At 36.0% G+C, this 106,011-nt stretch overlaps 5 protein-coding genes and 1 long non-coding RNA gene across 13 annotated transcripts; 3 read left to right on the forward strand and 3 right to left on the reverse strand.

Moving 5' to 3' along the window:
- Positions 1-21,602: 21,602 nt before the first annotated feature.
- LOC132602931 (uncharacterized) lies at positions 21,603-23,751 on the reverse strand. The gene is made up of 3 exons (XR_009567896.1): positions 23,547-23,751; positions 22,721-22,792; positions 21,603-21,720 (listed from the first exon to the last, which is right to left on the reverse strand). It is a non-coding gene; the product is annotated as an uncharacterized LOC132602931 (long non-coding RNA).
- A 2,182-nt stretch (positions 23,752-25,933) lies between these two features.
- On the forward strand, positions 25,934-44,474 carry LOC132602932 (DEAD-box ATP-dependent RNA helicase 1-like). 7 transcript variants are annotated; one of them, XM_060315749.1, is made up of 12 exons: positions 27,212-27,570; positions 28,050-28,199; positions 29,465-29,699; positions 30,146-30,400; positions 31,359-31,513; positions 32,190-32,367; positions 32,554-32,741; positions 33,711-33,915; positions 34,905-35,010; positions 35,244-35,415; positions 35,630-35,665; positions 44,061-44,474. In XM_060315749.1, the coding sequence occupies exons 1-10, from the start codon at positions 27,506-27,508 to the stop codon at positions 35,333-35,335; spliced, it is 1,629 nt and encodes a 542-aa protein (XP_060171732.1). In that variant the 5' UTR covers positions 27,212-27,505; the 3' UTR covers positions 35,336-35,415; positions 35,630-35,665; positions 44,061-44,474. The 7 variants fall into 7 exon arrangements, with proteins under 7 accessions (XP_060171734.1, XP_060171735.1, XP_060171732.1 ...); XM_060315751.1 differs by lacking the exons at positions 27,212-27,570; positions 35,630-35,665 and adding an exon at positions 25,934-26,090; XM_060315752.1 differs by lacking the exons at positions 27,212-27,570; positions 35,630-35,665 and adding an exon at positions 26,102-26,229.
- A 14,983-nt stretch (positions 44,475-59,457) lies between these two features.
- Positions 59,458-75,727, forward strand: LOC132602933 (replication factor C subunit 1). 2 transcript variants are annotated; one of them, XM_060315754.1, is made up of 24 exons: positions 59,473-59,554; positions 59,686-59,722; positions 60,372-60,447; positions 60,756-60,872; positions 62,756-63,331; positions 63,413-63,480; positions 63,712-63,787; positions 63,860-63,921; positions 64,007-64,143; positions 66,831-67,036; positions 67,135-67,323; positions 67,430-67,551; positions 67,621-67,828; positions 68,225-68,278; positions 68,814-68,983; positions 71,125-71,215; positions 72,035-72,216; positions 72,327-72,366; positions 72,448-72,572; positions 74,149-74,221; positions 74,298-74,390; positions 74,473-74,716; positions 75,122-75,169; positions 75,298-75,727. In XM_060315754.1, exons 3-24 carry the CDS (start codon positions 60,445-60,447, stop codon positions 75,468-75,470), a joined length of 3,057 nt encoding a protein of 1,018 aa, XP_060171737.1. In that variant the 5' UTR covers positions 59,473-59,554; positions 59,686-59,722; positions 60,372-60,444; the 3' UTR covers positions 75,471-75,727. The 2 variants fall into 2 exon arrangements, with proteins under 2 accessions (XP_060171738.1, XP_060171737.1); XM_060315755.1 differs by lacking the exon at positions 59,686-59,722 and having other exon boundaries at positions 59,458-59,554.
- A 1,776-nt stretch (positions 75,728-77,503) lies between these two features.
- On the forward strand, positions 77,504-87,007 carry LOC132602934 (uncharacterized). The gene is made up of 13 exons (XM_060315756.1): positions 77,504-77,910; positions 80,020-80,082; positions 80,820-81,266; positions 81,410-81,481; positions 81,612-81,737; positions 82,253-82,468; positions 82,609-82,656; positions 83,448-83,609; positions 84,149-84,310; positions 84,863-84,956; positions 85,464-85,582; positions 85,670-85,714; positions 86,475-87,007. The coding sequence occupies exons 1-13, from the start codon at positions 77,590-77,592 to the stop codon at positions 86,706-86,708; spliced, it is 2,109 nt and encodes a 702-aa protein (XP_060171739.1). The 5' UTR covers positions 77,504-77,589; the 3' UTR covers positions 86,709-87,007.
- A 499-nt stretch (positions 87,008-87,506) lies between these two features.
- Positions 87,507-88,219, reverse strand: LOC132602063 (uncharacterized). The gene is made up of 2 exons (XM_060315083.1): positions 88,075-88,219; positions 87,507-87,874 (listed from the first exon to the last, which is right to left on the reverse strand). Exons 1-2 carry the CDS (start codon positions 88,181-88,183, stop codon positions 87,657-87,659), a joined length of 327 nt encoding a protein of 108 aa, XP_060171066.1. The 5' UTR covers positions 88,184-88,219; the 3' UTR covers positions 87,507-87,656.
- A 13,125-nt stretch (positions 88,220-101,344) lies between these two features.
- Positions 101,345-102,430, reverse strand: LOC132602064 (uncharacterized). Its single transcript, XM_060315084.1, has 2 exons — positions 102,284-102,430; positions 101,345-101,620 (listed from the first exon to the last, which is right to left on the reverse strand). Exons 1-2 carry the CDS (start codon positions 102,390-102,392, stop codon positions 101,403-101,405), a joined length of 327 nt encoding a protein of 108 aa, XP_060171067.1. The 5' UTR covers positions 102,393-102,430; the 3' UTR covers positions 101,345-101,402.
- Positions 102,431-106,011: the final 3,581 nt, after the last annotated feature.

Here is a 106,011-nt window from a genome sequence, read left to right on the forward strand (position 1 = left end):
CCGTCATTAGCTCTATACCTACTGGTTCATCTACTGATCTTTCCAGTCCTTCTATTTCTTATAAAAATGTTCACTCCCAAAATGCCTAGAATTCCACTAACTCTTCGAAGGATATAAAGGTTAATCCAACTCCTAAGACACCAAAGGGTCCAAGCAATGGAGAACTTAATTACCCCCATTTCCACCTTAACTACCCCCATCAACCACTCATCTTCACTTCTCCACCACTACCACAGAATCACCAACCCCTCTCATGGATGAAAATGGGTCTGATAGGTCATGCAGTGTCCTTTAACCTAGTGATAAATGGACAGAAAACTGTGATCCTATTATAAAACCAACACTATCTAGCTCAATTAGTCAGCAAAGGAATGAGACTTTCAATGAACAATTATTTCAACAAATTTGGGCCCAGAATATATATCCCCCAACCACTGGCCCCAAACATGAACAATCATTTTGGTCAAAATAATGAACAAATCACATTGATCATAATAATTATATCAAGATTAAAAGTATAAGTACATTTAATGAAGAAGTTGTTTTATATATTCACTGCAAAAACACTTATCTCTACTTGGTCCGATCAATACATACAAAATGTACTAGAACAAGAAGTCGGAACTATACCATTTCCATAATGAAGATAAATGATATTTAATCTTGTGCTACAATCATACCGATGACTTTGTTGAATTTTCATCTTAGATCGTGGATACAAACTTTATACTTATAAGAGTCGATGATTTTATCTTCTGTGTATAAGCTAAATTAAACTCTATACACTAAATCATCTACGTACTATATAAGTAATGGACACACATACGAATACATGATCTATCTAAATCATTATTAAAAATTGAATAAACAATTATTCTATAACATATTACACACATACGAATACATGATCTATCTAAATCATTATTAAGAATTGAATACAATTATTCTATAATAAATACTATATCCAAACACATTATTAATAGTATATATCTCAACCATCTCCCACTTAAACTTTTAATCATGACAATTGTTAGACTATACCATATCTATATACGCATGCTTAATTATATATACCCAACAGTTAAAGAAAATGAATGTCAATACCTATAATATCCGAGCTGCTTATGGTAACCTAAATGTCCTACGGGACAATAGCTCTAGGAGTGTATGGTAATGTTTCCAGTACTTTGGCAAATCAGTTTGCTCCTCAGAGCAATACTGACGTTATGTAATATTTATACTGTTTTAGCATGTATATAAAAGTATTCGTATTTCCTCAAAAGAAAAATACTAGTGTGGAGTATAGCCTCTTAATTATCCTATATATTATAATATAGGATAATTAAGAGGGTATAATCCACACCAGTGCTTTTTTAATTGACTACTTTTATATATAGTAATATAATTTTTTTTCCTCATATAGTAATATAATTGAATAATATAAAGTACAAAGCTCGTTCTTTCCGTTCAACTACTTGCACAGCAGCATCTTTAGACTGATGGAAGCATAAAATGATATAAGAATTAATATATGATGAGAAGATTTTTGGGGAAAGATATCACGGATGTCCCCTCAAGCAAAAAATATTACTCGTCCATACGTCATTATTTTTGAACCCCCAGAAAAAATTAAAAATATTTACCCGAGATGCCCCCAGTAATCCCAGTTATGATACCAAAATGGTATATAAATATACTGAGATGGTATCATGGAAGATGCTTCAGTCCTTCTCTTAGTCCATAATACCATCATGGTATATAAATATACTGAGACGGTATTATGGATGATCATGTTCGTATACCGTAATGGTATAATGAAGAACTGCTTCAGTCCTTCAATGAAACACTCCTCTATGATACCATCGCCTTATATACATATACCGTGATGATATCATGAAAGACTGCTTCAGTGCTTTAATGAGGCACTCCTCAGGACCATGATACCATCATGATATATAAATATACTGAGATGGTATCATGGAGGATTGTTTCAGTCCTTCTCTTAGTTCTCCATGATATCATTGTAATATATAAATATATTGTGATGGTATCATGAAGAGGAAAGGGTTTGGCCGAGGGGTATGCTGGGTAAATACTTTCAGCCGGTGGGGGTTTGGTAGGGGGCATGGGCAGGTAAATATTTTATATTTTTGGGGGCAATTTGTGATGTTTACCCAAGATTTTTTTGGTCTGTATTCAAACATGGGCCAAAACAATAAGAGCTCATTTTGGATGCGCTTATGACTTTTGACTTATAAGCCAAAAGTCATAAGTCAATTAGGAATGGGCAATTCGCAGGATTGCCCTTCCTTTGGGATGGTCTTTAGTTTTTGCCCCTCAAAATGTTGGTCTTTCATTTTTGCCCTTCGCGTTGCAATCCTGAGCTTCGCGTAGAAATCATGAGGTCCTGGGTTCGAATTTCCACTCAGGCATAAATTTTAAAAAAAAAAATCGCGAAGCAAGACTTAGGTCGCATGTATACCGGACCCGGCATAACTATTACGCCTTAAGGAAAAGTTAGGGGCATACTTTTAGTTATGCCTTAACTAAAAGTATGCCCCATAAGGCATAACTAAAAGTATGTCCCATAAGGCGGAACTTTAGGCATAACTAAAAGTTTGCCTTATAAAGCAAAGTCTATGTCTCAAGGAAAACTTATGCCTTATGAGGCAGACTTTTAGTTAAGGAAGAATTCTGCCTTATGGGCAGACTAGTTAAGGCTTAACTAAAAGTTTGCCCATAAGGCATTAGTATGCCGGGTCTGGCATACACGCGACCTAAGCCTTGTCTTGCGATTTTATTTTATTTTTAATTTATGCCTGAGCGGGGGTTCGAACCCAGAACCTCAGGTATAAGGCCATTTTTCAAGCCAAGGGTAAAACTTAAAGACCACAAATATGAGGGACAATATTTAAAACCACCCCAAAAGAAGGGCAATCTGCGCAATTTTTTTATTATGAATTATAGCTTATGTTTTTTGGCTTATTTTTGTTGTTTTGACTGAAAAATAAGTACTTAATCCAAACACTACAAAAGTGCTTAAAAGCACCTAAAATAAGCCAATCCAAATAGAGGCTCTAAAACTATAGACATGGACCCTTTTTTTTCCCAATTTTTATCTTTAAAATCCATTCACATTATAGACTTTCTCATTTTTATTAGATTACTAATTAATGTTTATTGTGAAATTTTACCTCTAACTGCTTAATAAGTGACCTGATTGTGAAAAGCTTTTACATCATCAGTATATAAAAGTTATACTCTTCAGATATTTGAGGTCTAATATGCGAACTAAGATTGTGTATTCAAGTATCGCTAATAGCATCACCAAGACGTGTGGTCTAAGGTTCAATCGAAGCATATCAGATTACAGAATGATGACTTCATGCTTAGATTCTAAATTTTAGATTTCTAAACTTGAAAAATGACGTAAGTGATAAATGGAATCGTTTAGTAGACGAGAATTGGAGGAAGCTATAGGTATTATTACAGCTCAATCGATTGGAGAATCGGGTACTCAATTAACATTAGAACTTTCCATACCAGAGGAGTAGTCACGAGGGTACTACTAAAAATGTGCGAGCCCCTTCCAATGAAAAAATAAAATTTAAAGAGGATTTGGTTCATCCAATACACGACTACACATCATGGGCATGCCCTTTTTATGTTCTATAGATTTGTATGCAACTATTGAGAGTGAAGATATTCTACATAATGTGAATATTCCACCCAAAAGTTTGGTTTTAGTTCAAAACGATCAATATATAGAATCAGAACAGGTAATTGCTGAGATTCGCACAGAATATCTGCTTTGAATTTTAAAGATAAGGTTCGAAAACATATTTATTCTGATTCAGAATATATATATATATATATATATATCCTCCTCTTATCTTAGGGGTAATCAAGTTGATACTTGTGGATTTATGGGGGACATCAAGTTGAAGGAGGGTTGCAGAAAGATAAAATATGCACTTCACTTTACGACATTGGATGGAAGCTCTCACTGTTCCCTTCTCTCATCCTCTTCCCTAATTCCCCATGTAATTTTAACGAATTTTTTTTAAACAAAGAGGTATTGGTGGAACAAGTCCCTAGCAACATGAGCTGAAGTTAAACTATTATGATGTGAATAATAACCTGAGAATCAAGGAACCAAAGTTATAGATAGTTCAATAGCACATGCTCATCATAATAGGTGATATATAAAATCAAGTAGTTGAAAAGGAGTTTCTCACTCTTAGGATGGTGCAATTACATGCTATTGTCAACTATTTATGATATTGGACATGACTTAGTAAGTCTTTTTCAATCTACTGGAATTTCAACTTCCATCTTCAGATCAGAGCTGCCAAGAATCTGCAATATCGTAACTTTGTCAATATCATTCAACCAAACAGAAGAATATTAGAAATTAGAACGTCGAAATTTCCAATTTGAAAGTAATTTCTAATTTACTTTTCACACACACAGATAATCTGAACGGATGATACAGATCAAAAGTCACATTATAACGTTGATTCTGATGAGCTACGTTGCTCAAATTCTTCAAAAGAGTCAACGGGTGCATCTCGGGTCCTCCAAAAGAAGTGATTCTTGGAGGATCCGACACGAGTGCAGCAGCAAATTCGGAGAGTATGAGCAACTTAGCCGATGAGTAACGATCATGTAATGATGCAAGTGACACGCTGGAGTTAAAAATGTAACATAACAGTGTATTGCTCATTTTCTGATATAAGCAGCACGCACAGGAGTTAAAAGATGAACATGAAAAACTGTGAGACTGCGGACCAAATTTAAAAGTTAGCATATTTGAACACCTACAAATTGTTGTGACATCGATTACTCATCAAAAGCTCATACAAATTAACGTGGCTGCCTTTAACACCTCTATAATTGTACTATAAGTCCTAGCGGACCTTTATGAACCTTCTTGCTCTATACTGAACCAATGTCTGTTCCCCTTAATCAACAGAAACACCAAATCTTGAAAGCTTTTAAAACAAAAAATTTACTCTTTTGGACCCCATACAAGTTTGTTTTGACAGCAAGCAGAATTAATTAGAATTTTCATCTCAACTTGCCTACATGCCCTTCTATAGTGAACTAGTGCCTATCCTCACGCTACCCACTTCTCCCCCTAAGAAACAAGTAGGAAAAGAAAAAATCAACCCCCAATCCTCTGATCGAGAACCTTGCTCTCAATTTTCGCTATGGCACCAATGGCCAACGGATGGAATAGAGAAATTATGGCATGTCGTGACCATTTACTAGAAAGACAAAATTTTAAGCCGTAGTTTTAGTCATGTAAAAGTCTTTTAACTCCTGAACCAACTGAATGAACAATTTTGGATGTTGAACTGTTTGTGAAATAACCTGTGAATTTGCAATGAGCCTTCTTTTGTAGGTGATTGGGAGATATAGCTGTTTGATCAAGAAGTACTCCGAGAATACCAACAATTATTGCTCCTAAAGCCAAAATACATAAGAGAAAAGCTCTGTAGATGTCTAGATAATTTTAGTGTGAGAAAAGGGTGTGTGTCTGTGTAGTTTTCTGTACATAAAAACCAAACATCACGGGAGATCTCAGTTTGCATGAATTTCAGCAGCTCTCAGGTTTATATTTAGCGATGGTAGTTCCAATTTTATTTTATTTTTTGATAAAGGTAACATGATAGTGTTCCTCTACCAAAATTAAAAGACGTATTTGCAACCCCATCAAAAGCTGCTTGGCAGTAGATATGGAAATGCTCAGTGGCGGACCCAGAATTTAAGGGTCGTGGGTGCAACTAAAAGATAACTACATTTAATATTGTTATTACCAAAAATGAAATGTTGACCAACAGGTTCGAACACAGGTCCCCTTCCACCCAAGCCTTTAAGTTCCACTTGGAAATCAAAGCACCCAACTGTCTTATTCGTTTCCAGGGTGCTTTTTTAACATTTATACCCAAATTTCATATATTTCTTATATAACTATACCTAGTCTACGTTGGATTTAACGGGCGCTGGAGCACCACGAAAAAGCACATAGGTCCGCCCCTGGAAATGCTTTAATCTTATTCATAACATTTCAAACTCAACCCACAACAAGGAGCCTTAGTAGTTTATGGTTTTGCTTTTCATCAGGTACCAGGTACCTTGTACTTCTCTTTCATAACAATCTATGCTTGCAAATATATTTGATGTTTATGTCCAATATGGAAAGAATAAGAAAATGCAAGGGTCTCTCCATGGTTAAACTATATCAAGCATCGCTGCCATAACAGTAAAACAAAAGGGGAAAAGTTAAATCTTTTGTTTAATCTGACATTTACCATATTATATCCTCAAAGGTGACTAGAGGTAAGGTGAAACTTTATCATGGCGTGTCTAGAGCACCATCAAAAAAGGTGTCAAAGATAAATCAGAATCTTGCGAGAAGAAACAGATAATCTGAGTGTCAAACAGCCAATATTTACCTTCAGGAAGTCAGATTGGACTAGTGAAGAACCCTTGCTGTATCCTGCTTCCTCAAGAACACGCGTCAAAACTTGCTGCATAGACAGACAGAAAAATGGAATTGCTGCATAAAACTGAGAATTGCAGTTAATTCTTTCTCAAACACTCATAAGATGTTGACAAACTACAATTTGATTTTTTTTTTTTTTTTTTTTTTTTATGAAAGTGTTGTACCAAGTAGCTTGCACGCACCTCGACTAATCCATGGCACCAAACATATGTATCAGATAACTCTATCTAACAAGGCTTAGATAGATTAGAAGAAATCACCTAACTATTTTGTGTTTGCTAGGATTTGAACCCAAGTCTTCATGGTTCATTCTAGGATCATTAACCGTTAGGTGACGCCTTTTTTTACCGAGCTTGTCTTTAACTTATGGCAAACATCAAAAGAAAAGGAAACTCTAAAAAGTGAAAGAATGATTTTAACTTGTAAATGTTTTCAAGGGGATTCCCTATGCCTCCTTTTCAAAAGGATAGTTAACAAAATCCAAGTAAAATATCTGTTAAATGCAATAAACCCAACCAACCAAAAAAAAAAAAATCCTTGTCTACAAGTTTATGGGCTAGTTGTTTAATATCTTCTAATGATGATATAGTGCAGAATATATGAGTTAATTTGACTGCTTTCGGCAAAGCTTCAGTCACTACTTCACTGCATTATTACATGCAACACAGGAGATTACTCCTGTACTTCTATGGTGGGATTTATAGACAACTTCATTGATTTACAGACAGACCAACTAAAAACCTTCTGTCTGCAATTCTTGGAATCATTAACCTTATGTGGCCTAGTGGTCAATGAAGTGATTACCATGAGGTCTCAGGTTCAATTACTAGAGGAAGCAAAAAATACAAGGTGGTTTCTACCCATCTATCCAAACCTTGATGGATAGAGTTACCCGATACCAGTTCTGGTGAGAGGTAGTAAATATCCCATGGAATTATCCGAGATGCGTGCAAGCTAGCCCTGACACTACGGTTATTCAAAAAGAACAATAACCCCATAGCCCTTTCCAGTATCTCTGCCAGTATCAAGTCCTATAGATCTCCATTTTACCATAGTGCAACTATTGGCTAGATGTAAGCTCCTTACATAAAAAAGTTACGAGGTAATAAAGAGAATGCAGAGACTTAATGCCTTGATGTCATTTATCTGAGTATCTTTTCCAAAACGGAAGCAATTAAAAGTAAGATATGAAGAAACTGCACCTATTTCCCCACACTTTTCAGTTCTCATCAGAAAAAGATCATAAGAAACAAGAAAAATCGGAAAAATAAAACACAAATACTACCTCTCTTTGAACCTCAGATATAAATGATCCAGTTAAATCCTGCAAGACCTCCAGCATATCATTGAATGACACCTTTCCATTCCCATCGGAATCATAAACCCTAAATATAACTGGAAAATAAGAAAGAATGATAGCATATGAGCGACAATTAAACAGAAGCAAGTAAAGTTGAGCGAAAAGGAGATCGGATTTACGCATTTCAAAGAGACAATCAAAGCGGAAAAAGAATAATGCCCTTACATTCAACCTTTTGTTGCAAGCTGGCACGAGCACTAAATGCTGATAAGAATGCCACAAATTCTTTGAAATTTAACCCATCTGCCATCCTTAGTAACCTCTACATTAAGACGAAAAGATGAATAAATTACCCCTTAATAAACCAAGTTTTGTTGTGGCAGAATTTGCCAAACTGCGTTTGACCAAAAACTCAAAGAAGTGATATACTAAAAGAGGCACACAGAATCGAAAAGTTATTTACATTTGCGCCAAACCGGCAGTTAAGAGAAGAGAAAGAGAGAAAGTGAGCCGCGAACTTCTAACTTCATTTCTCAACGTTCTAAAGAAATACAGTAGTATTTTTATCAATGCTCGATGAGAACAGAAAAGGAGGAGAGAGATCAGCGAACTGTTAGCCTACTAGCATAACCTTTCTATTGATGAATCAATGCACCTTTAGGGTGTGTTTTGTATGGAGGAAAACATTTTCCAGAAAATATTTTTCAATTTTCCCATGTTTGGTTGGCTAAATGTTTTGGAAAACAAGTTCAAAATGACTTCCCTAATGAAAGTAGGGAAAACAAGTTCCACAAGTGGCATTCCACATTGATTGTGTCCTCCCCACCCTCCAACACACCTCATCTTCACCCCACCCCCATAACCCCATCCCCACCACCCCACATCCCTACCCCCACCTCCCATAGTATTTTCGTCTAGATTATATATAAATGCTTTTAGGATAAAATTTCTTTGCTTACGTATCGGACACAAGAAAATAAGAGCCTGTTTGGCCTAGCTTATAAGTTGCTAAAAACAACTTATAAGCTGTTTTCAGCTTTTTTGAGTATTTGGTTGGCTAGCTTATAAGCCATTTTGTGCTTAAAATAAGCGCAAAAAAATAATTGGGCCCGTTTGGCTTAGCTTAAAAAAAGCAGCTTATATGCCAAAAAAAAATAAGTTGGGCTACCCCAATTTTTTTTTTTTTTTGGCTTATAAATTGTTTTCAGCTTATAAACTGCTTTTTTTAAGCCCATCCAAACAGGCTCTAAGTATGAAATCCAGTTATTTTCCTGGAAAACATTCTCATTCATACCGAACACACCCTTAATCTCTATTTCATTTTCCACTCCAAAACCTTCTCCGTTCCGACATACCTCTAGCTCTTCAGCAAGAAACCTATGTTTTTCTTAGAATTATCTTCTCATTCTCCCTTACATCTCTAATTTTGGTCTTGGCTGATCTTCAACCAGGTCTCCTGTTGTTATCGTTCACAGATTGGATCATCTTCCGATTCTACTTACTTCAAACACTTTGAACTTATAACAAATAGTCTCACGAATTTGCATTCCCAACTTTTTCTAATCTGAAAGATTGAAACTTTGTTCAGTTTATCAGAGGGGTATGTTTCTTTCAGACACAAAAAGCACCCCCCCACAAGCACCAAATAGTACAATAATACCATAGAAACTATTCCCTCATTATAATGTCCTTGAGGGGACAACCAGTGGAGGAGTCACATTTGTCCAACTGAAGCCAATTGACACCACTTTTAGTGCCTACTTTATATGTTGAATCCCCTCGGCTTCTTCATTAATTTACTTCTTGGGATATTAGCACTTTTAGTCCCTCAAATATTATCCATAAATTCTAATTTTGCTCCTTGTGATTTCTAGTTGAAGCACATTTAGCCTTCAATTAATTGATGTGCACTTTTGACCACTCAAACTATGAATCTTCACAAATTTAACAAACTATTAAGTGCTAAGCCATTCAATTATCGACGTATTCTGTTAAATTTGTATTGTTACTCCATATTGAGGGGATACAGTTCCAAAAATAGTCAAAATATCACATATTTCCTATATAAAGGGATCAAAGACACATACTTTAGCTATTGGAGGTTAAACATGCTTAGCCAAATATTACGAAGGACCAAAACCAGAATTCATCAATGACTGCCCTTTACTTCTTTATATTTTGAATTCTTTTTGTGAAAATCCTGCCTCCGACACTAGGGGCAACAATTTCAAAGTAAAAGTGAAAATAACTAATCCATGATTTTTACTGCATTTTGGCTGCATTTGCATGCTTTAATTCACAAAACTATACTTACAAAATCCTGAAAGCAGTATTTACATAATCATATAGGGAAGATCGGATGAGGAGTTGCACAACTATATAGGAAATTATACAAAAGCAAATTTTTTTAGCATGAAACTAGCACATTAAACAATTAAAACCTGAGAAAGAGGATTGACAGCAAATTCAGGCACTGAAAGAAACTCTTCTCCAGAGATAAATCCACACCCATTTCTATCCAATTGGCAAAACCTCTCGTACAATGAAAGAATCTCCTGTTGAGAAACTAAAACCCCACAAAATAAAATAAAATAAAATTACAAATTTAGTAAGTAATGATTAACAAATACTCATTTACAGATTGATGTATATACACTGCTGGAAACTAAAACCCCACAAAAAAAAAAAAAAAAGGGATCACAACTTTATTAACAAATAACCTTGTCAAGATTAACAACAACAACATAGCCAGTGCCCCATAAGTGGGTCTGGGAGGGTAGGATGTCCGCAGATCTTACCCCTATCTTTGTGAGGTAGAGACTCTAATTCTGATAGAAACTCAGCTCAAAAAAAAAAAGTATCCAACACAAGATTAAAAAAAAAAAAAAAAAAGTAGACGGCAAAATAGCAAGATACAGGATAAAAGCAGCAACAAATAGAACCTTTTAAAGATTGATATATATTACAGTAATATTTAACAATCTCCTGGTGGAAAACTAAAACCCCACCAAAAAAAAAAAAAAAAAAAAAAGGATCACAACTTTAGTAACAAATACCCTTTTAAAGATTGATATATACATACATGCATACACTGTGTGTGTGTGTTTATATATATTAGAAGGTCCTGTCCTGCTGGGAAAACAGCACAAAAAAAAAAAAAAAAAAAAGATCACAACTTTAGTAACAAATACCCTTTTAAAAATTGTTACATACATACAAGTGTGTGTGTATGTGTAAGTCTAAGAATTTCCTGTCTGCTCACTGACTGATCCAGGATTTTCACCCAGGAGTTCCGGAAAAAACAGTAAAAGCTAAATATAAAAAAAAAAAAAATTGTTCCTGAGAATCGAATCTAAGATGCTAGAGAAAAATTTTAAACACCCTAAATTACTTGAGCTAACCTTTTACATTTGTTCAGTTATTCAAAAGATAATATATTTGTACATGAACACTACAAATCTATACTGTTATTTTTTGCTGAACACCCTCCCCCCTAAAAAAAAAAAAAAAGGATCACAACTTTAGTAACAAATACCCTTTTAAAGATTGAATTTGTATAGACAGAAATATATACGTATATACATACATGTGTGGTTGCAGTGTTCTTGAACTTCTTCAATGTCATATTGAGTCAGCAAAGAAGAAGCATTGCCCATTGTTGTAAATGAAGGAAATTGAAAAAAACTAATGAAATGGGGTTACTATAATTTTGATAATTTTGGTAAGCTGAAAATGTGAGTAATAATTCAATGACTCTATAATGTGATTGATCATTTTTGGCATTGGTTTCAACAACTTTTTCAACTAATTTCTGGCATAGGTAGAGTGTGCATTTATTTTGGGTACTTTTATATTGCACAAAAGATCCCCTGATTTTGATCATAATTACAAAGAATTTCCAGTTACTGTCTAAAATTATGAAAACAACCCTGATTGTAAGAATATCATTGTCTTCTTTAACTTTAAATTACATGCTTCTGTATAGTAGACTAGTGTCATTTGGCTTACAAAATTCAATTTATAGATATTTTGTTTAACATCAATTTGATACTTTCAATAGACTTCTATCCGAAAGTTAAGGGGAAACATTTTTTTAGTTTATATCTTAGATTTTTTTTAAAAATAATAATAATCAAACACTGTCCTTTCTAATTGCTATTTTACTTAAATATTTTCAGACTAAACTCTCCGATGATCCAAATTCGGCTTTTCATATGTTAAATTAATTTCATTTGGTTTTTTGAATTAAACTTACTTAATTTTTACCAAAAAGTATTACAATATTCAATTAATGTCAGAAATATTTACTACGAAAAAATATTATTGTATGATGAAATCAATAAAATTAACTTATAAATAAATATAAATAATTAAAACCCTTGATATTACAAGGTATTTTTGCAGATATTTTCTCAAATATAACACACGAAAAAAATATTGAAAAGTCCATAAAATTAAATTGTTCTTACTTTAAGCTTTCATTTTCCTTCCAAAAGATGCATGTTAAAAAATAACATCTTTTTCTTTTTCTTAATTTAATAAATCATTTTATGAAATTCACATTGTAATAAATTTTTCATGTTGAATTTAACTATTTTGTCTTTGATTATACGGTATTTTGCAAAATATTTTAATATTAAAAAGGTAAAAAAATATACTCCACTTTTTGCAATTGTTTAGTATTATTACTGTTTGGTTTCTTTAACTACAGTGTTTTTATAACTATAATATTTTATAGTTCCTCTTTTAATATAGTAATTTATTAGATAAGTTTTATGTTGAAAGCGTGAGCACGAAAAATTTGATTAATTAACTAACGTACTTCAGACTATAATTTACAATTTCAATTCATTTTTAAGTATATTTAACAATGATAATCTATTTGTATTTATTCTTTTGATTTAAAACCTAATCTTACCTTAAGTAAAAAATTTATTAATTACTTATTTTTGCCAGCATGTACGATACAAAATTACAGGAGAAAATAAAAAACTTTATCTATAACCGGAAGAATAAAAATTTTAAATAGCAAATGATAATTGGTAATTAACATCAACAAATAATAAATAGTATTATAAAAATAATATTTTAATTCAATAATTAAGCCTATATTATAGAATTTGATTGACATGATAACTATATTCTTTAAGCGTCTATAATAAATTCTTAAGGAAAAATATAATTTTAAACAAATTTAAAATATTTCTCATAAAAGACTCAAATATGTATAAGCATATTTTGTGAGGACTACTAATCTTTTCCATGACATCAACATCTTTAGTGGCATAAAAAAGCCCTTAAGGTTCTCAAAATTTACCAAAATTTGTAAGAGTTCACAAAGTAATAAAAACTTTAATTAGGGGTAAAATGTCACGACCCAACCCCGTAGGCCGCGACTGGTGCCCTACTTGGACACCCAAACAGGCTTACATACCGGATCGTCGTATCAAAGACTTAATCAAACTTAACATACGTAAAATACTGAAAACAAATATCACTTTAAGCGGTCGCCCGTACAGAACATCATATCCAAATCTGATAGGTTGGCGGAATACACATCGCCAGATATATACACATATACAGACAAATGGGCCGTTTTGGCCATAATAGCAAACGGGGCCGCATTAAGACGCAGATCATAATCACAAACGAACAAACATGACCCATGACCCACATATATGACTACAGGCCTCTACAAATCATAACAGAAACATATGGCGGAACAGGGCCCCGCCGTACCCAAATAGCCATATATATAGAGAGAGAGAGAGAGAGAGAATATGCATAACAGAAGATATGTACCAAAAATATGAGCTCCGGATCAAAAGGAGTAATCCAAGTGGCAGAATATATATCCTATACTGGAGGATCACCAAAACGAGTGTCCGTACCTGCGGGCATGAAACGCAGCCCCCGAAGAAAGGGGGTCAGTACAGAATATGTACTGAGTATGCAAAGCATGAAATACAGAAATCCGAATCATAACTGAAGTGTGGAGTACAGAATATGGATACAGAATCGGTATATCAAAACCTGTACTGAAAATATATATGTATATCATGCAAATAAAAAATCATGCATGGGGCTCAGGAACGTGGTCGCCACTCCGACGCTGGCGCCACAACACATCATACTCCAGAAAGTTTCAAATCTCCGTACAATCTCCGAACATATCATATCATCAGAACATATCGTATCATCAGAACACATCATACGCCATGTCACATCATAACGCCGTACATAAGCGGTACCCGGCCCTACGGCGAGGTCTCGGGAACCGTAACACATCATACTGCCGAATATCACATAGTGCGCACGATCACAAAACCGGCCCGGGATCCGGCGAACGATACCATAGTAGTAACCACGAGCGGAGTAGTGCGGAAACCATATGCATATACATATTTAAATGAATTCCAAGACTCGACGAATAAATACATATACATACTGATATTAAAAGGCTCAAGGTAAGCATCGAGTCCATTGGAATTAGTAAACAAAAGTTACGAACTTTCAAATTACAGAACTTTCGAAAAACACATCATAAGTCACTTTCTGAAAATTTAGTATCTTTTTTTTATTGAGGAACTTTCAAATAACATTATAGAGTACTTCAAACGGAGCCTTAGAATCATATGCACATATTCGAAATATACATATCCAAACTTATGCCATATCAAATATATTTCGAACCATATCCGGAAACGTATCGACTAATACTTCAAACATCATAAGCACGTGACAAGTCATATGGAATAGTTTATGGAAATCAAAGACATAGGTCATCCTAGTGACTTTGGGAGTAGAATTTTCTTTAGCGCATGCATATATGTCATTCATTTATTTCATAAGGGTCGTGCCAAAAAGGAAAAACGGTAAGCTTTACATACCTCGATCGCTCACTACCAAATCTCGATCCCTCGCCAAACAAATCCCGACTCAAGTCTCGGGCTCTCCAATATCTACAATAATATTATCAATTACCCAAAAATTAGCTACTAGTACTTAGAATTTTAATTCTAATTAGTATTTGTCTACCGAAATTTCGGCAGCACCTCCCCTGTAAATTCAACATCCCCGAGAATTAAACTCAGTCAAATTCATCAACAACCATACCAACAACCAAACCAATAACATCGAAAACCAATTTAAAACGCATTCCACATTAGTAACCTTCCTTTCCAACATAATTCATCAACATTCAACTCAATCACGAATTTTCAAGCCGATATCGATTCTTACATGTCCACTACCAATTCAAGATCATTCAAGTGCAATTCAAACGCATTTCATACCATTTTACAAAGTATACAAAAATCCAACAAGACTAGAATTCATCCGAAATCTCCAACCTTCGACACAGCATTCACAACACATTTTTCATCTTCCCATTTCATCGACAACAACCACAATTTACACCTTAACAATTCCATTTCCATAATTACATAAATTTACAATAAAATCACAAAATTTCCTATAACAACTTAACAACAATTTTCATGCCAACTTAAACTAGAATTCTTCCATTTGCATAAAAAGGCCATTACAACACAATTAACATAATAAATAAAATTCGATCATTCCCCTCCATCAATACCCATTTTCGGCCACACACACACATACCCATGACACAAAATTTTCATACTCTACATTCATTCCCACATACTACAACATATATATAAAATTCTTCCAAGCTAAAAAGAGTAGAATTCTTACCTTTTCCAAATTCTCCTCTTTGTAAAAAAAGTACTTTCTTGCCTCAAAGTTTATACCACGTTGAAGAGGGTTCCGGGCTTAGTAGGAATTCACAAGAGATGACTTTTGAACCAAAGATTTGAGCTCCACAAGTCTTTTTTTTTTCCTCTTTCTCTTTCGGCCGAGAGGCCTTTTCCCTTTTTGCTCTCAAATTTTTTTTTGGTCTAGAATGTTCTAATGAAGGATACATAATGGACCCTCTCTATTTATTTATTACATAATTTAACTCACATGGGCTTGGCCATTTTTTTTCCATGGCCGGCCCCCTTATGGGTTGGGCCCCTTTTTCATTTTTTTTAGCCCACTTAATTGGTTAATGTTCGTAAACCATGAAACAAATTTTCAAAATTCTCATTTTGCCCTTAGCCTTCCTCGATATTCCCGCATCAATGTTTCATGAACAACATATATATATGTATATATATAAAATAAAATCAACATGTGGCCTTATTTCTTACGAGTCACAACTATTTCAGAATTTCTGAATATGCGAAAATGCGGGATATAACATCCTCCCCCCCTTTAGAACATTCGTCCTCGAATGTTAAATTAGCCTTATAGGTCTTATAAACATTTTGGGGAAGGTTCTTTATATGGACAGCATATATAATTCATTCATTAATCAACATAACCAAATACGGAATTTAAATTACCTGTGGGCATAGGAAACAGGTGACGGTATTTTCTTCTTCATTTCGTCCTCTGTTATTGTTTCGCCACAAGACTTTAACAGAAGGTATATCTTTGGTGCGCAGTCTCCTCGCCTGACGATCCATAATAGCTACAAGTTGTTCTTCATAAGACAATTCCTCCGTTACCTGAATATCTTCTATGGGGAATACCTTGGAAGGATCACCAATACATTTATGGAGCATTGACACATGAAATACCGGGTGTACTGCCTCCAGATCGGATGGTAAGTCTAGCTCGTAGGCGACCTCGCCTATCTTCCGAATAATCTGATAAGGCCCAATATATCACGGACTGAGATTTCCTTTTCTGCCGAATCTCATTACACCTTTCATAGGCGACACTTTCAGAAATACCCAGTCACCAATCTGGAACTCTAACTGTCGACGTCGTTTATCTGCATATGATTTCTGTCGACTCTGAGCTGCTAATAACCATTCCCGAATGAGTTTTACCTTATCAACTGCTTGCTGGATCACATCTGGACCGATCAACTTAGTTTCACCCACATCGAACCAACCAATCGGAGACCTGCATTTTCTACCATATAAGGCTTCATACGGTGCCATCTGGATACTGGAATGATAACTATTATTATAAGCAAATTCAATAAGCGGAAAATGATCATCCCAACTACATCTGAAATCAATAACACAGGCCCGTAGCATATCTTCCAGCGTCTGAATAGTACGCTCGGCCTGTCCGTCGGACTGAGGGTGAAATGCTGTGCTAAGACTCACATGAGTCCCCAATCCCTCCTGAAATGACCTCCAGAAATTTGCTGTAAACTGAGCACCTCTGTCGGTTATAATAGATATAGGAACTCCGTGAAGCCTTACTATCTCTTTAATATACAATCTGGCATAATCCTCAGCCGAATAAGTAGCCCTGACTGGAAGAAAATGGGCTGATTTCGTTAGTCTATCAACAATAACCCAAATAGAATCATACCTGCGTGGAGTGCGCGGTAAACCTGTAATGAAATCCATATTAATTATTTCCCACTTCCACGCTGGGATTTCCATTTCCTGCAACAACCCGCCAGGCTTTTGATGCTCGATCTTAACTTGCTGGCAATTTGGGCATTGAGCAACGAACTCTGCAATATTTCTTTTCATACCATCCCACCAATATAAGCATCTGAGATCGTGGTACATTTTAGTGGATCCAGGATGAACAGAATACCGAGCATAATGTGCCTCTCCCATAATCTGTCGTCGCAGCCCTGCAACGTCCAGCACACATAATCTGCCTCTGTATAATAATGCCCCGTCAGGTGAAATTTCAAACTGAGTCTTTTCTTTATTAAGGGCCACATCTCTGTACTGTACCAGAATAGGATCCTCGAACTGACGCTGTTTTACCTCTTCTGTTATCGATGATTCGGCAACCTCTCGGACAGAAACCCCAATATCTCCAGAATCGGCCAAACGGACTCCAAGGCTGGCTAACTGATGAATTTCACAAACTAATTCCTTCTTCTCTGGCTGCACGTCGGTCAAACTGCCCATAGATTTGCGGCGAAGTGCATCTGCCACAACATTAGCTTTTCCAGGATGATACAAAATATCGACGTCATAATCTTTCAATAATTCGAGTCATCTTCTTTGCCGCAAATTCAGTTCCTTTTGCTTAAAAATATACTGAAGGCTTTTGTGATCCGTATAAATATCAACATGGACCCCATATAAGTAATGCCGCCATATCTTCAAAGCATGAATCACCGCGGCTAATTCCAGATCATGGGTGGGATAATTTCTCTCGTGCGGTTTGAGCTGTCGGGAAGCATAGGCTATAACTCGACCGTGCTGCATTAATACACAACCTATCCCAATACCAGAAGCATCACAATAAATAACATACCCATCTGGCCCCTCAGGAAGAGCTAGAACTGGAGCTGTAATTAATTTTCCTTCAGCAACTGGAAGCTGCGTTCACAAGCATCGGTCCACTGAAATTTTGCTGCCTTCTGAGTTAATTTTGTTAGTGGTGCCGCACTAGAAGCAAAATTCTCCACAAATCTTCTGTAATATCCAGCCAATCCCAGAAAACTGCGTACCTCAGTCGGTGTCGTGGGCCTAGGCCAATTCTGTACAACCTCAATCTTCTGTGTGTTGACCTGACTACTATCTGCTCCGACGATATGCCCCAAGAATGCCACTGAGGTTAACCATAATTCACATTTGGAGAATTTAGCATATAATTTCTGTTGTCGCAGTGTGCCAAGTACGGTCCTCAGATGATCTGAATGTTCCTCTAGTGATCGCGAATAAACCAGAATATCATCAATAAACACAATCACGAACATGTCGAGGAACGGCCTGAATACCCGATTCATCAAATCCATAAACACTGCTGGAGCATTAGTTAACCCAAAAGACATCACCCTGAACTCATAATGCCCGTATCGGGTCCTGAAGGTAGTCTTTGGAATGTCTGCCCCTCGTACCCGCACCTGATGATAGCCCGAACGCAAATCTATCTTTGAAAAATATTTAGCACCCTGCAACTGATCAAATAAATCATCAATCCGGGGAAGGGGATATTTATTTTTGATAGTCACCTTATTCAGCTGTCTGCAATCAATACACATCCGCAGCGACCCGTCTTTCTTTCTCACAAATAATACCGGTGCTCCCCAGGGAGACGTACTGGGTCTGATGAAGCCTTTTTCTAATAGATCTTTCAGCTGCTCTTTCAATTCTGCAGGTGTCATTCTGTAAGGAGGAATAGATATAGGCTGGGTATCTGGCAATACATCAATCGTAAAGTCTATCTCCCGTTCAAGTGGGAGACCTGGGAGCTCATCCGGAAATACATCTGGAAATTCATTAACAACCGGAACTGACTGGAGAGTAGGTGTTTCTGCTTTAGTATCGTGCACTCGAACCAAATGATAGATATACCCTTTCTGGATCATCTTCTTAGCCTTGAGGAATGAAATAAACTTACCTCTCGGCGATGCTGTATTTCCTGCCCATTCTATAACTGGTTCCCCTGGAAACTGGACACAAACCACCTTTTTCTGGCAATCAACATTAGCATAACAGGAGGCTAACCAGTCCATACCCATAATAACATCAAATTCCATCATATCTAATTCTACCAAATCGGCCTTAGTGCAACAACCACATACAGTCACAGAACAATCTTTATATACCTGTCTCGCTATAATAAAATCCCCAACCGGTGTAGCTACCTCGAACGGCTCTATAGGTTCAGGTGTTATCCCAATTTTACTAGCAACGAGGGGAGAAATATATGATAAAGTAGACCCTGGATCAATCAATGCATATACGGCTCTAGAAAAGACCAATAATGTACCTGTGACCACATTTGGCGACACCTCCTGATCTTGTCGGCTGGCCAATGCATATATGCGGTTCGAAGGACCGCTAGAATCAAAAACCCCGCCACGGCCTCTACCGCGGCTCGCTAGTGCTGGCATACCTCGCCCCGCAGGGCGTATAGCTGAAGGAGTAGAAGACGAACCAGCAGCTGATCCCATCGGCTGAGCTGCACCACCAGAATCACCCGCCAACGGACAGTCTCTCATAATATGGCCCTGGCGGCCACAAGAGAAACATACACCTGTAGCTCTATAACACTCTCATGGGTGCGACCTCCCACAATAAGAACACCGGGGCAGGGGTGGTCTAGACTGACTGGGACCTCTGCTCGTCTGAGAACCTGAGGCTCTGGAACTCTGGCCTGCTCCGGACTGCCCCGCACCGCTAAACCGTCTACCTGTAGACTGTGTACTCCGGCCTGATGGAGGAGGATATCTACTGGACCGCTGCTGCTGAGGCTGCCCGCCTCGAGACTCTCCCGAATACCCAGCTGACCTAGCCCGCTTGGGCGGTCTCCTATCACGATCTCTGCTCGACTGGTCCTCTCTATGTCGGTCCTCCATCCCTTGCGCATAAGCCTGTAACCGGGAAATGTCCATACCAGTCTGCGATGCCATCGCCATACAGCTGTCAATCAAATAGCGATCCAATCCTATCACATACCAGTGCATCCGATCAGGCATCTCAGCTACTATAGCAGGTGCATATCTAGCCAGAGAATCAAACTCCAAGCTGTACTCTCGGACACTCCTGCCTCTCTGCCGCAGCTGCAGAAATCTATCAACTCTCGTCCGCCGCAACTCTGGGGGCAAAAAGTGGCTGAGAAAGGCGGCTACAAACTCATCCCATACAGCCGGTGGAGCATCCTAGCCTCTGGACAGCTCCCAAGACTCGTACCAATTAATCGCAACATCTCGCAATCTGTGTGAAGCTAACTCGACAGACTCGGTCTCAGAAGTCCTGACCAGTCTCAACGAACGCTGCATCTGTCGAATGAAATCCTGGGGGTCCTCTTCGGGCTTTGACCCGTAAAAATCTGGGGCACCACAAGTCAAGAAATCCCGAACCCTCAGACTGTCACGTCTGTCCATATCATCACCCCCTAGCCCGCGTCTGTGAGCCTGTCCTGATACCAATGTCGTCAACAACTGGACAGCCTCTCTCATCGCCCTGTCCTCCGCCCCTGGCTGAGGAGCTGGAGCCTCTGGAGCTAATGGTGGAGCCGCTCCAGGCTCCCCGGATGGTGGTGTAGCATAACCCTCTGACTAGGGTACACCATCAGGCATAATCTGAGCACTAGCCCGAGTAACCCTCTATATCTGACTGGTCTCTCCTGCCAGTGCTTTGCCCTTATGGGCAGCCGTCGCCTTCTTCGGAGGCATCACTGAAAAATATAACAGCCGGTCAGAAAAGAGTCATCCTAATAGCACAGCTCTATCGCACGATCTAAGATCCAAAGAAAGGTAACACCCTAAATGTCCTGTAGCCTCCTGTTTATCGATGCGGTGCACAACACACCGATAAACAAGACTCTACTAGACACGGCCTGTAAACATTCCGAGGACAAACCGCTCTGATACCACTTCTGTCACGACCCAGCCCCGTGGGCCGCGACTGGTGCCCTACTTGGACACCCAAACAGACTTACATACCGGATCGTCGTATCAAAGACTTAATCAAACTTAACATACGTCATTTTAAGCAAATACTGAAAACAAATATCACCTTAAGCGGTCGCCCGTACAGAACATCATATCCAAATCTGATAGGTTGGCGGAATACACATCGCCAGATATATACACATATACAGACAAATGGGCCGTTTTGGCCATAATAGCAAACGGGGCCGCATTAAGACGCAGATCATAATCACAAACGAACAAACATGACCCATGACCCACATATATGACTACAGACCTCTACAAATCATAACAGAAACATATGGCGGAACAGGGCCCCGCCGTACCCAAATAGCCATATATATATATATAGAGAGAGAGAATATGCATAACAGAAGATATGTACCAAAAATATGAGCTCCGGATCAAAAGGAGTAATCCAAGTGGCAGAATATATATCCTATACTGGAGGATCACCAAAACGAGTGTCCGTACCTGCGGGCATGAAACGCAGCCCCCGAAGAAAGGGGGTCAGTACGGAATATGTACTGAGTATGCAAAGCATGAAATACAGAAATCTGAATCATAACTGAAGTGTGGAGTACAGAATATGGATACAGAATCGGTATATCAAAACCTGTACTGAAAATATATATGTATATCATGCAAATAAAAAATCATGCATGGGGCTCAGGAACGTGGTCGCCACTCCGACGCTGGCGCCACAACACATCATACTCCAGAAAGTTTCAAATCTCCGTACAATCTCCGAACATATCATATCATCAGAACATATCGTATCATCAGAACACATCATACGCCATGTCACATCATAACGCCGTACATAAGCGGTACCCGGCCCTACGGCGAGGTCTCGGGAACCGTAACACATCATACTGCCGAATATCACATAGTGCGCACGATCACAAAACCGACCCGGGATCCGGCGAACGATACCATAGTAGTAACCACGAGCGGAGTAGTGCGGAAACCATATGCATATACATATTTAAATGAATTCCAAGACTCGACGAATAAATACATATACATACTGATATTAAAAGGCTCAAGGTAAGCATCGAGTCCATTGGAATTAGTAAACAAAAGTTACGAACTTTCAAATTACAGAACTTTCGAAAAACACATCATAAGTCACTTTCTGAAAATTTAGTATCTTTTTTTTATTGAGGAACTTTCAAATAACATTATAGAGTACTTCAAACGGAGCCTTAGAATCATATGCACATATCCGAAATATACATATCCAAACTTATGCCATATCAAATATATTTCGAACCATATCCGGAAACGTATCGACTAATACTTCAAACATCATAAGCACGTGACAAGTCATATGGAATAGTTTATGGAAATCAAAGACATAGGTCATCCTAGTGACTTTGGGAGTAGAATTTTCTTTAGCGCATGCATATATGTCATTCATTTATTTCATAAGGGTCGTGCCAAAAAAGGAAAAACGGTAAGCTTTACATACCTCGATCGCTCACTACCAAATCTCGATCCCTCGCCAAACAAATCCCGACTCAAGTCTCGGGCTCTCCAATATCTACAATAATATTATCAATTACCCAAAAATTAGCTACTAGTACTTAGAATTTTAATTCTAATTAGTATTTGTCTACCGAAATTTCGGCAGCACCTCCCCTGTAAATTCAACATCCCCGAGAATTAAACTCGGTCAAATTCATCAACAACCATACCAACAACCAAACCAATAACATCGAAAACCAATTTAAAACGCATTCCACATTAGTAACCTTCCTTTCCAACATAATTCATCAACATTCAACTCAATCACGAATTTTCAAGCCGATATCGATTCTTACATGTCCACTACCAATTCAAGATCATTCAAGTGCAATTCAAACGCATTTCATACCATTTTACAAAGTATACAAAAATCCAACAAGACTAGAATTCATCCGAAATCTCCAACCTTCGACACAGCATTCACAACACATTTTTCATCTTCCCATTTCATCGACAACAACCACAATTTACACCTTAACAATTCCATTTCCATAATTACATAAATTTACAATAAAATCACAAAATTTCCTATAACAACTTAACAACAATTTTCATGCCAACTTAAACTAGAATTCTTCCATTTGCATAAAAAGGCCATTACAACACAATTAACATAATAAATAAAATTCGATCATTCCCCTCCATCAATACCCATTTTCGGCCACACACACACATACCCATGACACAAAATTTTCATACTCTACATTCATTCCCACATACTACAACATATATATAAAATTCTTCCAAGCTAAAAAGAGTAGAATTCTTACCTTTTCCAAATTCTCCTCTTTGTAAAAAAAGTACTTTCTTGCCTCAAAGTTTATACCACGTTGAAGAGGGTTCCGGGCTTAGTAGGAATTCACAAGAGATGACTTTTAAACCAAAGATTTGAGCTCCACAAGTCTGTTTTTTTTTTTTCCCTCTTTCTCTTTCGGCCGAGAGGCCTTTTCCCTTTTTGCTCTCAAAATTTTTTTGTGGTCTAGAATGTTCTAATGAAGGATACATAATGGACCCTCTCTATTTATTTATTACATAATTTAACTCACATGGACTTGGCCATTTTTTTTCCATGGCCGGCCCCCTTATGGGTTGGGCCCCTTTTTCATTTTTTTGTTTGAGCCCACTTAATTGGTTAATGTTCGTAATCCATGAAACAAATTTTTAAAATTTTCATTTTGCCCTTAGCCTTCCTCGATATTCCCGCATCAATGTTTCATGAACAACATATATATATATATATATATATATATATAAAATAAAATTAACATGTGGCCTTATTTCTTACGAGTCACAACTATTTCAGAATTTCCGAATATGTGAAAATGCGGGATATAACATAAAAAGAGATAAAAAAATTAATGTGAGGACTACAAAAATTTGTTGTTCTCCCTTATATAGAGTAGTAATTTAATATACGCATGAATATCATCGTTTTATTCAATAAATAAAAGAGCTTCATGGATGAAATTTAATTTGATATTTTAACATACTACTATATGTCTGTAGATTTAAAATATGTGTCTTAGAGCTTAAAACTTTATACATTCAGTTATGAATTTATTGAAATTGTATTAACTTTCTTAAATATTTAGTTAGTGAACTATTCATATTTTTGAGATTTAAATTTTAAATAATTTGTTATTTTTTACAAGATTAAAAATAAAAAGCATAGGTTTTATGTGTCTTTTTTGCCTATAACAGCCACATATTATTTTAATGGCAAACTATTATAGGTGTATAACAACAACTCTCTATAACAACCAAAAAATTTTGGACCCAACAATGCTGTTATAGAAAGGTTTGACTGTATTTGAGAAATATAAAAAGTACTTTTAAGAAGTGTTTCTTAAGTCAAAATAACAAAAACAAGGGCTTTGGCTTATAAGCTGAAAATGTGAGTAATAATTCAATGACTCTATAATGTGATTGATCATTTTTGGCATTGGTTTCAACAACTTTTTCAACTAATTTCTGGCATAGGTAGAGTGTGCATTTATTTTGGGTACTTGTATATTGCACAAAAGATCCCCCGCTTTTTATCATAATTACAAAGAATTTCCAGTTACTGTCTAAAATTATGAAAACAACCGTGATTGTAAGAGCCTGTTTGGATTAGCTTATTTTAGGTGCTTTTAAGCACTTTGTAGTATTTGAAAAATATAAAAAGTGCTTTTAAGAAGTGTTTCTTAAGCCAAAATAATGAAGATAAGACTTTTGGCTTATAAGTCCAAAGTCATAAACCTGTATTTATGAGACAATTGGCTTTGTTCAGTTTTATGTAATTTTTCTTGAGAGATTTTAAAATAATAATTAGATTTTTGCAGGATTATTTCTTTATTTAATTTGCAAGAGTTTATGTTAGAATTATTTTCTTGTATTTGTGTACGTGCTCTTGTTCTAGTGAAGTGAGTTTGATCGTTTTTGCCTCAAATATTACGTTGTCTCCCGTCTTCAAATATTAGTCGTTTAAAATGAAATTTGTTTAGGGATATTCGACATTTTAAGAAAATAAAAGTCATTTATTATTTCATGAAGTATTACTTTAATTACTTGAACATTAATTAACTGAGACGTTTAAAGATATACAAACATCCCTCACTTTCTCTTTACGAACTGTCGGGCAATTTGCAAGATTGTCCTTTTTTGGGGGTGGTTTTTAATTTTGCCCTCAAATTGCTGATCTTTAATTTTTGCTTTTCGCCTAAAATGCCCCGAAGTTCTGGATTTGAATTTGGCTCAGTCAAAAAAAACTTTGCAAAGCAGAATTTTATAGCAAAATTAGGCCTACTCGGGTAAAAGTTGGCCTTAAGACCTAACTTTTGTAGAATTCTAGCAGAGTAAAAAAAAATTCTGCCTTGCAAAATTTCGCAATTCCTTAAGACAGAAGTTTCGCGAAGTCTTGACTTGTGAAATTATTTTTTACTAATCGAGAATTTGAATTCAAAACCTCATAATACTTTTGCTACTTTTTTTAAGTAAAGGACAAAATTTAAAGACCAGCGCCATTGAAGGTCAATCGTGCAAATTCATTTTAAAATTTGAAGGTCAATCGTGCAAATTTAAAATTTGTCTTTTAAATTCAAACTCTACCTTTTAATTTTTTTTAACTGAACGGGAGTTCGAACCGAAATAAAGAGATTTTTAGGTAAGGCCAAAAATTAAAGACCAGTGCCTTTGAAGGCCAATCGTGCAAATGACCCCCAAAAAATTGCTACTAATGGGAATCAGCGTTCACCTCTCAAATTCCCGCCGTTAACACTTCCATCTCTTTCTCTTTTCTCAGTTTTCTGCTCACACACAACACCCTTTAAAAGGTATAGTTTTTTTTTTATTTTTTTTTATTTTTATGTATTTCTTTGAATGTGAACTCAAGGTCAGCTCACCGAGAACACGACTCTCGATAAGACTGGTGTGGAGGTCGAGAATTAAGATAGAGAGATAGTAGGTAGTTTGGTATATTTCTTTTCCTTTCCAAGAGTATTAGAGCCTGTTTGGAACAGCTTATAAGCTAAAAAAAAAATAAGTTGGGTAGCCAACTTATTTTTTGTGGCTTATAAGCCGCTTAAAATAAGCTAAGTCAAACTGACTCAATTATTTTTTTGAGCTTATTTTAAGTATAAATTCACTTTAAGGTGACTAGTCAAATACTCAAAAAAACTGAAAACAGCTGATAAGCGAATCCAAACGGGCTCTTAATATTATTCGTACTTTTCCTTATTTTTTCATTGATTTCCAGAATAATTGAGATTGATATTTTATTCTCTTTTGTGCTTGTTATAGTTTCAAAGACCCTCTTAATTAAAGATATTTTAGTCAATACAACTCTTTTAGGAGTAAGTTAATGGAAAAATTTCAGAAATATACAAATTGGAGCCCAAAATATACAAACATACAGATACTTATACCAACGTATAAGAAGGGAGAGAGAGAGAGAGAGGGAGAGAGAGAGTGACACAGAGAAAAGTTTGGGTATTTTTTGTAAGAATTAAAAAAAGGGGTCAATTTTGGTAGTATTATTGCGCCAATTAACATACAGTGTAATTTTCTCTAAGTTAATCCATGTGACCAAGTCTAAAACCTCAATTATTTTGGACCGGAGAGAGTACTACTTATTGTTTCTTTAACCTCGATTATCTTATTATGTTGTTGTTATCTATACTTGTTGCTATTGTCTCTTTGTCATTGTTCTTTGAGTCGAGGGTCTGTCGGAAACCGTCTCTTTACCTTCTCAAGTTAGGGGTAAGGACTGCACCATGTGGGATTACATTGGGTTTGTTGGTGTTGTTTGAATGTGAACTCGTTGATGTTGATTTGTAAAGAGTTGACTGGGGAAATATTTGTACTTTATTGTAAGTAGGTTGTTTGGCCATAGATTCCAAATATTTTTCACTTTATTTAGAATTTATCGAGTTGGAGTTTAAGATAGAGGAGTTGTGTTTATGTGTGTAGTCCTTTAAATCTTGTGGTCTATTTTGGAATTGTCAACTTACTAAATATAGAAAGAGACACTCACTTTGGAACAAACCAAAAAGGAAAGTAAGACATTTAAATTGGGACGGAGGGAGTGTTAAAATACAACTTCAAAAGTGAAAATTGAGTTGGAAAACAGGTTATATAAACTGTTTTCCAAATTCGAAGTACAACTTCAAGTTGAATTGAGATTTTCATGGCCAAACATTGATCTTCAAATAAAGTGAAAAATTATTCCGCAAAAAAGTGAATAATTTTAATGGCCAAACGGGTCCTAAGTGACTCAGATATTGAACATGGAGAGAATGTCTTCTTCTTCTTCATGTGTTGCCTCTTTCTTCATTATCAGTTTATTTTGCATCACTAGGATAAGGGTTAATGTTCTTATTTTATTTTTTTTCCCTTATATTGGTTTAAGTTCTTCTGCTAGGAGATTTAGTTTTGTTATAGAGAACTTTTAGTACTAGAAAAAATTTCTTTTTAATGATATTGGCTGTAACAGACTTAAATGGAGCGACAAGGAAGATAGTTATTCATATAGCAATCTCTACTTGCTTGGGATTAAGAAGTAGATGCTATTGTTGTATTTAAGTTCTTACTACAATATATTGGGATTTTGTAGAATAGATTCCAAAAAAGGAGCTTAATTTGGGAGTTTCTTGTTGCTTGTCTGTGGTTATTATTGGGATTTTGTATACTAAATTCCAAAAAGAGCTTAATTTGGGTGTTCCTTTGTTTTCCCCACAAAATTTCAGCTGAAAAAAAAAAAAGGATAGCTTAATCCGGGTGTCTGTTTTTGTCAGGATTTCAGCAGAGAAAAAGGGAAGCTTTCTAATGGAGGAAGAAAAAGAGTTGAAGAAAAACATCCCTGTATTGCCATGGATGAGAAATCCAATTGACATTACTACCTTTGATCAATGCTCTCTCGATCGTTTGCCTTTTATTGATCCCAGGTACACTTTCAGCATTGCTCCCTTCAACCCAATTGAACATGAAGTTCAGAGTATTTTGAATCCGGATGTTGATTGCTTAGTTTTTGTAAGCATAGTATATAAGTACATCTTTAGAAACTGCATAAAGCTGCTGTGTTTTAATATTTTAGAATTTTAAAAAATTTACTCCTTCAAACAGTTATTTGAGTGTTGGTTCTAGGTTGTGAGTCGAATATTTAAGATGATTTGGAGGACCATGCCTTTATGCATTATGTGGAACGTATGGCTAGGAAGAAATAGGATAATTTCTTTTATGATGAGAAAGTTCACATTACTTCTGTTAAGAATAGATGTTTACAAAGCTTATACTTTTGGTGTAGAAGTAGTTTGATTGATAACGTGTCCCAGCATTTAGAGATGTTTGAGTTTCTTGTAATTTTGGTACCTTCTTGATACTTTTCATTAATGAAATTGCCTTATCTTAACCAAAAAAAAAAAAAAAAAAAGGTAAAAACATTAACTCCTTCATGGTTTGACACCCTGCCTCGGAAGCCTGGTATTTAGGTGGAGAAAGATAGGAGGCTGGGTGGAGCCCATTATAGACTCGGTTTTGAACCATGTGCTACTGGTCCTTGGGATTTCTCGGTTATCATCCTTTTCTCTAACAATTTATATGGCATTCTATTTATTTTGGGTGTGGACAAATCCTTTGGTTCCATTTTATTCAAATGTTATTTTATATAGCTTCTACCAGGTTCAAGTATTCAAATTATGTAACTGATCAAATATTAAATTCTGATGATATATGTTCTACTTATCAAACTAACTTTTCAACTTATAGTACTACACTACGACTTGTATCTGATACAACTTCAATTAACAAGTTAAACTCCATGCACCAAAATGGTGTCCCATGATATGGGAATGATGAAATGCAAATGGTTGAGATTTTTTTTCTTATTAATGGCATCATTTAGAATAGGATAAGCGGGTTATAATACTAAACCCATCTCAAAAGAAAAGAATGCTCCGTTCTCCAGGATAAGGAATGAACATAATGGAAATTATAGATAACCATCATCTCTCTGTTGTGGCAGTGAATATTTCATTTCTTATGCAAAATATCATCATTTTATTACTTTGCTTTATTGTTTATAAAATTCCCATGGTTGCAGTTGAAACATAGTTACACTTATACGGTTATACCTTTTGCTTTCTTGACAACTCATACTCGATTTTTTAAACTTCAACCAACTTATTCGCACTCATACATGTTTCTTTGCTAGGTTAGTGGTGGCTTTGAAGAATATGAGCATCACTTCACTCTTTCCCGTGCAACTTGCTGTCTGGCAAGAGACAATTGGACCTGGCTCTTTTGAAAGAGACCTTTGTATAAATTCACCTACAGGGAGTGGAAAAACTCTTGCATATGCATTACCAATTGTTCAGATGCTGTCTACACGTTCCGTTAAATGTCTTCGTGCACTAGTGGTCTTGCCTACTAGAGACCTCGCTTTGCAGGTTATTCACCTTGATTTTTTAGTTTTAGTTTTGGAAAATGTGCAGTGCATAATTACACAAATTCTCAATTACCTGTAAATCTTTGGCCCAACTATCTTTCTAACTTTGCTGCGTTGCTTTTTTTTTCTTTTTTGATAGGTACGTCAATGATCATCCTAGGTTTCTTCGCCTTAAAACTATGACATCATGCTACCTATAACCAAAAAAAAAAAAAAACTATAACTTCATTCTTTGGCTGAAAGTCCCTTTTCTTGCAATCTAATAATTTGGTGGAATTTTGTCTTAGTGCCTCAGAGGCTCTTTTTAAGAATACCTACAACTTCGTAGTGGGTTCATCACACCAGTCTCGAATCCATGACGTGTCTACATTTTCACTTTCACATGCAAAGATAGATAACTAACTTCTCACAGGGAGATTATGTTCTTACCATTTGTTTCTGTTTCAGGTCAAAGAGGTCTTCTCTGCTCTTGCACCTGCAGTAGGTTTGTCTGTTGGCTTGGCAGTCGGTCAGTCATCTATTTCGGATGAAATTTCTGAGCTCATCAGGAAACCCAATGTTGAGTATGGCATATGTTATGATCCTGAAGAATCCTCATACGAGTTACAAAGCGCAGTAGACATTTTAGTGGCAACTCCTGGAAGACTGATGGACCACATCAGTAACACTGATGGTTTTACCCTTGAACATCTATGTTATCTTGTAAGCTGCATTTTTAGTTGCTTAGAATTTCTTAGTATGTATATTTACACTAGTCCCCTACTCTTCTCTTCTTTATTGTGATTAATATCGTGGCATAAAGCAATTCTGTCTGAGAATAGTTTGCTATTCTTAAAAAGTTGAGTGGTCCAGCTGACTTTTTGCTTTTCCTTGGGTATGGTATCTCATTAGTCTATTATGTCACTAGCAAAACTAGGCACAGAGAAGTACCCCTTGATAATTTTGAAAGAAATTTGCTAGAAGTAGGGTGATGTTAAGTTAAATACAAACAGGCTACAAAAATGCATGTTTTAGTAGCACATGTGCTGGCTATTTGTCTTTACATTAGCAGCTGTCTATTGTCACCACTCACCATAACCACCTGAAGTTGATATTTTTCCACCTTCATTTATGTCAATGAATTGATCAATCATTAATAATTGTACTGAAAAAACAAGGAGAGCTTTTGAATCAAAAGAGCTGGATTTTGTACATACGAGGAATAACCACTTGATTTAATGTCTATTTGGTGCATCCATGAGGTTTCTATTCTCATAGAAGATTGGGTGTCTTTTGGAGAGAATCATATCTTTCAGTAAATTCTCTAATTTTTTATATACCTTTTGTATATGGGAGGTTTCCCATTATCAATAAAATTATATTTACTGTATTAAAAAAGTCAATATATTTGTCATTTTATTCGCTTCAATGCCTCTTTCCTATTTGAAAAGGAAAAACTAGCATGCTAGTGACTCGGACAATTAAAATTTATTTTAATTTATTGTAGTAGCCAGTAGGTCTTGTGAGTGGGGGGCACGGAGTTTGATATTGCTCGTTTTTTCTTATGCTTTCTTGAAACCATTTGACTTTCTTTTTTTTTTCTTTAAAAAAAAAAAAAAAAAAGGTTTGAAGGGCAAATAAGGAAGAGACCCTAATGGTTGACTTACATGGTATCATGCAGGTTGTTGACGAAACAGATAGGTTATTAAGGGAAGCTTATCAGTCCTGGCTTCCTACCGTCATTCACTTGACCGGCTCTTCTATTGATGGGAACTTCCCTTCTGTTGATGATCTTCTTGCTTGCACTTATGGTTCATTGAAGACAATCAGAAGAGTGTATGTTTTATGCCTATCCTCCCCCTTATGAATTGCTTATATGTGGAATCCATTTTAGATGCACATCTTTCTCTCAGTTGTGATATGACATTTTTCTCATCAAGGAGTAATTATCTGATTATTCAAGTCTTGTTTGTTTCTTTATGACAAGGACACTATATCTTTGACTGTCAAATCTTTTCCACTGTTGAGTTGCTTGTTCTTTTGATCATGAAAATGTATCTACCTTTGCATCTAAGGGTGTCACCTAGTGGTTAATGAAGTGGGTGGAGAACCATGAGGTATCAGGTTCAAATTCCAGCGGACTCAAAAGCAAAATACTAGGTGATTTCTTCCCAACTACCCTAGTTTTGGTGGGCAGAGTTGTCCGGTACCTGTGCTGGTGGGAGGTAGCAGGTACATGGTGGAATAGTCGAGGTGTACGCAAACTGGTCCAAACGCCACCGTCACCCAAAAAGAAATGCATCTACTGTTTATCAAAACTAAGGCAACGTATTATTTGCATTAGTGGATGCAACTTTGCTGGAAGGTTTACATTTGATCAATTGATGGTTCATTGAGGTTGCTTCTTGGGATCGAATAGGTTTAAGTGCACATAGGCATTTCACTGTCTTGTTTTCTTTTTGTCCATTTCACGTGTGGGATTTTCTTAACCGTTGCTTTAAAACTAATGCAGGGGCATAGAAAGAGGGTTCAAGGGAAAAGCTTATCCAAGGCTTGCGAAGATGGTTTTATCAGCCACACTAACACAGGACCCAAGTAAACTCGCTCAGCTTGATTTACATCATCCCCTTCTTTTGACGACTGGAGAAAGACGTTACAAGCTTCCCGAAGAACTCAAATCATTTAAACTGGTGGGGCATACTTGAATGAAATAAGCTCTATTTGTACATTATCGGCTCTTTCCTGATGTGCCTGAAAATGTGTTTACTGTTGCATATCATTTGAATCGCTGCTATTTCACACTTTTTGCTTTGGAAGACACTGTTCCTCACAGTTTAGATGATTGATATTGGCGATTATACCTTCTTTTTGTGTAGCTATGTCAATCGAAGCTTAAGCCAATTTATCTAGTTTCTCTTCTTCAAAGTCTGCAAGGGGAGAAATCAATTGTTTTCACATCATCTGTGGAGTCCACTCATAGATTATGCACCTTGCTTAAGTTTTTCGACAATATGCAAATTGAGTTCAAGGAGTATTCTCGTCTTCAACGTCAATCTGTAAGAAGGTATTATAGATACATTCACGTTACAATTTTATTTTAGCTCTGAGCTTTTACATTATTTGATTTGCTAGACAAGTTTGCAGTCAGCTGTACTAAAGATGATTTGCATGAGCACACACTTTACTGAAGCTAACTGAATGTAATGCATGGAGCCACCTAGGTTGCTGAAAAAACTTTAGTGTACTACTGTACTGTTATAAACACTCTTTTGTTTAGTTACTTCCTCCGGTCCATAATAAGTGTCCTTTTGGCCTTTTTATTTTGATCCAAAATAAGTGTCCTTTTACATAATCAAGAAGGTATTAATTGTTTTGTTCCAAATTTACCCCTATAGATAAGTAAGTTTTATGCAATTAAGAAACTACATTAACCAGGTACTATACTATTTAATCAAGGGTAAGTTAGTCAAAATACCTAAAAAAAATTTCCTAGTACATCTTAAGGGGTGTGCCAAATGCCAAAAGGACACTTATTATGGACCGGAGGGAGTACTATACTAGTACAGAAATATCTGGGTTTTTGACTATAAGGATATTTTCTGGTGTTAAAAAATTATGTATCAGAGACAACTTTCGTTATCAATAAATGCATCGGAGACTATTTTATGGCCGTATGAGAATGTTTGCATCTCACTGGAAATCTTGTACACCCAAATCCAAGTGACTGTTGAGGGCTGTTAATCTTTATAGGTTTTCAGCTGTATCTAGAAAAATATTTATAGGTTTTTGGAGAAGAAAGGGCATGTTTGGTATTGCTCTGTCTTGGTTGCCATCTTAGTTAATTTACTAGAGCTTTGAACTTGCAAATTGGATTGAATGGAAAAGTTAGAAAAAGAAATTAGAGTAAAAAGAAAATAATTGGTCTTCATTCTTATATTTGATGTTGTTGGAAGGTGATGTTACGTTTATTTGGGAAACATGTTGTGGTGCAAAAACACCTGTGTGATTGTTCTTGCGAACTTCTGTCCTGCAGCAAGACGTTAAGGGCTTTCCGGTCAGGTCAAGTGCAAGTGCTTATTTCCTCTGATGCCATGACTCGTGGAATGGATGTTGAAGGAGTGAGAAATGTCATAAACTATGATATGCCTGCATATATAAAAACATTTATTCATCGGGCAGGTCGAACTGCAAGAGCAGGCCAAAGTGGATGTTGCTTTACGTTAATGCATAAAGATGAGGTATGTCTTTTTAAATGATGAGGAGCATAGGTTTTAAAGATGCTTACCTTTCCAACTTTAAAAGATCTATTTTCGTAATATGATTTTAAGTTCTGGCCCCAAAGGAAGCTAAAATTTTGTGAATTACCTGATGTAGTAAATCTAACTATAGCATGCTTTTAGGATAGTAAGTTGTACTACCTTTGTCCCAGTTTATGTGAAGGAGTTCGGAGTACGAGGGTCAAAACACTTAATTTTGATTATGAAGTCGGGTATAGATTCTTTATTTTTTTTAAATAAAATTTACATATTTGAAAACTACACGAAAAGTACTACAGGTCAACATAGATAATGACTCGAAATATTTTTAAAAACCTTGAGCAATTTATAGTCAAAGAAAAAACTTTTTGACTCTCCAAACAGTAACACCTTCACATAAAATGGGACGGAGGGAGTACCTTTTTCTTTGGGAACAGCAATCACTAACTAAGTTTTGCTCTAACAGTAGAGTAATGACTAGTTAAGCTGGTTCACTCACATAAAATGGGACGGAGGGAGTACCTTTTTCTTTGGGAACAGCAATCACTAACTAAGTTTTGCTCTAACAGTAGAGTAATGACTAGTTAAGCTAGTTCACCACCATCAAATGGTCACAAAATTGGAAAAGAAGTCTGATCTTGAATCTCATAAGCTGCCATAAAAGCTAACACTTCCTCCACTCTCAACTTGCTCGTATTCATATTGCGATCCTAACTGTCACAGCACTTGGAGTGCTCAGTATTTTAGGATAATATGTATGATGTATGAACATACTTGTAAAAATATATGATCTAATCTCAGACTATTAATTGTGTATAGCACCAAGTTTCTCAACCATTTCCATGATATACTTTTCGGTGGAGGAGTTTGACTTGGGACTTCGAAGCACTAAGCATTCTTTTGCTTTTTTCATCAAATTCTTCTTTAAATATAGAATTCTCTAATGCTATTTTTTTTTTTTTTTGGGGTAGATTAAGCGTTTCAAGAAGATGTTACAAAAAGCTGACTGTAACTCTTGCCCCACCTATTCTGTTTCTTCTGAAGTGATAGAGTCACTCCGCTCTGTGTACACCTCAGGTACTCTCTTTTACCATTTCCAACATATTGGAAATACTTGGCAGTCAAAGTGGATGCACTATATATTGAAAATTTTGAAGAAACCAGCACCAGTTTATATACCTGATCCAATACGTAAACCTTGAGATCTCCTATTAGCCCTTTTGGTGAAAAATAAAGTATTAGCACTATTTATGCAATTACTCTTCAGATATTCTGTCTTTTTAATTGAACCTTTTTTCTTTGTTCTCTAGCTTTGGAGAAACTTAGAGAGAATGTTGAATCAGAAAAGTTTAAGAAAAGCAAGATTAGATTGAAGTCGTCAAATGTGAGAAAGGAGAAGTGAAAAGCTGCCCACTGCAATAACTTCCATTTTCCTAGACAGTGTAGTGCTCAGTTGCCAACCAGTTTATGACTATTCCATGGGTGAGTAGCTACATTTTTTATGTTATTGTGTTATTTTCAATTTATGGCATTGTGTGTATCGCTGCTTGCCTATGGATTGTCAGCATTGTTCTTGGTTCTTTATTTGATGCCGTGCAAAAGAGTTAACAAGAAGAAAATGTTCCAATTTTGTTTTTCTTGACAGTGGTAATTTATGTTTTCTGGTATTTCTTTTATCCTCCTTTTCCTATTTCAGCTATCTTCGTCCAGACAATCCAAATATTAATATAAGGTGGATATCTATCAGGCTTACTGCTATTCGTGTAATTTCTGCCTTTTGTTTCAAAAGTTGCACTGTTTTTATAGCAATTAATTAGAAGGATGTGAAGGTCATATGATTCTAGTGGAACTGTTAGCATTCTATAAACTGACAGATAGGAAAAAAGAGAAATAAAAAAATTACTGTAGTACCTCCGAGTTCTCTGATTATTTTGAGATCCATTAACTATAAGCCCCCGGTCAATTTCTGACCTTCTGATTATCTTACTGTTCTCTTATGAAACAATTTTGCGCATGAGTTCCCTTTACTTCCCCCAAAAAGTGTTAGATACCATTTTTCGTTGAAATAGTTCTTTCTTCTTTTGGTGATAAGAATAATACAATTTATTCGCAAGGAGCAGAGTAGAAAGCAGAGGTTCAGGTGTCCGAAAGCTGAAAAAAATATGCGGACTAGTTTTTTATATACTTGAAAATCGGTCTAGAGGATGTTATGAAGGAGGCTATGGAGTTAACTTACGCAGGACTGAAAAAATCTTGAAGTGTTCCATAATTGTGCAATAAACAGACACGCCATATGTCAGGGAGGAGAGTCGCTTGAGTTAGCTATACCGTCCAACATTGTTTCTCATGTGTATATGTGATTGGCTGATTGCACTATTATTGTGATTGTTTGTGTGCATGCAACGGAAGGTTGCACATAGATGCATAAAAATCTTTGAAGAATTGTAATTGGTGACTTGTTCAGCATCCTACTAATCCCTGCAAGTAAGCTATCTGCTAGGGACTTGGTTATATCCTGCCGAATATTTGTAAAAACTATTTTTCATCAGATAATACTGATCACTGTTGTAACATAATGTCTTCACACACAGCTGAACTTGTCTGTATGAAGAACTTCTAATTGATTACAAACTTAATTATGCAGTTCATTTTGAGCTGCTCTGGATTTAGTATTGCCATTTAGTTAAGGTGTACGCTGGTAATTTATGAAGCTACCAGATTCCATTAGATCCATTTTGGTTCTATGGGAGAGGAAGTGTCTCAAAGAAAAACTAGGAGGAGGGAGAAGACGCGAGGGTCGGGTATATTGAAGTTGGAGGGTCAACTGATTCGCACATTAGAATTAAGTCTCTTGTTGTTTGGGAGGAAAGCACTTAATTAGAACAAAAGAAAGAAGAGCTGCATGGGAACTAGTTTATCATATATTGTAGGAAAGAGGAGCAATAGGTTCTTTTGATGTAAAGCTGTTCAATTGTTCATATTAAATATGATTTTTTCGACATTCTTGTGTTCTGGTCTAAATAGGTGTAGCTGAGTTAACTGAGCTATAGCATTTATTTTAAGTTTGTATAGTACTTCCTTAGTGCTTGTTTGTGGAATAAAATACTTTGTTTATCTATGAAAGAAACTAAAATACCGCCAAAAAAGCCATGAAGTGGAAAGAGAGGTGCAATTTCCAACGGAGGCAAAAAAAACACTAGGTGATGTTTTCTCATCTACCTAAGCTTTGGTGGGCAGAGTTACCCAACACCTGTATTGGTGAGAGGTAGTAGGAACCCAGTGGTATAGTCGAGGTGCGCACAAACTGGAGACCACCGTCATTTAAAAAAAAAAAACAAAACAAAACAAAACAAAACAAAAAAACAAAGACACCGTGCATAGCAATTTCTTAACTTATTTTTTTGATAATGCAATTTCTTAACTATACTGAAGTAACTTTGGGAATATATATTTTTTATCATGGTGTCCGGGCCAACTTGCCAACTTTGGGAATATTTAAAGAAGTAGCAACAAAAGTTTACTGATAGTTCGATTGGAGAAATTTTGCTTTTCTCACACAGGTTAGTACAGTCTACAATCAACATGTATCTAGTCTCAGCAAAGCTTGGACTCTGTCCAAGATTCGCGGACTTTATAACTAAGAAAGAAAATTTGCAGAAAGGAAAACATCAAGAAATCAGTAGACTGGTCAGGAAATTAAAAAATTGAAAGCACTCTTAGCAAGCCTAAGTAGATACTTCAGCTGCCGAATACAGAAAAGACCTCTGAACTTCTTTGAGAAAATATTTAGAAATTTTTGCGTTTGATGATGAAGCCGAATAAGTTGAGGACAATGAAGGCAAAGAACTCTTCAGAGAAAGTGACTCACTTATGCCAGCTTCTCTCTCCTCCTCTTTGATGGTTTCCAGCATCTTTGAGGCTCAGTTTCTCATGACATTTACAAATTGTGGTGGTGCTACCTCTGTAACAAACCTAGCAATATGAGCATTTGCCATCTTCTTTAGTATGTTTTGGAAGAGACTCCAGTTGAGGAAAAGGGCAAGATGCTTGGTAGAACTGTAGAAGTAGTGTTTAAGGATAGGGTGGATTGTATGCCATAATAAACATAAAGGGGATGAGATTTATAGGAGTGTTTAATTAGATTATCCATCTATGGCCTTGGCTTAAATCGAATCAGTCATCCTACTCGAGGTTTTTAATCATTTTTAGCTGCTAGTGCCGCCCCTACTGTTAGTATTAATTGAAAAGATGAAGATGTTCCCGTCGCAGTCATACTCTTAATGAGATATCCTCATATATGGAGCAGCAGAATGCAATGTGTCTATGCGAAAAAACTGCATAACTTAAATATGCCGTATTTGTTGTTATCAAAAGGTTCCAATTTTGAACTTTTCCTTATTAAGCTGGAACCTGCTGATTGAATGCCACGCGCCCTTCCTGCAATTTAGTGATTCACAGCATATGCACAATTATTGTGATTGGTTCTATGCGTGTAACAAAGGGCTGCATTAGAGATGCATTTATATCTTTCTAGAATTGTAGTTGGTGTCTTGATTAAGCATCTCTTTATCCCTATGTGCGGGTAATCTGCTCGAGACTTGTTTATTTCCTGCTGAATATTTATAAAAACTATATTTCATCAGATATTACTGATCACCACTGTAACACAATGCCAACACCCACGTCTTAACTTCTTTGTATGAAGAACCTTTAGTTAATTGCATTTTAACCTTAATTATACAGTTCAACTCGAGCTGCTCTGGCTTTTACTACGGCCCACTTAGTAAACGAGACTGTGCAGAAATTATCAAACAGACTCCTATTGTTAAGATTTGGTCAGGCGGGTCCCACTTTCACCATTATTTTGCACCATCTCTCTCCTTTCATTGTCTTGTTTAATTTCTTCCTCACCTCTCCCGACTTCCTGTTGGTTTCTAGAATTTTAGACTCTGTATCTATTCTTCTTTACTTGTTCATTTCTTCTCCTTTACAGACTATTTTCAAAGTTCTATAAAACTATTTGTAGGTGTTCTGCTTTTGGAGATGTACATTACATTTTCTAGGGTTCCAAAATGTCAACAACAACAACATACCCAGTATAATCCCACCAAGTGGGATCTGGGAAATGTCATTGCTGAAAAATTTCACGGCGAAGCAGCAGTAACGACAGAGATGTTGAATCGCTTAAGAGTTTAAATTAGCCTTTTTCATGTTATTCTCAAACAAAATCCGGGACTTCTGGCTTTTTCATTCTTTTCCAAAAATGTTAAACAATTATACGAATATAAATTGTGTTGGAGAAAATTCTCAAAATTTGTTGTTAACAAGCTGCAAGTTTTGGAGGAGAAAGCTTTGAGACTCTGTAAACTATGTTTTTTCTTCTTTCAGTAGATAGGTGAGAAAGAAAGGTAAGAACGAGAGGAAAATGTGCTAATGGTGGCGGAAGGGGGATCGACTAGTACAGATTACTTACGAGGATATGTAAAATTTAGACGTTTTGTGATCTGACATTAAATGAAACAAGACGTGGGACAGATAGTAAATGTAGATCAGACAAAATGTGACTCGGGATTACGTAAAACTTTATAACGTCGCTAACACAAGCGCCACTCACTGTCTTTAGAGAAATTTAGCCAGATGGTAAAACGTTACTGCAGAGTACTTTTATGTGTGGTAATTTCCCCAAACACCGTTAACAGTCAGCTTTTTATCCGTCAGAACTTTGAAATAAACTAATTCTTAAAGTGTTACTCCCACATGCGCTTAGTCTATTTACGAAATTATTTAAAAAATTGTATTGTTTTTGTTAATTTGCTTTATAATGTTTTTATCTAAAAATTCGGAGGAGAGGAGAGTGAATTCCCGAGAGCAAGGACAAAGAGTGGGAGCCGGGAGGAATGAGGGAACTTTTTATGTAAGGGAGAATAGGGGGGGGGGGGGGGGGAGAAAACTGGAAACTAAATCTAAGGTTACTAGACTCATAGAGGCAACAAGGAGGAAAGTGTGTGTGTGTGTGGGGGGGGGGGGGGGGGGGGGTCAAATTGGAATGTTGATGTCGGAGGGTGAAGTGACTCACATGTTAAGAATTATGTTTCTTGTGGTTTGGAGGAAAGCACCAGTATGAATTGTTTGAGGAGAGCAATAGGTTTTTTCAAGATAAAGATGCTTAATTGTTTGTTTTAGTATGAATGTTACTACATTCTTCCATTCTGCTGTAATTAGCTGTATTTGATTTCACTGAGCTATAGCGTGTTATCAAATGCTTGTATTAGGCCTTCCATAGTGCTTATTTTGTAGAGTAGAATATATTACTTATGTATAAAAGAAACAGAAATAAACTGTGCATAACAATTTCATAGCAGTACTGAACTTTGGTAATACTTACAAAAAGTAGCAACAGAAGTTTACTGACAGTTCGATGGAGGAATTATCCTGTTCTCACAGAAGTTACATACAGCCGATATATATCTAGTCTCAGCAAAGGCAAAGCTCTACGGACTTTGTAACTAAGAAAAAGAAAAAAAAGTTGCAGAAGGAAAACAGCAAGAAATCAGTAGACTGGTCAGGAAATTGAAAAACTGATAGCACCCTTAACAGGCCTAAGTAGATACTTTAGCTGCCAAATACAGGAAAAGACCTCTGAACTTCTTTGAGAAAATATTTATAATTTTTTGCATTTGAAGATGAAGCAGAATAAGCTGATGAAGGTGAAAAACTCTTCAGAGAAAGTGACTCGCTTGTGCTAGCTTCTCTCTCCTCCTCTTTGATGGTCTCTAACATCTTTGAGGCTCGGTTTCTCATGACATTTACAAACTGTGGTGGTGCTACCTCTGTAACAAACCTAGCAATACGAGCGTTTGCCATCTTCTTTAGTAGGTTTTAGGAGAGACTGCGGTTGAGGGAAAGGAACAAGATGCTAGGTAGAAACTGTAGAAGTAGTGTTTGAGAAGAAAATGGATTGTATGCCTTTAAAAACACAAGTGGGATGAGATTAATAGGGGTATTTAATTAGATTATCCTTCTATGGTCTGGCTTAAATTGAGTCAGTCGTCTTTAATCTAGGTTTTAATCATTTTTAGCTGTTAGTGCCGGCACTTACTTTTAGTATTAATTGAACAGATAAAGGCGTTCCTCATCGCAGTCATACTCTTAATGAGATATCCTTATCTGTGGAGCCACAGAATGCAATGTGTCTATGCATGAGTAGAAAAAACAACGTAACTTAAATATGCGGTAGTTGTTGTTACCGAAAGGTTCCAATTTTGAACTTTTCCTTGTTGGGCTGGAAACTGCTGATTGAATGCTACATGCCCTTCCTACAATTAGTAGTTCGGTTATGCAAAATTATTTTGATTGGTTGTGTGCATGTAATAAAGGGCTGCACTAGAGATGCATTTATATCTTTCTAGAATTGTAGTTGGTAACTTGATTAAGCATCTCTTTATCCCTCTATGTGGGTTATCTGCTGAAGACTTGTTTATTCCGGCTGAATATTTGTAAAAACTATTTTTCATCAGATATTACTGATCAGCATTGTAACACAATGTCAACACCCATGTCTTAACTTGTTTGTATGAAGAACCTTTAGTTAATGGCATTTTAACCTTAATTATACAGTTCAACTCGAGCTTCTCTGGCTTTTACTATGGCCCATTTAGTAAACGATGCTATGCAGAAAATAACAAACAGATTCCTGTTGTTGACATTTGGTCAGGCTGGTCCCACTTTCACCATTACTTTGCCCCATCACTCTCCTTACATTGTCATGTTTAATTTCTTCCTCACCTATGGCATCTTCCTGTTGGCTTGTAGAATTTTAGCCTCCGTAAATCCTTCTATTCTTCTTTTATTTCTTCATTTCTTCTCTTTACAAACCTAATTTCAAAGTTTCATTTACTATTTGTAGGTGTTCTGCTTTAGAGATGTACATTACATTTTTCTAGGGTTTCAAAATGTCATTGCCGAAACATTTCACAGCGCAGCAGCAGTACCAACAGAGATGTTGAAGGGGGGTGTGGAAACGTTTAAGAGTTTAATTAGCCTTTTTCATGTTATTTTTAACAAAATCCAGGGCTTCTGGCTTCTCATTCTTCTCCAAATAATGATAAACAATTATACGAATACCAATTTTGTTGAAACTCTAGAAGTTTTATGGTAAACAAGGAAAATAATCTGATTATAGCTTCTGCTGCTAGTTTTGGAGGAGAAAGCTTTGTGATTCTGTAAACTGTGTTTTCTTCTTTCAGTAGACAGGTGAGGAAGAAAGGTAAGAACGAGTGGAAGTACAAATCAATAACGAGGATGGGTAAAATTTAAACCTTGTGTGATCTGACAATAAATGAAACAAGACATGAGTCAGGTAATAAATGTAACTCAGGATTAGGTAAAGCTTTCTAACGTTGCTAAAAGAAGCGACACTCCACTGTATTTAGAAAAATTTAGCCGCTTGGTAAAATGTTACGGCAGGGTACGTTTATGCATGGTAATTTTCACAAACGCCATCAGCAGTCAGCTTTTTGTCCGTCAGAACTTTGAAGATTAAATAATTCTTAAAATGTTTCACCACATTCGCTTTATCTACTTACTAAATTATTTAAAATTTGTATTGTTTTTTGTTAATTTGCTTTAATAGTGTATTATTTAGTTAGATATCTAGATAGCAAGGAAACGGAGGTGGGAGGAATGAGGGAACTTTTTATGGAAGGGAGAATAAGCCTCAAAAGGGGTAGGCATGGTGATATTTTTTTTTTTTTTTGGGGGGGGGGGGGGGGGGCGGCATGGGTTCAGGATGTTGAGGTCGAGAGAGTAAAGTGACTTGCACATTAAGAATTAAGGTTGCTTGTGGTCTGGAGGAAAGCACCATCCTAGAACAAAAGGAAGAATCGTTGGGCACAAGATCAGTTAGTATTTCTTATATTTTAGGAAAGGGGAGCAATATGTTTTTTCAAGGTAAAGTTGCTCAATTGTTTGATTTAGTATGAATGTTACTACATTCTGCTGTAATTAGATGTATTTGAATTCACTGCACTAGTGTGTTATTGTATGCTTGTATAGCCCTTCCTTAGTTCTTGTTTTGTGGAATAAAATATACTCCTATTGTTTATGTATAAAGGAAATAGAAAAAAGAACTGTACATAACAATTCATATCAAAACTGAAATAACTTTTGTAATATTTACAAATAGTAGAAACAGAAGTTTACTGATAGTTCGATGGAGGATTTTATTCTTCTCATAGAGGTTACATACAGTCAATACTTATCTAGTCCCAGCAAAGCTTGGACAGAGTCCAAAGCTACGCGGACTTTTTTACTAAGAGAGAAAATTTGCTGGAGGAAAATAACAAGGAATCAGTAGACCGGTCAAGAAATGGAAAACTTGAAAGTACTTTCCGCAAGCCTAAGTAGATACTTTAGTTGCCAAATACAGAAAAAGACCTCTGAACTTCTTTGAGAAAATATTTAGAACTTTTTGCATTTGAAGATGAAGCAGAATAAGCTGATGAAGACGATGAAGGCAAAGAACTCTTCAGAGAGAGTGCTTCGCTTATGCCAGCTTCTCTCTCCTCCTCTTTGATGGTTTCCAGCATCTTTGAGGCTCTGTTTCTCATGACATTTACAAATTGTGGTGGTGCTACCTCTGTAACGAACCTAGCAATGCGAGCATTTGCCATCTTCTTTTGTAGATTTTGGGAAAGGCTGCAGTTGAAAGAAAGGTGGAAAGAATGCTAGATGGAACTGTTGTAGTAGTGTTTGAAGATAAGGTGGATTGTATGCCTTTAAAAACCCAAATGGGATGAGATTTATAGGGGTGTAATTAGATTTATCCATCTATGATCTGGCTTGAATTGAGTCAGTTGGCTTAATCGAAGCTTTAATCATTTTTAGCTGTTAGTGCTGCTACTTACTTTCAGTATTAATTGTACGGATAAAGATATCCTTATAGATGGGACCGCAGAATGCAATGTGTCGATGTATGAGTTGAAAAAAACTACTTTACTTAATTATGCGGTTTTTGTTGCTATCGGAGATTCCAATTTTGAACTTTACCTCATTGAGCTGGAACTTGCTGATTGAATGCCACATGCCCCCTTTATGCATTTCATATCTAAACTGGTTCTTTCGTGCAGATTTGGACGGTCAAGAAGACTAATTCTGTTTGGGATTGTGAAAGCTGTACTTTCCATGAAGGTTCATTGCCTAAATTCAGGTCTCTTACACTATACTGTGAGAAAAATTCAAGTGTATAAGCATCCATGGTACGTCGGTGGAGATGTGTTTGATTTGATTGGTATGAATATTGAGTGGCTGGAACTCTTCATTGCTGGTGAAAACTGGATACTGAGGATCTTCATCTTGAACTATGACTGTAATGGCAGATAATTTTAAGGAATGACTTACACCGGTTTTTGTTATTTACTGGAGATCTTTCATACTTAAATTTTATTTATTTATGTTGTATAATATTAGTGATGTGGATTTTATATTGAAAATTCAACATTATACTTAGTTATACTTATGCAATATAGACTTTTATATATGGAGATTAATTTGTCTGGTATTTCAAACCAAATGTTGAGGATGATAATTGTGTTGATAATAGAGTAAAGAATGTTGAAAGCTGTCTGAAGGGTTTTGTCAGTATTTATTACCATGAAAATGGATAAGGCTTTGGCTCCACAAGTCACGTGCATTAACATGCATCCATTTGAAGGACGTTGACAACTCCCTATATCAGAGGGTACTATTTTTTATCTCTAACATTAAACATAGGAGATCCATTAAAATTGAAGTACATGAAATAGTAAAGTCATATGAAATGTGATTTATATATGTTCTAAGTTTAACTCATATGTAATTTGTCTGGAAGATGTTAACTTATATCGCACTTAGAAATTTAAATATATAAATCAATAAAGATTCAATTTGTCGAACAGGTGACTAGTTATGTTATTCATTTCAAGTGTTGTCCTGCGGCCATAAGGAACTATTTACTAAAAACTGTCCTCTGATGTTCTAATATACATTGGCGTCACGCAATATCGGAGAAGTACATGAGCAACAAACAAGACTTTGCTTGAAGTCTGCCACATTGGCTATGATAGGAATCAATTTGGGGTAAACACCAAATCAATTACAAAAACGCGGAATTAAAGGATAACAAGAAACTGGGATGACAAATAGAGGATAAAAGCTAGACCCTAATGATAATGAATTTATGGACAAACCTAAGTATATGAACCTAGACCCTTCCAATTGGATTCAATCAATAGAACCTATGCTATTTGAAATCAAGGCAAGAGATATTCAAATGAAATCCACAAATGAACAACTCTTCATGAAATTAATGGAAACGAAGTTCAAAACCAACAATGGAATCCACCATTAACTATCCTAAATCCTAAAGGCTATTAAGCTAAACAAACTATCACTCATTTAGAGTATTCAATACATAATTCATTCAATCTAACTAATGAAATGAACTAAGTCTGGTATTTATACTCTTAGACTAAAAGAAGACTAAGTTATTACAAAAATGTTATTAATGAGATAAGGGCTTTGTTTGGTTGTGTAACACCCCGCATCTTGGAACTAAGTTTAGGCTCATATCATTAGAGTTCTAGTGGAAACACTGAATGTTTGAACGTTTTGCGAAAATGGTTGATAGGCCTACTTCGGGCAGCGATAACTCCTTGATCAGTTTGGAATTAGGGAAAGTACCCTTAATGAAAGTTGTAGTATGTAGAAATACCTTTCTAACGATATAAAGACCAAGCCAATAAGAGATCGGAGCAAGGAGATATGATCGTCTCAATATGGCTAATAGTAAGGCACTTGAAATCCTATAGAATCGGCTAAGTTTTCGATATGTCTGCCTTCCAGTCAAATTTCGTGAAAATCCGTTGGGAATTTGAGGAAACTTAAAACATCAAAGTTGTAGCCCTTTGAAATAGATTTCCAACGGTATATTATGGGTCTTGAACAGAGCTATGTACAAGAATTTATGCCTATTTTACCGAACACTGTACAGAACCGACACCCGTTGCTTGTGCAGGAGCGTGCAGGCGCGTGCGATGGCCCCGCGTCGCGCGCCGATCGCACAAAAACCCCCTCTCTGACCATCGATCTGCATGGGGGTCGCGCGATGCACGTGCGTCGCGGAACCAACGCATAAAAGGTCGGGTTCGGGTCAAAAGTCGGGTTTACGCGTTTTTTTGTTATATTTAGGATTTGGGGTTATTTCCCCAACATCCCATTCATGAAAACTCACCCTAAATTCAGAGAGAACCAAGTCCCAAACCTCAAGTACCTTCCAATGTAAGTTTTATCATGATTCTAGGTTGAATCCAAGTCCCCAAAACCCTTCTAATCCATAGAGTTATGATTGGAATATTATTGTTGGATGTGAAAACCCTAGAACCCGAATTCAAGAGGATTGGACTTCAAAAAGGTAATGTTCTACTCTCTAATCATTTATAGTTGTGAATTGATGAGTTCTTGGGAGAATAGTAAATGGGTTTGATAAAGAGAATTATATGAACTATGCTAGAGTTTTTGGATTGTTGACTTGGGATTGTTGTATTCATGTGGGTGATGAAGAATGATGTTAATTACATCTAATTGAGATTGTAGAATCAGCTAGAAGTAATAGAGTGGGGATTGGGTGAAGAAAACACCATTAATGAAGGTTGTGGAGCTTCATGCCTACCAAGTGTTTGATAAAATGCTTAGATGATCAAAGCATGGATATTGTTGCTAATATAAAATCCCTATTACCTGTATTGCTATAGATTAAATTTGAAGGGATTGAAGGACATTGTGATACGCTCAAAAGAAGGAAGTCAAGGTATGTAGGCGCTATCCACGTGTGGGAACATCCTTGTTCTTCCCCATGTTTCAGTATTCCATGATTACATACCAAGTTTTAGGATTCTAGGTATATTCATGCTAAACCCTAGACACTTGAACCATGATGTATATTATATGGTCAGTTACAATTCCGTTTGATTAGTCTTAATTTACTATTTTGGTAATTGAGACCCAGTCCGTAATCTATGAAAACCCATAACTTGCATCCCATGGGTTCTATAACACAAGGTCTGAGATATTTTGCTTATTCCCGTGAAAAGCTTGTATATATGCATTTATTGTCATGTCTTCATGTACCCATGTTCATGTCAAGACTCAGAAATCATGTCTTCAGTTATTTTCATGTTCGGGAGTTGTATTAATACCGAGAAGGCTCAAATAGCCTGAAACTACGTATGCCAACGTAGGATAAGGATCGCTCCGCCCAGTTTGGACGGTTCCTTCATGTTTTCCCCATTGAGGTATTTTGGATCCATTCATGTCATGTTCATGTCTCGTGCCTCGACAAGGTACGAGATGGCTTAGCTGATCGGGCTGAGATCAGACTCCACGTTTCTCCCCGTGGTGGTTCATGTCGGTATTACAGATTATTTCATGCTTACAGTACTCATGTTTATGTTCAGTTTCAGTATTCAGTTTCAGTTTCAATTTCATGTTTATGTATCATGTGCCTGCTATTTCTTTCATGTGTTTACATACTAGTACATTCAAAGTACTGACGTCCCAGTTTATTTGCCTTGGGGGGCTGCATTTCACGATGCAGGTACTGACTTACAGGACGACGCACCTGCTCAGTAGGACAACTCTCGTATCAGTTTTTGGGTGAGCCCCATTCTCTTCGAGGTTTAGTCAGTTGTTTACCTTATGTCATTGATGCATTAAGGGTATGCTGGGGGCCTTGTCCCAACAAGTACGTTTTATGTTCAGACTCATGCTAGAGGTTTCATAGACTAGACAAGTCAGTTATGTCATGTCAGACATTCGGAGTCGTATAGCCATCTTGGCTCCTTTATGTTATTTCCGCACTCATGTTTAAACAAGTATTTTATTTAAGTATTATGACTTACTACGTTTTATAAAGGCTCATCATGCATTCACGTTATATTCCGCTTATGTTATGTATCATGATGATTCAGCAAGCCATGTGGTTCACTCGGTCACATGCAGTCAGGCACCGAGTGCCGTGTTACGTCCAGGTCATGGTTCGGGGCGTGACAGGTTGGTAATCTTCTTTGGGAATTTCGAAAATAGCCCTCATGTGGAAATCTTCATCTTCCAAACACCAATTATCTTGCAATTGAAGCCCAATTTGTCTTGATTTGCATCGTATAGCCATAATTTGCACTTTTAGCCCTTTGTGCTTTTAGCCACTTGGTGTAGAATTTGCCACAATCTCTTCCCAAGCCATCATCCAAACGTCACATTTCCTTCCAAGCATCTTTGTGCCCTTTGTGCCATCTAGGATCATATCATCCTTCTCTTCTTCAAAAGGATTCGTCCTCGAATTCAAACCTTGCAAAAACGTAGAAGGGTATGAGTACACATCCTCGCACAACAAACAAAGGTAATCATCATATGGCAAATGATAATACCTAAAGTGAGCATAGCATGCAATCAACACACTAAACGACTCACTCTTATGATATAACCAAGCATCAAATGGATCTAGAAAGAACACGTATCCAAATAATGCCAAAGACACTTGGCTATTCAAGTTATTTTGACAAAAAGGTAAATCAAAGAACCCAATGCAAATAGGAATCCCAACATACAAATCTACATTAGTCCTAACAATTAAGAAGCATACATCTCCCCTTAAGTCAAGAAACAAGTGAAATCCTTCCTGACTAAGTGTAATATCACAAATAAGCCCAACCCAAGTCAAGGGTCAAACCATCACACTAGCCCACCCCAATAAGGAAATCATTCCTAAGTCAAAACTGGGGTCAAATACAAAGATATTCCCCACACTTTTTTGCTCACATCTCCCATGCAAGCCCAAAATCCAATTAAGTAGTAACACTAGAAAGAAATCACAAGAATGGATAAGAGTGCTACTACTATACTCATCACATAAAGAAATTACCTCCATGGCTTTAGAAAGCCCAAGAATAAGCATGAGCCACGAATACATACCGTCCGGGAAGGATGTACAAGACGTGACATCATACCAGAGTATAGTTCGATGAGGTCTTCTCCAATGGGTATCCTCTTCAAGCCTCCTCCTTTGATGAAACTCCACAAACAAGTTAATGGCATAATCAAGTTCATTAAAAGAAGTATTTTTACCTTTAGGCTCTTTGAACCCATGCCAAGCTAAGAGTAGCATCCCCCCCACCTTTTAAGTTAGAAGATCTAGCATAGTCCTTCCAAGAAGTGTGCTCTTTTCCCTTCAAATTGCTCCTCTTCTTTAAAGAGCACTCTTCACTTTCGGAAGTCATTCTCAAATTCGACATTGGTCCATCAAGTGAGTCACAAATCCTGAAGAAGGATCCCTCGTCATCGGGGATGGTGTCAAGAACTTCACCCACCCCATGCTTGTCATCAAGACTAAGCTCATCGTTATCCCATAGTGGGTTACAAAACACATTATAGCCTTCAAAGGAAGCTAAATGCTTAACATTACTATACATCCCACTAGGTGCATCATTTCCACAAGTCATGTCAACTTCAAATAAGACATTATCTTTAAGGGAAAAAGATTCAATGAATATTGAAGAGTCAAAGAATGCAATCTTATTCTAAAAAAGACAAAGGTCATCTACCAAAGCATTTTCATTAACATGACTATTCACATGATCAGTTACATCACTAAATTGAGGTTCATTAAGCACGTCACAAAGTTCCTCAAATAGTGGATTATCATAGCAAGCACATCAATCAAAACAAGTATCCACACTAGTTAGACACAAATTGATCTTGCTAGAAGAATCAATTCAGTCATCGCTAGGATCAACTAGTGGGTGAGCTATCATATCACGTGACAATGTACTAACATGCAAATCAAAAGGGTAATTACTAGGTGGACACAAATTGATCTCACAAGAAAATCAAAATGATCATCAATAGGATCAACTAGTGTTGGACCACCCATATCAACTACATTGTCAACAATCAATGAAGACTCACTAAGATGGTCACAAGGTAAAGGCTCATTAAGCTCAAGTAAGGAAAAGATATCATTCACACTCAATTTAACAACATGATCAATCATATCATTTGAAGTGTTAAGCTTAGCTATATTACCTTAAATTTCACACAAAGTATTTCCTTTACCGTGATTTTCAACTTTGGTGCCCATTTGCTCTTTCGGGAAGCCTTCAACTACCTCATGAACTTTCAAAGTTTGAGGTTCATCATTCGGTTTGCTTTCAAGAATACCTATACTATTTTTCAAACAACTAGAGAAGAAAGAAAAGTTGCAAGATTTAGAATAGGGTTGTGACAACTCCTTTACATCACTCCTCACAACCTCTCCTTTTTCCACTCTAGAGTTGTCACTTTTCACTCCCTTATTCCTCTCAGTCTTTTCTCTCTCAATTTTGTGGGAGTTGGGACAAGTGCCAAGTACTTCTTTGGAAGGGTTAGGGAAACCCTCCGCTTCCATCTTCTTCTTTGCTTCACAATGGTTGGATGGCTTTTCCTTCATTCGTTTCCCCTTGAGTAAGCGTTCCTTCAAGAGGTGTGCATGCTCCAACATCACTTTGATACATTCACTTGCGTTTGTTTCTTCTTTAAGGTGTATAGGTGGAAAGAGAAGTCTCCTTTATTTGTCCGCTACATACTTGTACCATTCTTGCCCATATGAAACCTTATGTTCTTGGAACCAAAGATTTTCCAAACACAAGTGGAAACCGTCTAGGGGAAGCATATCACACCAAATGTCCTCTTGGTAGTTGCCATGGGTAAAGAATACTCTTGCGCTCCTATCAACCAAGTGCCCTCCTTGATAGTAAGCATCCCGTCTCGTCATACATTCAATACCCAATGTATCAACTACTTGAGGTGCAAGGTAGTCGCCATAGCTACTATGATCCAACGCAAGAACATACCCTGCACTACCAAGTAAATTCACCTTTGTCTCAAGAGTCTGCCTCTTCGGGTCATTTCTCTCTTGAGATCTTAAATCTCTTCTACCTCCATCACCTATCAATGCTTCCTTCCTATCTTCAACATCACAACCATATTGAGAACATGTCACATTTTCATTAGGATGGGAAGAATATGTAACATCTCGGATCTTCGGGCTAAGGTTTAACGTGTAAGATGGGGGGTATAATAGAGCCAATATGGGAGATATATGAAGTGTTTTGAAAACTAGTCTAGTCATAAGAAGAATCTTTGGGCAAAACAAAGTTGGAAGCCACTCTACGGGACATGGTTTCAAGTGGGGTTGCAGAAGGTCTTACTTCCAGTGACCATAACCCCTTTATTATTTAGGAATTTAGGAAAACTTCCTTAATGAAAGTTGTAGAGCTTTGAAATACCTTTCCAACGGAATGTTATGGAGGTCAACCAAACATCTGTACAAAAGTTATGGTAATTTTATTGAAAAGTCGCAGAGTAGTCCAAAAATACGAACCGAAATACGGTCGGTATCACAAAATACGGCCAGTATTTTGTTGGACGAAAAATTCAATGTTCCGGAACAGTATATATTCGTCCATATCATTATTTTTCTTTCCTTCAAGCCCTAGAGCGACCTCCTACCCTCTCCCATCAGCAAGAACACCAAGGTAACCCTATTCTAAGCCTTCTAAGTCAATTCTAACATGTATCCATGGAGTCTAATCAAGAATTCATCATTCTTAGCCTAGGATTTTCAAGAAAACCCAATTAAAGGGAATTCAAGACTAGACTTTAGGATTCTTCTTCCAAGAACAGATTCTTAACACAAGTTTGGAGCATTACCAGGTATGTAGGGTTGCTATCTACGTGTGGGAACATCTTTGTTCTTCCCCACACTTCTTCTTCCATAAAGTATGAAGCTTTACGAAAACTAGGATTTTTAACCATGTTTATGATAACCCTAGGTCCATGCCCCATGTTATGTTATGTATTAAATTGTTATAAATTCTTCATTGTGTTCTTGATACATCATTTTGATTATTGAGAATCAGTTCGTAATCCATGAAAACCCATATTTTGCATTCCATGGGTTCCTACATGCAAGTTATAAATCATTATGTTATTTTCAAAAATACTCTACATGTTTTACATGCTTTCATGCAAGTATATTAGGTAACCATATTGTTCAAACCCATGTTTTATAAGTTATTTGATATGAAACCATGTTTATGTTATATCACTTCAGAACATGCTTACAAGTTATTTCATGAAACTATGTTTACAAGTTATTTCGTGAATGGGCTTCTTAGCCAACTATATCATGTTTATGTTTTTGGGAGTTGCACAGATTACCGAGAAGGCTCAGATAGCCTGAAACTACGTTTGCCACCGTAGGATAAGGATCGCTCCGCCCAGTTAGGACGATTCCTTCATGTTTTCCCCATTGAGGGATTGGGATCCATTCATGCCATATTCATGTCTTGTACCCCGACAAGGTACAAGATGACTTAGTTGATCAGGCAAAGATCAGACGCCACATGCTAACGTGGTGGTTACATGTCGGTCATACTAATGCTTTCCCACATAAATTTTACTCACATTATATATATATATATATATATATATATATATATATATATATATATATATATATATATATATATATATATATATGTTCATGCTCACAACCAAGTTTCAGTTCAGTTTTACCATTGTGATTTCATGTGTCGTGCTTATTCTTTCAGTTGCTTTACATACTAGTACATTCAATGTGATGACGTCCCCTTTTATTGCCCGGGGGCCTGTATTTCACGATGCAAGTACAGGTTTATAGGACGACGCATTTGCTTAGTATGACTCTACACGTATCAGCTTGTGGGTGAGCCCCATCTCTTTCGGGGTTTAGTTAGTTATCTATTACCTATTAGTTATGCATTAAAGCTATGCTGGGGGACTTGTCCTAGTAGTTTTGTTTAGCAGACTCATGTTCATGTTAGAGGTTTCATAGACTAGTCAGTCAGTTATGTTAGATACTCAGAGTCGTGTAGCCATCTTTAGCTCAATTTATGATATTTCTACATTCATGATTTAAATAAGTATTTCATTAAATTATTATGACATCTCATGTTTTATAAAAGCTCATCACATTTCATGTTATATTCCGCTCATGTTATGCCTCATGATGATTCAGCAAGTTATGTGATTCGCTCGGTCACATGCAGTAAGGCACCAAGTGTCGTGTTTTGCCCAGGACATGGTTCGGGGCATGACAGTTTGATTCATTATTTTTCGTGAAGTAGGAAATGTAGACTCTTTTCTTCTCCTAGGTCGACTTCGACTTTGCTCAACCCACGCACTTATACCATTTTGCCCGGAATAGGAAGTATCACAATTTAATGTATGTAAATATCTATTAAAGTATTCCTCACAAGGTTCATGTTCAAATTCACTATCCTCACACGCATATTCACCACAAAGTACATAACCATAAGGCTCACGTTCGTCACAACTTCCCATTTCATGCAGGTCTCCATCAATTGGCTAAGTGTGAGGAAGGAATGTACCTCAAGTTGCCTTCATGTCCATGGTGTGTAGCATGAGACCCTTCATAGCTCTCGTCTTCACCATAAGACTCGTCATCAAACTCCTCAACTCCCTCATCGTTTTATAAGACCCATGAGAATCACTCGCCTTATAATCACCCTCGAAGTAGTAAGTTTCGCTTTCATCTTGGTTATGATCACATGGACCATCATACGACCTATGAATTCCATCATCTTCACTATCATTATAAGCATATTGATGCTCACCATCATCGCTATGAGTCATATCTTCTCCCTCATAGCCTTCGTCGCTATCGTAGTCATACCCTCCATTGCTAGAGGCATAACTATCCAATTCCTTACCACAAGATTACGAAGCTATGAATGACATTATTTATATCTTCTCCTCCTTATGACTTCTCTCATTGTACCTACAAAACGAGCAAACAATATTAGTAGTAAAGTTCCTCACGTCACTCGTATTTGCACTCAAGCTTACCTTTCAACTTAAAGCTTCCTCCAAAGTTGGCCAAGAACCGCTTATCCAAATCAATTCACAAGGTTGCTAATCTTTGTGGAAGAATAGATTCTTATTAATTGAAAGATGGATGACTCGATTAAACTAAAGGACTTGAGCCAAAGAAGTTTCAACGAGGTTAAAACGAGAAAAGCTTGAAAAAGAATTAGCACAAAAAGAAATGAGACTCAAGAACTAACCAACAACTAAGTAAGGTCAATTACTAGTGTTAATTAGCTTGGAAGATCAAGAAAGGATGAAAAAAATACCTAACGAAACTTAGAACTGAAAATGAGTTGAAGAAAAAACTTGCAATGCAATTTCGGATAAATACAGGTACATCTAGAGGTTGAGGATTTGCATACAGGTTGTTTATGGAAAGTTATATGATCCTGCAAAGGGCTGTTGTGGGCCCACAAGCGGAAGCATAAAATGCATTTAACGAATGTATTTTACGGTGAATATTTTGTGAATGTAAATTAGCAACATTAGACAAGTTTTTGGGGTCAATTTGACGGTCAAGATTGATGGACTGTCTTTGATCTAACGGTTTGTGGGACTGTTGTCACGACTCAAACCGACGAGTCGTGACGAGTGTCTGACCTCTAGTGACCAAACACCCCTAAACACATATTTGAACCATACTGAATATCAATACTGCCTCATGAAAGAATAAAATTATAAACTCTGTGCAGACTGTACATACACATATATACTGAAAAACAGTGCAAGCCAGCTAGGTCGCTACATATACTGTACACAAAAGAATGGGAGCCGACAAGGCTACATCATCTGACTAATACATACAACTGTCTACAGACTTTTACTGGAATGAAAGCTGTAGAAAAGATGGGATAGGGCTCCGTCATACCCATATGCATATACATCTCAAAAGGGCTAGCATACCAAAATAGACTGCAACTCCGAATCAATGGAGCTCACTGACCACTGCTGGATAGAAGTCCTATTAAGCTAGACCACCTGTCGGTTTACCTGAACCTGTGGGCATGAACGCAGCCCCCCGAGCAACGGGGAGTCAGTACGGATAATGTACTGAGTATGAAAGGCGTAAGAACAGTCATGTATATATAAGAATCATGAATAAAATCTGAACTCATAAGTTGAAATAACTGTCTGCATGTACTTGTATGAACTAGTATCTATACGTATCTGCATAAATTTGTATAACTGACAATGCCTATGTGGGCGCATAATATGCGTGCTCATGCCTATCAATGTAGGTCGTACATATGTATATGCGTATATAATGCCTGTCAAGCCTCTATGGCATCCCATCATATCATATGGGCCTCTCTGCGACTATCATCATATACATTGTTGCGGTACGTGCAGCCTGATTCTTATATCATCATCATGGTGCACCAGCTGATCAGGTGGTAATACGTATATAACGCCTATCCATTCTCCCATACCCCATATACATATAATACTTGCGTATATAACGCCTTCTGGTCACGGGTCAATATACATATATATGAATGAATGTAATGCATGAATAACTGTATACATAAAACTGGACACATGAACAGAAGGAACCATCATAAACGGGGTACATGAACATCAAAGACTGAAGAACTCCTAATACTTCTAAGAGTAGAGTAATATGGAAGCTCGCTTACTCGTTCGGTTCATATCATAAGGTCATGCCAAAAGAAAGAAAGGATAGGCTTAACATACCTTGAAGTATACCCAATCGTCCAACTTCTACCTCTCGAACTTGTAAGTCTACAATCAAGATAGCGTAGGCCTTAATCAGACTATTTACCTCGCTTACTAATCATTTTAAATACGAATAGAGCTTGACAAATTATGGGCAACATTTCCCTTATAAGCTTAACAAATTTTCAACTTCCCATTCAATCCAACATCAACCACGACAACGATAACAGCACTTATATATAAATATATACTCAAATTTATCCCCAATCATCTCTTAAAATAGCCTCAAATCACTACCTTAACCTTCACCAACTTACCACTTCCACAAATACCCTTTATTCGCTTAGAACCACTAAAACTCTCGGTAATCAACTTAAATATAAGGGTAGAAATAATTTACATACCTTGAGGGGTCTAAGATTCCAAAGATCAACTTCAACTCCAACTCCGTAAGCTTCACAACTTGAAGAAACCTTAGAAACAACCTTCTTCTTGACAAGCACGGGTCCATAGGGCTTAGATCTTACCAAATCTTCACTAATAATGATGGAAAATATTGGGAGAGAAAATACTAGGGTTTCTCTGATTTGAAATGGAGGAAAATGAGAAATAAGGTCGTGAACCACATATTTATACTTGGAATTAAAAAGCTCCAGCAGTGCGGTTCGACGGACAGGTCGACGACCCGTCGACTTGCCTGTCGACCTACGCCTGCAGATTTCCAGGCTGGGGAACCCTGTCGACGCTGCACAACGACGGTCCGTCGACTATGTCGACGGTGACTGGTGTCTGCAGATTTCTCAGATTCAGCTCAGATCGCGTCGATTCGATTCGTTCAACTTCTAACACTGTAAATCACCCGGGATATATGCTGGTTTCTTTGTACACGGGGTAAGGCACTTCCTATGTCTAAAACTCAGACAGGAGTCTCAATTCCAAGTGCATACCCGACTATGAAACCATAGGTTCTACTAAGACGAGAACGAGAGGCGTAACAACTGTACAAGCAGAAGCATAAAATGCATTTGAGGAGTGCACTTTACAGTCCGTATTTTGTGACCATAAAACTATAACAGTATACACAATTTCGGGATGCAATTTTACGGATAAGATTGACGGTTCGTTAATTGGGACCGTATTTCATCATCATTGGTGACGTATTGTACGTTGTGACTCGAACTTTGGTTGGATTTTCTGCCTTTTTCTTGACTTGTTGGACCCACACAACCTAGAATTTAGCCTTTTGGGGTGAAAAACACTTTTTCTCAACTGTGATTGGAAATTTTGGATCAAACACACCTTTTGATCACCTTGTTCCTTATGAAGATATGGAGATTACTCAAGAACACAAGCACATTCAAATTTCTAGGTACCTCAATTCCAACTCAATGTGCTCCTAATTTTCGGATTTAGCTTCCTCTCTACCTAAAGAACAAAGCCCCCTCCAAATTAGAACTAATTGACCTTCAACTCACTAGACCCATTTGCTTGTTCTTCAAGTTCTTCAAAACTCCAAAACCTAACAATGGTGATTTGTCCAAAACATCTCCAAATGCTCCGCAATTTCAGATCTAGCTAGATTTGATATCAATGAACTCAAATCTAACTTCAATTTTGCACAAATTCAATCACAACACAATTTTCGATTTTTTTTTGGGAATTTTCAGGTTTTTCATTTTTTTTTGGGATTTTCAAAATAAGATGAACATAGGATTAAGAATTGTAGAAACAATCCTTTAGCCTAAGATCTAATACCAAATGATACGAATCGATTTGGGGGAAACACCAAATCAATTACAAACACACGGAATTAAAGGATAACAAGAAATTGAGATGAGAATTGAAGAAAAGGGGATAAGAAATAGAGGATAAAAGCTAGACCCTAATGATAATGAATTTATGGACAAACCTAAGTATATGAAACCTAGACCCTTCCAATTGGATTCAATCAATAGAACCTAAGCTATTTGAAATCAAGGCAAGAGATATTCAAATGAAATCCACAAATGAACAATTCTTCATGAAATGAATGAAAATGAGGTTCAAACCCAACAATGGAATCCACCATTAACTATCCTAAAGGCTATTAAGCCAAACAAACTATCACTCATTTAGAGTATTCAATACATAATTCATCCAATCTAACTAATGAAATGAACTAAGTCTAGTATTTATACTCCTAGACTAAAAGAAGACTAGGTTATTACAAAAATGCCATTAATGAGGTAAGGGCCTTTTTGGTTGGTAATCTTCTTTCGGAATTTCGAAAATAGCCCTCATGTGGAAATCTTTATCTTCCAAACACCAATTGTCTTGCAATTGTAGCCCAATTTGTCTTGATTTGCATCGTATAGCCATAATTTGCACTTTTAGGCCTTTGTGCTTTTAGCCACTTGTAGAAGTCGCCACAATCTCTTCCCAAGCCATCATCCAAACATCCCATGTCCTTTCAAGCATCTTTGTGCCCTTTGTGCCATTTAGGATCATATCAGACTACTAGTTAAATAATTTGAAAACACTAAATATAGCTTAAATGACATAGTAAAATCTAGCTACGGGTGCAGTTATATTCATGAAACTTGAGAGGTATTTAATTTTTAAAATAAAGGGTGTAAAAGAAAATGTCTCGTTATTTTGTTTTACCCGAGGACTCAATTGAAATAGTAGGAGTTTGCATATAGAATCTCTTTAGCACTCTATTAATATATTCAATTTAAAAATTATTTAAAGTTAGTCGCCTTTGAAATACTTTAGAATGAACATGCTGCTTCTTAGCTTCGGGTCTAAAATTAGGCTCTACCAAAGCTTCACTTCATATACGAAGGTCTAAATATTAAAAATTCTAAGTTCAAGTTCAGACGTACGAGTTTAAAGTTGGGCTCTGCCAAAGCCTAACTTCATACCCATACATTCTGAAGTTTGAATCTTTAAATCCTTGATTTTGAACTTCAGTCTCGCAAGCCGGAATTTGCTAAGCCTTTTTTTTTTTGTTTTGAAAATTTAGGTAATTGTTAAATGGGGAAGGGGGTCTTAAAAACGACTATTTATGCACTTTCCCCACCAAAATTGCTTCTAATTGCACAGTTTGTCCTTACAAATCGGATGGTCTTTAAATTTTTGTCCCTTTCAAAATCAAATTTAAGCCTCAGGACATAAGTTCTTTAAGAACCATGGGGCCTAACTTGCTGGATATTATGATACATAAATATAAACTCATGCCTCGCAAAAACGTTATTTGTTATGAAGCCAAAAAATTAAAAACCAACACCAAATAGGGGACAAAGGTGCAAATGACCCCCAAAATCACCCCAAGCCCAGACCATATGACCCAATCCAATACTAAAACGTTTTATGTGCAGATTGTCCTTCAAAAGCCCTGGTCTTTAATTTTTGTCACTCAAATTGGTGGTCTTTAATTTTTATCCTTCGCCTGATACCTCAAGATTCTGGGGTCGAACCCCAGCTTACTAAAAAAAAAAGATGAAATTTGCAAGACAGATATTTGGATTCACATTGCAGGCAGAATTTTGAATGGAAAACTCTCTCTACAGGGAGAGTTTTGAACTCTTAAGGTAGAATTCTGCATTCAAAATTCCGCCTGAGGCCTAACTTTAGCCCTAACAGGCCTAACCTCACTATAAAACTCTCCCTTGCATTTTTTTTTTGACTGAGTCGGAGTTTGAATTCTGAATCTCACGGTATTAAGCGAATGACAAAAATTAAAGACCACCAACTTGATGACGGATAAAAAATTCAAGACCAGCCCAAAAGAGGATATTCCTGCGAATTGCCCATTGGGCTTGAACCTTTACACTGCTCTAAGCCCATCACCTTGGCCCAAACCCCGAGTAAGCTCCAAAAAATAAATCAATTTCTCAAATAAAAAAACCAGTTAAACCCACAGTGGCAAAGTGTGTCAATTCTCAAAAACCCTACACCGCTAATGGTAATTTGCTCTTAATTGCCAATTATCTCGTTTTGGGGGGTTTGTATAACGAAAATTACTCAATACATTTATTCAATTTATCATTTTGTATCTGATTTTATCTGTCTTTATGTTTTTTCATTTGTATTTAGGTGGCATTTTGAAGATAGTGGGTGTCATAAAAAAATGGTAATACTTATGTCACATTTGAGGAGTAATTGCCAATTTATCACATTACTATTTTGCATTTTTGTGTAGTTTGTAAGATTTTAATACAAGGAATTCTGACCTTTTCTTGATTTGTGGTATACCCAATGACGGAACTAGGATTTTTGCTAAGGGGGTGGCAAAATATAAAAAAGTAAATTTTACGACCAAATTAAGGGGATCAACACATAGTATATATACATTAAAAAAAAGAATCTTTTTAGGTATTTACGCAGTGTAATTTTGCATTTTTGTGTAGTTTGTAAGATTTTAATACAAGGAATTCTGACCTTTTCTTGATTTGTGGTATACCCAATGGCGGAACTAGGATTTTTGCTAAGGGGTGTCAAAATATAAAAAAGTAAATTTTACGATGAAATTAAGGGGGTTCAACACATAGTATATATATACATTAAAAAAAAAGAATCTTTTTAGGTATTTACACAGTGTAATTTTTCGGCGACTTGGATGCATGTAGCTCCGCCACTGGGTATATCCATGTTAATTTTCTCTGTATTGTACCTATTTTAGCTTGTCTTTTCCATGCAGTTGTTTGGTTTTTGAGGTTTGTATAAAGAAATTACTCATACATTGATTTAATCTGTTTTTATGTTTTTTTATTTGTCTTTAGGTGGCATTTTGAAGATAAAAGTGGAAATTGAGGTAGAAATTGCCAATTCAAGATATTGGGTGTCATTAAAAAAATGGTAATACTTGTGTCTCAGTTTTATTCATAATCCTGTTTAACCTTTAAAAATGCTAATTTGTGTAATTTTCAGTAGTTTGTAAGATTTTAATACATGGAATTCTGATCATTTCTTGATTTGTGATATGCCCATGTTAATATTTGCTGTATGGTATCAATTTTAACTTGTCCCACATTTTAAAATGCTTAATTAAATCAAATTAAAGTTGTGATTTCTGGAATTTCCAGATTGAAGTATGTGTTCTTCAACTATTTAGAGTTTGAGATGCATGGCTTGAGAGGTTGATAGTGTAGTTCTGTTTAATACAGTCAGATATCAGGAAATGGTTCATGAAGCAGCATGACAAAGGTGCGGGTAATGGGAGTTTGTCCAAGAATAGTGCTGCAGAAAAGCCTTCTCCAACTAGTCCAAAGCCAGAAAACCTGGTAAGTGTTTTGTATCTGGATCACTTTTCTGAGTTCACTTGCTTTCTCGTTGTACTCTGGTTAGTTTAAGTGTTTGATAATGTAGTCACCTGTTTCTAGTCTCAAAAAAGTTGCCTGTTTCTTATTTCTATTTCTCGGAAACTTTTCTGACTGCCTGGCATGGTGGGGCTGGCTTGTTGCTTCTTTTTTGAGATTTCTCGAGACTTAATTTCTTTTCTATCGATTGCCTTGACCCTGCGATTCTACTTGAGTTATTTAATGAGAAACTGAGGGTGTGTTTGGTATGAAGGAAAATGTTCTCCATGAAAAATGTTTTCCAGGAAAATATGTGGGTTTCTTACTTATTTTCTTGTGTTCGGTACGTAAGAAAAAAATATTATTCTAAAACCATTTATATCTAATCTAGACAAATACTATGTGGTGGGGGCCTGGGGGCGGTGGGTTGGGGTGGGGCTGTTGGGGATGAGGTGAGTTCGAGGTTGGGGAGGAGGCAGTCAATGTGGAGTGACACTTCTGGGACTTGTTTTTCCTACTACCATTAAGGAAGTCATTTTCCTCATTTTTAAGGAACTTGTTTCCCGAAAAATTAATTTCCAAAAATTTTGACCAACCGAATATGAGAAAATTGGATATTTTCCTCCACACCGAACTCATCCTGAAAAAAAGAAATGGAATGGACTTATTTGAGGAAGAAACGGATTACTAGCTAGAATGGTTTTCCTGAAACTTGAAAGCAACAAGGGTGGCTCAGTTGGTTGAGCATGGGGCTTTCATAATGGAGGTCTCAGGTTCGAAACTCCCTGCCTACAAAAAGCAGGGGATTTGCCTTCTGGGTCTAGCTTGTCGCCACGGGGCTTGCCTAGTGCGAGTTATCTCTTCTGTGTGGTTTGCGAGCTATTGCATAGAAGCGGGGTTTACCCTGTGCGCACCCAAAGGGTAGCGACTGCGGGTTCCCTTGTCATAAAAAAAAAAAGAGGATGAATCTAACGAATGAGTTAGAATGGACTGCCCCCCCACCCCCACCCCCTTTTTTTTGTGGATTTGGTGCAAAAAGCTAAACTCGTTTAAAGGGAAGAAAAATGCGTAAAGCATGGATGAAGACAGAAAGTGATATACTATGATATCAAGTCTAGATGAAGAGAGATTTTTTGTTTTAGCTGCTACTTTGACTTTGTTATAACTTCAATAAGTCCATGAAATTTACCATCCTAGTGCCTGGAAGGGTCTGAAGTATTTTAAGACAAAAATGAACTATAAAGAAAGAGAATGAATGATAACAATGGAAACAATCCTTTGCATATATGGCCGGACCCCACTGACTTCAGCTCTTGAGCTCTTCTTTTAAGATTCATGAATGTAGTTCATCGCTTACCTAACCATTTAAGAAAGAATAGGATATGTTGATTACTTATTTCTGGGGAAATCCTAATTGTAAAACTTCAGCGTCAAGGCAATTGGCAGATCTCTCCTTTAGGTAGTGGCTTTTCAGCTGTTCATAGAATCGTTAGAGTAATAGAAGGTATGGTAGAAAATTAGTGGGAAACTGAACTAATCTGAATATCATTTGGAGCTTCCATAAAAACTTAGTGTCCTATATTAAGAATTCTAAACTTCTGAACATTAACTCCTTGTTTCTATTGTTTTTGCAGTAAAACAAAAAGCTGGTCACCTTCAACTAGTCCTGTAGAATATGATTGATCTTTAAATTTTTTAATTATCTCACTGTTGGGTTGTGTAGTTAGTAGGTAGAACTTTTGAGATGGTGGAAAGTTTCTACTGGAATCATCAAATGCAATTTTCTGAAATTTTAGAACTTACGGAAGACATCAGCCTCTTTTCTATTTTGTTAATGTTGCTTTTTTCCTCCATTTTATGGGCACCAGGTACAAGAAGGACAAGATACTGCTGGCAGAAGGAAAACTAGTAAATATTTTGCTACAGACAAGGTGAAGGCAAAAGAAGAAAAAGTTGAGGAAGTATCAGCAAAAAGAAAAGCTCAAAATGCTGGTGGAAGTTCATCAGTTGATGAGAAGCCACCAGCTGCGAAAAGAATTCACAAAGCTGATGATGATGACGACTTTGTACTGCCTGCATCTGCGACGGGATCGAAAAATGTCACTCCCAGCAAAAAGTCGGTAAGTGGATCTGGAAGGGGATCTGCGCGGAAAAATGTGGTAAGTGATGAAAGTGACGACGATCTTAAGAGCAAAAAATCTGACCTCAAACCTGCTGGAAGAGGGCGTGGTGGACGGGCAGCTCAGACCAGTGGAAAGGGCGTCCCTCTTGATGAAAGTGATGATGATGGCTCAGCTGTCAAGGACACCAAATCTGGTGGACGTGGGCGTGGTGGTAAAGGACCATCTGCAGCACCAAGTGGTGGACGAGGCAGAGGTGGTGGAGGACGGGGCGGTTTCATGAATTTTGGTGAAAGAAAAGACCCTCCTCACAAGGGGGAAAAGGTAGAAAATTGCAGAAGCTAATTTCTTTTGGTAAAAATTGTCTGATTTAGCTGGTTTGACTGTGGTCTTTCTACTTCGCAGGAAGTCCCTGAAGGTGCCCCAGACTGTTTAGCTGGTTTGACTTTTGTAATTAGTGGAACTCTAGACAGGTACCTCATTGAGTCTGCTTGCATATTGTTCAGCAATATTATGGCCTGTAGGGATAAGCACAGGGATTTTTGCATATATCTTTATTGCTTATAAGCATGTAGAACTCACTGTAAGAGTGCACTATGTAGAAGGTTAAGTCTTTTCATCTGTGTTACTTTCTTTAACTTCTCTCGGGATTGGATATGTGAATGGCATAGAGCTTGACATGCATTCGGTTCTCATGCTTTCAGTTTAGAAAGAGAAGAAGCTGAGGATTTGATTAAACGCCACGGTGGTCGTGTCACAGGATCTGTTAGCAAGAAAACGGTATTGTTTGCGCTTACAAATCTTTGCTAAACCTAATTGTTTTACGGTGTCCTTCACACTGTTCTGTTGCAGAATTATCTTTTATGCGATGAAGACATCGAGGGACGGAAATCCTCTAAAGCCAAGGAGCTTGGGTTAGTCCAATGTCAATGCATATTCTCATTTTCCTTATTCATTTGTTACTGAACTAATGTTGATATCCTATACTTTTGCTACTAGAACTGCATTTCTCACTGAGGATGGTTTGTTTGAAAAGATCCGGTCATCGAAAAAATCAAAGTCAGCTGCACCACCCGAGTCAAAGAAATCTGTGGACACTGTTGTTTCTTCTGCAAAGAGAAATTCACAGAATAAAAGTAATTTTAACTCTCATTTGCTGTCCTTTTTATATTTTTAATGACTTGTTTATTTCTAGGGATGTAGTCAGTCGTAAGTAAAAGATGAGGGGGTTTATGGTATTTAGAGATGAATGGGTTTATGATATTTTTTAACAATGCCTCTAAAGTTCAGTAGGCAGTAGGCACTTCAAAAAGAAAAGAAAATAGGAGAATGTTATAAATGTCGGACGGAACTCATGAAAACAAGAATTACTTGGGAATGCCAAAAAGTCTGAATGGTTTACTGAAAGAAAAAGATAGCATCAATCTTTTCTTGATTCAAAAAAAAAATAAGAAGAAAGGAATATCATCAATTTCCATTTCCATTTAAATAATTGGGACCATAAAAACCGTCTGAGCCGAGGGTCTCTCGGAAACAGCCATCCTACCTTGGTAGGAGTAAGGTCTGCGTACAGTCTACCCTCCCCAGACCCCAAGATATGGGATTTCACTGGGTTGTTGTTGTTGTTGTTGTTGACCATAAAAACCGTCATTTACATTTTAAATTTCGTCTGCTACAAGTTAAGATTCTTAGAATTGATTCAATAAGAAAAGACAATGCTAGAAACACTAAGATGGCGGCGCACACAAAAGTAGGCTCCCTTCTACAAAAGAACAACAACAACATACCCAATGAAATCCCACAAAGTGGGGTCTGGGGAGGGTAGAATGTACGCAGACCTTACCTCTACCAAGGTAGAGAGGCTGTTTCCGGTAGACCCTCAGCATAGGAACAAGCAATTCAAAGCCAGACAAAAAAGGAATAACGAACAAACCATGAATCTATCATACTGTAGCCCACATCACACAGCCAGTAAACACAAACACCTGTACTTCTAATTTTGTTGAACTTGCTTTGCCTTCAAAACACCTAGCATTTCTTTCCACCCATAGCACCGTCTGGATCTGTCGGCTGGATCTGTTTCCAGGTTTTCTTCAAGTCCTTGTTCCTGTCATTGCCTTCCCAGCATGACAGCAAGTTTTCAGTCTTTGGCATCACCCATTTAACCCCAAATAGTTCCAGAAGCAGATTCTAGATTTGCTTAACAACCATTTTATTTTATCCAGTATTAATTTTATAAAACATAGGGCTCAAAAGCGGCTTATTTTTAGTGCTTATTGGCTTTTAAGCTCTTTTCTAGTTTTTGTGGTGTTTGGGAAAGATAAAAGTGCTTTTAAGCACTTACTTTAGACTAAAAAGTACAAAAATAAGCCAAAAGTTGGCTTTTGGAATTTGGCTTATAAGCTACTTTTGGAATTTGGCTTATATGCTACTTTTTAAAAGCCAATCCAAACACCCTGCTAATCTTCTATACATAAAGGAACCTCATGGGTGCACCAAAAGGAAATGAGGATAAGGCATAAGAGGCTATTCCTCAAATGTACAAATTCAATTCCAACACTTTTTTTGTTTTGATCAGTAAAGTAATTTATTAAAGTACTGAGGAGGTACAAAATCTCCATATAAGGGGGATAATCAACTCCTATTCTATTCTTCAACTCAACACTTTCAGAAGCGCACGTGTTTCTTTCTCTCCAAAGTCCAAACGACCCGCTTTCCTTAGAAAAAAAGTGAGCCATTGGTTTGTCGCCTATACCGAAGAAGCAATTTGGGGGGGGGGGGGTGTTATCTCTTTAACATGATGCACAAACTGATCCAAATCACAACCCGTCAATTGTTTGAATCTCAAATTTGAGCAGTTGGATTAATATGAACTTCATGTTGGATACTTAAGTTTGTTATTTTAGTTGCAATTTGATTATTATAGTACTAAATTCATTTAATCTTTAGTAAATTGTGCGCTTTCTCCAAAGAAGCTTGCGGGTCATTCCTTGCTTTTCGCTTCAAGCCCATGGACCTTGTTGCTTATTTGCGCATTTCACTTTAAAAAACATTTGGTTTGTGCCACAAAATTAGTTTGTTACAAAGCACTGGAATTAAAGGTATGTACATCAATTGGGGCTGTATTGAAGGTAATAGTAATATTAGTGCTGAAAGCTAATATATACTCCCTCTGTCTTATTGTTTGATTCAGCACAAAGTTCAAGAAACAAAGGAAGATTATTGCCACATAAGCTGAATATATGCAAAGTACCAAAATTACCCGACTATCAATAATTAACTGAAAGGTGGTGAGAGATCCATCTGTCCTTTCATGTTTCTCTCTCATAATATTTGGAATTTATATCAATTGGGTTCTAACAAATCATGTTAAAGGGTAAAATGGTAATGATATGATTTATTAGATTCCAAATACAGAGACGTGACAGAATTTATCAGTTCTTAAAAATAAAAATAAAAAAAACACAGAGACGTGACAATCTTTCGAGATAAACTAACAAGGAAAGTGTGCGACGCAAAATCAGATGGAAGAAACATAAACAACTGAGTGGTTTATGTAGAATGGAAACGTTGTTGACATCCTGGACAGCGACGGGGGCAGCCTGTTAATAGACTAGACACCTGAGCGATGTTAGGTTACTTCTACAAACTAAACGAGAAAATGCATCTGATCCCTTTTTCTTGGGTTGGTGAATGATGGGGATGTCAAGTCCGTCAGACAATGTAGCATTATATTTCTGGTACCTCTTATACTGAGGTGATTGTTTCACATTCTTGACTTTGGGCCTTCATGGGTTAAAATGCGACAATGTTGGTTTTTTAGGTGATGGAACTGGAAGCACTGCCACAAAGATTCTAGCTGCCAAAGAATTGACATCTGTTGCATCTCCTGCCAAGAGTAGTGCATCTCCTGCCAAGAGTAGAGCATCTCCTGCCACGAGGAAAGGCCAAACTAAAGAGTCTTCACTACCATGGACAGAAAAATACAGGCCCAAAGCTATTGTAGACATAATAGGAAATAAGTCACTGGTATTCTTCTATGTTGCTTTCTTTCTTTAATGGATAAGCTTTTTGAATTAAAAGATATTACCTGGAGTGACTTTACCTTCTATATGGTACATGTTCAGGTGGAACAGATTCAGCGCTGGCTGGAGAGCTGGGATGAGCACTTTTTAAATGCAGCTAGTAAGGGGAAGGGGAAAAAACCGAACGACTCTGGTGCTAAAAAAGCAGTTCTATTGAGCGGTATCCCGGGTATAGGGAAGACTACATCAGCAAAGGTGGTTAGTCAGTTACTGGGTTTCCAAACCATCGAGGTATTTTTCTTTTAAACGGTGAAAATTTCCGGTCTGTAATCTAATCATTTTTCACTTACTCTCTGGTTCCTGTTGGACTAATATAACAGTACCTTTATATGTGTAGGTAAATGCTAGTGATAGTCGTGGAAAGGCTGATTCAAAAATTGAGAAAGGAATTGGTGGAAGTACTGCTAATTCCATAAAAGAACTTGTTAGCAATGAATCCCTAAGTGCTAATGTTGGCAGGTATACCCTTGCTGTCTTGAATGCTCACATCAGATTATGATATGTCATAATCCATATTGGTGATTGCAGATCGCACCATCAGAAGACTGTTCTGATTATGGATGAGGTTGATGGCATGTCTGCTGGAGATAGAGGTGGTGTTGCCGATCTTATTGCTAGCATCAAGATCTCGAAAATTCCTATTATCTGCATTTGTAATGATAAGTACAGTCAGAAATTGAAGAGCCTTGTCAATTATTGCCTACCAATTGTCTTCCGAAAACCAACCAAGCAGCAGGTCATGTCTAATATTTATTCTTTTTAATATTTCTTTGTGGATGTTCCTATTGAAACTAGCTATCCTGGTGAAAAAAATAATGCGTAAGAGCATAATAAGATGATGAGTAGAGTAGGAAGTGTTGGATGATATATTCATTCTTCTAACAGTTAGTTATCTTTACTTGATTTTATTTTAGTGCTCAGTATTCGCCAAATTATGCACTATATTTATGCTAGTCAGTGTACCTTCCACATACTGTCACGTTATGGACAAAATCCAAGCTATCCTTTGCTCCAGTAATGTTTCAATATCAACAAAGTTTCTGGTGTTCCCTGCTGGATTTTTTATGATAGACACGAGGTGAAAATATTGGTTGGAATTTTGATGGCTAATATTGAGAGTATTCTTTGACAGATGGCAAAGAGGTTAAAGCAAGTGGCAAATGCTGAAGGCATTCAAGTCAATGAGGTTTATTCTCTTTCAATGACTCACTTAAGTTCCTATTACATGTTGAAGAAAATGTGGTTAGTAATATTTGGTACTGTCTTCTGAGTTCAAAAGCCATCATCCCCGATAAAATGTTGTTTGACTTGTCCACATTTGTGGACTGTTGTACTTTGGTTTGATATTGTTGGTTTGTTGAATGCATGATAAAGTAATCCAGGTCCGAAACACCCAGATGGAGACCTATGATTTTTTATGGAGAAAATAATAAGGGTTCTTTTCTTTTAAAAAAATCAAGTAAGGAATATCCAAAAATAATTGTTCAATTAAAACATTTCTCTATTTGCACCTGGGGTGGAAACCGCGACATGTTCTTGTGTCAATACATATTTGGTTGAGATCTTTGATCTTTCCTGCTTAAATGTGTCAAAGCATATACTGTTTGGTGGTGCTCCTCCGAAACACAGGGGACAAATAATTCCTTTTTTGTTGTCTGGGCAGATATCTGCTAACTTTCTGAGATTCGTCATTGTTTATCTTCTTCTTTTTCTATTTCTAGATTGCTCTTGAGGAATTGTCAGACCGTGTTGGGGGAGATATGCGTATGGCTCTAAATCAATTGCAATACATGAGCCTCTCCAAGTCAGTGATCCAATACGATGATATAAGACAACGCCTTCTAAGCAGTTCAAAGGATGAAGACATCTCACCGTTCAAAGCTGTAGAAAAGTATGCATGTCTTAGATTCAACTTTCTTTCTAGTATGTTACCATATTATGTCTAAGTTTTTCCCCACATATGGATTGCTATGTTGGATTTTCTCTTTGCTTTGTTCCCAAATATATGCAGGAGTGACTATTTCCACTACCTTGTGCTATTGAACAGCTTAATCAATAACTAGTAATAGTTGGAATAAAAGCACTTAAACCAATCAGCAAATAATAATAAAAAAAAAGCCACCTCCCTACTTACTGTCCATAATTCATTCACTGGAGATCCATATTTATATATTGCCATAAACCTTCGCAATATAACTAATTGGTGATTTTTTTCTACTTTTTTTTTGTTCCTTTCTTTTGGCATTTTTTCTTTTTACAATGTAAATGCATAGTTTCTTTATCGTGGGAAATAAGTCGAAAGAGAAAAACAAAAGCCGTAGAACTTTGGGTGTCATTTGTCCTTACCCAGCTATATATGTGAATCATCTTTTTGAAGAGATGCCGAGTGGGTGAGATAGATTATGGGAAATTTAGAGTGAAGTCTAACATCGAAGAAAACAGAAGCATTTCCCATTGCCTGCTTTTGACGTGGGGATGGGGAGGTGAATTTATGAAGACTTTTTTTTCGATCGTTAAAAGGTACTGTATTAAATGACCAGCAACCAGAAAGTGCTGTGAGGTGTTTACAAGGGGGCAACATTACGTGTTGTGTAATGAGCTCAATAAATCTACTTTTAGTTTTAGTACTTGTAGTTTACTTTTGGATTGGTTCAATAGTGTGGATCTTCCAGGTCCACCCCATTTTTCCTGAATGAATCTTCACCTGGCTCTTTAAGACCAGCAATTTGATTCCTCTGCTTCATGTTACAGCTTCTAAAGGAGTGGAGTTCTTCTATATACTCCCTCCGTTCACTTTTACTTGTCCACTTTTGATTTTACATGCCCCTTAAGAATTAATAAATGAAGTATGTATTTTACTATAATACCCATATTAATTAGTGTATAGACTCATTGAACTTGGAGAATGATTTGGAAATGAGTAATTAATGTTAAGGGTAAAACAAGAAAAAAAAAGTTTGTCTTTATCTTGATATGCTAAAGTGGACAAGCAAAAGTAAAAATTTATTTTTAGTATAGTGGACAAGTAAAAGTGAACGGAGGGAGTAATTGTTGTAAGGATTTTCCTGATCAACTTATTTTTTTTTTCCTTCGAATTACTACTAAAACGAACCCCTTCTGTCTTTAGAATCACTTATCAATTCTATATGATTTACTAACAACCTACAATGGAAGTCATAGCTACTTTGTTTGGTGAAAACAATAAATGGGAAAGCCACAAATCAATATGCTGTCTAGGAATAAATATAATAACTGATAAACAAAGATCCTCTTTTGAATATCATTTCAATCAATCAATTACCCCTCATTTTGATCATCTAGAGTTTTAGAAAAATGTCACTAGAGATTGCAAGTCCAGTTGGAATGTGGTTGACTTTATAAATGACATTTTAAAGCAGAAATTTGGAATTTTAAACATTTAAACTGACACACAAGAGGTACAAGTTTAAAACTATTTTGAGACAAAACATGCATCATTTTGATGTGTTGGTACTATTTTCCGAAAGGCAAGATTTTAGGCAATATAACAGCTCTGTTTTCATAACCATATACTGGTATTTGTGATATCCCTGTTATACAACCTGATGCGTTGGCTGAAATTCTAAAGCTCGGTTCCATGGTTTTGAGTCCCAAGTACTTTCTTGATGTTTCACATCACTCACCATACCTGTATGGTTGAAACTAAGCAGAACTTCCCTATTAACATGTCCTGTGGGAGTATAGGATTAGTACTCAGCTTCTTTGAACATTGCTCTCTGATAGAATTTGTATATTTTGTCAGTTGCTTTGGATATTGCAGTTTGTTACAAAATTACATATTCTTGATATATTCTTGAGATGTGGACTCCTCTATTTATTGTGTATACTTCAAATTCTGCCAAATATACCTTGCAATTGCCTAATGAATGATCTCACTTTAGTAATTTCATGTGACTACAGCATGCACTGCTATTGCATCGTACTTTCACGCTCAGGTATTGACATAAATGGAATTTTTGAACTGACCAGTTGTGCTTGTTTCTGTGTTGATAGGCTGTTTGATTTTAACGCCAAGAACTTGAAAATAGATCAAAGAATTGACCTCAGTATGAGCGACCCAGATCTTGTCCCGCTTCTTGTACAGGTACTCTAAGACTCCATAAGGTTACTATTTCTTCTTGAAATTTACTGTTATTTGAATTAAATTTTCATTTATATGTCCCTGCTCATTTTTCTGTATATCACTTTGAGACCTTGTAGAACTGAGAGTATTCATTCAAGTAGAATTGTATCAATCGAAACCGGTCGCTTTGTTATTTTCCTTTTTCTTTTTAAAATTTTTCAGATTCCATCTTGTCTGTCCTAATTAGCTTCTCTTTCAGACTAATTTTCCCAGTTTGTTAACTGATCATTCATCTTAAAATGACATGCCTTGAACAAACATTTGGCAATAATCTTGTATCTTATTTTAAGCTAGTATAATTAAGCCCTCTAGGTTAGTTGTTCTTATTCTCTAAGATACTACTGCTGTTATATGATAGCTACGGAAGTATGTGCTTACTTCAATGATCTTGCTTCCATCCTTAATTTATGTCTTTTTAGATTGCTCTATTTCCACATGTTAATAACTAAATTGTGTTCGAGAGAAGACAGTTGTCTGTAAAAGTTCTGAAGGGCTTTGTTCCTGCAAGATATTTGGGCAGTGTTGCAAAAGGTTCTATAGTATAAAGCTGAGTGTATGCTTCCGGTGGTTCACTCTATTTTTGTTCCTTTTTCCTTTTCTTTTGCCATGCTCATGCTTATCAGCAGTATGTGTGTAGGTCCTCTTTCTGTTACTTGGTATAGGTTTGGCATTGGTATGTTAGGATTGAAAAGCTTAGGGGAAAGTGTCTCGATGGTCTAAAATATTCTATGAGAAGACCTCCATATGTTTTGGTATAACTTTTTCAGAATGTGATGGCAGGAGAACTATCTCAATTACAAACCAAGTTCTGCTGGCAAAGATGATGATGGTTTAAAGCGGATGAGCTTAATTGCACATGCTGCTGACTCTATTGCAAATAGTGACTTAATAAATGTACAGATTCGAAGATACCAACAGTGGCAACTTTCTCCAGCTGGTTGTGTTTCGTCTTGCATAATTCCGTAAGAAGATTTTCTAAGCTTCTTGAGTTCAATTGCGTTTAAGTTAACTTTATCTTATAATGCTGGTGGCTTCTTTCATCGTTTCTTTTTTTTTTCCTCCCTCATTATAGTGCTTCTTTGTTGCACGGACAGAGACAGACTCTTGAGCAGGTGATTGTTGTTTCTTATTCTCCATCTCTGAGATCACTTGTTTGAGGCCTCCTAAATTATAGTGAGGGTTAAATATTGCAGGGAGAACGCAACTTTAACAGGTTTGGTGGCTGGCTAGGAAAGAACTCTACAATGGGAAAGAATTACCGAATTTTGGAGGACTTGCATGTTCACCTACTCGCATCTCGTGAATCATATTTGGGAAGGTACTTCTGTATTCAGTTTAACATATTTGACATATTAGTTTCTTCTCATTGTTCATCTAACCTGATACATGTTCAGTTCATTCGATCTATCTTGTAGTCTTACATTAGCTGTCAAAGACTTAGTTCTTTCAGTAATCCAATCAATTAGAGCACATGTTTTCTTTTATTGTTATCAGTGTTTTCTAATTTTCTCCATCTTATGATGTTTTTAATTTCGTTTCTAATTCTTTGTTATTTTCCAAAATACAAAGAACTTGTTAAGATTCTTTATCAATACCTACTTAAGTGTAGCTGAAGTCAGAACTATATAGATAATCTTCTTATCGAATGGGGTTTCCATGATGCGATGTCTTGTCCCATTCCTCTTCTGCATGGGCAGCGTTAAATTGTTAAAAGAATTAATGGTCACAAAAGAACTTTCGAAGGGTTACCAATAGCAGGGTTCTCCTGTTTGTGTTATTACTGGACAGCTCATGATGTTCATATCGATCTATTATGCGCCTCTGCATCTGGCATTGGGCAGGCCTCATACAATCTATGTTGCTCGGACTCGGGTGCGGGTGTCGGATACGGTTACGGATCTAGAGGTCGGATTCGGCATGATCTAAATTTTAAGATTCGTGGGTACGGATCCGGGTACGGATACGGGTGCGGGGATTTGGTAAAAAATAATTCAAAATTCTAAAAATATAAGTGTAAAAATGTAAATTAGTTGTTCTCAATTCTTTCTATTCTTGATTTTATCTTTTCAAAAAATCTCTATTTGGTTCCTTAAACTAATATTTTTTTCAAACTGTTATACAGAATTAGTTTGTTCCCTAATTATGTGAATTAGGGTTAGGGAAAATACATACCTATCTATCATAGGTTATATAGAAGTTTCTTGAGGAGTTTATAATGGTCTTGGGCCTGCCACTCCGCCTAAACATACCCTTTTCATAAACCCTAACCCACCAACTTCGATAACATACCCTTCATACTAGCCCCTTTCATAAACCCTAACACACCACGAGATAGATCGACTCCCGACGACCTGATCTCTGAAAATCCCAGCCGCAACCGACCTTGCACGCGCCGTCACGCGCCAACTGTCGGTCAGCGTCGGCGAGCGTGTCAGTGTCACGCGCCGGCAGGTGAAATTTTCCGGCAGTTTTCAACCTCTTTTCTTCTTCTGTGGAGGTCACCCACATTTTCAGACTCTACCCATGCTACTTTTTCTGGCTGATTTGGTCAAAGTATCCAATCTCTATTTGACCGGATCTGACACGAATCCTGCACCCTAACCCGTGTCGGTGTCGTGTCGACACGGGTACGACGGCATGACACCGACACGGGTACGACGGCAAAAGTGCCGGGTCCGAGCAACATAGCATACAATAACTATCCTAGCTCTACCATATCTTTTGTTTCATTTCTTCTGGAACAATCACAAACACTTTTTTGATTGTACACTTTTTCTTCCAATAGTTGGAAGTCAGTCAAAGTTCTTTCCAATCACTTCTTCCCGCACTAGCCTGTAGAAAGAGTCTTTTTGCATTTGTGGCAGCTGCTTAATATATCTTCTCATACATTTCAGGGCAAACCTGAGACTTGACTACTTTACTCTTCTTACAAAGAAGTTGACAGATCCATTAAAAGTGCTGCCTAAGGTGGGAATATTCATCCTTAACCTGAATTTCATTGTGTATATTTGTTTGCTTAGTTATATATGCATGTAATTCCCAGGATGAAGCAGTCGAGAACGTTGTGGAATTCATGGATACATACTCTATAAGCCAGGAAGACTTCGATAATATTGTGGAGATATCAAAATTCAAGGTATACAATTGTTTTCAATTTTCTCCAAATTCCTCTGATGCAGTTTTAAAATCTGTTCATGTGTTGATTGCATTTGCACCAGGGACATCCGAATCTTCTGGATGGTGTTCAGCCTGCTGTGAAAGCTGCATTGACAAAGGCATACAAAAAAGGAAGCAATTCACGTGTTATCCGCACGGCAGATTTAATAACTCTTCCTGGAATTAAAAAAGCTCCCAAGAAGCGCGTTGCAGCAATGCTGGAGCCACTAGATGAAGGCTTAGCTGAAGAAAATGGTGAAGCACTTGCTGAAGATGAAGAAAACTCATCAGAGACAGAAGACATAGGTACAACCCCTACTCACATTAAAAGGGCTCATGGTAATGTGCCATTCAATATTTTTAACCTAGCAGTTAGGCTGATGAATCTTAAAGATAGATAATTACTTCGGTATTAGTTGCATCCTATTGTTAAGAATTGTTATAATCTACATTTGGTTGCAATAGCAGTTCGCAGAAATCATGTACATTATAGTCTTTTTCTTTAGTGTCTTTGCAGTAAGCATTTTATATTTGCTCGTATTTCAATGAAGTTGGTACTTCTCATTAGGCATAGTTTTCGAATTTTACCAGTTCTTTCAGAACATCTGCGGTCATGCCATTTCGCTTTTATAGGAGAACAGTGTAATTCTTGTACACTAATTGGGAGCAGTATTTAATGATGTTATTGCTTGTTTCTGTCAACTCAAGCAGATGTTGAGAAAAAATTGCAGTCTGATCTACAGAGTCTCAACTCGAAGGGTTAGTGATATTCTAGAACAATCCCGTTTTCTTCTGCGTTTTTCTACAATTTATTTACTGTCTGACCGTCGTCTACCTGTTAACACACTTTCTCGTCTGTTCCTGTATCTGCTTTTCGTTCACAACAGGGATCCAAGTAAACATGGACTTGAAGGGTGCCGGGAGTTCAGGTGGCAAGAAGCCTTCTGCAGGAAGGGGAAGAGGAAGAGGAAGTTCTAATAACAGTGAGAAAGGAAGCGCTGAATCCTCGGGTAAGAGAGGTGGCCGGGGTTCTGGAGCTGGTGCCAAGAGAAAGAGGTGAAAACCGAAAACATCTTCCTGACCTAATTTTGTCTGTTACAACTATCGGAAGCTGCAGTTTCCCGGGTCTTCTTCCTTGAGACAAGAAGCATTTTGGAAACTTTGTTTAGCTAATTTGTGTAAAGAGAAAGGGTCTTAAGTAGATCTATGTATATTCTACTTGAAATTGATGTGTGTCTATTTTCTGTTAATAGTTTTGGTTCTGTTCTCAGATTTTGGCTTTTATGTTGTTATTGCCACGTTCATTCTGTTCTACTATGAACCGGTTTGGATTGGCTTGTTTTATGTGCTTTTAAGCCAAAATAGCTTTTAAGCACTTTTTTAGTGTTTGAATAAGAAAAAAAAAGTGCTTTTAAGAACTTATTAAGTCGAAATAACAAAAATAAGTCAAAAGTCATAATTATAACAAAAATAAGCCAAAAGCCCCATCCAAACAGGCTCTATATTACCCAATTTTTCATTTTCTATTGGTTTTCACCCACATTCAGTATTCATTTTGGATCTCGACTTGTCTGGACTCACATCGGGAAGTTCCAAATTGGGGTTTAACGCTCCTTGCCAAAGACAATTTTATTTTCAAGGCTCGAATTGAAACCTTTGATTAATGATGGAGGAGTAACTACCACTTAATCATAATTTACGGGAATCTGGTGTAGGATTCGAAGATGGGATACTCCTATTGTCCTATTTTCGTCATCAAAGGATATGTTAAAGATTTAAAAAAATAAAAATAATATTAGGGTAAATAAGCATATGATATTTGTGTCTTGAGAATGAAGAAATCTCTTATAAAGAGCGCTTTTCATGTTTATGAACTTAATTTTCCTATAATGGTCATAGGTTCGGATCGCTTATGTGCGGGGTTCAGGTTGGATCAGACTACAAGAGTCTATTGCACGGAGTCTTACCCTGCATTTTTTTCATGAGATTGTTTCCATGGCTTGAACTCGAACCCATGATCATTACAGGAAAATTAAGTTCATAATAATAGCATTTGTTAAAGCTCAATTGGTTGCCACGTTTTAGAAGGCTTACAGGCGCCACTCTTTGTAGATACAGTACATATCCGGTTGATCTTCAATTAGGACAATTAGTAGTAATAGTAAAATAAAGTAAAGTAATTATTAGTAAAGTAATATAGGAAAGTAAAATGAGCTCAAATGTGAAAAGATGGACAAGTGTATCTTTTCCATTACTATATTTTTCATTTTATAGAGTAAAATAGTACCAACATTGGATTTGAGTGGATTTTAATACAAAAATAAGCGTGTAAAAGTTTAACATGTACTGTAACTTAAAAACAAATATATAAAAATAATACATAAACATGAGTAATTATAATTTTAAATAGGTCTTTATATAATTAATTTGGTTTGATGTTTTTATTATTTTTTAAGTAAAATCAAAATCAAATCAATAGATGTCGGTTTTTTGAAATTAAAAATCAAAATCAAATCATACAAAACATATTACTTATTTTGTTCCAGTTTTTGTAACACACTTTCCTTTTTAGACTATCCAAAAAGGAAGTCACCTTTCTATATGTAAGAAACAATTTAATTATGAAATTCCTCCTTTATCCTTAATGAGATAATTTACTACTACACAAATATGTAGAGCTTGTTTTGGACTACAAATTTCAATTTTTTTTAAAAATATTTCATACCTATTCAAATGACGTCACATAAATTGAGACAGGCAAAGAGCCCGTTTGGATTGGCTTATAAGTTACTATAAGCTGTTTTCAGTTTTTTTGAATGTTTGGCTGGCCAGCTTAAAGTCATTTTGTACTTAAAATAAGTTCAAAAAAATAATTGAGCCCATTTGACTTAGCTTATCTAAAGTAGCTTATAAGCCAAAAAAAATAAATTAAACTATCCAACTTATTTTTTTAATTTATAAGCTGCAAAACAACTTATAGGCATAAGCCCGTCCGAACGGGCTCAAAGTAATATTTTTCCCATTTGATTCAATGTTTTTTATTTTCCAAAAACACCCCTACTATCCCCTATCTATAATTCTCCAACTTATACAAATTTTCTTATCAAACCAAAAACCCCTTCTAAAACCCCTCACATATCAAGTCAAATCTTATCTCCTCCAAGTTTTAAACCATATCAATGACTTCAACTAAAATTTTAGTCCCTTCCAATTTTTCATTCTTGAATTCAAACCCCAAATTCATATTCCCAAAAATTAAATCTTTTTCACTTTGCATTACATGTTCAAAGAAGGTAAAAAGAAGAGGAAAATTGAGATATCCATCAGAGAAAAAGAAGTTAAAACAACAAAAAGAAACTCAAATTAATGTTGAAAACAAATTTGAAGGGATTTGGAGGTTATCTAAGCTTAGTGTTTCAGTTCATAATGATCCTGGAAAAGATGTTTTGGGTGTTTCTCATGCTTTGCTTCAAGAAATTGCTAAAGTTCTTGAATTTCCGGTAAAAATATTAACTTTAGAATATTTTTGAGTTCTTTTTGTTGTTGTTGTTATAAGTCGCGGAGAGGTTCAAAATATAAAAAGTAAACATACGAAGAAGTCTAAGGGTTCATCATCTACTGTATATACATAAAAAATAATTTTAACCTTATAAAAATAATATTTTTTTCCGCCGAGGGGGTTCGGATGAACACCCTCGGCTATATGTGGCTCCGCCACTGGTTGTTGTTGAGTGAAAGTAGTAGAAATTGCAAAAATGAAAATTGGATTTTTAGTTTGTGTTTAGTTAGTTTCTCTTTAGATAGGCCAATGTATTTTTGGTTGCCATTTTGAGCAATTTTACAGAAATATTCTTGAATTTCCACAAAGGTAGGGGTAAGGTCTGCGTACAGCCGTACACTCTATAGACCCCATTGTTGCTAAAGTTCTTGAATTTCCAGTAAAAGAACTAAACTTTAGAATATATTTGAGTTTTTTTTTTTTTTTATTTGTTGAGGGGAAGTAGTAGAAATTGAAAATAAAAATTAGGTTTTGAGTTTGTGTTTAGTTGGTTTCACTTTAGATAGGATAATGTGGTTTTGGTTGCCCATATTGAGCAATTTTTATAGAAATATTCTTGAATTTCCAGTCTTGATAAAAAAAAAAAAAAGAAAAATATATTCTTGAATTTCCGGTAAAAAAGTTAACTTTAGCATATATTTGAGTTTCTTGTTTAGTGCAAGTGGTCGAAATTGCAAAATGAAAATTGGGTTTTGAGTTTGTGTTTAGTTAGTTTGAGTTAGTCTCACATTAGATAGCCTAATTTGATTTTGGTGGTACATTTGTTGGATGTTTATAAAAATATTTGATGTCAAATATTTGAAGTTTGTAATGTCAATAGTATGCATTTGGTTAGATAGGATACATATAAATATCAACTGATAGTCAAATTTTATTGTTATGATGTTAAATACAAATTTGAAGGAATTTGGAGACTATCTAAGCTCAGTGTTTCAGTTCATAAAGACCCTGGAAAAGATTTCTTAGATGTTCCTGATGTTTCACTCCAAGAAATTACTAAAGTTCTTGAATTTCCGGTAAAAAAAAAGTAAACTTTAGAATATATTTCGAGTTTTATTGTTGAGAAGTAGTAGAAAATACTAGAAATTGCAAAATGAAAATTGGGTTTTGAGTTTGTGTTTAGTTAGTTTCACTTAGTAGCCTAAGTTGACTTTAAAGGTCTGACTTACAGAAATATTAAAATATTTGCTAAAGTTCTTGAATTTCCCCAGACCCCACTTGTGACACCACACTGGGTATGTTGTTGTTGCTAAAGTTCTTGATTTTCTGGTAAAAAAGTTAAACTTTAGAATATATTTGAGTTTTTTCGTTGAGTGAAATGAAAGTAGTAGAAATTGTAAAATGAAAATTGGGTTTTGAGTTTGTGTTTAGTTAGTTTCACTTTAGATAGGCTAATGTATTTTGGTTGCCCATTTTGAGCCATTTTTATAGAAATATTCTTGAATTTCTGGTTAAAAAAAGCTAACTTTAGAGTATATATTTTTTTTTTTTTGGGTTAGTAGAAATTGCAAAAATGAAAATTGGGTTTTGAGTTTCTGTTTAGTTAGTTTCACTTAGTAGCCTAATTTGATTTTGGTGGTCCATTTGACAAATTTTTATAGTAAAGAAGTTGCAAAAACAGCATGCTTTGAGGATTGGTGTTTAAATGTTGTCCCCAGTTTTAAAAGTTTTGCAGATATGAAACCAGGCATAACTATGTTGGGGCGGGTCATAATTTTCCCCTGCACAAGTTATGCCCTGCCCACCAACCTAGAACTTACTTAAATGGGGACAAAAGTTAAATAACAGTATTAAATGATCCTATTTGTGCAAATCTCACAGAAGTATTTGATGTCCAGTAATTGAAGGCTGTGATATTAATAGTATGCACTTGATTAAATAGGATTGCATATAAGACCAATTGGTGGTCAAAGATATGTCTTTTGACTGCTACTTCTCTTCAATTCCACGGGGAGTAATCTGCATTTAGTTATAACACAAGCTTAGGTATTTTCTATGTGTTTACCTTTGCATTTGGTGTGAAAATGTGCTTTTCTTGTCTATTTTGTAGGTTGCTTCAATGTTGCCACAGGAAGCATTTAAAGTTGTTAGAAAATCTTTTGATGCTCGCAAGGTTTGTTTTGTATATCAGCCTGTGTTTTTTTAATGCTTCTGTATCAAGTTAATCTGCGGTTCGATTTCTTAGTATTATATGTTCAACCATTTTTTTTTTTTTTTTTGAGAGAAATATATGTTCAACCGTCTTAAAGTCCAATATCAACCACCATTTAGTGCTGTGGAGAACTTATTTACCATTAGAATTTGTATTAGCATTTAAGACGAAGACCGTGCTCAAAATTAGAGTCCCATTGTAAAATATCTGCATACTATGGAATGTGATTTGGAAGAAAGTCGTAATTACATTGACCAATAAAAAAGTAATCCAAAAGATTCACATAGATTCTAATGTTTCAATAGCATGTGTCCAAGTTAAGACTTGACTAAATCTTGTTTATCATGATGTAATTGGGATAATGAGTATACATGTGGATAATGTAGCTCCTTAAAACTCCGTCCGTCCCAATTTATGTGGCACTCTTTCCTTTTTAGTCAGTTCCAAAAAAATGATACCTTTCTATATTTAGTAACAATTTGACTTTAAACTTCCACTTTACCCTTAATGAAATGATTTATAGCCACACAAATTTCTCTGAGTTATTTTAGACCACAAGTTTCAAAAGTTTTCCTTTCTTTCTTAAATTCCGTGTCCAGTCAAATCCTTTCTTTCTTAAATTGGGACGGAGGGATTAATAGGTATGGTTGAACAATGTGGGTATCTGTACTCAACTAATTCGTTTAACATTATTGCAGTTGCAAAAGGAACAGAAGTTCGTATATACAGTTGATGTGGATGTCCAAAAACTACTAAATTTAGAGCCTCGTACTTGGGAATTCATCTCCGAATTGAAACCCAAAATTGGCTTAATTGAGCATTTGCCTCATGACAGAACTGCTGGTGACATAATGAGCATAGTAAATGCTTGCAGAAAGTCGGATCAGAATGCAACTACTATTTCAGAAAGAGGAGATAGAAATCTCAGCAATGGATCACATATTTATCCGAGTGATAGAAAACCGAAAGTTGCAGTTGTTGGTAGTGGGCCCGCAGGGTTGTTTGCTTCTCTTGTGCTTGCTGAATTTGGAGCAGATGTTACACTGATGGAAAGGGGAGAAGCCGTCGAGAAAAGGGGCCGTGATATTGGTGCTCTGGTTGTTCGACGGATATTGCAAGAGGAGAGCAACTTTTGCTTTGGGGAGGTTATTTCCCGATTCACTTATTTCCTTCAAAGGTTTTTCCAGCTTCTTCAGATTAATTTCTGCAATCTGCCTCTGTATATGTATGGTGTTACGGACATTGGGTCTCGTTAGCTACTTATTTACGAAGGACTTATGTGTGACAGGGTGGTGCAGGTACTTGGAGTGACGGGAAGCTAGTTACTAGAATTGGAAGAAACAGCGGTGGTGTTTTAGCAGTAAGTTGCTTACTCCTGGAAACTTATACTACTTTTGATTTTTTACCTATGCGTTCTTTCACTACGTGTTATTAACATGTTTTCATTTCGTCGGGTATCCTTGTCATTCACGCTTTATCTTGATTTCCAGGTTTTGGAAACATTGGTCCGCTTTGGAGCTCCACAGAAAATTTTGGTTGATGGAAAACCTCATCTAGGAACTGATAAATTGGTGCCACTTCTTCAAAATTTCAGGCGATACCTGGAAGAGTTGGGTGTAAGTGACATGCAACTAGGGATGTCAAATGGGGGGGTTGGGCTAAATTTGGGCGAGTAAAAATGGGCTAAGTTAATGACCAGCCAAAAAGTTACTTGAGCTGAAATAAGTTGGGCTAAAATGGGCTAAAAAGCGGGTCATAACTCAACCCGCCCAATTCTTACTAAGTTTTAATTTATTTGTTTGTTCTTTTATAATTTTTAAGTACCTAATAAAACTCTTTTTTTTTTCCCTTTATTACGGCTATGTATAACATATCAAACAAAACAAAAGTCTTTTTGAAAATATTTTGACAATGTTTGGGTCAATAACATATCAGCCTAATTTTTAGATGGGCCGAAATGGGCTGAGCTAATAATTGGGTGGGTCAATGACCCGTCAAACTTGAACGAGTTGGGCAGGTCATGTTTTTATGGGTTGATTTTGCCACCCATATATGCAACTTATGCCTCTTAGGAAAGAAATATGAGAATTTTAGAGTTGTGAGAATTTTGTTTATTTGCTGATATGGTCAGGTCGCCGTCAAGTTTGGAACAAGGGTAGATGATTTACTTGTCAAGGATAAACATGTGGTGGGAGTCAAAGTTTCTGATTCAAGAGATAACAGCTCACACTCCATGAGCCAGCAGTTGAGATATGATGCAGTGGTTCTCGCAGTTGGGCATTCTGCTCGTGATATATATCAGATGCTTCTTTCTCATGGGGTTGCCCTGGTTGAAAAGGATTTTGCTGTAAGCTCCTGTCCATATTAAATACTCATAATTTTTGTATTTTATCTAAGTATACATATGCTTATAGCTTTATGGCTTGGCTTGCTGGTTTATAGTTTCCAATGACAAGGCATTCTCCTAATAACTCATATTAATTACAGGTTGGCCTGCGGGTTGAGCATCCTCAAGAACTAATAAACAGCATACAGGTTTGTTACTGAACACAATCCGATCAATAAAATATTTGCATGCAGTGTATTAGCTTTTTCCTGCTGTATCATGACGAGGAGTTGTTTGATTGATTTCCTTTAATAACATTAGAAATGCTTGGGGTTGACTGTCCCTTGTGTCAATGACGAGTAAAGAAACTCCTCTTTCCTGAGTGAAACAATAATAATAATTCGGTGGGCATTATCTTATTTTGTATGATTTGTCATGGTGTACTTGCGACCTTGTAGGTCCTCTTTCTAGGCAAAATCAAACATAAGAAAATATGATGTTTGAGGTTGACCGTCTTATACCCTGTTTGGCCAAGCTTCCAAAATTTGCTTATTCTGAAAAGTGCTTTTGTTGAGTAGCAGTTTGTGTTTGGCAAAACGTTCCAAAAGTGCTTTTGGGGAAAAACTACATTTTTTAGCTTCTGAAAAACAACTTCTGCTACTACTCAAAAATACTGATTTTCCCCCTAAAAGCTTGGCTAATCACCTGAAATTCCTAAAATAAGCTCTTTTTGAAAAGAAAATAAAAGCACTTTTGGCTTCCCAAAAGCTTGGCCGAACAGGCTATTAGTTGAAAACAAAGTTTCTGTTGCTCTCTTCGTGGTACATTTTATATACTCTGTTTAACTATTTTCCTCTAGCACTTCAGAGTTGTTCTTCCACTTCCTAAGCTATTTCATTGTATCTGAGCAAGTACATTTATTGTAGTTCATCTCTAAAGTCAATAATATTGTGGCATTTTACATGAAAATAATTCGTGTTTTTGGTCTAATTATATTCAGTATTCTGGGTTGGCCAATGAAGTTCAAAATGGACGCGGGAAAGTGCCTGTTGCTGATTACAAGGTCGTTGAATATGTGAATACAGATGATATTGCTTCGCCTTCAAATTCTGGATTAACAAATCGCAGTTGTTACTCGTTTTGCATGTGTCCTGGTGGCCAGGTACAACAACCACTCTTGTTCATAATTGCTGAATGAAATATTATGATTGGTCCGACATTTGCTTATGCTTTTCCAACTTCCTAATTATATTACTCCCTCCGTCCCAATTTATGTGAAAGTGTTTGACTGGGCACGAAGTTTAAGAATGAAAGGAAGACTTTTGAAATCTGTGGTCTAAAATAAGCAATAGATTATTGTGTGTGGCGATAAATCATCTTATTAAGGGTAAAATAGGAAGTTTATAGTCAAATTGTCACTAACTATAGAAAGGTGTCATTCTTTTTGGGATTGACTAAAAAGAAAAGAGTGTCACATAAACTGGGACGGAGGGAGTATATTATTCCATTTTGTGCACCATAAATCCATGGTTTTTGAACTTTTCATTCATGTTGTTCGTAATAGACATTGTAGATGAGTGATGAGAACAGCTAGAAACTTTTATATGCTTATGTTAAGTTGGTGATATCCGAAAGACATGTATTTTTTTGATAGACTTCAACATAGATTTCAATATAATGTACTTGACAAGATTTTGGCAGGTGGTTCTAACCAGTACAGATCCATCAGAGCTCTGTATAAATGGCATGTCGTTTTCCCGACGGTCATCTAAATGGGCAAATGCTGCACTTGTTGTTACAGTCTCATCAAAGGATTTTGCTGCTTTGGACTTGCACGGACCTCTCGCTGGTGTTGACTTTCAGGTACTTCTAGTGTCCATACTAGTTGCTTAGAAATAAGCCTGTTATGCATGAACTCTTTTGGAATCCGATGTTCATGTTGAATTCTGGGAGAATAAAAAATGAAGCAGATATTACCAACATGTTTGGTAGCAACAATCAATATAAAAATCGTCTGTGTCTCCAAGGAGAAGCTATTGAGCTGATTGCTTAATTGCTTTGTGTACTTTGATTTGCTTGGCATGCACATATTAGGATGAGAATGGAAGATCTTTGTATCATGTGATGATATGTTAAAAAGCACTGAAGTCAAAATTGTTTTGGGAAATAGGCATTATTTTGATATGGCAGAAGCTAGAAACCATAACATTATTTATAAAAAGAAGTATAAACTAAGGGTTTTCGTCTGCGGTCAATCAGTTGTTTGTTACCTTTGATTGGCCGTTGGTTTACTTTACTCTTTCCTTGCACAATAATTGTTTTATTACCCATTGGCCCCTAAGTCTGACATAGCTACCTTTACTGTTTGCTATTAATTTACTTGCAAGTATTTTCATCTCGACTGTATGATTTCAGAGGATGTTCGAGCGAAGGGCAGCTACAATGGGCGGAGGCAATTTTGTGGTACCTGTTCAAACGGTGACCGATTTTCTTGACAACAAATTGTCAGGTAGACCTCTTTGTCGGCATTGGTGGCATTATTGGGGGTTAGATATTTGGAATAAATACCCATAGCTACCACTTCTATAGGTTCATCACTCATTTAATAACAGGCAGACCTCTATATAACATCCATCCTCTATAACAACATTTCACTATAACGGCCAAGTTTTCTTTGGAAACGACTTTCATTATGTTATATTATATGTTTTCTATAACAGCATCTTGCTACAGAAATATATCCAGACAAACAACGCTGTTGTAAAGAGGTTTGACTGTACTAGACTCACTATAGTAGTTTGTCTGGCTGCTCTTGCTGAAATTGCTCTATGGTCACATCACGAAGCCACCAAATAAGCGGACCGATGGAGAGTTTGTTCAGTACTCCTAACTATTATAGAAGGATGCTGCCCCCTCGAGACTACAACTAATCCATTTTTTATGATAAGTCTTTCTGAATTGGAAGAGCAGGAAGCGGAACTAGAAATACTTATCTGGCTTAAAATTTGTTTTACAGAGACATCAGTGCCGTCTTCCAGTTATAGATTAGGAGTAACGGCAGCAAATCTCCATGAGTTATTCCCTAGTCACATAACCAGCTCTCTGCAACAAGCACTTCTAAAGTTTGACAAAGAGGTATTTTCCTGTACATACATGATATATCATATCTCTAATGTATGTCTCAGAAAATTAACACTGTTTCTGTTGAACTTGGAACTACAGTTACCGGGATTTATTTCCAGTAATGCTCTTCTTCATGGAGTAGAGGTAATGCACTCCTTTCTTCGTGAATCTTTACTTATTTAATAGTATATTATTGCATTAAGCATAGAATCTATACTTACATCCGGATTTTTTTGAGAGTTCATACTTATATGGTCACTGAACTATTGGAAATAGGTAAACAAAGTCAGTTTTCTATCTTTTGTATCAGAAAAGTCACTTATCTTTTGCTATTTCACTCAAAAAGTCTTCCTTTTCTTTCTTTTGTACCAGAACAGTCACCTAGTTTTTTGTTATTTCCCTCAAAATGTCAATTTTTCTTTCCTTTGTATCAGAAAAAAGAAAGAACTGTAGCTAGATGAATTTAAGCGGCCAAAAACCGATTACAGGCTACTAGCCTGTAATTTTGGACCTTTTTCGGCATTTCTTTAGCATATAAAGGGATTTTACGGGTCTTGAACTGGGCCAGATAGAGGGTTTTTGGATAAAATGGGTTGGGTTTAATATTTTCTATTTTTGCTTCAAAAATCAGGCGCCGCGTCATTAAAAAATGGCCGGATATGTCACTTTCCGGCTTGAGTGGTCTTTTGAGTGAAATAACAAATACTAAGTGACTTTTCTGATACAAACGAAAGAACAATGACCTTTAAGCGAAGAAAAGTGACTTTGTTCACTTATTTCCAATAGTTTAATGACCATTTAAGCAAATGAAACTCGATTTTTGGACTAAGCATTCAAGTTAATAACTTTGCACATTTCTTGATTCTGGAACCAAAGTTGTAACTTAGTTTCGTCCTCATTACAGACAAGAACTAGTTCCCCTGTACAGATCTCACGAAGTGCTGATACTTACGAGTGCACCTCCTTAAGAGGTCTTTACCCTATCGGAGAAGGAGCGGGTTATGCTGGTGGGATAGTAAGTGCAGCAGTTGATGGCATGTATAGCGGCTTTGCATTGGCGAAAAGCTTAGGTCTTTTTCATGGAAACATCGAGTCGATTTTAGGGAAGGCTCAGAGTGCTGGAGTTGCAAAATACTGACACCATTATCTAGTTTTGTTCTCACCGGTTTCAAACTCGCATTCTGTAAATCATAGGCTGGCCAATGTTGATCTAGCAACTCCTCCATATATAATCCCTTACCGATCAGAGGCGAGTCCAGAACTTGAGTCAGTAGGTTCTAAATGAATGTGATCTTATTATTTGTAAACATTTTAAAGTTTTTTTTTGTTGCATAGGTATACATAGTTCAATTGAACTCATAAAACCCTTCTTGGTTCTGTACTAAATTGATACTTAATTGCTAGGAGTAACCTATTGATAATTTAGTAAATTAGTAACTTTTTCTGTGTTCCTTTTCTTCATTCGAGTGATGAACAAGTGAAAACTGAGCCTGAAAATATTCGGACGTTTCTAAGGGATCTTTACACAAATAGCTGATAGAATTCGTTGTCTACATTTTCTAGGTGGTAGACATAGATTATACAGTGCTTATACACATAGTATATAGTATGAATTATACATCCATCGATTATTTTTTGTTTAAGTGGTCGGGTGTTCACCTCTAAATCATTTGAGTTACCAGGATTTATTTCCAGCAACGCCTTTCTTTTTCCTGGTTCAATTCCTAAGTTTTAAAGAAAATATGTTTCTTTTACACTTATGTTTGACATTTAAAAAAATGTTGGATAAAGAAAAATTTGTTTTTGTTCAACACCACATTCGCCACCCCTTACGACATTCCCAATTCAGACATTAGGAACCTGTAGCTTTAAAGCCATTATTGCAGTCATTTTAATAAATATCAAAACACATTTTTATCAAAGACATCAATTGCTTATTAACAAAACACTCAATCATTTACGAGCACATACAAATTCTTTCCACCAGCACTTGATGATACTATCATACTACATCACTCACTAATTAATAACTTTTAATCAATTAAGCTAAACTAGCTCTCATATCCTAAATATAACTTAGGGAAAATCAACAATCATACGTACAAATGCAACTTAGAAATCCAGTTCCATAGTGTTTGCAACCTGGTTTAGGGTTACGACCCTTATAGAGCCTGTTGCATGTTTCAATGCAACATTCTTTATCACAAATGTGGTCACATGGACCCAAATTACCACCACATCTATTAGCTAATTCTATCTTCTTCACCATTTCCATAGAAGCCAAGTTGCTATTTCCATTGCCAGCTACATTAAAAGAAGAATAGAGATTAAAAAAAAAAAGAGGAAAAAATGACATAAATAACCTCTCACCCAAAAAATAGCAGACATATGAATAATATACACTAATAGATACAATATTATATATTATGTATATTGGTTTATGATGTAAGTATTTCTTATCGAGCTGCCAAATAAATTGAAATGAAATGAAATGACATACTTACGAGCTATGTTCGTATAAACTGTTGCAGTCTGTGGTGTAGCCAAAACTATAGAGAGCAAAGTTCCAACAAAACCAATAATGATAAGAAGCATACTTTTAGGAATTGCCATTTCTCTTTTCTATAAATTGTTTACTTAATTCACTGATTCACTGATATATTATCAAAGCTAACCACTGCCTTTTATAGTGTTTTTAAGGTGTCCACTGACTAAAATATGGTAACCAGGTAAAAGAAATAAGGCAAATTAATTTATTTTACATTTCTTGTCTTACTATATACAAATGCATTGCTAGAATCATGTTCCACTTTGTGATTGCATTATGATAAGACTGTATGCAATTACTATATGCAAATAATTTTTATAAGGCAGGTTAGTTGTTGTTAGATATCACTTAATATAGTAAATTAATAGAGGATATAGTTAGTTTTTATTTTATTTTTTATTAAGGTAAGTTTATTAGATTTCGCTTGAGATAGTAAGTTACTGAAGAATGTTGTTATTGTTACTTTACTACAAAAGATTGAGATTTTTCCTCCAACTAATAGCAATTTAGAGTTTTCTCTCGGTAATACTTACTAGCACACACGATGTTTATACCAGACTATACTAATTAACCGTAATTAAGGTAATTAAAGTGTATCTAAACATATATCATGTATCCATTTATCCGATATACATACAAATATTTATCGAGCTCTGTTAGCATGGACTGAGAGGTCACTTTAGGAAAAAATACATGGTGTAACCACCGGAAAAAAAAAGGCCCAAAAAGGCCCCATTTTAAGCAAATGACACGAGTTGGCCGTTCGGCCCAAATTAATGCCAAGCACTAGCCCAGTAGCCCATCCATTACAAAAAAAATAAAAAATCAGACTTTTTGTGTAAGAGAGAAAAGTCATCACTAAAAGTTCGATACAAAAAGAATAAGACTATTTGTGGCGGCTAAAGATAAAAAAGTCTCCACTAAAGATCGACGAAGAAAATTCATATCGAGCCTTCAAAAAATATTCCAAAACATGTATAATATGTGTATAATTAGTAAGTATACATTAATTACACATTTATTAAACAGAAATTATACACCAATGATAGATTTTCTAATTTTACGTTGATTATACATTAATTATACAACAATGTTATATTTTTATAATTTAGGGATACATATTTTACACGATAATGATGCAGTTTCTATACGTATGATACAATTTTTCTATACATATGCAGTTGTGTTACACATTCTATACAAAAATGATACAGTTTATATACATATGTTGGAATTAGTTGAAAAATAAATGAAATTATTTTGAAAAGGTTAAAGAATGACTTTTAAGATTCTTGGGCCATCGGGGATCGATAGTATCACCCGGATGGCCATTTGTGTCCTTTTCCTGTCACTTTATTCTGAAGGAAGCCCACGCAAAGCAACATAGGACCAAAAATAACCCTAACGTATGAATTGTAGCATCCCAAAAAAAAATCGAAATGTTTAAAGGCCATTAAGAAGTTCTAGCGTGCTTACTAAACAAAGTTTGCGTGCAAATGAGGGCTAATGATATGAAGGATATTACATGATAGTGATGATAAGTATCCGAGGTGTATTGGAAGTGATTTAGGGTCTAGGAGAGCCCTAGGGCCATATCAAGTTGGAAACAACACTACGGGCTAAAGTTTCAAACAAATGCGCGCAAAGCCTAATTTTAAACTTTCATAACTCTCAATATATAAAGAGTTATGGGTGACCTTTATATCAAATTAAAGCTCTCCGGGTCTAGTTTCTAACGGTTCAAACTCTACTTTAAATATGGGGAACCACGTATAACGGTCAAAATAGGAGATAGCATTTTTGGTCATTTTTGACTGTTAGTCAAAGGACATAAGTGAGCCAAAAATGTAACCAGAGGGGTATTTTTAGCAAAATAGTGGATGGATGGTATTTCTAGACCTCTTAGGCATTTTTAGCCCTTTTCCAATAGTCCAGTGGCATAGGATTTGTCCCATTTTGAGACTTGAGAGGTCCCTGGTTTAGAGAGATTGAAGCAAACCAACTCCCAATTGATTCGATTACACAGTAATTTTAGTCTTTATTCTTTGATTTCATCGTGTCTCAGGGTTGAAAGAGAAAAAATTCAAATGTATACCACATACCCAAAAAATTTCAGATGTAGGTGAAGAAAATGAGGAAGCAGATCTCATTTATAAAAATAAAAAGAACTAAATAAAAATAAAAAAAAATAACAAAAGAATAGAAAATCTGATTTTCTACCATAATTAACCATTCTAAAAGCCATGTAGATGTCCTTTTTTGAACCTCACACGCCTCTAAGGAGGGTGCTAACACACACTTTGACATATGTCAAGCCGGGGCGAGGGGGGGAGGGGTACGTAAACAAGGCATAGTTTAGGTATGAAACTGATTAAAATGTAATAGTTTAGGGAGGTTTCTAATCCACTATCTCTATATCTAATGTGTCTCTAAGACAATTTCTGTTGAACTTGAAACTGCAGTTACCAGGATTTATTTCCAGCAATGCTCTTCTTCCCGGAGTTTACTCCTTTCTTTGTGAAATTTAAATCGATAACCATGGAGCCCAATCTAACATCCAGAATTTTGGACTAAGCGTTCGAGTTAATAGCTTGCACATTTCTTGCATCTGGAACTAAAGTTTTAACATTTAGTTTCTTCCTCATTACAGACAAGAACTAGTTCCCTTCTCCAGATCTCGCTAAGTGCTAATACTTACGAGTGCACGTCCTTAAGAGGTCTTTACCCTATCGGCGGGTTATGCTGGTGGAATAGCAAGTGCAACAGTTGATGGTATGTATAGCGACTTTATATTAGCGAAAAACTTAGGTCTTTTTCATGGAAGCATCGAGCATCGAGTCGGTTATAAAGAAGGTTCAGAGTGTTGGAATTGCAAAATACTGACAGCATTATCCACTTTTGTTCTCACAGATTTCAAACTCGCATTATGTAAATTATAGGCTGCTCACTGTTGATCTAGCAATTCCCCATATATAGTCCATAGATGCGAGTCCAAGACTTAGAGTCAGTAGGTTCGAAATGAATGTTATCTTATGATTTGTAAACATTTTAAAGTTTTTTTGTTGCATATGTATACATAGTTCAGTTGAACCTATATAATCCATCTTAGATCTGCCTCTAAAATTCAAAACACCTTCTTGCCTCTCGGGAATCTGTACTAAATTGATACTTAATTTCTAGGAGTAACCCATTGATAATTTAGAAAATTAGTAACTTTTTCTTTGTTCCTTTTCTTCTTTCGACTGATGAACTAGTGAAAACTGAGCCTGAAATTGTTGGGACATGTCTAAAGGATTTTTACACAAATAGCTCATCGGATTCATTTTTTACACCTGAAATTGTTAGGACACGTCTAAGGGATTTTTACACAAATAGCTCATCGGATTCATTTTTTACATTTTCTAGGCGGTAGACATAGATTATAAACATATTATGTCGATTATTTTTTACAGCCTGGTGTATAAAGCATTTTGCATTAGTAGGATCAGGGGAATTGCCGCACCCTAAGGGGTGAGATGTAGGCAGCCTACCCTAATGCAAGCATTAGTGGTTGCTTCCACGACTGAAACCCGTGATCTATAGGTCACATAGAGCCAACTTTTACACTTATGTTTGAGATCTAGAAAAATGTGGATACAAAAAACTGGGTCGGATTCATTTTTTATCCAACTCCTTTTTTATCCTCATTAAAATGGACAGGTCGTAACTCAATTCGTTTCTGTTCAACCCGCCCATTCGGCACCCTTTTTGACATTGCTAATTCAGACATTAGGATCCTGTAGCTTTAAAGCCATTATATTGTAGTTATTTTAATAAAATAAAATACATTAATTGCTTATTAATCAAAACTCAAACATCATTTATTTCCAAACACGCAATCATTTGTTTATATATAGAATCAGCTTGAGCACATACAGATTCTTTCCACCAGCACTTGATGATACTAATACATCACTCACCAATTAATACGAACTTTTAATCAATTAAGCCAAACTAGCTCTCTCATATCTAAATATAATGTAGGGAAAATCAACAATCATAAGTACAAATGCAACTGAGCATTCCAAGTCCACGGTCTTCACATTTTGGTTCAGGGTGAAGTCCACTATAGAGACTGTTGCATGTTTTAAAGCAACAATCTTGAGGGCAAATTTGGTCACATGGACCCAAATTACCTTCACATCTATTAGCTAATTCTATCTTCTTTTCCATCTCCATAGGAGCCAAATTGTTATTTCCATTGCCAGCTACATTAGAAGAAATAGAGATTAAAAAAAGGGAAAATTGACATTAATAACCTCTCACCCGAAAAATAGCAGATACATGTATATATTATGTATATTGACTAATAGATATAAATGTTATATATTACGTATATTGATTTATGATGTAAGTATTTTAGATCGAGTAGCCAAATATACGTAACTACTGATGTACTGTGAATTTCAGCACATTTTATGCCTTTGTAACTAGAAGTGTTGCTTGTTTTTAAGTGTTTTTACATTGTTTCTTATGTTATTTTTGTGTTTTATAGGGTTGGTTAACTAAGGATCGGAAATGAGATGAAATGCTGAAAAACGGACAAATGGAGCTAAATGACGGTCCGTAACTCATGTTACGGCTCGTACCATTGAACCGTAACATGACCTAAATTTCCAGAAGGTTTCATTGAAAATATCAGTGTTACGATGTGGTGTTACGGTCCGTAACATATCACCGTAACATCAGCCAAATTTCCAGAAAGTTTTCATTGAAACCATCGATGTTACACTGTGGTGTTACGGTCCGTATCTCATGTTACGGTCCGTAACATATCACCGTAACATCAGCCAAATTTCCAGAAAGTTGCCAAGTGATGTAACAAGTTACGCCTCAGAAGTACGGTCCGTAACACAGGTTACGGTCCGTCGCATGGTGGCCGTAACATTAAGATGGCAAATGACGACCTGAAAGACGGACCGCAACCTGAGTTACGGTCCGTAACTATGCCGCGTAAGGGCACTTTTGTCCAGAAACTTGGCGTGATTTTTGGCTCTATAAATACTTAATGTAGGGTTTTAATTCAGCAACCAGATATATTTTTGAGAGCATAAACTCTAGGTTTTTCATATTAGAAGTTTTTGGAGCATTTAAGGCAACTACTTCACTTCCATTCCACCTTGTAATTGCATTGTAAGTATATTATATCAACTTTTAAGCTTTCTTTGCTAGTCAAGATTATGAGTAGCTAACTTCAAAGCTAAGGTTGTGAGTCCCATGATGGATATTATGTAAATGGGTTTCTATTATTGATATATGCATAATGGTTGTTGGTATTCATTCAGTTTTTGTGATTTAGCGTTGGGTGATGATTGCAAGCATCATCCTAAGCCATTATATTAACTTTTCTTGGGAAAGAAAGTTAGTATTGGTAAGATTGAATGACAATGACTCGAGGCGTTAACCCTCGTTTAATAGACTAACTTAGGGATGAGAATAAGTCTAAATTAACATTTTTGGTCATTCTTCGATTGCAACTCTTTTACATTCGGAAGAATCATAAAGAGGAAATACGCCTTAACTGTTGGAAAACATTAAGAAGTTCTTAAGAGACCACGTGCATATTCACAGAACAACCATTAGAAATATATCACATTAAAACCTGAAGCATAATATCTAATCAAATTGGGGAACACAGCCTTAGTCTCTATTTCGCATTAAATACAATTTCAGTCAAAATACTTAATTACATTATTCAACAGCTATTTCAAACTATCAGGAATAGGATTAAAGCCTTTAAAGACTAGTATCGCATACGATTAGTACTATTTTCTCTCCATATTCCCTGTGGGATTCGACCCCAACCTTGTTGGGTTACTATATTTGACAACGTCCGCTTTACATCATTAATAGGTGTAATTTGAGCGTATCAACTACCCACCAAAAAGAAGGATAAAAGATCAAAAACGAAAAGTGACAAATGAATCTTGATAAATAGAACTACGATTTGGGTGTGTTTGGTAAGGCGGAAGAGGTTTTCTAAGAAAAATTGTCTTTATAAAAATATGTTTTAGATAAGTGATTTTCTTACTTATTTTCTGATGTTTTATAAGTAAACAGAAAATATTGTTCCGATAACATTTATTCATAATTTAGGCAAATACTGTGGGGTGGGTTGGGAGAGCCCAGGGTCGAGGTTGGGGTTTAGGGGATGAGGGGGTTGGGTGTTGGGGTAGTGGAGGAAACAATCACATATAATGAACTCGTTATATGCTCTGTCGTCATTAAAAAATTAGCAGCGGACAACTTCCTCATAAAACAGTAAAATTACATTACTATTTAATGACAAACTAGCAATTGAGTATAAAAAACTCATGTTAGCTATGGCTATTTAGCGATGAATTTCATAGTTAACTCCAGTCTTTTTTTTTCTTTTTTTTTTGTAGTGCATTAAAGTTCAACAACGACGAGATTTAATATAATTATTGAATTTTTTGTTTAGTAAAATTTAAAGAGGAAGAAATTGAAATGAAATGAGTTACTTACGAACATAGCTCGTATAAGATGGTGCAATCCATGGTGTAGCCAAAACTACAGAGAACAAAGTTCCCAGAAAACCAATAATGAGAAGAAGAATACTTTTAGGAATTGCCATTTCTATTTCCTATAAATTGTTTACTTAATTCACGATATATTATCAAAACTAACCACATCCTTTTATAGTGTTTTTTTAAGGTGTCCACTGACTAAAATATGGTAACCAGTTATAAAAAATAGGGAACCATGTTCAAAACACACTCAAACTATGGTCAAAGTTGTCAAAACACACCTAAACTTTGTGGGAGTCCTATGACTCCCCTGGACTTATTTTTGTGTATTTTGTACGCTTTTATGTGGTGACCTATACAAGCGATTGAACCTACTCTCTTTGAGCGCGTAAGATTCCATATAAAAGCGTAAATAATACAAAAAAAATAGGTCCCCCACAAAGTTTAGGTGTGTTATGGCAACTTTGGCAAAATCTGGGCAGCAAATTACTGTTTATCTTCTTCATAGAGAACTGGACTGAAATTTGATCCTAATGCACTTCAAATCTCAACCAAACATCACCAAATTTCATATTCGAATTCCTCTCGACGTTCCGGTTCTTTTGATACATCACCCACTTGAAATGGAGCTCATTTGTGGCAACCCGAAAATTCGAGTTCGAAGCTTTAAGATTTGTTCATGGCAGTCATGGAGTCGTTCAGTTCTTCTTCACGTTCAGACATCTTATTAGCTCGAGTTCAGCTTCAAACAATCAACAACCAAGAATTTTATTCATCAAATCTAGAATTTGAAGACCCAGCTTCAAGCTTTGTTTATGGGGTCATGGAGTTTTTCTTTACTGGTTCTACAATCTTAATCCACTATTGATAATCATGTTTTCAATGACGACAATGTCACTAATCCTATATAATATCGAAAAAGACTCATTTGATTTGGTCGTTACAATGGAGTTTTTTTTGGGTTTTCAAACTTGGAAATTTCATAAATGAAAAAGGCTCGTCTGATTTAATATTTTAGGGGGCGGGTTCATACACTCGTTTGAGTTTGGGTGACTTTGTCCATATAAAAGCGTAAATAATACACAAAAAATAACCCTAGGGGGGTCATAGGACCCCTCGCAAAGTTTAGGTGTGTTATGACAACTTTGGCCATAGTTTAAGTGTGTTTTGAACACTTTTCCCTAAAAAATAAGGTAAATTAATTATTTTAGATTTCTTTTCTTGTGGGATATTAAGATCAACACATAATAAAGACAAAAGTGCAAATGACCCAATTACTTTGATGACTGGCCCAAGTAATTGAGCCCAATGGAATACGGGCAATTCGCAGGAGTGGCCTTATTTTAGGGTGGTCTTTAATTTTTGTCCATTAAATTGGTGGTCTTTAATTTTTAACCTTCGTTAAAGCCCCTTGGTTTCCGGTTCGAACCCCCGCTCAGTCAAAATTTAAAAAAAAATCGCAAGGCAGAGTTTTGCAGGTAAAGTTTTGCATGCTTCAGACAGAGTTTTGGGAAAAACTCTGCCTTAAGGTAGAATTTTTACGAATCCAAACCTCTGCCTTGCGAAATTTCTTATTTTTTTTACTGAGTTGTGATTCGACCCCAGAACCTCGGGGTATTAGGCGAAGGGCAAAAATTAAAGACCACCAATTTGAGGGACGAAAATTAAAGACCAATCCAAAAGAAGAACAATCCGCGCAAAAATAATGATGGAATACTTCTACTAGAGTAACTAAGCCCAATATTGTTTTTTCTCTTGGAAATGTCCGGAAGCTCAAATAGGATGGTCCATTTTATGACTGCGCTCAAATGTTTTTGGAGAGTTCATTGCTTTAATCGGTCACTGAATTAATGGAAAGAGGTAAAAAAAAAAAGTCTTTTTCTTTATTTTGTACTAGAAAAGTTGCTTAAATTTTGCTATTTCACTCACTTTTCTTTCTTTTTATATCATAAAAGTCACTTGTTATTTCACTCAAAATGCCATTCTTCTTTCTTTCGTATAAAAAAAAAGAAAAAGAACTGTAGTAGCTATATGACTGACCAAAAAGGGCCAATTACACTACCAAACGTGTAATTGTTGGTCCTTTTTTTTTTTTTTTGCTGAAATTTTTGCATTTTTTTTAGCATATAATGGGATTTTACGGACGAGTACTAGATCAAATAAGAGGGTTTTGGTTAAACTAATTGGGTTTAATGTTTTCTATTTTTTGGTCCAAAAATTAGGCGTCATGTCATTAAAAAATAGTTGCTATTTCACTTTCCGACTTGAGTGACTTTTTGAGTTAAATAACAAAAACTAAGTGACTTTTCTGATACAAATGAAAGAACTATGACATTTTAAGTAAAGAAAAGTGACTTTGTTCACCTATTTCCAATAGTTTAGTGACCATTTAAGCAATGAACTTGATTTTTGGTCTAAGCATTCGAATTCACATTTCTTGCTTCTGGAACCAGAGTTTTAACTTAGTTTCCTCCTCATACAGACAAGAATTAGTTTCCCTGTCCACATCTCGCGAGACGCTAATACTAACGAGTGCAAGTCCCTAGGCGGGCTTTAACCTATCGGACAAGGAGCGTGTTATGCTGGTGGGATAGTAAGTGTAACTGTTGATGGCATGTATATTGGCTTTGCATTGGCAAAAACCTTAGGTCTTTTTCATGGCAGCATCGAGTCGGTTTTAGGGAAGACTCAGAGTTCTGGAATTGCAAAATACTGACACCATTATCTAATTTTGTTCACACATTGTGTAAATCATAGGTTGCTCATTATTGATCTAGCTAGCAACTCTTCATATATATATATATATATGGTCCATTACGATCAGAGGCGAGTCCAGGACTTAGAGTCGATATATTCTAAACGTATCTGATTTTATTAATGCACTAATTAGCTTCCTATGTGTTCTCTGGCATTGGTTTTATTAAAGAAAAGGTAAAGCCTTCACTTCAAGCTTTGAAGCTAAGTTTGTTATTCGGTCAATGATAAGCTTTAGGTCTTACCTTACAACAAAGATCACATTTTTTTCACTTTGTTCAAAAATAATAGTTGTCCCCGTATGGAATTCTTATGTTTCTTAGTATGATCTTTGTATACATTTTGAAGTTTTTTTGTTTGCATATGTATACATAGTTCGAGCAGAAAACAACTGGTTTAGTTAAATCCATAAAATCCATCTTAGCCTCTGAAATTCACAACACTTTCTGCGAGTCCTGGAGTTAAGAGTCAGTGGGTAACAATGTGATCTTATTATTTGTATACATTTAAAGTTTCTTTTTTTGGTATATGTATATGTAGTTTGAGCAGAAAATAATGGATTCAATTGAACCCATAAAATTCGTCTTAGATCCGCCTTTGAAATTCACAACACCTTTTTGCTTCCTGGGAATATGTACTAAATTGATAATTGCTAGGGGTAACCTATTGATAATTTAGAATATTAGTAATTTTTTCCTTGTTTCATTTTCTTTTGTCGAGTGAAAAATGAGCCTGAAATTATTGCAACATTTCTAAGGGATCTTTACACAAATAACTGATCCTATTCATTGTTTACATTTTCTAGGTGGTAGACATAGATTATACAATGATTATACAGATATTATACATGAATTATACGTATGTTATACATCCATTGATTATTTTTAGTTTAAGCGGTAAGGTGTTCACCTCTAATATAACATGTTTCCTCCCAGTTACATGATCAACTGGATCAATCAATGTCGTTCCTTCTGATAGACAAAGTCGTTCCTTTTACCGATCAAACCTCAGTTGGGGGGCCTTCGTCCACATGTTAAAAAGCTCTGGTCTTTTGATGGGTCGCCATTATTTAGGTTAATTCTTCCATCTCCTAATAGCAACAGAATTTACCTTTAAAGGAAACTTTTTTTGAAGCCCACCTGGCCACTTTAATGAGTGGCCCAAGTAACTAAGCCCAATGGAATACTTCTACAAGAGTAACTAAGCCCGATGTTGATTTTTCTTTTGAATTTCCGAAAGCTCAAATGGGATGGTCATTTGCAGTTGGGGGCAGGGGTGGAGGTATAGCCATGTAAGGGTGTTCACGTGAACACCCTTCGACAAAAAAATACACGATGTACACAGGGGCGGAGCCACATTGGCTCCAGGGGGTTCATCCGAACCCCCTCGGCGAAAAATTACAGTGTATTTTCAAAGTTAAAATTATTTTGTTATGTATATCTAGTAGATGTTGAACCCCCTGACTTTTTTGTGTATTTACCTTTTAGAATTTTTGAACCCCCTGAATGAAAAATTCTGGCTCCGCCACTGGATGTACATAGGTCAAATTCTACTAAATATGGGAGATGTAGAATATTGCACACCCTTGATACAAACACAACCTTTAGTCTAGCGTTAAAGGGTGTGCAAAGATGCTTTGCGTCTTGTGTGATGAGATCGAACCTGTGCTCACTACATTGTGAGCTTGTTTTTTTTTTTTTTTTTTTTTTTTATTGCTGTTTTGCTTGTTTAAAATTAATTGACAAGTGAAATAGAAAGGTCCCCTAATTCGCAATGATTATCTCTCTCCCCATTCTCTTTTTCTTCCGTCTGTATTCTTTCTCTCCCTAGTCATTAGAGCTGTATTAATCGTTTATGTCTTTGTTAGGAGCTTAATCCTTTTTGGAAGTTTTCAGCAACTTTAAGTCCTCTTCTATATAAATTTGTGCGTAATATATTTATGTTTTTTTTCAAGTTTATATACCTTTGATTTCTCTTCTCTAAATATACTAAATATTGTGACCGGCTCAATTAAAAGCTTAAATGGTTAAAACTTAAAACTAACATAGTAGCTTTATTTAACTAAATCTTCAACATCTTCACTGTCTTCTTTGATTTCTCTTTTGTTAACTTCTATATGTTAGTTTTGATTTGTATGTATTATTTTTTATGGATTTTCACTAGTCGGTTTTCTTTAGTTGACTTTTTATAAGTATTAGTTATAATTATACAATTGTTAGTTCTATTACATGTTTTCTTTATGATTTAGTTCAATAATATATAATTTTATTTAAACAAATTGGTAACACCCATTCACCAGGATTTTTTTTCCCGCACCCACAATTTACTTCTTTGAAGTTTGCATAACCTTGCTAAAAAATTTGGCTCGGATTGTTGGGGGTGGGGGGGACAATAGTGGGGCAATTTATACGTAATGATCGATTTTATGACTCATCACAAATGTTTTTTTTAGTTATATAACCTTTTCTTAATCAAATCAGCAAAATATAACACGAGTTTGGTAATAAAACACGAGCTTGCAGGGTCATTTACTTCCCTTAGAATTGTATTAGAGTGATAGTATTTCTCAGAATACAGCAAGGGTCTACAAATACAATAATGTAATGCTCATTTCAATATTTTTTGATAGACGAATATTGACTAATTTTAAATGAATGTTGGCCGAGATGATGGTGGGTGGAGAGAAGATTGAACAAAGAGAAATAGAAAAATTGTGTTTCTATTTTACTGTTTTTCTTTCGTTGACACTTGTCATTGAGACCCACGTCAACAACACTATTAATGTAGTTCACGATCTCATATTTTCATAAGCAAAGCGCAATACGCACAGTACCAAGCTGGCTCGACTTGTTCAAGTGACACAGTAAAAGTGGTTTTGGAGGGTTCAAATGGTAGGAGTCTCAGTTGGGAAATTTAAATTAATTTCACGGACTAATACGAGATTCTGTCGATGACTTAAGCCAAATAACAATAACGTATGACTAAATAAGTCAATACTCTACACCATATCTCAAAAATTATAAATTTAACTTCATATTAGAGGCGAATTCAGAATTGGAAGTTTATGAGTTCCTAAAACAACCTTAAGTTGATATAAAATAATAATTCCGTCATATATATATATATATATATATATATATATATATATATATATATATATATATATATATATATATATATATATATATATATATATGTTCCACATGCTTATTTTAACATTCTTGAAGTAACAAGATTAGTGATTAAAAATGCTATAAGCGACAAATTCCTCGGACGAAAATAGTAAATTTATAAAATTGTTCAGCCAGCTCAAAACAAATCTGAGACCAATCTCAAGTTGATACGATTAAATTAGTTGAGAAAAAGGAAACGCAGTGAGTTAAAACTTAAAAGGAAAAGAAAAGTTTTGTACTTTCTTTTGAGTGATGGCATCTTGCTTTTAAGCAAACAATAGAACAATCTCCTTTTTCTTCTTCTTTTTGCACAATTTTGGGAAAAGTACAATATTAATTATACTTTCCGAGTTGTATGCAATCATTAAAATGGGTAAAATGTAGTTAGCCATGACATAGACAATCATGGTTTCGGACCAATTACTTTCCAATATGGTGTAATTTTCTCATGATTTTTAACCTAAAGTTTTCATACTTAAATTAGTAATCAAAATTAGTGGTGATAAAATTAGTTTATGAAAATAAGATTCGTACAATTCGTTTAAGTTTGAGCAGGTTAATGATTTTTCTATTATTAACTTAATCCAATTTGACCCATCCAAGTATGGACTAAATACAAGTAATTGCATGGTTTGCCCTTCAAATGGGCCGGTCTTTAATTTTTGGCCAGTGAGGCATATATTTTTTAAGGGTACTGGCATAACTTGTAGATATTATGATGCGTAACTTATATCCATCTACCAGCAACTGATGATACCACATCACTTATTAATAACTTTTAATCAATTAAGCCAAAAGAACTCTTATATTCAAATATAATTTAGGGAAAATCAACAATCATACGAGCACATGCAACTCAGAAATCCAGTTCCATAGTGTTTGCAACCTGGATTAGGGTGACGTCCCCTATAGAGGCTGTTGCATGTTTCATAGCAACATTCTTTACCGCAAATGTGGTCACATGGACCCAAATTACCATTACATCTATTAGCTAACTCTATCTTCTTCACCATCTCCATAGGAGCCAAGTTGCTATTTCCATTGCCAGCTACATTAATAGAACAAATAGAGGTTAAAAGAAGGAAACAAATGACATAAATAACCTCTCACCTAAAAAATAGCTGACATATGTACATATTATGTATATTGGTTAATGATGACTTGGGTGTGTTTGGTACGAAGGGAAGATGTTTTCTAGGAAAAATTATCTTTATGGAAATACTTTTTAGAAAAAATAAGAGGTTTTCTTACTTATTTTCTGGTGTTTGATAAGTAAATAAAAAATATTATCGCAATAACAATTATATATAATCTAGGCAAATGCTCTGAGGTGAGAGTGGGAGAGTCGAGGGTGAAACTTGGGGTATAGGGGGTTGGGGTGTTGGGGTTGTGGAGGAAACAATCAAATATAATGTGGATGACACTTGTTGAACTCGTTATATATATGCTTTGTCGTCATTAAAAAATCAAGAATAAGTGACGGCCAATTTCTGTCGTTAGACAACAAAAGTCCATCACTAATACTATGTAATGACGGACAAGCAATTGATTATCAAAAACGCATGCTAGCTATAACTATTTAGCGATTAATTTCATAGCTCATTCCAATTTTTTTTATTGTAGTGCATTAAAGGTCAACAACTTTAATACAATCATTGAGTTTTTTGTTTAACAAAATTTAAAGAGGAATAAATTGAAATGAAATACTTACGAGCTATGTTCCTATAAACTGTTGCAGTATGTGGTGTAGCCAAAACTATAGAGAACAAAGTTCCAACAAAACCAATAATGATAAGAAGAATACTTTTAGGAATTGTCATTTCTCTTTTCTATAAATTGTTTACTTAATTCCCTGATATATTATCAAAACTAACCACGTCCTTATATAATGCTTTTTAAGGTGTGCACTGACTTAAATATGGTAACCAGTTAAAAGAAATAAGGAAATTAATTATTTTACATTTCTTTTCTTACTATATACAAAAGGGTTGCTAGAATTTCATGTTCCACTTTGTAATCGAATTACGGTAAGTCTGTTATCTGCAAATAATATTCTTTAAGGCAGGTTAGTTGCTAGATGTCACTTGAAATAGTAAGTTAATAAAGGATTAAGTTAATTGTTATTGTTACTTTACTGCAAAAGAATGAAATTTCTCCTCCAACTAATAGCAACTTGAGTTTTATCTCGATAATACTTACTAGCACATGATATTTATATCAGACTACACTAATTTACCAAAATTAAACTATAATTAAAATAATAAAAGTGTACTAAAAATATATATCATGTATCCGTATACTTTATATACACAAATATTTACCGAGCTCTCTGTTAGCATGAACTCAGAAGGCACTTTATTCTTAAACAAGCCCATACAAAATAATAGTGGTTAGTGGTTATTGTTTGTATTGAAACGGGAAAAAATACCGCTATGCGCCAACATATTAAAAATGGCTCACAAATATCCTCCATCGACCTATTAGTCTAAAAATATCCTTAAGCTATTTTTTGGCTTAAGAATACCCTTCAAAATAATGCCTAAACCTGATGGCTTCTTCCGATTTTAAAAAGTCATGTGGCTTTATTATGATTAGCTACATATATTATTTAATTAAAAAATTAAAAATTCATGTGGCTTACTCTTAGATTAGGTTTGTAATCCCTAGTTCTCGTTTCCCTTGGTGAACAGAGTCACCCATTACTTGCACTGGTGGGAGGTAACAAATACTTCATAAAATTAGCCGAGATGCGTGCAAATTAGCTCGGCCACCACAATTATATATAATAAAAAAAGAGTTAAAGAAAAAAATTACATTTCCTTCTGAGTGATGACATTTTGCCCTTTGACCAAAAAGCCAAAAAAAACATTTTTTTTCTCTCCACGATTTTTCGGAAGTACAATTATAACTTTCAAGTTGTATACAATCATTAAAATGGGTAATATGTAAGTTAGCCATTAACAATCATGGTTTTGGACCAATTGCTTTCTAATGTACCTTTTGACCTAATATCTTATACCTAAAACACACAACAAAGAAGGTTAGGTGATTCCTAACTTAGCGGGTAAAACTACTCGAATTTGTGCTAATAAAAAATAACGTATGGTAAAATCTTATCCGCAATAATATTTATACTAAAGCAATGAATACATACGAAGATTTTTCACTCAACCTTGTTTAATTAGTATGTTATTACACCATTAACTTACTTAACCATATATACTGATATGTTTGATGTAAATACCGGTAAGGGTTACTGTTTACCTAATTAATATGTATCGGCTGAAATAATGAAGTGCATGCTAAACTATCTAAACAAACGTTATAATAAAATGGCCAAACCCATCGGGAGACACCTGTGGTTGACAACATCTTTCACTTAGACACCTCAACTAAGCCTTGTTCCATTTAAGCACTCAGACTACTCAAAATTTGTATTATTAGACACTTTTCGCCCAATCAGCTAAAATTGCAAAGTGTGTGTATACACTCGCGTGTGATGTGGCACGGTGACTAATTAAAAGATGACATGTGGAATTTGTGTGCAAATACTAATTTAAAGATAAATTAAAAGAAAAGAAAAAACTAGTACTAGTATTTTTTTACCCCCACCTACCCCACCATTTCTTCACCCTTTCTTCCTAAACACTCCCGCCGCCGCTACCCCCGAAACCCCACTATCTTCTTCTACTTTTTTTTTTTTGATTTCATTAGATTCATACATTTGATTAGGGCATTAAGAAAATCAAGTTTGCTAGCTCTTGAATCTAAAGAAAGAGAGAAGTTTGGGTCATTGGAGTGTGTGAGAAAGAAATTGGTAAACCGTAATCCACCATTTCGACCACCTCTGAGCTCAAACACCACCAACTACATCTAAACAATCACTCCACTTCGGTTTTTTCCCCTGAAGTCTAAGAAATGCAAAGAAGAAATAATAATTGATTTCTTCAAAAACCCGACGATTTGATCCTTTTGTGTTTTCTGTTCATTTATTGAACTTGAGAGGATGAGAAGTGACGTTTGTTTGGGGAATTCTCTTGCAGAAGTTGGTTTGTTTTTTGAAATTGAGAGCATAATTTGAACAAAAGTGATGGTGGTTTCCATTTTTTCCGGCAAACAAAGTAACAATAGTGACAATTATTGGATTTAGAGAAAAAGGAGGAGGAGATGATGTGGCAGTGATTTCCAGATGTAAAAAAAGATGATAAACACTAATTGTTACAGTTGTACTAGCATCAACGACGATGGTGGCAGCGGCCGCGGGTTGGTGGTGTATGGTGGATGAAATAATGGCAAAGAAGAATGAAGAAGAAGAGATTTTTTTTTTTGGGCTAAATTAAGAAGTTCACGCGCTGAGAGCGAGTGTATTGCACTCACTATGCCAAGTCAGTGAAAAATATCTAAATGACACAATCAGGCCCTACCACAGGTGTCTAAATGGAACAAGGCTTAGTTGAGGTGTCTAAGTGAAAGATGTTATCAATCACAGGTGTCTCTCGATGGGTTTGGCCTAATAAAATATACATTAAAAGATAACTTCCACTAGAGATTGAATTCTTTTTGGCATATGGACCAAAATGAGTGTTTTTCTTATTCATCAACCGGTATTTGTAATGTATTGGGATCTAACAAAATCTTGAATTTGTTGAGAAGTCCCATTAGGGGTAAAATGTTTTGTAACAAAGGCAGTTTTATACCCACATATTGAACACAGAACATCAGATTAAAAATAAAATAACTTATCACTTTAGTACAACTCAGATTGGCTACAAAATAAGTATTTGTGAATCATCCATAGCATGAAGGTCAAAACTTGGTAGATAGGCATATCTAGAAAAGGGACAACACCCCCCCCCCCCCCTCCTCTCCTCCCACACACACAAACCCCAAACTTATTAACAGTGAAAGTCACATTACATATGATGTGTCTTGGTCGTAGCGAATTGTGGACACCAAGCCAATTATTGTTTTAGACAAAAGAACAAATAAATTGGCAATTATTATATATGTTAATATGCATAGCAAATGGGTCAAGTGTATATTACATGTTGTTCTTTTGCTATATGTTCGTTGAACATTAATAACATAAAGCATGGGCCTTCTGTCACGCCTCGAACCATGGCCTGGACGTAACACGGCATTCGGTGCCTGACTGCATGTGACCGAGCGAACCACATGGCTTGTTGAATCATCATGATACATAACATAAGCGGAATATAACGTGAATGCATAATGAGCCTTTATAAAACATGGTAAGTCATAATACTTAATAAAATACTTGTTTAAACATGAGTGAGCCAAAATGGCTATACGACTCCAAATGTCTGACATGACATAACTGACTTGTCTAGTCTATGAAACCTCTATCATGAGTCTGACTGGAAAACATACTTACTGGGACAAGGCCCCCAACATACCTTAGATGCATAACTAATCATA

The sequence above is a fragment of the Lycium barbarum genome, chromosome 7 (genome assembly GCF_019175385.1).
Source record: "Lycium barbarum isolate Lr01 chromosome 7, ASM1917538v2, whole genome shotgun sequence".
Classification (NCBI taxonomy): Eukaryota; Viridiplantae; Streptophyta; class Magnoliopsida; order Solanales; family Solanaceae; genus Lycium; species Lycium barbarum.

What these genes read in the sequence shown, in the direction of transcription:
- LOC132602932 (XM_060315749.1), top strand. Translation starts at nt 27,506, where the DNA reads ATGGCCAAACGGGTCCTAAGTGACTCAGATATTGAACATGGAGAGAAT. An exon ending in AACTCAAATCATTTAAACTG is followed by an intron (nt 32,368 to 32,553) that starts GTGGGGCATACT and finishes CTTTTTGTGTAG; the next exon opens with CTATGTCAATCGAAGCTTAA. An exon ending in CCGCTCTGTGTACACCTCAG is followed by an intron (nt 35,011 to 35,243) that starts GTACTCTCTTTT and finishes TTTGTTCTCTAG; the next exon opens with CTTTGGAGAAACTTAGAGAG.
- LOC132602933 (XM_060315755.1), top strand. An exon ending in CCGTTCAAAGCTGTAGAAAA is followed by an intron (nt 68,984 to 71,124) that starts GTATGCATGTCT and finishes CTGTGTTGATAG; the next exon opens with GCTGTTTGATTTTAACGCCA. An exon ending in TGGAGATATCAAAATTCAAG is followed by an intron (nt 74,391 to 74,472) that starts GTATACAATTGT and finishes CATTTGCACCAG; the next exon opens with GGACATCCGAATCTTCTGGA.
- LOC132602934 (XM_060315756.1), top strand. Translation starts at nt 77,590, where the DNA reads ATGACTTCAACTAAAATTTTAGTCCCTTCCAATTTTTCATTCTTGAAT. An exon ending in GCAACTTTTGCTTTGGGGAG is followed by an intron (nt 81,267 to 81,409) that starts GTTATTTCCCGA and finishes TATGTGTGACAG; the next exon opens with GGTGGTGCAGGTACTTGGAG. An exon ending in TCTTGACAACAAATTGTCAG is followed by an intron (nt 84,957 to 85,463) that starts GTAGACCTCTTT and finishes TTTGTTTTACAG; the next exon opens with AGACATCAGTGCCGTCTTCC.
- LOC132602063 (XM_060315083.1), bottom strand. Translation starts at nt 88,183, where the DNA reads ATGGCAATTCCTAAAAGTATGCTTCTTATCATTATTGGTTTTGTTGGA. An exon ending in AGTTTATACGAACATAGCTC is followed by an intron (nt 87,875 to 88,074) that starts GTAAGTATGTCA and finishes CTTTTAATGTAG; the next exon opens with CTGGCAATGGAAATAGCAAC.
- LOC132602064 (XM_060315084.1), bottom strand. Translation starts at nt 102,392, where the DNA reads ATGACAATTCCTAAAAGTATTCTTCTTATCATTATTGGTTTTGTTGGA. An exon ending in AGTTTATAGGAACATAGCTC is followed by an intron (nt 101,621 to 102,283) that starts GTAAGTATTTCA and finishes CTATTAATGTAG; the next exon opens with CTGGCAATGGAAATAGCAAC.